The 121,896-nt window shown below is 41.0% G+C and overlaps 1 protein-coding gene across 6 annotated transcripts; it reads left to right on the forward strand.

Annotated features, from left to right (window-relative positions):
- Positions 1-4,419: 4,419 nt before the first annotated feature.
- Positions 4,420-111,205, forward strand: cnsta (consortin, connexin sorting protein a). 6 transcript variants are annotated; one of them, XM_073050460.1, is made up of 12 exons: positions 4,420-4,556; positions 6,841-6,887; positions 27,650-28,051; positions 28,575-28,759; positions 36,267-36,297; positions 39,188-39,274; positions 42,722-42,833; positions 48,938-48,959; positions 57,297-57,393; positions 76,641-77,548; positions 95,466-95,595; positions 107,747-111,205. In XM_073050460.1, the coding sequence occupies exons 3-12, from the start codon at positions 27,709-27,711 to the stop codon at positions 107,950-107,952; spliced, it is 2,121 nt and encodes a 706-aa protein (XP_072906561.1). In that variant the 5' UTR covers positions 4,420-4,556; positions 6,841-6,887; positions 27,650-27,708; the 3' UTR covers positions 107,953-111,205. The 6 variants fall into 6 exon arrangements, with proteins under 6 accessions (XP_072906561.1, XP_072906564.1, XP_072906563.1 ...); XM_073050463.1 differs by having other exon boundaries at positions 57,351-57,393; XM_073050462.1 differs by having other exon boundaries at positions 28,593-28,759.
- Positions 111,206-121,896: the final 10,691 nt, after the last annotated feature.

Genomic DNA, 121,896 nt, shown 5'->3' on the forward strand with positions numbered 1-121,896 from the left:
TCCCAGAGGTACATGGATGAGAAACCTTGGTGACAGTGACAGGAGAGGAATTAGCTGGAGCACTGCAGGGAGGATGTTCCGCTCAGGTGGCAGAATATGAGGCTTTAATAGAAGCACGGTAAGTTGTGAACCCAGGATTGGTGCCCTGCCACGTGCTAGTGAGGCCAGAAAAAGGAAAAATCATACTGTTTAACTCATGGCTAAGGAGTTGGTGCAGGAGGAAGGGCTTCAGATTTTTGGATCATTGGGCTCTCTTCCAGGGAAAGTGAGGCCTGCACAGAAGGGACGGTTTGCACCCGAACTGGAGGCAGACGAACATCCTAGTGGGAAGGTTTGCTGGTGCTGCACAAGAGGGAGGAGGGAGTTCAATCCAGAGTTGCAGGGGGATGGGAACCCAAGCGCCAGAACAAATAGTTGAGTGGTTTTGGGGAAAGATGTCGTTAAGCCTACAAACAAAGTCAGGAATAAAAAGGTTGAGTGCGGTGGAACCCATGTTCTGAGCTGTATATATTTCAATGCAAGGAGTATTATCGGAAAGGCAGACAAGCTCAGGGCATGGATCAGCATGTGGAGTTATGACATTGTTGCCATTAGTGAGACTTGGCTGCAGGAGGGGCAGGGCTGGCAGCTCAGTATTCTGGAGTCCTGTTGTTTTATGCGTGATAGAGCTAGAGGAATTAAAGAAGGAAGGGGTGGCGTTACTAGTCAGGGAAATTATCACTGCAGTGCTCAGACAGAACAGACTGGAGAACTCATCTCATGAGGCATTATGGGTAGAACTGAGGAAGGTAGGAAAGGTATGACCACGTTAATGAGATTATATTATAGACCACCCAACAGTCCACAGCATTTAGAGGAGCAAATTTGTAGAGTGATCGCAAAATGTTGCAAGAAACGTAAGGTTGTGATAGTAGGTGACTTTAACTTTTCACCCACATGACTCCCGCATGGTAAAAGGGCTGGATAGGCAAGAGTTTGGTGAGATGGACATGTATTCAGTAACGTTTCCTTAATTTAGTACATAGAACTCCCAAATAGACTGTGACACTAGATCTCCTATCAGACCATAAGACCATGAGACAAAGGAGGAGAATTAGGCCATTCAGCCCATCAAGTTTTCTCTGCCATTCCATCATGGCTGATTTATTATTCCTCTTAATCCCATTCTCCTGCCTTCTCTCCATGACCTTGGACACCCTATTGAATCAAGAACCTATAAATCTCTGCTTTAAATATAGCCAATGACATGGCCTGCACAGCTTTCAGTGCCAATGGCTTCCACCGATTCACCACCCTCTGGCTAAACAAAGTTTTCCTCATCTCCTTTCTATATAGATGTTCCTCTATTCTGAAGCTGTGCCCTCTGGCCCTAGTCTCCCCCACTATAGAAAGCATCCTACTCACATCTGCTCTATCAATATTCGATAGGTTTCAGTAAAATCGCCCCTCGTTCTTCTGGACTCCAGCGAGGACAAGCCCAGAGCATTCAAACGCTCCTCGTATGTTAACTCTTTTACTCCTGGGATTATTCTCATGAACTTCCTCTGCATCCTCTCCAATGCCAGCACATCTTTTCTCAGATAAGGGACTCAAGCTTATTCACAATACTCCAAGTGCAGTCTGACCAATGCCTTATAAAGCCTCAGCATTACATCCTTGCTTTTGTATTGTAGTCCTCCCAAAATGAATGCCAACATTACATTTGCATTCCTTACCACTGACTCAACATTTAGGGAATCCTGCATGAGAACTCCCAAGTCCCTTTGCGCCTCTGAATTTTGAAAATAGTCCGTGCCATGACCACACACTTCCCAACACTGTATTCCATCTGCCCATTTTCCCAATCTGTATAAGTCCTTCTGCAGACACCCTGCTTCAGCTAGACATATCATCTGTAAAACTGGCCATAAAACCATCAATTCCTTCATCCAAATCATTGACACATAACGTGAAAAGAAGCAGTCCCATCACCAACCTCTGCGGCACACCACTAGTCACTAGTGGCCAACCTACAATGGCCCCATTTACTCCCACTCTTTGCCTCCTGCTGGTCCGCCAATCTTCTATGCATGCTAGCATCTTTCCTGTCTTTCCATGGGTTCTTAGCTTGTTAAGCAGCCTCATGTGTGGCACCTTGTCAAAGGCCTTCTGAAAATCCAAGTAAGCGAGATCCACTTTGTCTATCCTGCCTGTTGTTCCCTCAAAGAATTCCAACAGGTTTGTCAGGCAAGATTTCCCTTTAAGGAATCCATGCCAACTTTGGCCTATTTTGTCAATTGTCCCCAAGAACCCCGAAACCTCATCCTTAATAACAGACTTCCAACAACCCACATTTTCCCAACAACCAAAGTCATGATTACTGGCCTATAATTTCCTTTTTTTCTGCTTCACTTCCTTCTGAAAGAGTGGAGTGACATTTGTAATTTTCCAGTCCTATGGAACCATTCCAGAATCTAGTGATTCTTGAAAGATCATTACTAATGCCTCCACAGCCACCTCTTTCAGAATCCTGGGATGCAGTCCATCTGGTCCAGGTGATTTGTCTACCTTCAGACCTTTCAGCTTCCAAAGAGCCTTTGGAAGCAACTACACTCACTTCAGCCACCTGTCACTCTCGAATTTCTAGCATACTGCGGCATTTTCCACAGTGAAGATTGGCGCAAAATACATATTAAGTTCCTCTGCCATTTCATTGTCCCCTATTACTACATGTCCAGTGTAATTTTACAGCATTCAAATATCCACTGCCATCTCTCTTTTACCCTTTATATATCTGAGAAAAAAACTTTTTGTATCCTTTTATATTATTGGCAAGCTCACCTTCCTTTTCTCCTTCAGGCTTTTCTTTTTACAGTAGTTGTCTATTTTGGTTTTTAAAAAACTTCCCAGCCTTTAATTTCCTTCTAATTTTCACTATATTTTATCGCCTCTTTTTTGCTTTTATGCTATCTTTGACTTTTCTTGTCAGGCATGTTTGCCTCTTTCTCCCTTTGGAGTACTTCAGCACCTTTAGGATGTATCTTTCCCGCACCTTTCGAATTGTTCCCAGAAACTCCAGCCACTGTCGTTCTGCCATCATCCCTGCTTGCATCCCCTTCCAGTCAACTTTGGCCAGCTCCTCTCTCATGTCTCTGTAATTCTCTTTACTCCTCTGTAATGCTGATACATCCAATTTTAGCTTCTCATTCTCAAACTGCAGGGTGAACTCAATCACATTATGAACACTGTCTCCTAAGGGTTCCTTTACCTTTCGCTCACTAATCAAATCTGCATCATTACATAATGCAGACTCAGCTCAGCATTGCTTTCCCAAGTGGGTTACAGTTCAAGTGGGAGATTGTTAAAATATCTGTGTCAACAGGAGTGTTGAAATATTCAGAGGTGCATCCTACCGCGGATATGTAATTTAAAAGAAGTAATATCAACCCAAAATATTGAAGTAAATTGTCATTTTAACTATTGAAACTGTATTGAATCATTTTTATACCTTTGATTTTAATGTGATGTACTTTTGGGTTTGTGAGCCTCTTACCAGGTATGTCTCCATGAGAAACAGGCACAAGAAGCTGGAGGAACTCAGCAGGCCAGGCTGTGGAAAAGAGTTGACATTCAATGTTTTGGGCCAAGACCTTCAGTGGAACCTGAAACATCGACTCTTTTCCATTGCATGCCTGGCCTGCTGAGTTCTTCCAGCACTGTGTGTGTGTTGCTCTTGGATTTCCAGCATCTGCATTATTGCAATGAACAAAGGCTTCTCTATCACCAGCTTCAGTGTTTCTTTGGTGACCTTGATTACAGTCACAACATGCTGCATAAAAGACTTATCCATAAGATAAGGATACATGGAGTTGGGGGTCTTATTCGTGTCGAGTGTGGGGGTCTTGTTGCGATACCGTGTTCCCACGTTGCTGTACTGGACCTGTATAATTGCATCTTTTGACTAATTGAGTCACCAATAAATACTCAGCTACAAGAAAAGATCAGAGGTCTGGTATCCTGTGGCAAGTTATAGAGTCAGAGGGCGACAAAGGACGGAACCAGGCCCTTCAACCCAACTTGTCCATGCTGACCAAGGTGCTAGTCCATTTATCCATGTTTGGCTCACATCCTTTTCCTTTCCTTTCCATTCCGCGTACCTGTCCAATTGTTTACATTTTATTACACCCGCCTCGACCACTTTCCCTGGCATTGAAATATAACTTTAATAACACAAAACGCCAAAATGCTCCCAGTGATGTTTTCAAAAACCTCCTACTGTCCTAAAAAAAATCTCTACGGCACAATTCGACTTTGAAATGAAAGAGGGATTTAAAGAAGAAGAGCCGCTGTTGCTGCACCACGGTTAGCGCACCGATAGCGGGGAGCAGCGCGGGAGACCGCGGGCGGAGGGACCGCGCGGCGCACCCGAGTACTCTTTGGTCGCCCGGCTCGGAGGATAGCGAGCGAGAGAGCGAGCCGCACGCGCACGGAGGTACGGGGGCATCGGAGGTGCCCGGATGTCGGAGGGACTCGGCGGCGCGAGCTGAGTGGAGCGCAGGTGCCCGGAGCGCGAGCAGGTGGGTGCGCGGGCTGGTGGCTGCCGTCGACCTGCCCCCCCCTCTCAATCTCTCTCTGTGGGGTGGGGGGGGGGGGAAATAAATACAAACGACAGATTCACCCTCTGAGATGGAGCAGTGATTGGAAGGGGAATGGCGACGGCTTTTGGTGGTGGGGGGGGGGGGGGGGAGATGGTGGGTTAGTGGTGTATGTAAAGGAGGTAGTGGCCTGGGGAAGGGGATGCTACCTCCGGCCCCTGTTAAATGCCTTCCCCACTGGCAGCTGCTCCCCGTCCGGCCGGATTCAGGACAACCTCCTCCGGCCTCAGCTGCTGCATGCCATTCGGTACTGCGGCCCTGCGCGACACTGACGGCCGATTCAGGCGAAACACCGCAGTTGCTGGGGAACCTGGGGTTGAAGTGTTGGAAACACTCGGCAGGCCGGGCAGCGACTGCGGAATGCCGGTGTGTGTGTGTGTGTGTCCTTTCGACAGATGCTGCCCGACCTGCTCTGTGCCCAGATGGACAGACCGCAAAGTACTAGAGGGACTCAAGTATTTTGTGTGTGTTGACGTTGGTTTCTAGCATCTGCAGAATCTTGTGTTTATGATCTGCCGTGTTTCCTACAGTTTCTGTTTTTAATTCTGTCTCCCCGCACGAGGATTTCCTCTGCCTACTTGCTGATACATGCAGTTCTCTGAGGCAGTTTCTGTTACCCTTCTACCTCTTCACAACACCGATAAGTAATCTGGACAAGCACTTGGATCGCTGAGACATAGAAGGATATGGATAAAGTTCTGGCAATTGAGATTAGTATAGATGGGTATTATCGAGTGCACACGGAACGGAGAGAGGTATTATCACTGTCCATGTGCACAAACGTCTTCCCCACCGTTCTGCCTACGTGTACACAGCCATTTCCACGGCCGCTACCTGACCTGCTGAGTTCCTCCAGCATTTTTTTTTGTGTGTTGCTTTGGATTTCCAGCATCTGCAGATTTTCTCTTCTTCACGAGCTCCCCCCCGCCCTCTTCATCTGCCCACACAAAGTGTTTGCTGTTCACACGTTCTGTATGTCAAAGCATTTCTGGCCGCCCCAGTGATTGACTTGAGGAGAGGAGTGTCTAACTCGTCTTCTACCCGCGTCTGATGTTTGTGTGCTGAATGCTTGACCTGCCCAGATGTCTCATTGAAACGCTTTAATTCTCTGTTAGCATTAACTATAGGTTAAAGTACTGGATCCCAAATATAAACTGGCTCCATTCTCTCTGTGTGGCTCATTTCCAGTGTCTGCTCAAACCATTTACAAAATACGTATGCCCTTATTCGTCCCCTGTTGTTAGACATCCTTATAGTATCATGTTTATGTAGGGAATTTTTATTTCTTTGCTATTGGTTGAGGTTTTCACACTCTGGTTTTTCATTATTGTAGCTGTGCATTGGTGTATTGCAGTTAGTGTTACAGTGTTATGAGTGATTAGACCTTTATAGGGTGCCAACCTGAGGTTACATTCTAACTTTTGTTGACAACGTGAGCACCTTGTGTTTGTGTTTTTTTTGGCACCTGTACAAATAGCTCATTCATTTTGCATTCCTGCCAACTAAGCCACAATTGAGAAGCCAACTTGCTAAGTTGGTTGGAGAGACGCTTTGTGGTGTGCGTGTATATGGGAAAAAAACTGTTGTTGAGAGAAATATCTGGGTTATGCATCTGCAGAAAGTGAGAGGGAAAAACAGCATTTCAGGCTCAAGTTCAAGATTATTGTCATTCAACCACATACATATATACCGCTCAACGGATTTCTACAGACCAAGGTTCAGGGCATAGTACATATAACTCACATATAACACATGAAGCATTATTACCACTAATAAATTAACAAATAAGGTGCATTTACGACTGAAATTAAAAAGTGAACAGTGTAACACTACTGGTGCTTCATACACGATGCTGATCTTTTATCCTCTGCTGCCTGATTTGTTGTGCATTTCCAGTGTTTTTAGCTTTTATGGTTCAATGCTGTGTTATACTGTTCAGAATTTTTTCTCTACTCTCTGTGAGCTATTTGTAATTTTTTAAGCAATCTGGTGCTCTGCTCAATCTCCAGTAGGCAGATAAAGTAATGGTGATATTGCCATTTATGCCCCCAAATATTATAACAGGGAATTACAGATAATCCTTCTGAGATTGCCATGTCATTTCTGATTTACTTTTGATGTGGATTAATATTTTTATGAAATTCTAAATGGATGATATCAGAGGAACGACTTAATCTAAATTGCTCTTGTTTTCCCCTTTTTTCAGGTCTGGTGTGGAGATGAGATTGGCATCCTTTTACCAATTAAATTTATGTAAGTAGTTATCCTCGTAGAATGTACTTTGTCCAATTAATTAGGAATACACTAATTTTAAACACGAGGACGTCCGCAGAAATCCAGAGCAGCACACAGCATGTTGGAGGAACTCAGCAGGTCAGGCAGATCTATAGAAATGAATAAACAGTCGACGTTTCTGGCCGAGACTCTTCTTAAGGACTCTTGAAGGGTCTCAGACCAAAATGTTGATTATTTATACATTTCCATAGATGCTTCCTAACCTGTTGAGTTCCTCCAGCATTTTGTGTGAGATACAGTAATTTAATTTTTTATTACTGTGTATAGTCTGAAAATATTCTGGTATTAAGAATGTAGTCTATCAGCAAGTGCATTCAGCTCTTTTCATTTAATCTTGTTATGCATTACAAGTAACATTGATGAAAGTGTTAAGTATTGTAGGCCTAAACAAATGAGTTCTTTCAAATATGCACTCATTTAATTGTTCTTGCATAATATTCTGTATTTAGTTCAATGGTCATTATGCTGGATTATATCATAATACATTCTTGCAACAACTGTAGTTTTGTGGTACAGAATGACAGTAATATGAATTCATAGCAAGGAAGGAGGTCTTTTAGCCCATCTAGTCTGTGCTGACCTGATTTCTGCCTAGTACCATCTACCTGCAACAGGCCATATCCCTCCAAATCCCTCCCATCAATGTACCTATCCAAACTTCTCTTGAATTTTACAATTAAATCTGCATTTACCACTTCTGCTGGCAGCTCATTCCATACCTGCAAGACGTTATTGCTCAGATTCCCCTTAAATATTTCACCTTTCACCATAAGCCTATGACCTCCACCTGTAGTTTCACCCAACATGAGGAGCTGAATGCACTCACTTTATCTATGCCCTCATAATTTTGCATGCTTCTATAAGATCTTCACTCATTCTCCTTCACTTCAAGGAATAAAGTCCTATACTAGCTAACCTTTCCGTATATCTCTGGTCCAAGCCTGGGCAAAATCCTTGTAAATTTTCTTCACCTTCTTCTGGGCTTATTGATATATTTTTTGGAGATAGGTGACCAGAACTGTGCACAATACTCCAAATTTGGCATCACCATGTCTTGTAAAATTTCAACGTAACATCCCAACTCAGTACCCTGATATATGAGAGTGCCAGAAGCTCTGTTTATGACCATAAATATCTGAGACGCTACTTTCAAGGAATTGTGGATCTGTATTTCCAGGTCCCTCTATTCTCCTGCACACCTCAGAGCCCTACCATTCACTGTGTAAGTCCTAGCCTGGTTTGGCCTCCCAATGTACAACACCACACACTCACCTGCATTAAATTCAACTTTTTTTTTTGCTCATTTTCCCAACTGGTCAAAATCATGCTGGAAGCTTTGATAGACTTCCTTGCTGCCCACTATCCCCCCAATCTTGGTGGCATGTTTATTAGAAAGCTGTGAAATGCTTTATGCAAACATGCTGGAGTATAGGTTTTCAAGAAATGATAATTCATTCAGTAGCACAGTCCTGCAGAGCATCCTGGCAATGTTCACTATACAGGAAAGATCTATGGAGAGAAAAACGAAGTTTACATTTACATTTCAGAAGTGAAGAATTACCTTACGCCATTTAAAAATTATGAAATCATGTGATAGATTCACTCATAATTTTGCATGCCTCTAAGATCTTCACTGCAAATTGTGCGGAATATACAGAGAGTCCGAGGAAAGGTATAGATAGGTTAAGTGAGTGGGTAAGGGTCTGGCAAATGGAGTACAATATTGGTAAATGCGAGGTCATCCACTTTGGAAGTAAAAATGAAAGAGCAGATTATTATTTAAATGATAAAAAATTGCAGCATGCTGCTGTGCAGAAGACTTGGGAATGCTTGTACATGAATCCCAAAAGGTTGGTTTGCAGGTGCAGTAGGCAATCAAGAAGGCAAATGGAATGTTGGCCTTCATTGCTAGAGGGATCGAATTTAAGAGCAGGGAGATCATGCTGCAATTGTCCAGGGTACTGGTGAAGCTGCACCTGGAGTACTGCATGCAGTTCTGGTCTCATTACTTGAGATAGGATATACTGACTTCGGAGGCGTGCTGAACTGTTTCACCAGGTTGATTCCAGAGATGAGAGGGTTAGACTATGAGGAGAGATTGAGTCTCCTGGGACTGTACTCGCTGGAATTCAGAAGAATGAGAGGAGGTGTTATGGAAACATATAAAATTATGAAAGGGATAGATAAGCTAGAGGCAGGAAAGTTGTTTCCTCTGATAGGGGAGACTAGAACTAGGGGACATAGCCTCAAGATTCAGGGGAGTAGATTCGATGTAGATGAGGAACTGCTTCTCCCAGGGAGTGGTGGATCTGTGGAACTCTCTGGCCAATGGAGCAGTGGAGGCTACCTCAATAAATATATTTAAAACAAGGTTGGATAGATTTTTGCATAGTAGGGGAATTAATGGTTATGGAGACAAAACAAATAGGTGGAGATGAGTCCATCAGCAGATCAGCCATGATCTTATTGAATGGTGGAGCAAGCTCAATGGGCCAGATGGCCGACTCCTGCTCCTTTTTCTTATGTTCTTGTGTTCTTATGGTAATGTGCTGTTTTGACTTATAGGTGAAATCACAAGGCTGTTAATATGAAGAACATCTGTTATAATACAATGAGCATGATTAGAAGAAATTTTCTTCATAGCAAGTCACATTTTATCAGAATAGCCTTTCCTGATCACGATCAGGCTATAACCAATGCAGTCTGTGTAATCAAGTATGTTCCTGAAACCATTAATTACATTAAGACAGATTTACATTATGGAAATATCTGTTACAGCTGTACTTCTATAGTAGAATGTGGCTCTGAACCACAAAATGTAATTGGGTCAGATAGCATTATATTAGTTAAATAATTATTAGAGGGAGAAATAGAAGGATATATTAGAAGGTTTGTGTGTTGAATGAATGGACTGTTCTTGTGTTGCAAATACTTTGTAATTTAAAAAATCTAAAGCTCTCACATTCTTGAGTAGGTGTTCCCACACTTCCATATGGGAGTTTCAGCAGGTTTGACTTGGTAGTAAAGGATTGCAGATGGCACGTTGCTGGTGTCAGGCAATTTTTGTGCACTGTCAAATGTTATTCCATTTAATGCAGCAGTATTATTTTAATTCACTTTTTTTTCTAAGTCAGAATCAGGTTTATTATCACTGACATACATGATGAAATTTGTTGTTTTGCAGCTGCTTTACAGTGCAAGACATAAACATTACTTTCCAAAAATAAAATTTATATTATTATTTATGGATTCATGGACCATTCTGAAATTTGATGGTGGAGAGGAAGAAGCTGTTCTTGAAATGTTGAGTGTGGTACTTTGGACTCTTGCACCTCCTTACCGATGGTAATAATGAGAAGAGAGCATATCCTGAATAGTGGATGTGCCTTCTTTGCAATTGTTGGACCCAAGATAGATCCTCTGAGATGTTGGCACCTAGGAACTGGAAAGCTGCTCTCCTTTTCCATCGCTGACCCCTCAAGGAAGACTGGTGCGTGTTCTCTCAATTTCTCCCGAAATTTCACAATCATTTCCTTGGTGCTGGTGACATTGCGTATAAGGTTGTTGCAATGCTACTCAACTAGCTGATCTATCTCACTCTGTATGCTTTCTTGCTGAGATTCTCCCAACAGTTGTGCTATCAACAAATTTATAGATGCTGTTTTGAGCTGTGCCCAACCACCACTGTAATGACTGCAAAGAGGGTATAGAAGTGAGTGAAGCACTCATCCTTGAGGTGCACCTGTATTAAGTGTCACACTTTAGACAATATAGTAATTCCAGCCAGTCTGGTGAGTTTAAACAGCAAGTGGGAATCAGTGCCAAATGAGCAAGATGCTGGCCAATTGGATAGCGGATTATGATATACTGTGTGAGCTGAGAGTAATCTTATAGGTGGTAGATTTTGTTTGTGATCAAAGATTCTGCAATTTTATAGGTCATTTGATATAGTGTTGCAAGTGGAGAAAGTGTATTTTTTTTTAATGAGCAAAATAGTGTTGGCAAAATCTCAGATGGTGATGAGGTGCGCAGGAGTGAGATAGATCAGTTGGTTGATTGGAATCTACAGAAACTCTTTTGTTTATTTATAGAAAGGGTTGTCGGTAAAGCAACACCCACAAAATGCTGAAGGAACTCAGCAGGCCAGGCAGCATCTATGGAAAAGAGTATAGTTGATGTTTTGGACTGAGTCCCTTCAGCAGGACTGGAGAAAAAAAGATAGAGCAGATTTAAAAGATGGAGGGAGTGAGGGAGAACCACAAGGTGATAGGTGAAACCAGGAGGGGCAGGGGTGAAGTAAAGAGCTGGGAAATTGATTGGTGAAAGAGATACAGGGCTGGAGACAGGGGAATTGAATAGGAGAGAAGGTCATGGAAGAAAGAAAAGGGGGGAGGAGCACCAGAGGGAAACAATGGGCAGGCAAGGAGATATTAAGAGATGGAAAAGTGGGTGGGGAATGATGAAGGGGTTGGGGCATTACCAGAAGTTTGAGAAATCGATGTTCATGCCATCGGGTTGGAGGCTACCCAGATGGAATATAAGGTGTTACTCCTCCAAGCTGAGTGTGGCCTCATCGCGACAATAGACATATCGGAATGGGAAGTGGAATTAAAATAGATGGCCATTGGGAGATCCCACTTCTTCTAGCGGACGGAACCTAGATGCTCAGTGAAGCGATCACACAGTCTACATCAGGTCTCACCAATACGCAGGAAGCCGCACCAGATATAGCATATGACCCCAAAAGAGTCACAGGTGAGGTGACTGTTTGGAGCCCTGAATGGTGAGGGAGGAGGTGTAGGGGCAGGTGTAACACTTGTTCCACTTGCAAAGATAAGTGCCAGGAAGGAGATCAGTTGGGAGGGATGAATGGACAAGGGAGTCGCAGAGGGAGCTAACCCTGCAGAAAGCAGAAAATGGGGTGAAGGGGAAGATGTGCTTGGTGATGGGATCCCATTGGAGATGGCAGAAGTACAGAGAATTATGTGCTGGACATGGAGGCTGGTGAGGTGGTAGGTGAGGACAAGAAGAATCCTATCCCTGGTAGGGTGGCGGGAGGGTAGCATGAGCATAGGCATATGTGAAATGGAAGCGATGTGGTTGAGGGCACTGTTGATGGTGGAGGAAGGGAAGCCCCTTTCATTGAAAAAGGAGGACATCTCCTTTGTTCTAGAATAAAAAGCTCCATTTTGAGAGCAGATGTTGCGGAGACAGAGGAATTGAGAGAAGGGGATGGCGTTTTTACAAGTAGCAGGGTGGGAAGAGGTATAGTCCAGGTAGTTGTGAGAGTCTGTGGGTTTATAATAGACATCAGTAGATAAACTGTCTCTAGAGACAGAGAGATTGAGAAAGGGGAAGGAGTTGTCGGAAATGGACCAGGTAAATTTGAGGACATGGTGGAAGTTAGAGGCAAAGTTGATGAAGTTAATGAGCTCCGCATGGTGCAGGAAGCAGCACCAATGTAACAGTTGATGTCGCATAGGAGAAGTGGGGAATGGACACCAGTGTAGGCTTGGAACGTAGACTGATCCATGTAGCCGACGAAAAGGCAGGCATAGCTGGGACCCATACGAGTGCCCATGGCTATACCTTTTGTTTGAATGAATTGGGAGGAGCCAAAGGAGAAATTATTAAGAGTGAGGATAAGTTCTGCTTGACAGAGGAGAGTGGTGGTAGAAGGGAACTGGTTGGGTCTGGTGTCCAGAAACACACAGGGAGCTTTTGAGGCCTTCCTGGTGGGGGATGGAGGCATATAGGGACTGCACATCCACGGTGAAAATAAGATGATGGGGGCCAGAGAACTTGAAATCATTGAAAAGATCCAGAGTGTGTGAAGTGTAAGTAGGAAGGGAATGAACTAGGTGAGGGGGGGGAATAAAACAGAGTTGGTATGCAGATATGAGTTCAGTGGGGCAGGAGCAAGTCAGTTAAGCAGGTTTCTTTGTCTTGGATAAATTGGGCTTCTTGTTTTGGAACTTAACTAACTTAACTGTGCAAGTGGGTGTCCCATTTACATACCTGGCTTGTGCTTTATACATGGAAGAATCAGAAATTGAGTCACTTCCTGTAGAATAGAAAGGCTTTGTACGTGTAGTGCTCTAGTTTTGGACAGTGGTTACCAACAGTCAGTTTGTAGCTCTGACTGGAGTGCAGGAGATGTAAGCTATGCTGCATGTACACAGATCTAGTTTTGGAGTACTGGACATCGCATTGTAGGAAAGACAAGCTAGTCCTTGGGGAATATATTGTAGATTTTCCAGAATGACTAGAAAATGAGTTGCTTTCACCAGAAGTTAAATGATTAAGGGATGTTTTGGATAAAATTCATTATGTCATAGAGAAGTATGTCACAAAAACAGGCCTTTTGGCCTTTCTAGTCTATGCCAAACTATTTAAACTGCCTACTCCCCTCAACCTGCACTGGGACCATAGCCCTCCATACCTCTACTATCCATGTATTGTCCAGCCTTCTCTTAAATGTTCAAATCAAGCTTGCATGCACCACTTGTGCTGGCAACTCATTCCATACTCTCATAACCCTCTGAGTGAAGAAGTTTCTCCCTGTGTTCCCCTTAAACTTTTCACCTTTCACCCATGACCTCTAGTTGTAGTCCCACAGAACCTCACCGGAACAAGCATTGCATTTACCCTATCCATATCTCTCATAATTTTGTATAGCTTTGTCAAATCTCCTCTCAACCTTCTAAGTTACAAGGAATAAAGTCGTAACCTATTCAGTCTTTCCTCGTAACTTTGGTCCTCCATACCCAGGCGAGATCCTTGTAATTTTTCTCTGTGTTCTTTCAACCTTGCTTACATCTTTCCTGTAAGTAGGTGACCAAAAATGCACACTGTACTCTAAATAAGGCCTATGTCTTATACACCCCATCTCCTGTATTCAGTACTTTCATTTATTAAAGCCACTGTGCCAAAAGCTTTCTTTATGGCCCTATCTACCCGTGACACCACTTGCAATTAATTATCGACCTGTATTGCTAGATGCCTACCACACTCTTCAGTGCCCTACTATTCACTCTGTAAGACCTGCATGGTTGGTCCTACCAAAGTACAACACCTCACACTTATCTGCATTAAATTCCACCTGCCATTTTTTAGCCAATTTTTTCAGCTGGTCCAGATCCCACTGCAAGCCATGATACACCCTTCCTCACTGTTCACTGCACCCCTAATCTTTCTGTCATTGGCAAATTTGTTGATTCAGTTAACCATATTATCATCCAGATCATTGATATAGATGACAAAGAACAAGGGACCCAGCACTGATTCCTGCAGCATTCTTCTAGTTACAGGCCTCCAGTCAGAGAGGCATTCATTATTACCACTCTCTGGCTTCTCCCACAAAGCTAATGTCTATCTAGTTTATTACCTATTCTTGAATGCCGAGTGATTGAACCTTCTTGACCAGTCTCCAATGCAGGACCTTGTCAAATGCCTTATTAAAGTCCATGTGGACAACATCCACTGCCTTGCCTTCATTACCTTTCCTGGTAAATGACTCGAAAAACTATACGATTGTTTGGACAAGACTGACCATGCATGAATCCATGCTGATAATTCTTAAATCAGTCCATGTCTATCCAAGTTTTTATATATCCAAACACGAGGAAATCTGCAGATGCTGGAAATTCAAGCAACACACACAAAATGCTGGTGGAATGCAGCAGGCCAGGCAGCATCTATAAGATGTTGCTTGGTCTGCTGCGTTCCACCAGCATTTTGTGTTTCTTATATATCCAATCTGTCAGAATACCTTCAAATAACTTTCCCCACTACTGATGCCAGGCTCACCAGCATATAATTTTCTGGTCTATTTTTAAAGCCATTCTTGAACAGCAGAACCAGAAGACCATAAGACATAGGAGCAGAAATAGGCCATTCAGCCCATTGAGTCTGCTCTATCATTCCATCAGGGCTGATTCTGGATCCCACTCAACCCCATATACCTGCCACCTTGCCATATCCTTTGATGTCCTGACCGATCAGAAAACAATCAACTTCCGCTTTAAGTATATTCACAGACTTGGCTTTCACCGCAGTCTTTGGCAGAGCATTCCACAGATTCATTACTCTCTAGCTAAAAAATATTCTCCTTGCCTTTGTTCTGAAAGGTTTCCCCTACATTTTGAGACTGTGCCCTCGAGTTGTGGATACCTCCACCATAGGAAGCATCCTCTCCTCCTCTCCTCATCTACCCTATCTAGTCCATAAGACATAGGAGCAGAATTAGGCCATCTGGCCCATCGAGTCTGCTCCTCCATTCAATCTTGGCTGTTCCTTTTCTCTATCTCCTCCTCAACCCCAATTCCGAGCCTTCTCCCCATAACCTTTGATGCCATGTCCAATCAAGAACCTATCAATCTCTGCCTTAATCAGACTTGTCCTCCACAACTGCATGTGGCAACAAATTCCACAACTTCGCCACCCTTTGGCTAAAGAAATTTCTCCGCATTTCTGTTTTGAAAGGGCACTTCTCTATCCCGAGGCTATGCCCTCTTTTCCTAGACTCTTCCATATCTACTCTGTCTAGGCCTTTCAACATTCAAAAGATTTCAGTGATATCCCCCTTCATCTTTTTGAATTCTGACGAGTACAGACCCAGAGCCATTATATGTTCCTCGTATGATAACCCTTTTAAAATCCAGTAGGTTTCAATTAGATCTCCCCTTCCCCCCCCCCCCGCAGTCTTCTAAATTCCAGTGAATACAGGCCCAAAGCTGCCAAACGCTCCTCATATGTTAACCCCTTCATTCCCTGAATCATCTTCGTGAACCTCCTCTAAACTGTCCAATGACAATACATCTTTTCTGAGATATGAGGCCCAAAACTGTTGACAATACTCCAATTGTGGCCGGACTACTGTCTTATAAAGCCTCAGCATTATCTCCTTGCACTTATATTCTATTCCCCTTGACATAAATGCCAGCATTGCATTTGTCTTATTTACCACAGACTCATTGCAATGGAACAACATTTTCAATCCTCCAATTCTCCAGTACCTCACCTGTCATGAAGGATAATTTAAATATCTCTGATAGGGCCCTTGCAATTTCTGCACTTGTCTCCCAGAGGGCCTGAGTGAACACATTGTCAGGCCCTGGGGATTTATCCACCCTAATTTGCCTCAAAACAGCAAACACCACCTCTTCTGTAATCTGTATTGGGTCCATAATATTGATGCTGCTTTGCCTCACTTCTATAGACTCTGTCCTTCTCCTGAGTAAACACAGAAGCAAAAAATTTGTCAGATCTTCCCCATCTCTTTTGGCTCCACACATGGATTATCATTCTGATCTTCCAGAGGACTAATTTTGTTCCTTGAAATCCTTTTGTTCTTAATATATCTGTAGAATTCCCTAGGATTCTCCTTCATCCTGTCTGCCAGGCAACCTCATGCCTTCTTTTAGCCCTCCTGATTTCTTTCTAAAGTGTTCTCTTGAAAACAAAAGTTCCCTACACCTGTTATCTTTACCTTTTATTCTGACAGGCACAGCCTCCTGGTTACCAAGTACACCTTTACCAGTAAGTAGCCTGTCCCAATCCACACTTACCAGATCCTTTATGGTGCCATCAAATTTGGCCTTTCTCCAGTTTAGAATCTCAACCCATGGACCAGACCTATCTTGCGTATTTATTTTGAAACAACTGGCATTGTGACCACTAGATGCAGAGTATTCAATTACACAAACTTTTGTCACCTACCCAGTTTCATTCCCTAATAGCAGATTAAGTATCATATGATCTTGTTGGGACTTCTATTTACTGATTAAGAATACTTTCCTGAACACATTTGACAAACTCTATCCCATCTATTCCTTTTGTAGAATGGGAGTCCCAGTCAATATGTGGAAAGTTTAAAATCACCTACTATAACAACCTTATGTTTCTTGCAACAGTCTGCGATCGCTCTGCAAATTTGTTCCTCTAAATCCCTCAGACTGTTGGGTGATCTGTAATATAGTCCCACTAACATGGTCATACCTTTCTTATTTCTCAGTTCTACCCAACACCTCACTAGACGAGTTCTCCACTCTGTCCTGACTGAGCACTGCTGTGATTTTTTTCCTCCGAGTACTTTAATCTCTTCTACTCTGTTGCATCTAAAACAGTGGAACCCCAGAATACTGCGCTGTCAGTCTTGCCTCTCCTGCATCTAAGTCTTACTAATGGCCAATAGGTGTTGATCCATGCACTGAGCTCATCTGTCTTTCCTATGATGCTTCTTGCATTGAAATATAAGCAGCTTGAGACGTTAGTCCTACCATGCTCAACCCTTTGTTTCCTGACTTTGGGGTCTTAACAACATCTGGCTCTACAACCTCTTCACTAACTGTTCTGGCACTCCTGTTGTAGAGCATACTACTCATGCTTGGAAAAACATTTACATATGGAGAGGGTGATAAAAATTTGGAATTCCCTCAAAAGCTGTAAATAGATCAAATAAAAATCAATCTGAGGGTTGATAGCTTTTAGATAAAACAATCAAGGAACAAGGAAAGATGGGTATGTGATTGCAAGACTAGTGAACAGCTGCTTCCATTTATGTGTTCCTCTCATCTATGGAATAATTGTGCTTGCATAATTTCTTTACAGTCAAATGCCATTTTGCTATTTAAACAGAGCCCGTATATTCCTGAGAAATAAAAAGATGAGAAAATCTGCAGATGCTGGAAATCCAAGCAACACACACAAAATACTGGAGGAACTCAGCAAGTCAGGCATCATACATGGAGGGGAATAAACAGTAGACATTTTGGGCTAAGACCCTGGTGAAGAGTTTTGTTTCAAATTATTAACTGTATACTCTCCTCTATAGATGCTGCCATGATTTGCTGAGTTCCCCCAGCAATTTTCTGTGTTGGTCATTTTTTGAAACCCTCAGCTTTTTTTAAATGTAAGTCCTTACTGCAGACAAATAAATGTCTCAATATTATCAAATGAGCACCTCTGTTCAATATAATGAAACAAAAAAAACGTCATGTGAAATGCCAGCATGTATTTTTGGATCAATTTTATTGATTGAAAATGTATTTTTCATATGCTGCCATACCTAATTTGTCTAAAAAAAAAAGTGCTCTTGTTCCTGTATTTTTTTGCAATTGTTCCTCTATTAAAATGTATATTATGAATTATTAGTCATTTCAGCCCTACAGCTTATCTGTGTATAATGTAAATCTCAGTCAAATGCCTTCTGCCTTCATCATCCCTTGGTTACTTAATACCAATTGAAAATAAAGTGGTGCTCTTTCCCTTGCACTTCAATTCATTTATTACCAATGTAAACTGTGAAGTTGTTTGATGTTAAGTAGGGTGAGCGAAATGGTTATTTTGTTGTGTACAAATTATTCTGAGATTTTGGAATGAGTTTGGTCTGGTCAGAGTCTGGAGCAACAAAATAACTTCCTGTTATTGCTTTCACTGTCTCAATCTGTTTTGGATTGTTAGAAAATCTGTGTTGGAAACTTGTATTGTTTTCTCTGGAGCTTTGGAGGCTGAGAAGTTTATAAAATTAGCAGAGGCATGGATAGTCATTGACTTTTTTTTCCAGGGTGTAAATGTCAATTACTAGAAGCATAGTTTTAAAATGAGAGGCAGGAATTTTTAGGGCAACACGCAGAGCTGGTGTTTTATTTTACAGATTGTAGTAAGTGCCTAGAACACACTGCCAAGGGTGGTGATGGAAGGAGACACCATATTGGTATTTAAAAACCATTTGATCAGGTGCATAAAAAGGCAAGAAATGGAGGGGCGGATTAATTTAATTTATTTTGGCATCCTTGTCAGCACAGAAGTTGTGGGCCAAGGAGTCTGTTCCCGTTCTGCGCTGTTTATATTTTATGTGTGTTGGTTGTGTTTACTCTATCATGAACTTCTCACTGTTACATTTGTTCTCTGGTTTAGCTGCTCAGTTATTGGTGTATCGGAGTCCAAGGGTGGCTGACAGAAGGGAGGGTCCCCTCAACTGGTGATAACTGAATTGTTTGCCTGCAAAAGCTTCTATAAATTGCATCATGTTGTCCACCCCACTGAATATTTTTGTAAAATACATAATTAATTTGGGAACTTTACTGACTGCATGATATAAGCACCACCAGAGACACAGCAAAAATCAGTTTTTCAAGAACCTGTCTCTCTTTCTGAACAATTTTTTAAAAACCTGATATTCGACCAGGTACAGGTATTATATTGCATGAAGAAAACTGATTAAAATTCCAGTAGATGACTTGCTTATTGAGGAGGTATAAAAGTTGTAATGATTTAATATACACAAAAAATGCTGGAGGAGCTCAGCAGGTCAGCCAGTGTCTATGGAGAGACCCTTCATCAGGGCTGTTAAGGAAGGGGGAAAGAAGCCAGAATAAGGTGGGGGTAGGGAAAGGAGTACAAACTGGGTGGGTGGGGGAGGGTGAGTGAAGTGAGAAGCTGGGAGGTGATAAGTAGAAAAAGTAAAAGGCTGAAGAAGAAGGAATCTGATAGGAGAGGAGAGTGGAACATCGGAGAAAGGGAAGGAGGAGAGACTCGAGGGAGGTGTTAGGCAGGTGAAGAGAAAACAAGGGTACAGCAGATGAACCCTTCTCCCTACCTGCCTATCATCTCCCTCTGGTGCCCCTCCTCCTTACTATTCTCTCATCGCCTACTCTTCTCCTGACAGGCTCCTTTTTCAATCCTTTACCTTTTCCATTTATCACCTTCCAGCTTCTCACTTTATTCTCCCCTTCCCCCACCTTTTGATTCTGCTTTCTTTCCCCTTCCTCTTCCTTTCCAGTTCTGATAAAGGCTCTCGGCCTGAAACGCTGACTGCTTATTCATCTACACAGATCAGAATCAGGTTTATTATCACTGATTATCACTGCTGAGTTCTGCCAGCACTTTTGTGTGTGCAACTCTGAAGTTCCAGTGCCTGCGGTATCTCGTGTTTATCAGAATCAGACTTTAATCGCCAAGTACCTATGCACATACAAGGAATTTACTTCCGGCAGATGTTGTCTCTCTGCTTATAACAATAATAATGATAAATATAAATGAAAATATAGATTATACATACAGGTAGTGCATTCCAAGTAATAGTTAGCCGACAGTTAACCGGCAGTTAACTGTTCAGCAAAGTGACCGCAGTAGGGAAAAAACTTCTCCAGTGCCTATTAGTCTTAGTCTGGAGGGATCTGAAGCGCCTACCAGACGGAAGCAGATCAAACAATCCGTGCGCAGGATGGGAGGAGTTCTTTATAATGTTCCCCGCCCTCTTCTTCAACCTGGAAGAGTGCAGGTCCACAATAGAGGGCAGGGAGGCTCCAATAATGCGCTCGGCAGTCCTCACTGTGCGCTGTAGTCTGGTTCTATCCTGCTTGGTGGCGGCTCCAAACCACAAAATGATGTATTTAATTTAATTTAATTTAATTTAATTTGTAATGTATTCTTAATGTGTTAGGTCTTACTGTTAAAATAAATCTTGCATATGATTAACTCCTGTGTAACTATCCATGAAATTGGTTGATTTTTCACAATCTTGATATTCTTTAAATTTTCATCAAAAACATAGTCATACAACATTACAGCACAGAAACAGGGGTCGACCCTACATCCACTATTTGCTTGTTCCACACTCTCATGACCCTCTGGGTGAAGAAGTTCCCTCTCATGTTCCTCTTAAACAATTCACGTTTCTCTCCTCTAGTTGTACTCTCACCCAAACGCAGTGGAAAAAGCCTGCTTGCATTTACCCAATCTATACCCCTCATAATTTTGTATACATGTATAAAATCTCCCCTCAGTCTTCAGCGTTCTTGGAAATAACGTCCTAACCTATTTAACCTTTCCCTATATCAACATTCTCTGCACTCTTTCAAAGCTTTCTTTATGAACCTATCTACCTGTGATGCAGTTTTCAAGGAATTATGAATCTGTCTTCCCAGATCCATCTGTTCTCCCACAATCCTCAGTGCCCTACTGCTCACCATGTAAGACCTCCCCAAGTTAGTCCTCCCAAGTGTGACACCTCACATTTGTCTACATTAAATTCCATCTGCCACTCTTCAGCCCATTTTTCCAGCTGGTTCAGTTCCTACTGCAAGCTTTGATAGTTTTCCCTGCCATCCATTGCACCCCCAATCTTGCTGTCATCCGCACATTTGCTGATCCAGTTTACTATATTATCATCCAGATTAGTGATGTAGATGACCAACAAAAATAGACCAGCACTGACCCAGGTGGCACATCATTACTCACAGGTCTCCAGTGAGAGAGGCAACCATCTACTGCCACTCTCTGGATTCTTTGGCGAAGCCAATGTCTGATCAATTTACTACTTCATCTTGAATGCTGACCGCCTGAATCTTCTTCACCAACCTCCCATGCATGACCTTGTCAATGGTCTTACTAAAGTCCATATAGACAACCTCCACTGCCTTGCCTTCAACATTCTTGGTAACTTCCTTGAAAAACTCTATACAACTGGTTAGACATGTACGACCATGCACTAAACCACGTTGACTATCCCTAGACCGTCCTTGTCTATACAAATGCTTCTGTATCCAATGCCATGAAATACATTCCGATAAGTTTCCCACTACCAATGACAGGCTCAACAGACTATAATTTCCTGGCTGATTCTTAGAGTCTTTCATAAACAACGGAACAACACTAATTCACCGCCAGTCCTCTGGCACCTCCAACCATGCCTAACGATGTTTTAAATATCTCTGCTAGGGCCCCTGCATGTTCTGCACTATCCTCCCATTGGGTCCAAGGAAACAGCTTGTCAGACCATGGGGATTTATCCACTCTAATTTAGATTATAAGATATAGAAACAGAATTAGGCCATTTGGCCCATTGAGTCTACTTCACTATTTCATCATGACGGATCCAATTTTCCTCTCAGCCCCAATTTCCTTCCTTCTCCCCGTATCCCTTCATGCACTGACCAATCAAAAATCTATCAACCCCTGCCTTAAATATACATAAAGGCTTGGCCTCTACAGCTGCCTGTGGCAAAGTATTCCACAGATTCTCCACTCTCTGGCTAACGAAATTCTTCCTCAGCTCCATTCTAAAAGGACACCCCTGTATTCTGACACTGTATCCTCTGGTCTTAGACTCTCTCGCCATAGGAAATATCCATTCCACATCCACTCTATCAAGGCCTTTCACCATTTGATAGGTTTCAATGAGGTCACCCCTCATTCTTCTGAATTCCAGTGAATACAGGCCCAGACCCATCAAACGCTCATTATATGACAAGTCATTCAATCCTAGAATCATTTTCATGAACCTTATTTGAAACCTCTCCAGTTTCAGCACATCCTTTCCAAGATAAGTGGCCCAAAACTGCTCTCAATACTCCAAGTGAGGCCTCCTCAGAGCTTTATAAAGTCTCAACAATACATCCTTGCTTTTATATTCAAGTCCTCTTGAAATGAATGCTAACATTGTATTTGACTTCTTCACCACAGACTCAACCTGCAAATTAACTTTTAAAGAATCCTGCACAGGGATTCCCAAGTCCCTTTGCGCCTCTGTTTTTTGTATTTTTCTCTCCATTTAGAAAACAGTCAACCCTTACATTTTTTCCACCAATGTGCATGACCATACACTTCCTGACAATGTATTCCATCTGCCATTTTTTTGCCCATTCTCCTAATCTATGTCCTCCTGTAGCCTTTCTACTTCCTCAGAACTACCTGCCCCTCTACCTATCTTCATATCGTCTGCAAATTTTGCAACAAAGCCATTGATTCAGTCATCCAAATTATTGACATATAATGTAAAAAGAATTGGTCCCAACACAGACCCCTTTGGAACACCATAAGTCACCAGCAACCACCAGAAAAGGCTCCCTTGAGGAAACCATGCTGATTATATCCTATTTTATCGTGTGCCTCCAGGTACCCTGATATCTCATCGTTGATGATCGACTCCAACATCTTCCCAACCACTGAGGTCAGGCTAACTGGCTTATAGTTTCCTTTCTTCTGCCTCTCTTCCTTTTTGAAGAGTGGAATGACATTTGCGATTTTCCAGTCTTCCAGAACCATTCCAGAATCTAGTGATTCTTGAGAGATCATTACTAATGCCTCCACAATCTCTTCAGTCACCTCTTTCAGAACCCTAATTTGCCACAAGACAGCACCTGCCTTCTCTGCACTCCGTATTGGGTCCATGGCTTTGCTGCTTCAATGCCTCATTTATAGATTCTACATCCATCCCATGGGTAAATACAGATGCACAAAATTCATTTAAGATCTCCCCCATCTCTTTCAGCTCCACGCATAGATTACCATTCTGATCTTTTAGAGCACCAGTTTTGTCCATTGCTATCTATTTGCTCTTAATATATCTGTAGAAAGTCTTAGGATTCTACTTCATCTTGTCTGATAGAGCAACTTTGTGTCTTTTAGCTCTCCTAATCTGCTTCTTAAGTGTTCTTTTTTACATTTCTTGTACTCAAGTACCTCATTTGATCCTCCCTGCCTATGCCTGCTATGCACCTACTTTTTTCTTAACCAGAGTCTCAATATCTTGAAAACCAAGGTCTCCTGAACCTGTTATCCTTGTCTTTCATTCTGAGAGAAACACCTAATCTCTGTACTTTTGAAGGCCTTCCACCTCCAAAGTACACCTTTGCTGGAAAACAACCTATCCCAATCCACTCTTGCCAAATCCTTTCTGATACCATCAAAATTGGCCTTTCCCCAATTTAGAATCTGTAAACCAGCATCAGACCTATCCTTTTCCATAATCACCTTGAATCTAATGGCATTATGATTACAAGTGTTCCCTTCCACAAAAATGTCTGCTACTTGCCCTATCTCATTGCCTAAGAGAAGATCAAGTATCGCACTCTCTCTAGTTGGGACTACTCTGTACTCATTAAGGAAAGTTTCCTGAACACATCTGACAAACTCTCCCATATGGCCCTTTTACAGTATGGGAATCCCATTCAATAAATGGAAAGTTAATATCACCTACTATCACAACATTATGTTGCATTATATTATATATATTATTATATCGCAGGACCCTGCAGCGGATAGTGAGGTCAGCTGAGAAGATCATTGGGGTCTCTCTCCCTGCCATCACAGACATTTACACTACACGCTGCATCTGCAGAGGAAACAGCATTATGAAGGACCCAATGCATCCCTCATACAATCTCTTCTCCCTCCTGCCGTCTGGGAAAAGGCTCCGAAGCATTTGGGCTGTCACGACCAGACTATGTAACAGTTTCTTCCACCAAGCTATCAGACTCCTCAATACCCGAAGCCTGGACTGACACCTTGCCCTACTGTCCTGTTTATTATTTATTGTAATGCCTGCACTGTTTTTGTGCACTTTATGCAGTCCAGTGTAGATCTGTAGTCTAGTATAGCTTTCTCTGTGTTGTGTTTTTTTATTACATAGTTCAGTCTAGTTTTTTGTACTGTGTCATGTAACACTATGGTCCTGAAAAACATTGTCTCATTTTTACTATGCACTGTACCAGCAGTTATGGTTGAAATGACAATAAAAGTTGACTTGACTTGACTTCTTGCAACTATCTGCGATCTCTCTACAAATTTGCTCCTCTAAATGCTGTGAACTGTTGCGGATCTGTAATTTAGCCACATTAACATGGTCATACCTTTTCTTATTCACCATTTCTACTCATAAAGCATTACTAGATGAGCTCTCCAGTCTGTCCTGACTGAGTACTACGTAACATTTTCCTGACTAGTAGTGCCACACCTCACCCTTTATTCCATTCTGCTCTATCACGTCTAAAACAATGGAACCCCAGATATTGACCTGCCAGTTCTGCACCTCTTGCAACCAAGTCTCACTAATAGCTACAATGTCATAATTCCACTTGCTGATCCACATCAAAGTCGATCCACCTTTCCTACAATAGTCCTTGCACTGAAACATAAGCAGCTCAGAATATTAGTCCCACTATGCTCAACCTTTTGATTCCTGACCTTGTATGTAGGCTTAACAAAATCTTTCTCTGCAACTACTCCACTATCTGTTCTGACACTGGTTCCCATTCCGATGCAAGTTTAGTTTAAATTCCCCTTGCTCCCCCACCCAACCCTCTGTAGCATTAGCAAACCTTCCTGCCAGGATATGTCCCCCTCCAGGTGCAAACAGTCCCTTCTGTATAGATCCCACCTTAGCTGGAAGAGAGCTCAATGATCCAAAAATCAAAAATCTGAAGCCCTCCCTTCTGTACCATCTCCTTAGGCACGTGTTGAACTGCATGATCTTCCTGCTTAGTGCCTCACTAGCATGTGGCACGGTTAGCAATCCTGAGATCATAACCCTGGAGGTTCTGGATTAATTTGACAGCAAACTCCCTGAACTCACATTGTAGGGGCTCATCACCCATACTACCCAAGTCATTGGTACTGACGTGGACCACGCTATTTGGCTCCTCACCCTCCCACTTATGAATGCTGTGAATTCAATCTAAGATGTCTGACCCTGGCATCCAAGAGACAACAAATTATTCAGGAATCTTGTTTTTGTCTACAGAACCTCTTTTCTGTTACCCTAACCAATGAATCCCCTATCTCTACAGCTCGCCTCTTCTGCACCCTTCCCTTCTGAGCCACAGAGCCAGACTCAGTCCAGAAACCTGCTCTGTCTGTGGCTTCTTCCTGGTAGGTCGTACCCCCCCACCCCACCAACAGCATCCAAAGCAATATACTTACTATTGAGGGGAACGGTCACAGGGGTACTCTGCATTGGCTCTGTATTCCCTTTCGCTCTCCTGACAGTCGTCCTGTTACTTGCCTTCTGCAACTTAGGGGTGACTACCTCCCTGCAGCTCCTATTTAACACCTCCTCATTCTCCTGTATGAGCCGTTGGTCATCAAACTACAGTTCCAGTTTCTTAATATGGTCTCTAACAAGCTGCAGCTCAGTGTATTTCATGCAAATGTAGTTATCAGGGAGACACAATTAACATACTTGTTCTGTTGTCAAAGCAGCTGACATGGACCACCAACATCTCGCTGCTTGTAAAAAAAGGCACAACAAAGACTCTTCTTCCTCAGAAAGCTGAAACAGGACAAACTCCCACAAAAGCTGTTGCTTAACTTCTACAGAAGCACAATTGAAACCATCCTGACCAACAGCGCCACAGTGTGGTAAGCTAGCTGCACAGCCGCTGAGCGACAAGACCTGCATCGTGTGGTGAAGGCAGCCCAGCGAATTGTCAGGATGGAGCTCCCAAGACTGGACATCATCTATTCCAGCAGACTTAGGAGGAAAGCAATCAGCATAACCAGAGACACCACACACCCCGGCCACTCCCTGTTTGACCCGCTTCTGTCCAGCAAAAGATTCAGGACACTAAAAACCAGAACAAATAGACTGAGGAACAGCCTCTACCCCAGAGCTGTGGCCTCCATCACACCACTCCCACAGAACAATGACTGAAACTGTGAGCGCACACACAAGGACTCAAATACTTGCACTAATGGCACTTTGTGCATTACTGTGATATTCTGGTGCTGCTGCAACTTATTTTCTGCTACTTATCTATTTAATACTGTTTTTCTATTACTGTCTTGTTTTATTTACCGCTTTGTTTGATTGCCTGAGAGGAAGCCAAACAGAGTTTCATTGTACCTATGTATAATGACAATAAAGATCGTTCAATTCAATTCCACTAACTCTGGACCTATCTCAGTGCACCAGCTATTTACTAACAGATAAAAAGATACAAAAAGCTCACTTAGAGCCTGCTTCTGTGCTTGCCCAAGTCTGTTGAGCCAAAGCTGGGCCTTTCTGACGCTGCCCTGCTCCCACAATGGCTGCTCTGCTTAAACCTTTTTATTGGCTCAGTGATTCACTCATACAAAATTTCATTCTCACCCTACAATATGTTGTTCTCTCACTCGCTATTTCAAACAGTGACTCGCTCCTGACCAGACTTGGGAGTTTTTAAATGGCTCCCGCCCTGCAAACTGTTGCTCTCTCACTACTTCAGTTTTTGTTATTTAAATAAATGAGCACCTTTGAGTATTAGTCCACTTGAGGGAGTTTATTTTCCCATCAATTATAAAGACATCGTTAGTGCAAACCATAAAAAAATCTTATTTGTTAATCCGTGCCAACTTCCTCAGCATTTTAACAAAACCATCCACATTCAAAGTTGCTCCAACAGACTTAGAAGGCAAGTCCCACCTGGCTTTACCTTAATCACCATACCTCATCTGTTCTTGCCTTCCTCTGTTTGATATCAAGTAGATCACAAAGATTCTCATTGTGTCTTGGCCAGCAGTACACAAACAGCTTTAAGCCACTACTTCCACAGTCAGTCACTATGCCATAGTTTAAGTAAAGATTCATTATCTAGATGGCCCCCATATCTATCTGGTTAAATATCTATCTCCTTTGTCCTGATAGGAACGTTCCCATTGATTCCTGTCAAAGACCAGCAAAATGTATAGAAGAGATATTAAAAGAGGGAGCAATGCAGCAGCTGTCAACTGGTGAAAAACATGCTGTATAATAACTGTTGACACTGCTACATGATGGATTCCAGTACTGCAGTTGTGAAAGTTTTGTGATATTTAAAAGTAGATCCTTGTAAGTTGCGCATCTGTTCACTGTCACCAATATGCTGTTCAGAGAAACAAAAATTGTGTGCTAAAACTATTATGGTTCTGATTTGAATTAATATTTACCTCAATAAGTTGATTTTTACTTTATTTAACAGATGTACATTAAAAGGAATTCTGAAAGAAATTGATGTTTCCAGGCTGATCTACAGTTCTCATGGATGGAGAAGAATTGCTTAAGGTTGAACTGCAAACAGCTGACACACTCTCCACCTCTCTAACTTCAGATGAAAATAAAAATCAGATTTGTGAAGCACAGCCAGTGTCATCATCCAGTGATGAAATTATAGGAGGCAATGAGCAGGATTTAATCAATAATAATGAAGAAGACAGTGATCGGACTGGCCCTGAGATTAAACAAAATGACTGCATTGGTGCAGATGATCATGTTAATATCGAGGTTTCAAACAGCATCACTATCCCAAATAGCAAACCATCAGTGGAGAAAAAGATGGTCTGCAATTCGAATGTACATAGCATATTGAAAGCTATCCCTTCAGGTAAATTTTCAGTTATAATCATTTGTTGCTCAAACAAATCAAAATTGAGAATCTTGAAGCCTGCATATATCCTCTTAACCAAATGCAAAGAAATAGATTGTTGCTCCTTCAAATAAATTTCCCTGCCAGTTTTCTTTCCTGTTTTTGTCCCAGGAAAGGTGGAAATGTTTCCTGAAACAAAGTTCCATGTGCAGATGGCATTTTATTTATCTGTTAATTCTCACTGTCCAACTTCACTGCACATGCTCAAATAATACTGAATCCTTTTAAATTTTGCCCAAGTTCCTGAATATCAAAATTATACTTCTGCACTTAAATACTCTGAAGAACTTAGCTGTGTTGTATTGTCAAATACTTAGTTGCAAAAATGTGAAGTAACTCTGATGAGCTTCAATTCTGCTTCATCACTGTTGCATTTGTGACTTATGACTTTTTTTCGCTGGTCTGGTTACTGGCAGGAATGTCATGTAATTGTGGCTGAAGTGCATTGTATCACTACTTATCAATCTTATCGTCATGTCAGATTTTATTCCTTTGTCAGATGGTTTAATCAAATCACAAAGCACTGATATCTGCAAGGGCAGTGATGAGTTGAGAGAAAGGTATCAGGAGGACGACAGACAGGGACGTCTCCAGACTCTACTCAACTGCATCCAGAAAGCTATAGAATCAAATGATTGCGGCACTCTGCCACACCTTCTTCATCAGGTACCGGATACCCAGATATCTCACAATGGGTTTTGATTGTGTGTATTTACTTTGATATATTCAGTAAATTTAAAATATTTTTTCTTAAAATGTAAAGTGAAAGGGATTATTTCTTATTCAGAGTACATTTTAAATAAGCACATGAATCTGAATACAAGATCCTTCTCCATGAAATTATTCTATACTCTAGTCGACTTATTTTTGCCTATTACTTTCAGGATTTCACATATATTTTTGGATATTATTTAGAATTCTTTTTATACTTGCATGGTATAATAGGGTCCAAGACAATGAAGGGGACAACAAAAAAGGGTGGGAAAATTATACTTAGAACAGGGGTTCTCAACCTTTTTTATGCCAAGTACCCTTATTATTAACCAAAGGGGTCCATAGAACCCAGGTTGGGAACCCCTGCGCTCTAGAAGCAGGGATAATTGTATCTGATAAGAGCATGCAAAATGGTTTTGGATCAAATAATCAAATTTTTCAGAAGCCCAGACTTTAACTTGCCAATTCTATGCTTCTTCTAGGTTAAGCATAGGTGGATAAAAGAGCCTGTGAGCTTGTTCACTGTAAGCAGGCTTGGAATTTAAAAGCTTTAAAGCAATGGGACTCTGATTTTTCAGTGTATCTGTATTTCCATAGCCTTGGAACCAAGACCATCATATCAGGAGGTTTATATTGTAGCAAGGGAAAATCTAAAGTAGAATTATTTAATTGGAAGACTGACATCAATATATTATCTGGCCAGAATAGAGTGAAATCAAAGACTGACAGGTAAAACTAAGGAAATAATTGGAGATATTTGAATGTGTGATAAAGGTTAAATATACGTCATCTGTGCTGATTACTGGGAACCTCTAGTCCATTTCCATTTAGTGGAGAAGCAGTATTATGGATGGTATTGAGAACCTAGAGGCCCTGCATATGTGTCAGCAGGAGTGTACCACCTCATTAATCTTCCATGCCAGCCATTTCAAACCTCCTCTGCTCCAAGGGAGAAAAAGCCTGGGCTACCTATTCTGTTCTTGCAACTTAAATGCTCCATTCAAGGCAACCTCTTGGTAAATATCTCCACACACACTACAATGCAATCACAACTTTCCTACAGTTTGATTACCAGAATAGCACATAGTATTTCATTGATGGCCTCAGCCAAGGGTTCCCAACCTGGGGTCCACAGACCCCTTGCTTAATGGTATTGGTCCACAGCATTAAAATAGGTTGGGAACCCCTGGCCTAAGCTAAAATCAAGTTGTACCATAGTTGTATAAATCTGTACCATAACCTCCTTGCTCAAGAGTGAGTGGGCCAGTGAAGGAGTGGAGATTTGAGGCTTTGACTCGAGAGATTCTGGCAGTTTTGGCAGTTGGACTGTGCAGTCAAGTCAATCAAGATTTGAATAGCTCAGCAGAAAGCTGTTGATTAGACAATCAAGATTTGAATAGCTCAGACTCAGCAGAAAGCAGCTGATTGGGTAATTGAGGTCAGGTGACCAAGCAGTTTGAAAAGAACAAATAAATAGAGGGTTACCTCAAGCGGAGCGCCCTGTGGAAAGCGACCAGTGAGTGAGTGGGCGGGCCAGTGAAGGAGTGGAGATTTGAGGCTTTGACTCGAGAGGCTTCGACGAGAAGAGGCTGAGGACAAGCTTCACTCCAAGTGAGGTAAGGCCAGGTAAGTTCCTTTCAAAGGAGAAAGTTTCAAAAGTTGAGGCAAGTATTGGGTAGGCCATGGCAGCTGAGATCGGCCCCATGGTTTGTTCATCCTGCAGCATGTGGGAAATCAGGGATACTTCCAGTGTCCCTGACGACTATGTGTGCAGGAAGTGTGTCCAACTGCAGCTTCTGGCAGACCGCATTGAGCGTCTGGAGCTGCGATTGGATTAATACTGGAGCATCCGTGATGCTGAGAAAGTCGTGAATAGCACGTTCAGTGAGTTGGCCACACTGCAGGTAAAGGCTACACAGGCAGTAAGGGAAGGGGTGGCCTCTAGACAGCGTAGCAGTAGGCAGGTAGTGCAGGAGTCCCCTGGGGTCATCTCCCTCCTAAACAGATATACTGTTTTGGATACTGTTGGGGGAGATGTCTCATCAGGGGAAGGCAGCAGCAGCCGAGTTCATTGCACCATGGGTGGCTCTGCGGCACAGGAGGGAAGGAAAAGGAGTGGGAGAGCTATAGTGATAAGGGATTCGATTGTAAGGGGAATAGATAGACGTTTCTGCGGCCGCAAACGAGACTCCAGGATGGTATGTTGCCTCCCTGGTGCAAGGGTCAAGGATGTCTCTGAGCGGCTGCAGGACATTCTGGAATGGGAGGGTCAAACAGCCAGTGGTCGTGGTGCACATAGGTACCAACGATATAGGTAAAAAACGGGATCAGGTCCTATAAGGTGAATTTAGGGAGTTAGGAGATAAACTAAAAAGTAGGACCACAAAGGTAATAATCTCTGGGATTACTACCAGTGCCACGTGCTAGTCAGAGTAGAAATAGGAGGATATTTCAGATGAATACATGGCTTGAAAAATGATGCAAGGGGGAGGGATTCAAATTTCTGGGGCATTGGAACCAGTTCTGGGGGAGGTGGGACCGGTATAAACAGGACGGTCTGCACCTGGGCTGGACTGGAACCAATGTCCTAGGGGAACATTTGCTACTGTTGTTCAGGAGGCTTTAAACTAATGTGGCAGGGGGATGGGAACAAGTGCAGAGAGACGGGTGTAAAATGAGGGTAGAAGCAAAAAGTAGTAAGGTGAAAAGTAAAAGTGGCAGGCAGGCAAATCCAGGGCAAAAAGCAAAAAGAGCCACTTTTCAACATAATTGTATAAGGGCTAAGAGTGTTGTAAAAACAAGCCTGAAGGCTTTGTGTGTCAATGCGAGGAGCATTCGTAACAAGGTGGATGAATTGAATGTGCAGATAGTAATTAATGAATATGATATAGTTGGGATCACAGAGACATGGCTCCAGGGTGACCAAGGATGGGAGCCCAACATCCAGGGATATTCAATATTCAGGAGGGATAAACAGGAAAGAAAAGGAGGTGGGGTAGCATTGCTGGTTAGAGAGGAGATTAACGCAATAGAAAGGAAGGACATTAGCCTGGAGGATGTGGAATCGATATGGGTAGAGCTGCATAACACTAAGGGGCAGAAAACGCTGGTGGGAGTTGTGTACAGGCCACCTAACAGTAGTAGTGAGGTTGGGGATGGCATTAAACAGGAAAATAGAAATGCATGCAATAAAGGAACAGTAGAAGGGTCTTGGCCCGAAACGTCGACAGCACTTCTCCCTATAGATGCTGCCTAGCCTGCTGTGTTCTACCAGCATTTTGTGTGTGTAGTAGTTATAATGGGTGACTTCAATCTACATATAGATTGGGTGAACCAAATTGGTAAGGGTGCTGAGGAAGAGGATTTCTTGGAATGTATGCAGGATGGTTTTCTGAACCAACATGTCGTGGAACCAACTAGAGAGCAGGCCATTCTAGATTGAGTATTGAGCAACGAGGAAGGGTTAGTTAGCAATCTTGTCGTGCGAGGCCCCTTGGGTAAGAGTGACCATAATATGGTGGAATTCTTCATTAAGATGGAGAGTGACATAGTTAATTCAGAAACAAAGGTTCTGAACTTAAAGAAGGGTAAGTTTGAAGGTATGAGACGTGAATTAGCTAAGATAGACTGGCAAATGATACTTAAAGGGTTGACGGTGGATATGCAATGGCAAGCATTTAAAGATAACATGGATGAACTACAACAATTGTTCATCCCAGTTTGACAAAAGAATAAACCAGGGAAGGTAGTGCACCTGTGGCTGACAAGGGAAATTAGGGATAGTATCAAGTCCAAAGAAGAAACATATAAATTAGCAAAAAAAAGGCGGCACACCTGAGGACTGGGAGAAATTCAGAGACCAGCAGAGGACAAAGGACTTAATTAGGAAAGGGAAAAAAGATTATGAGAGAAAGCTGGCAGGGAACATAAAAACTGACTGTAAAAGCTTTTATAGATATGTGAAAAGAAAAAGATTGGTCAAGACAAATGTAGGTCCTTTACAGTCAGAAACAGGTGAATTGATCATAGGGAACAAAGACATGGCAGACCAATTGAATAACTACTTTGGTTCTGTCTTCACTAAGGAGGACATAAATAATCTTCCGGAAATAGTAAGGGACCGAGGGTCTAGTGAGATGGAGGAACTGAGGGAAATACATGTTAGTAGGGAAGTGGTGTTAGGTAAATTGAAGGGATTAAAGGCAGATAAATCCCCAGGGCCAGATGGTCTGCATCCCAGAGTGCTTAAGGAAGTAGCCCAAGAAATAGTGGATGCATTAGTGATATTTTTTCAAAACTCCTTAGATTCTGGATTAGTTCCTGAGGATTGGACGGTGGCTAATGTAACCCCACTTTTTAAAAAAGGAGAGAGAGAAAAACCGGGGAATTATAGACCGGTTAGTCTGACATCGGTGGTGGGGGAAATGCTAGAGTCGGTTATCAAAGATATGATAACAGCACGTTTGGAAAGAGGTGAAATCGTCGGACAAAGTCAGCATGGATTTGTGAAAGGAAAATCATGTCTGACAAATCTTATAGAATTTTTTGAAGATGTAACTAGTAGAGTGGATAGGGGAGAGCCAGTGGATGTGGTATATTTAGATTTTCAAAAGGCTTTTGACAAGGTCCCACACAGGAGATTAGTGTGCAAACTTAAAGCACACGGTATTGGGGGTACGGTATTGATGTGGATAGAGAATTGGTTGGCAGACAGGAAGCAAAGAGTGGGAGTAAACGGGACCTTTTCAGAATGGCAGGCAGTGACTAGTGGGGTACCGCAAGGTTCGGTGCTGGGACCCCAGTTGTTTACAATATATATTAATGATTTAGACGAGGGAATTAAATGCAGCATCTCCAAGTTTGCGGATGACACGAAGCTGGGCGGCAGTGTTAGCTGTGAGGAGGATGCTAAGAGGATGCAGGGTGACTTGGATAGGTTAGGTGAGTGGGCAAATTCATGGCAGATGCAATTTAATGTGGATAAATGTGAGGTTATCCACTTTGGTTGCAAGAACAGGAAAACAGAATATTATCTGAACGGTGGCCGATTAGGAAAAGGGGAGATGCAACGAGACCTGGGTGTCATTGTACACCAGTCATTGAAGGTGGGCATGCAGGTACAGTAGGCGGTGAAAAAGGCAAATGGTATGTTGGCATTCATAGCAAAAGGATTTGAGTACAGGAGCAGGGAGGTTCTACTGCAGTTGTACAAGGCCTTGGTGAGACCGCACCTAGAATATTGTGTGCAGTTTTGGTCCCCTAATCTGAGGAAAGACATTCTTGCCATAGAGGGAGTACAGAGAAGGTTCACCAGATTGATTCCTGGGATGGCAGGACTTTCATATGAAGAAAGACTGGATCGACTAGGCTTATACTCACTGGAATTTAGAAGATTGAGGGGGGATCTTATTGAAACGTATAAAATTCTAAAGGGATTGGACAGGCTAGATGCAGGAAGATTGTTTCCGATGTTGGGGAAGTCCAGAACGAGGGGTCACAGTTTAAGGATAAAGGGGAAGCCTTTTAGGACCGAGATGAGGAAAAACTTCTTCACACAGAGTGTGGTGAATCTGTGGAATTCTCTGCCACAGGAAACAGTTGAGGCCAGTTCATTGGCTATATTTAAGAGGAAGTTAGATATGGCCCTTGTGGCTAAAGGGATCAGGGGGTCTGGAGAGAAAGCAGGTACAGGGTTCTGAGTTGGATGATCAGCCATGATCATACTGAATGGTGGTGCAGGCACGAAGGGCCAAATGGCCTACTCCTGCACCTATTTTCTATGTTTAAGTTTTATGCCTGTGATAATACTGGTAGATAAGGTGCTGCCTTCACTACCTCATCTACCTACGCTGCCAACTTCAAGGATCCTTTAACTTGCAACTCTCTTCAGAGCTTCCATTCATTATGTGTGTCTTACACATATTAGTGTTCCCAAAGTGCATCAACCTCACACCTTATTTAGAGATACAGTGAGGAATAGGCCTTTCTGGCCCAGCAACCCCAGATTTAACTTAGTCATAAGACAGTTTATAATGACCAATTAACCTACTAATCAGTACATTTTAGGACTGGGAGTAATCTGAAGCACCCAGAGTAAACCCACATATTCCACAGGGGGAGCGGGGAGCCATACAGACTGTTACAGAGGATGCTAGGACTGAACTCTGAACTCACGCGCCCCGAGCTGTATTAGTGCCGAGCTAACTACTATGCTACTGTGGCCCTTAATGCAAAACTTGTCAGGATTAAAATTCATTTGTCATTGCTTTGACTGCACATTTTTCCAGCAGACTAACATTTTCAAATAACCTAAGAATACCCTCTTCACTATTGATTTAAGTTTTCCGTCATTTGCAAATCACGCTTCCTATATTCATGTCCAAATAATTAATGCATATAACTAATAGTAATTTTCCCACACTGATCTTTGTGGTACACCACTGATCACGTGCTTCCAGTCACATGAAAACAACCTTTCAGCAGCTGTGGTTGTTTTCATTGGAGAATAGTTAATGGATGTGGTTTGATAATGATAAAATGGATTGCTGCTGGTTTATATAGTGTAAAGAGAGGATCATTTTCTATTTGTGATTGTTTAAGGACTGGGGGAACAATCAAAGTGGACAAAAGATGTGGGAAAACTTGCATTAAAATTCTTTGTAGTCTGGAACTTGTGTAAGACTGGAGAAAGCAAACTGTTGGTGCTTTAAAAAGGGAAGTAAACAAATGTTTGGAGAAAAATCACTAGTAGAGCTGCAGGGAAGGAATGAGTGAATGGGACAAAATTATCTGCTGTGCAGAAGCTGGCTTAAATGGCCACTTAATGGGGTGTAGTAATTTTATGATACTACATATATGTATTTACAAAGTTTATTGGGTATAGGTTAGGTATTAGGGGTACATCAAAATAAAGTTTTTTTAATTTCTGGGCATGAATGATGAATATACAATCACCAGTCTTTATATTTTGAGATGCTTCAAGATGCAAAATGTTAACAAAAAATTTATTTTTTTTTTATTTCAGTTACTACGGTAGATATATCTGAAATCTCCTTGGTAACTGTTTCGGTTAATAAAATTCTAATTATATAATTTGATAATAACTTGATAGTTGTATCCAGCTTATTAATCACTGAATCAGATAGTAAAACTCAATAAACATATCAATGCTCATCAATAACATTTTTTTTACTTGTGCACCTTATTTAAATATACATCTGTTAAAAATGCCTTTTTGCCTGTCTGGTTCATTTTTTAAATTCTCTGCATATTTAAAAAAGAAGCAGCATCAACATATCTACAGTGTAACTTTTTTTTGATTAAATTTAAGACCATATCTATAAAACCATGTATGAGCAGACTTGCCACTTCATCAGTTCTCTGTATAGTCTTAAAGTGCAATGCAGTAAACATGACAGCCTTGTTCTGGAATCACTGATTATTATTTTCTTAATTTCAGATTGCTGAAATTTATTTTGATGAAGAAGAATGTATCCTTTTAACTTTATAATTTTTCATATTCTGGCAAGTTAAGTCCTTCCGCTTATTCCCCTCTTCTGACTTAATTTTTGTCCTGTCAGTGGTTCAAGAGTTAAGTGATTTTATTGATTTAAATTTATCCTCGAACCTTGTTCAGATCGAGATTTCTTACTCCCATTGTTAAATATTTGAAACAATATTGGAGGTGAATTTATACTTAATGTCCTTATGCACACACTGCACAAAAAAGACACAATGTAAAAATTGAGTCAATACCTCTATTCCTGTTCTTACTCCTCAATCTGTAGATGGCGAAGTTTGCCTAAGACCTGAAGACCCATAGAGTGTATCTTGCAACCCAGATATGTTCCATTCCTCTGCCTTCATTGATGCCATTTGTGGAGTTTCACCATCAGGTTCCAGACATTACTGAAACTGACTTAGATCAGCTAGATCCTTTTCTCCTTTTTCACATCTTCACTCATTTTCTCCTTCAGCACTTACCCATATAGTACACCAGATTATATTAATCTCGGTAGCATGTTGTGGCAAACAATTTAATATTCTGACAAGGCCCACTGTCTGGAGCCTGGCTTGTGAATCTCTGCGAGTCCACTGGGGAAGAAGGGGCCCAATGATTGTAAATCATGAGTCTGCTGGAGGCCCAAGAAGACGGCTTAGCCTAAGGTTAAAGGATCCTGTGTGTGTGTGGATGGGTGGGAGGAAGGAAGGAATGGGGCTTGTTTCACTATTATTGCTTGGTATGTTCTGTTTTGTTATGCTCTGTGTTGTTCCGCCAAACATGGTGGACATGCTATGTTGAATGCCGGAATGTATGGCGACACTTACAGGCTTGCCTCAGCACATCTTTTGGGTGTGTTGGTTGCTAATACAAACAACACATTTCACTGAATGCTTCGATATACATGTGAAAATACAGTGGCATGCAAAAGTTTGGGCACCGTGGTCAAAATTTCTGTTACTGTGAATAGTTAAGTGTGTAGAAGATGAACTGATTTCCAAAAGGCATAAAGTTAAAGATGAAACATTCTTTTCAACATTTTAAGCAAGATTAGTGTATTATTTTTGTTTTATATAATTTTAGAGTGGGGGGGGGGGAAGGAAAGGAGCACCATGCAAAAGTTTGGGCACCTCAAGAGATTTGAGCTTTCAGATAACTTTTACCAAGGTCTCACACCTTAATCAGCTTGTTAGGGCTGTGTCTTGTTCACAGTCATCATTAGGAAAGGCCAGGTGATGCAAATTTCAAAGCTTTATAAATACCCTGACTCCTCAACCCTTGTCCCAATAATCAGCAGCCATGGGCTCCTCTAAGCAGCTGCCCAACACTCTGAAAATTAAAATAAGTGATGCCCACAAAGCAGGAGAAGGCTATAAGAAGATAGCAAAGCGTTTTCAGGTAGCCATTTCCTCAGTTCGTAATGTTAATTAAGAAATGGCAGTTAACAGGAACAGTGGAGGTCAAGTTGAAGTCTGGAAGACCAAGAAAACTTTCTGAGAGAACTGCTCGTAGGATTGCTAGAAAGGCAAATCAAAAGCCCCTTTTGACTGCAAAAGACCTTCAGGAAGATTTAGCAGACTTTGGAGTGGTGGTGCACTGTTCTACTGTGCAGCGACACCTGCACAAATATGACCTTAATGGAAGAGTCATCAGAAGAAAACCTTTCCTGCATCCTCACCACAAAATTTAGCGTCAGAAGTTTGCAAAGGAACATCTAAACAAGCTTGATGCATTTTGGAAACAAGTCCTGTGGACTGATGAAGTTAAAATAGAACTTTTTGGCCACAATGAGCAAAGGTATGTTTGAAGAAAAAAGGGTGCAGAATTTCATGAAAAGTACACCTCTCCAACTGTTAAGCACGGGGATGGATCGATCATGCTTTGTGCTTGTGTTGCAGCCAGTGGCACAGGGAACATTTCACTGGTAGAGGGAAGAATGAATTCAATTAAATACTAGCAAATTCTGGAAGAAAACATAACACCGTCTGTAAAAAAGCTGAAGATGAAAAGAAGATGGCTTCTACAGCAGGATAATGATCCTAAACACACCTCAAAATCCACAATGGACTACCTCAAGAGGCGCAAGCTGAAGGTTTTGCCATGGCCCTCACAGTCCCCCGACCTAAACATCATCAAAAATCTGTGATTAGACCTCAAAAGAGCAGTGCATGCACGATAGCCCAAGAATCTCACAGAACTAGAAGCCTTTTGCAAGGAAGAATGGGCGAAAATATCCCAAACAAGAATTGAAAGACTCTTAGCTGGCTACAAAAAACGTTTATAAGCTGTGGTACTTGCCGAAGGGGGTGTACTAATGCAGGGTGACCATGCAGGGTGCCAAAACCTTTGCTTCGGGCCCTTTTCCTTTTTTGTTGATTTGAAACTGTAAAACATGGAAATAAAAAAGTAATCTTGCTTAAAATATTAAAGAAATGTGTCATCTTTAACTTTATGCCTTTTGGAAATCAGGTCATCTTTTACTCGCTTAGCTATTCACAGAATGTAACAGAAATTTTGACCACGGGTGCCCAAACTTTTGCATGCCACTGTAAATATAAATCTGTATTCTAGCCTTCTTTGGGTCAGGTTTTTTCATAATGAGAACTGTGCTCTGCACATAGAACATGTTTTGATTGGTGTAATAAACAAAAAATTCTTCCTAGTAAGGTATGAAATTTATTTTATTTCTGTAACCTACTGTTAGAAATATTGTTGATGTAATCCTGCTTTTACATCTGAAGTTGGAGTTTAAATGTTGGAAGTTCTGGTCTTTTAAGTAGTGTATTTTTTATGTTATGCTAAATTCATGAGTTTGAATTTACAATTATGTAATCACTTGATGCATGAACAATGAGTGTTTTCCTTTAGCTTGCACTCAGATGAGAAAGCGATACAATTTATTCAGCTGGAAAAAGTGTATCATCAAAAGTTGCTAGCAAATCTTACTGCCATTCAGGAATGCTGGGGTATGGACAGAACATATCTGTAATGAAGACTATAACCTAACTATTTCTGAGTTTGATCAAGACACAGATATTTAATTACATTTTCAGTTTCTTTCATAGAACGTAGAATAGTACAGCACAGTACAGGCCCTTTGGCCCACAATGTTGTGCCAACCCTTAAACCCTGCCTCCCATATATCCCCCTATCTTAAATTCCTCCATATACTTGTCTAGTAGTCTCTTAAATTTCACTAGTGTATCTGCCTCCTCCACAGACTCGGGCAGTGCATTCCATGCACCAACTGCTCTCTGAGTAAAAAACCTTCCTCTGATATCCCCCTTGACCTTCCCATCTCTTACCTTAAAGCCATGTCCTCCTGTATTGAGCAGTGGTGCCCTGGGGAAGAGGCGCTGGCTGTCTACTCTATCTATTCCTCTTATTATCTTGTATGCCTCTATCATGTCTCCTCTCATCCTCCTCTCCAAAGAGTAAATCCCTAGCTCCCTTAATCTCTGTTCATAATGCATACTCTATAAACCAGGCAGCATCCTGGTAAATCTTCTCTGTACCCTTTCCAATGCTTCCACATCCTTCCTATAGTGAGGCGACCAGAACTGGACACGGTACTCCAAGTGTGGCCTAACCAGAGTTTTATAGAGCTGCATCATTACCTCGTGTCTGTTAAACTCTATCCCTTGACTTATTAAAGCTAACACTCCATAAGCTTTCTTAACTACCCTATCTACCTGTGAGGCAACTTTCAGGGATCTGTGGGCATGTACCCCCAGATCCCTCTGCTCCTCCACACTACCAAGTATCCTGCCATTTACTTTGTACTCTGCCTTGGAGTTTGTCCTTCCAGAGTGTACCACCTCACACTACTCCGGGTTGAACTCCATCTGCCACTTCTCAGCCCACTCCTGCATCCTATCAATGTCTCTGTGCAATCTTTGACAATCCTTAACACTATCCACAACACCAGCAACCTTTGTGTCGTCTGCAAACTTGCCAACCCACCCTTCTACCTCCACATCCAGGTCATTAATAAAAATCATGGAAAGTAGGGGTCCCAGAACTGATCCTTGTGGGACACCACTAGTCACAACCCTCCAATCCAAATGTACTTCCTCCACCAAGACCCTCTGCTTTCTGCAGGCAAGCCAATTCTGAATCTACCTGGCCAAACTTCCCTGGATCCCATGCCTTCTGACTTTCTGAATAAGCCTACCATGTGGAACCTTATCAAATGCCTTACTAAAATCCATGTAGATCACATCCACTGCACTACCCTCATCTATATGCCTGGTCAACTCCTCAAAGAACTCTTAACAGGCTTGTTAGACACAATCTGCCCTTTCATGAAGGCATTTTATGAAATTGGAGAAATTTCAGTAATCCTGCATAGTTTTAGTTGGTAAAAGTCTTCTGTTCATTTCCTTGCTGTAAAAGATGCAAGTAACATTGAAATACTCTTGCTTCTTATGAAACAAAAGAAAAAAACCACAAACACTCAGCAGGCCAGTCAGCATTTGTTGATCTAAGTATTTCAAGCAACGACCCTTGAACGGAACTGGAGAATTGAGAAAATATTAGTTTCATGTTACAGAAAGGTTTGGGGAGGGATGGATAGTACAACGAAATGTTTTTAATAACCTTGGTTGGCATGCAAGATTGACATCTTCCTGAATAACATTATACATGTAGCTTAAAATGGAAGTTTCAGGAAAGTTGTTATACCTGATCATAATGGATTCCCCTCTAGTTCCATTAGCATTGACATACTTGGCTATTTCTTTGATTGGTTTAAATGGCTAAGCACTCACAGGTATCCTATAAAAGAGCCAGTGCACAAAAAAATTGTTGGGCCCTAGGGAAGAGGGGGACAGTGGGATTAATGAGATAGCTTTATCAAAAGGTCAAATCAGGCATGATAAGTTGATTAGCCTTCTGTGTCATTTCATTGTAAATCAAAAAATTATGTTGAAATTTTAGGGAATGCCAGTTAAACTTCATATACAGTACTGTGAACAATTCTGGTAATCTTGTTAATTAAAAAAATACCAGAATTCATTAGGAAAGCTTATACCAGTTGGTCTCTATAGAAAATGGAAGACCAAGAGTGACTTGTTAAGGTCTTTAAGGTTATGCAGATATTTCCATTTGCGTACTGAGATCAAAATTAGAAGATATTAAGTAGTTACTGATAAATCCATTCAAAGTTCAAAGTAAATTTATTATCCAAGTACATTTATGTCACCATATACAACCATGAGATAAATTTTCTTGGGGGAATACTCAATAAATCCATAATAGAATAATAACCATAATAGAATCAATGAAAGACCACACCAACTTCAGTATTCAATCAGTGTGCAAAAGACAAAAAACTGTGCAAAAAAGAAAGAAATAATAATAAATAAATCAGCAATAAATATAGAGAGCATGAGAAGAGTCCTTGAAGGTTAATTGATAGGTTTTGGAATTAAAGAGCAATCTCTGTGCCTGGAGAATATTAAGAATTAATTTGACATAACAATGAGTAGCAGTCTGGGGAACAAAGTGGAAACATTCAGGAGAGTCTGCCTTAAGTAAGGAAAAGAATCAGAATCAGGTTTAATATCTCTGGCATATGTCATGAAATACCTGATAAACATGGAGAAAAAAAACAATTGCAGTAAATATCTATTAAATGGTTCAGTTAAAAGAAGTGCAAAAAAAAAGGGTTTAGATGAAGCTTGAGGGGGCTTGTGTACACATACTTGCAGAGGTAAACTTCTAATTGGCATGTTTCTGTGCTGCACTTTCTGCATGTTGCAAACGATTGAAATGACGTATTTAAAACTCAGTACCTTTATGGGTAATAGTTCACAAGGAATTGTGCAATAAATTATGTCAACTTCAATGGGATTATAACAAGGGTTCTGTTTGGAACTGCACTATCTTCAGGTGTTACCAGTCATGGTTTCCCAATTGCAATTATATTAGTTTTATCCTTGTATAGAGAAGGACAGTTGAAATCAGCACCAACAGTGCAGTTAATTTGTAGATTGTTTTGCTTGTTTCTTATAATCTGCTACGAGTGATATGCTCAACAGGCAATGGTGATCTCAATTAAATTTTTGCTAACCAGTGTTCTTTTGATTTGCAAATTGAATGGCAATGAATTGAAGTTGACAAGTATATGATTTTTGAAACTGAGAAAAATGGGAAACACATGATCACTATAGAACTTGAGTTAAAAATGTTTTCAATGTTTGTGTGTTCTGTCATATCATGCAATTAAAGCATTTGTTGCTCAATCACTTAGCATTCTATGTAATGTGATAATAAGGGACACATCAGAGCACAAAGCACTTGACTGGATGTGCTTTCTGGTGAATGCTTTATGGATGGTTTTGACAGCCAGGACTTTAAGTATTTATTTCATTGGGAAGAGTAAGTTCACTTGACTTTTTCTGATCTTGCAGAAGTAAAACAGAAGTCTGCAATGACCAGGGAGACTTCAGCAGGGAAGGCTATTAAATCATTAGACACTGATAGAATAACGAAACTTACAGAACTATGTTCATCACACTGTCGGTATGTTCACAATTTACAATTATGTACTTTTAGTTGATTCAAATGTTGATGAGTTTCATTGTGTTTTTGGACATTTGCCTGAATTTAATGGTTTACTTGGGATTATTCAATTATTTATCCTAAACTCAAGGATGACTTATCAAGTAACACTAAAACAGTAGTAGAGGTGGTCCATTCAATCCCTCCTGCTTGCACCACCATTCAGCAAAATCTTATTTTGTCATAATGGCAAGGTGGTGTACCAGTTGATGCTGCTGTCACACAGTATCATCTGAGTTCAACACTATCCCCAGGTGCTGTATTTGGAGAGTTTGTTCATTCTCCCCATGTCTTCTAAGTGCTTTAGTTTCCTACTGCATTTTCACAACATACTGGTACAAATACTTTATTGTCACCAAACAATTGATACTAGAGCGTACAATCATCAGTGATTTTTTTTTCTGTGCTTCACGCTCCCTGAAGTTAGGTCAATTGACCACTGTAAATATTCCTATTTAGTGTATGTAGTAACGGAAACGATCCAAAGCAAAAGTTGATCGGGATGTGCGCAAGGGAAGGAGTTGCATGGTCAGTAAGATGGGGCACTGGACTGATGGTTGCTGAGAACTAGTGTGGACTTGATGGGTGGAATGGCTGCCTCACACGCTGTAATAAGTATGTGTAAGCACTGCTATCCTGTACTAACCCCATAACCTTTGATTCCCTTGTTGTCAAAAACTCCATTGATTTGTCTTGATTGTACTTGGTGATTTTCCTGGTTAGAAACTTCCAAAGATTTTCTACAGTCAGATGATTCACAGTCCTGAATGGCTGACCCATACCTTGAGATACTGACCCCCTCCAGGTTCTGGATATCCCAGCCTGTGGCAATATTCCTTTGTCTACCCTGTACAGTCCTGTAAGAACTTAGTTTGTTTAGAAATTAGAGACTATCAGATTCTGATGCTTAAACTTGTTCAGTGTCACACATTGTTTTAATAAAGTCAGAATGTTCCAAATTGTGAATTCTTATTTTGTACGAGTTTGGTCAGAAGCATGCCAAGTTATGTCCTAAAAGGGCTTTTTGTGATCTTCTCACTTGTGCTTTTTTAGTAACATTATTACTTTAATATTGATAAAATAAAGTAAGCATTTGCATTATTTTAATGTAGAAATAAGAATATTGCTGGTAATCTGAAATAAATTCTTGAAATTAGAAGAGGTCCAACAGTCTTAACAGTAGCAAAATGCTTCTGTGTATTGCATTTAATACTGTAAGATTATTATCAAATTAAATTGAGAGGGAGTTATTCTAGAAGAAGTTCAAGCTGATCACAAAATCTTAGTCAACAAGCTGGCAAGTTAAAGAGGAATAAAGGATAAGAGAATCATTAAGTTTTAATTTGAAAATTCCCAAGGCAGAGGGATCAAAACTGGTCATATCTGAGATGAGAATTTGATGGAAATAGATAATTCAGAAGTTCATAGGTTTGAAGAAGGTAAAAGAGGTGGAAGAGAAGCAAAGCTCTGAAGGGATTTAAAAAAATAAAGATGAGAATTTTAAAATTGGTATTGTTTAATAGCCTCAGCGTAGGGCGGTGAGATCAGGACTCAAGGGTGACTGAGATGGTGCAAATAGGAACATGGCCTTAAATTTGAGACCATTTGAATAACCCTAAATCTTCAGAAGGCAAGATAGCAGTGTCCTTAAATGGTCATGGTCACAAGTAATACAGTCAGAGATAAGAGTTGTGGCAGCAAGCAAGTGGAAACAAAAGCAGAGTTGGTTGGAAATGTGTTTCATGAGGACATAGAAATACAATTTGCTTATGACAAGTACAGTTTGGTACGGTAGTGTAGTAGTTAGTGCAACTTTTTACGGTGCCAGTGACTGAGTTCAATTCCTGTCTCTGTCAAGAGTTTGCACATTCCCCCTGTGATCGCGTGGGTTTCCTCCGGGTGCTCTGGTTTCGTCCCATATTCCAAAGTCATATTGTAAGTAGGTTAATTGGTCTCATGGACATAATTGGACGGTGCAGACTTGTGGGCCAGAAGGGCCTGTTACTGTGCTGTATTTCAAAATAAAAATGATCTTATGACTAAATGTTGTGAACATTGTCAAATTTACCCTGGAGAGGTCTTGAGTTGGTGGTTGGGAAGTTTATGGTGGAAATGAAAGACAAGTATTTTGAGAATACTGGAAGAAATTTCAAATGTCATTAGAAGGAAAAGTCAGTAAGCACTGTAGAACACTTTCATCAAAGCTTATGCAAATTGTTTCACTTTGCAGATTCTTTTGCTTATTTTAACATATTTAGCAGATTTTAAAATTTGTTTTTATTTCATATGATTTTTTTTTCCATTAGTCTACAGTCAGAGACAAATGCTCAGCTGCTGTTTAGAATGTGTCTTATTTAAACATGCTTGGTACACTCTTCAGGAGTTTTCAGTAGTTTGCTTTTAGTTATGTATTCAAGCAGTATATAGAAAAAACAAAGACGTTCCAAAGTCAAGACCTAGGGTTGTGAAGAAAGTTTTTGGCACATTGGCCTTCATAAATCAAAGTATTGAGTACAGGAGATGGGATGTTATGTTGAAGTTGTATAAGACATTAGTGAGACCTAATTTGGAGTACTCTGTGCAGTTTTGGTCACTTATCTACAAGAAAAATTAAATAAAGTTGAAAGAATACATAGAAAATTTACAAGGAATTTGCTAGGTCTGGAGGACCTGAGTTATAAGGAAAGATTGAATAGGCTAGGACTTTATTCCTTGGAACACAGAAGATTGAGGGGAGATTTGATAGAGCAATACAAAATTATGAGGGGTGTAGATACGGTAAATGCAAGCAGGTTTTTACCACTTGGATCGGACTACAGAGGTCATGGGTTAAGGGTGAAAGATGAAAAGTTTTAAGACAAACATGAGGTGAAACATCACTCAGAAGGTTGTGAAATCGTGGAAAAAGCTACCAGCATATGTTGTATGCTCGATTTCAACATTTAAGAGAAGTTTGGATAGGTACATTGCTGGTAGTGGCATGGAGGGCTATGGTCCCAGTGGAGGTCAATGGGAGTGGGCAGTTTAAATGGCTCAGCATGGACTAAATAGGCTGAAGGGTCTGTTTCTATGCTGTACTTTTCTATGACTATGACTCTATTCCCTCTATAAAATGAGTTGTCACATTTATATTGAGTGTGGATCTCATAGCTTCAAGTTATTCTGCTTTTTGCTACGTGATAAATTTTAGTCTTTTTTAAATCTTGAAGGTGGATGGTTCTGAAATACATTTGGGCTAAATATTAAATAATGCCATCATTGTTTTATTATCTTGTGAAGCCCCCTCATCAGGCTTGTTTTGAAACTTGGCTCGTTAGCCAGCTCTGCTAATAGCCAATGGACTCATCGGTGAGATAGCTACCTTTCTTAAACAAAATACATCTAGAGTTGGTATGATATGTGTCCAACCAAACAGGAAAGCTGGGATATTTCAATTAACAAAACCCTGATTTGAGCAAATATTGTGTAAATACTACCCATATACAATTATCCATTGGCAAGAAATAACAGATCATACACTGCATACAATTATAAAGAAAGTGTATTTATTAATTTCAGTTTTATCATCCAGTTATTAAGAGGAAAATAAAAAATAAAAGGGCTCATTACAACTAAACCAGTCTAAATTTGCACAGTGTTGGAGCTCCTATCTTCCAAAAGCTTGATGTGACCATTACTCACAAATTCTCATACTAATCACTGGTAAAACTTCATCTTGGACTTCTTCAATGCGCGAAGGACCCCTTGCAATTGCGTCTTCCCATGGGATTGAATCCTATGGCCGTCTCTCCCAGTCTTCTCTCTACATCCCCTGCCAAAAGGACCACGAACGACATCAATGTTCGTCATAAATCTCTCTTCACTGAGCTTTCTCTAGAACCTTCTCCCAATTCCACCATCCTGATTGGCTGACACAACATTCCTAAATTGAACATCACAGCCCCTTTTCTTTAACCAAAACCCAAACACTATCAGCAGGCCACCCTACTTCGACAGAAAGCTACTAAATGAAATACCCTACAGTATGAGCAGTACAGATCTTAACCAGGGCATTACATTTGGCTTTAGAATAATGTTCTTGATAATTCCTTATAATTTCCAGCAAAATAAAACATAATTTCCAATCATTTCTTTCTTTATTATCTGAGAGATCTTGGGGTCCTGTGCAGGTTGACAGGTGTATGGTATGTTGGCATTCATCAACCATGGGATTGAGTTCAAGAGGTAATGTTACAGCTATACGAGACCTTGGTCAGACCCCACTTGGAATACTGTGTTCAGTTCTGGTCACCTCACTACAGGAAGGATGTGGATACTTTTGAGAGAGTGCAGAGGAGATTTACAAGGATGTTGTCTGGATTGGAGGGCATACCTTATGAGAATAGGTTGAGTGAACTTGGTCTTTTCTCCTTGGAGCAACGGAGGATGAGAGGTGACCTGATAGGTATGTTTAAGATGATGAGGGGCATCGATCATGTGGATAGCCAGAGGCTTTTTCCTAGGGCTGAAATGGCCAACACGAGGGACATAGTTTTATGATGCTTGGAAATAGGGACCAAGGTGATGTCAGGGGTAAGTTTTTCCACACAGAGAGTGGTGGTTGCGTGGAATGCACTGCTGACGGTACTGTTGGAAGCAGATACAAGAGGATCTTTTAAGAGCATCTTAGATAGGTACATGGTGCTTAGAAAAATAGAGGGCTATGCACTAGGGAAATTTGAGGCAGTTTCTAGAGTAGTTTACATGGTCGGCACAACATGGTGGGCTGAAGGTAATGTGCCGTAGATTTCTATGTTCTGTTATTGTTTTCATATTGGTATTGTATGTCTTCGATTAACCAAAGCAGCCTACCACGTGTAACCTTATTAAAAGCCTAAAATGAAATCCATATAAATTGTCTGCCACCCTCTGCTTGTCAACCTTCCTTGTCACTTTATCAAAAAAAACTTAATCAAATTCATAAGACAAGATCTCCCATGAGCAGAGCATGCTGGCTACCCCTAACCAAACCCTTTTTTTCAAATGTAAATATATCTTATTCCTCAGAAAGCTTTCCAGCATCTTAGCCACCACAGATGTTAGGCTAATAGGTCTGTGTTAACTGGTCTGTCTTTACCTGCCTTTCATAAATTAAGACACAACATTTGCTATTCTCCAGTCTTCTGGTACAATAGTGATGTTGCAAATATCTCAGCAAGGGTTCCCACAATTTCTTTTTGCAGGAATGATTGCATAAGCTTTGTCTTTTTTTCCTTGGAGCAAAGGAGTTTGAATGGTATCATGAGAAAGTGGTATAAAATTCTGAGATGGGGTGCTTAGCTACTGTCTATTTCTGATGGTAGAGGTGTCTAAAATGTGAGGTTATAGGTTTTAGCTGAGAGACAGACAATTGAAAGGGAATCTGAGGAATACATTTTTCACAGAGACTGGACCTGGGTGGTGGTAGAGGCAGATACATCAGGGATTTTTAAGATGCATTTAGAAAGGCACAATAATGTGAGGAAAATGGAAGTATATGGACATTGTGTGGCAGAAGGGATTAGTTTAGTTGGTCATTTGATTAATTTAATTGGTTCAGCCCAACATTGTGGGCCAAAGGGCCTATTCCTATGTTGTACTGTTCTAAGTTCTATGGTCGACATGAATGAGTTAGTTGGAAAGCCTGTTTCTGTGCTGTGTTATTTTATAATTGACTGTGATAAAATTTTCTACCTTGTAGGAAAATGTTTACTTCTTTCTCTCATCCTCTTCCATGCAACCTGACATCTTAAAATCTGTGCATTTCTGTTCCCAGTTCTGATGAAGGGTCATCAACCTGAAATATTGGTTATCTCCACTCATTATATGTTGATTAACAAAGCAGTTTTTATTTCAGATTTCCAGCATTAACCTTATTTCATTCATTGTATTGGTACAACAAATATTATACTTTGAAACTGATTATATTAAATGGTTTGAAAAGTGCTGACAAGAACACAATGATTACAGGCAAACATGTAGTTAAATGTTGCTTTTAAATTTTTCTCTTAATAGTCAATATTGAAAAATTGTTTTTGTTTCCTCAGGCCAAATATACCAGGCGGCAAAGTAAGTGTTTTTTTTTGATTTTATGAGAAAACTGTTCCAAATATGTGCATAATTGTATAAATTTTAGGAGTTAATTTTGGTAGGTAAGCTACTTGAATCACTCTGCTCATGTATTAACATAGTGGTTCAATGACATGTCAGTTGTAGCTTAGTTGGTAGCACTTTGACCTTTTAATTCTGAAGGTTACGGACTTGAAAGCATATTCCAGAGATATGCACAAGGTAACACCCTCATGTAGAACAAAATAAGTGCTGCACCAGCAGAAATGACATCCTTCAGATGAAAAGTTAACCAAAACTCTGCCTGAATATGGGTGAATGTAAAAGCACACATTTGAAGATGATCATATGAGGCCTTTCAGAAGTGTTGTGGGCAGTATTTATCCCTAATTGACATTTTTTAAAAAAGTTATATTTAGTCATTTTAACTTTGCATAGGTTGATTGGTTTCTATATTTCCTTCATTAACAATTATACTTCAGTCCTGCCGAATGGTCTTGGCCTGAAGCATCAACTGTACTGTTTTCCAAAGATGTTGCCTGCCCTGCTGAGTTCATCCAGCATTTTGTGTGTGTTACTTGGATTTCCAGCATCTACAGTTTTTCTTGTGTTTGTACTTCATGGATGTCTTGATCATGACTAGTTTTAGGATGTATTGAAAATGCCATGGAAATTGCTGTGCGAATGCAAATTGTCACTTTTTCTTTCCAAAATTTGGTGGATTTTGGACCCCCAGGGTTCATTGCTGAGCTGTATGAGTTTGGCTGACTCAATGTAAGATGTACGTTCTTCAACTAGGATGTTTTCATAAATTCTGTGTCAGGGAAAACTTGAAACAGAAATACTATAGGTCTAAACACATTCCTCTATGTGATTTATTAATATTAGGTAGTTAATACATCATGTATTAATTGCCTTAATTAATGAGCAGGCTGTAGCTTTTATGAATTTGTAGCTGGAAATTTCTGTATTTTGTCCTCTTAATAGAATTGATTACCTTCAACTATGCAACTCAGTGCAATTTCCAATTGCATAACTGAATCCCATTCCTTGTTCTTGCTACACCATTGGTGGCTCCTTTCCCCTTGTGCTTTTGCACTCAATGTCTTTCTTCTCAAAGATAGCTGCATTATTACCAACAAAGTCCATCCTCAAAACTCCTGAATTGTGCTTTTGCTGACTGAATCTGATACCTCTGCCAGTTTTCTGTTGTCTCCTGAGCTGCCTCTATTTAAATACAAGAAGTATTGTGGGAAAGACGGCCAATAGTACTGAAGATGAAGTAAGCAAGAGAAAACCTGCAGATGCTGGAAATCGGAGCAACACACAGAAAATGCTGGAGGAACTCAGCAGGCCAGGCAGCATCTATGGAAAATAGTACAGTCGACATTTTGGCCTGAAGCTTCAACTGTACTTTCTTCCATGGATGCTGCCTGGCCTGCTGAATTTGTGTGTGTGGCGGAAGATGAGTTAGCTGGTTCACAAACAGGCAAAGTGTAGTGAGGAAAGGCTGTTAATATGGCAAAATTGTAGTCAACAGGATGAGTTTCCACATAAAAGGAGGACAAAATTGAAAAGTATGAATTTGGGATTGAAGGTGGTGTATCTAAATGCGCACAGTATATGGAATAAGGTAGATAAACTCGCAGGGAAGTTACAGATTGGCAGGTATGATGTTGTGGGCATCACTGAATCATGGCTGAAAGGTTATACCTGGGAGCTTAATGTCCAAGGATACGTATTGTATCGAAAGGATAGGCAGGAAGGCAGAGGGGGCGGTGTTGCCCTGTTGGTAAAAAATGAAATAAAATCATCAGAAAAAGGTGACAGAGGGTTGGAAGGTGTTGAATTCATGTGGATGGATCTAAGGAACTGCAAGGGTAAAAAGACCCTGATGAGAGTTGTATGCAGAACCCAAAACAGTAGTAAGGATGTGGCGTACAAATTACGTTGGGTGATAGAAAATGCATGCCAAAAGGGCAATGTTACAATAGTCGGGGAGGCTTCAATATGCAGATTGTATGTAGATTGGGAAAATCAGGTTGGTGCTGGATTACAGGAGGGGAAATTCATGAGTGCTTGCGAGATGGCCTTTTAGAGATGAGCCCACTAGAAGATCAGCTATTCTGAATTGGGTGTTGTGTAACAAACCAGAATTGATTAAGGTAAAAGAACCCTTAGGGGCAAGTGATCATATTATGATCATATTCACCCTGAAATCTGACGAGAAGCTAAAGTCAGATTTATCAGTATTACAGTGGAGTAAAGGAAATTAGAGGCATGAGAGAGGAGTTGGTCAGAATTGATTGCAAAGGAACACTGGCAGGGATGATGGCAGAGCAGGAATGGCTGGAATTTCTGGAAGCAATTCGGAAGGCACAGGATATATACATCTCAAATAGGAAGAAGTATTCAGAAGGAAAGATGACACAACCTTGGCTAACGAGATGTCAAAGCCAACATAAAAGCAAAAGAGAGGACATAGAGCAAAAATTAGTGGAAAGTTAGAGGATTTTGAAGCTTTTAAAAACCCACAGAAGGCAATTAAAAAGTCATTAAGGAGGTAAAGATGAAATACAAAAATAAGTTAGCTAATAATATTAAAGAGGATACTGAAAGTTTCTTCAGAAACAAAGTGTACAAAAGAAGCGAGAGTGGATGTTGGACCACTAGAAAACAATGCTGGAGAGGTAATAATGGGGGACGACGATATAGTGTACAAACTGTTCAAGTATTTTGCATCAGTCTTCACTGTAGATGACACTTGCAGTATGGTGGAAATTCCAGGTGTAAGGGATCATCAAGTGTCTGAAGTTACCATAACTAGAGTTAAGGTATTTGGGAAACTGAAAAGTCTGAAAGTAGATAAGTTACCTGGACCAGATGGTGTACACACCAGAGTTCTGAAAGAGGTGGCTGAAGAGATTGTGGAAGCATTCGTAATTATCTTTCAAGAATCACTAGATTCAGGAATGGTTCCAGAAGTCTGGAAAACTGGAAATGTCACTCCACTCTTCAAGAAGGGAGAGAGGCAGAAGAATGGAAACTATAAACCAGTTAGTCTGACCTCAGTGGTTGGGAAGATGTTGGAGTCGATTGTTAAGGATGTGGTTTCGGGGTACTTGGAGGCACATGATAAAATGGGCTATAGTCAGCATGGCTTCATCAAGGGAAATCTTGACTGACAAATCTGTTGGAATTCTTAGAAGATGTAACAAGCAGGATAGACATGGAGAATTGTTTGATGTGTACTTGGATTTTCAGAAGGCCTTTGACAAGATGCCACACATGAGGCTGCTTAACAAGCCGATGGTATTATAGCAAAGATTCTGGCATGGATAAAGCTGTGGCTGATTGGCAGAAGGCAAAGAATGGGAATAAAGGGAGCCTTTTATGGTTGGCTGCCAATAACTAGTGGTGTTCCACAGGGATCAGTGTTGGGACCGATTCTTTTTATGTTATATGTCAACGATTTGGATGATGAAATTGATAGCAAAATTTGCAGAGGATATAAAGATTGGTGGAGGGACAGGTAGTTTTGAGGAAATAGAGAGGCCACAGAAGGACTTGGATAGATTAGGAGAATAAGCAAAGAAATGGCAGTTGAAATACAGTCAACACATGAAGTGCTGGAGGAACTCAGCAGGCCAGCCAGCATCTATGGAAAAAAATTACAGTCGACGTTTTGGGCCGAGACCCTTCGGCAGGACTGGAGATAAAAAGATGAGGAGATTTTAAAGGTGGGGGAGCAGAGAGAGGGAAACACAAGATGATAGGTGGAACCAGGAGGGGGAGAGATGAAGTAAAGAGCTGGGAAGTTGATAGTGAAAGAGATACAGGGCTGGAGAAGGGGGAGTCTGATAGGAGAGAACAAACGGCCATGAAAAAAACAAGAGGGAGGAACACCAAAGGGAGGTGATGACAGGCAAGGAGATAAGGTGAGAGAGGGAAAAGGGGATGGGGAATGGTGAAGGGGGGGGGGGGGTTGCTATTCCCAGCAGTTCCAAGAAATCGATGTTCGAGGTTGGAGACTACTCAGAGGGAATATAAGTTATTGATCCTCCAACCTGAGTGTTGCCTCATCGCAACAGTAGAGGAGGCCATGGATTGACATATCGGAGTGGGAATGGAAAGTGGAATTAAAATGGGTGGCCTCTGGGAGATCCCGCTTCTTCTGGCAGACAGAGTGTAGGTGCTCAGTGAGACACTCCCAGTCTACGTTGAGACTCATCGATATACAGGAGGCCACACTGGGAGCACTGGACACCATATATGACCCCAACAGACTCACAGGTAAAGTGTCACCTCACCTAGAAGGACTGTTTGGGGGCCTGAATGGTAGTGAGGTTGGAGGTGTAGGGGCAGGTGTTGTACTTGCTCCACTTGCAAGGGTAAGTGCCAGGAGGGAGATCAGTGGGGAGGGACAAATGGACAAGGGAGCCGCGTAGGAAGTAATCCCTGCAGGAAGTGGGGGTGAGGGAAAGATGTGCTTGGTGGTGGGATCCTGTTGGAGATGGCGTAAGTTCTGGAGAATTATATGCTGGATGGGGAGATTGGTAGGGTAGTAAGAGAGGATAAGCGGAACCTTATCCCTGGTTAAGTGGCAGGAAGACAGGGTAAGAGCAGACATGCATGAAATGGAAGAGATGCAGTTGATGGTGGAGAAAGGGAAATCCCTTTCTTTGATAAAGGAGGACTTCTTCAGTCTGAAATGAAAAGCCTCATCCTGAGAGCAGATGTGGCGGAGATAGAGCAATTGAGAGAAGAGGACAGCATTTTTACAAGTAACAGGGTGGGAAGAGGTATAGTCCAGGTAGCTGTCAGAATCTGTGCATTTATGACAACATCAGTAGATAAGCTGTCTCCAGAGAAAGAGATGTCGAGAAAGGGAAGTGAAGTATCAGAAATGGACCAGGTAAATTTGAGGGCAGAGTGAAAGTTGAAGACAAAGTTGATGAAGTTGACGAGCTCCGCATGGTACAGGAAACAGTATGAATGTAGTTGTTGATGTAGTGTCAGAAAAGTGGAGGATGGACACCAGTGTAAGCTTGGAACATAGACTGTTCTCTGTGTGATAACCCTTTCATTCCCGGAATCATCTTTGTGAGCCATCTCTGGACCCTCTCCAATGCCAGTGCATCTTTTCTCAGATGAGGAGCCCAAAACTGTTCACAATACTCAAGGTGTGGGCTCATCAGTACTTATAAAGCCTCAGCATCACATCCCTACTCTTGTATTCAAGATCTCTTGAAATGAATGCTAACATTGCATTTGTCTTCCTCGCCACTGACTCAACCTGCAAGTTAACCTTAAGGACTTTCAAATCCCTCTCAGATTTTTGGATTTTTTCCCTGTTTAGAAAATAGTCTGCACATTTATTTCAATTTCCAAAGTGCATGACAGTGCTTTCTCCAACATTGTATTTCATTTGCCATTTTCTTGCCTATTCTAATCTGTCTAAGTCCTTCTGCAGCCTCCCTTTTTCCTCAACACTATCTGCCCCTCCACCAATCTTTGTATCATCTGCAAATGTGGCAACAAAGCCATCTATTCCATCATCTAATTCATTGATATACAGCTTAAAAAGAAACAGTCCCAACACCGACCCCTGTGAACACCACTATTCACTACCAGTCAACCTGACAAGGATCCTTTTATTCCCACTTGCTGCCTCCTACGAATCAGCCAATGCTCTAACCATGTTAGTAACTTTCCTGTAATACTATGGACTCTTAACTTAGTCAGCAGCCTCAAAGGCCTTCTGAAAGTCCAAATATACAACATCCAGTTCATCTTTTATCTATCCAACAGGTTCGTCAGACAAAATTTTCCCTTCAGGAAACCATGCTGACTTTGTCCTATCTTGTCCTGTGTTACCAAATACTCCATAACCTCATCCTTAACAATTGACTCCAACATCTTCCCAGCCACTGAGGTCAAGCTAACTGGTCTTTAATTTCCTTTTTGCTGCCTTCCTCCTTTCTTAAAGCGTGGAGTGACATTTGCAATTTTCCAGTCCTCCAGAACCATACCAGAGTCCAATGACTCTTGAAAGATCATTACTACTGTGTCCGCAATCTCTACCGCTACCTGTTTCAGGACCCTAGGGTGCAGTTCATCTGGTCTGGGTGACTTATGCACCTTCAGGTCTTTCATTTTTTTGAGCACCTTCTCCCTTGTAATAGTAACTGTACACCTCTTCCCTCACATCATTCAACACCTAGCGCACTGCTAGTATCTTCCATAGTGAAGACATTCAAAATATTAATTTAGTTCATCTACCCTCTCCTTGTCCCCGTTATTATTTCTTCAACCTCATTTTCTAGCAGTCCTATGTTCACTCTCATCTTTTATTTTTTATATACTTGAAAAAGCTTTTTCTATGCACCTTGATATTGTTTGCTAACTTGCTTACATACTTCATCTTTTCCCTCCTAATGGTTCTTTTAGTTGTTCTCTGTAGGGTTTTCAAGGCTTCCCAATCATCTGTCTTCATGCTAATTTTTGCTTTGTTGTATGCCCTCTCTTTTGCTTTTACATTAACTTTGACTTCCCTTGTCAGCCATGGTTGTACTATTTTGCCATTTGAGTATTTCTTTGTTTTTAGAATACATCCATCCTGTACCTTCCTCATTTTTCCCAGAAATTCAAGCTATTCCTGTTCTGCTGTCATCCCTGCCAGCGTCTCTTCCAATTTACTTTGGCCAACTCCTCCCTCATACCACAGTAATTTCCTTAACTCCACTGAAATACTGCTATGTCAGACTTTACTTTCTCCCAAGGAAATTTCAAGTTGAACTCAATCATATTGTGATCACTGCCTCCTCAGGATTCCTTTACCTTAAAGCTCCCTAATCACCTCTGGCTCATTACATAACACCCAATCCAGTATCACTGATCCGCTAGTAGATTTAACAGCAAGCTGAACTAAAAAGTCATATCGTAGGCATTCAACAAATTCTCTCTTGAGATCCATTACCAACCTGATTTTCTAGTCTACCTGCATGTTAAGATCTCCTGTGACCATCATAACATTGCCCTATTGACATGCCTTTTCTATTTCCTGTTGTATTCCCTCATCCACATCCCAGCTAATGTTTGGATGTCTGTATATAACTGCCATCAGGGTCGTTTTACTCTTGTAGTTTAACTCAACACATGAGAATTCAACATCATCTGATCCTATGTCATATCTTTCTTGTGATTTGATCCTTTTTTTTATCAGCAGAGCCACACCACCCCCTCTGCCTACCTTCCTATCCCTCCAATACAATGTGCAAACTTAGACATAAACACTGGTGAGGCTTCATTTGGAGTATTGTGAGCAGGTTTGGGCCCCTTATCTTAGAAAGGATGTTATGAAACTGGAGAGTGTTCAAATGAGGTTCACGAAAATGATTCCAGGATTGAATGGCTTGTCATATGAAGAGTGTTTGATGTCTCTGGGCCTGTATTCACTAGAATTCAGAAGAATGATTGGTGACCTCATTGAAGCCTATCAAAAGGTGAAAGGCATTAATAGAGTGGATGTGGAGTGGATGCTTCCTACAGAGGGAGAGTCTAGGACCAGAGGATGCAGCCCCAAAATAGAGGGTGTCATATTAGAATGGAGATGATATGGAATTTCATTCACCAGAGAGTGGTGAATCTATGGAACTCTTTGCCACAGGCAGATGTGGAGGCCAAGTTTTTATGTATATTTAAGGCAACATTTGATTGATTCCTGATTGGTCAGGGCATGAAGGGATATGGGGAGAAGGCAGGAGATTAGGGCTGAGAGGAAAATGGGATCAGACATGATGAAACAGCAGAGCAAACTCGAGGGGCCAAATTCTGCTCCTGTATCTTTTGATCTTATATTGCAACAAAGCTGTAAGTGGAACATGTCCCTGAAAAAAGAATGCACACACATTTGGGCATTAGGTGATCTTCTAAATGCTGGTCTAATTTTCCTGGTTTGGATATTTTAATATGGTAATCCTTTTCCACATATGCCATCTCTCTGTAGAAAAATATAGATTTGAAGGATTTGTAATGCTGGATTGGCAGAGCAACTGCTGTCTTTGTAAATGTAATTCACAGCCTTGTGAAGTCTAAAATTAATTCTTCATTTCCAATTTATAATCAAACACACAGCACTGATTTTTTTGTTTTGCAAAATGAGTTTTTGCAATCAGAATTGAACTTTTAGACATCCTTTTCTTTGTGATCAAATATTTGTTTGTGACCACATAAATAAAAGTTGTTTGTTTGATGAAGCTGAGAAAACTGAGAATATGACAAGAAATTCAAGTGATGTATTCTCCTGTAAGCCTGATTATTCTTTTAATGCATCAGTTTTCAGTATCAGCAGAGTGCTTCTACAAAAATGAATGTCATTTCACTTCAAAGGAACAAGATGCCTGCAAGAAAATTACTGCAGAACACAACTCAAGTATGTATGGAATAAGTGAAACCTTTTATGTTTTAATACCCTTTGTTCAGTTTTTTTTTTAAAAACTGTAGGTTGTGATTAAAATGATAGAATAGCCCTTTGTTAGATTAAAATATCCATTGGCAGATTGCCCTGAATCACTTGGTATACTCTTTGAATTTATAGCAGGTATCTGTTAGGATCTGTTTTAATTTATGTGTTGCATCACACCCCAATAAATAGTTAATTGAATATGCAAACATTGCAGTACATGATAATTAAGGCTGAACAGTCTTGCTGACCAGAAATGTCTTCCATTTCTGCATCTGTTCCACTCACCTATATCTCAGTAATTTCTTACTGTCATATACCATAAGACAGGGGTTTCCAACCTTTTTTATGCCAGGGACACTTTCCATTAACTGAGGTGTTCATGGACCCCAGGGTGGGAACTCCTGCCATAAGACATAGGAGCAGAATTAGGCCATTTGGCCCATTGAGTTTACTGTGCTATTTCCACCATGCCTGATTTATTATCCCTCTCAACCCCATTCTCCTATCTTCTCCCCATAACCCTTGATGCCCTGAATAATCAGTAACCTACCAACCTCTGTTTTAAATATGCCCAATGACTTGGCTCTCAGCTGTCCGTGGCAATGAATTCCACAAATTCACCACCCTCTGGCTAAAGAAATTCCTCCTTATTCTGAGGAATATTCTCCCTATTCTGAGGCTGTGCACTCTGGTCCTAGACTCTCCCCCACTATAAGAAACATCCTCTCCATATCAACTCTATCTCGGCCTTTCAATATTCGATAGGTTTCAAAAGTCATTCTTCTAGACTCCAGTGAGTGCAGGCCTGGAGTCATCAAACACTCCTCATAGGTTAACCCTTTCATTCCTGGAATTGTTCTCATGAATGTACTCCGGACCCCCTCTGATGCCAGCAAATCTTTTTTCAGATAAGGGACCCAGAACTGCTCTCAATACTCCCAAGTGCAGCCTGACTATTTCCTTTAAAGTTTTAGCATTATATCCTTTCTTTTATATTCTAATCTTCTTGAAATGAATGTTAACTTTTGCCTTCCTTACTACCTGCTCAATCTGCAAGTTACAGAATCCTGCATGAGGGCTCCCAAATCCCTTTGTGCCTCTGAGTTTTGAAATTTCTCTGTGTTTTCAACAAGGGTTCCCAACCTTTTGTATGCCATGGGCCCTACTATTAACCTGGGGATCATTGGACCCCAGGTTAGGAACCACTGGTTTAGAAAACTGGTCAACGCCTCTATTCCTTCTACCAAAGTGCATGACCATGCACTTCCTTACATTGGAAGTTTGATTTATCGCTGAGCTTGGCAAAATGTTTGCAGACATTCTTCAAGACCTTTCAACAGAATGGATATCCAAGAAGCTCCATCCGAAGGTGCCTCAAGGTCAGAATCCTGAATAACTAAACTGCATGAACGTTAAATAAACGAATTGTATTGCCATACATAAAGAACATCTTGGAAATGACAGCAATACTTTTATGGCAACACATCACAGATGCTCACAAACCGACTGCATCTTTGAGGAAGAACCTATGAAAACTCAAAGTGCAACAAGATGTGACTGATAGAACAAATGTTATCTACAAAATCAAGTGTAGTGACTATGACAAATACTACGTTGATCAAACAGGAAGAAAATTATCAACCAGGCTACATGAGCATCAGCTAGCAAGCAGAAGGCACAACCCACTTTTGCTAGTATCGGCTCATGAAGATGAAGAACGACACCATTTCAACTGGAAGACAGCCAGAGTATTGACTGAAGCAAGAACATGAAAAGAACGCGAATTTCTTGAAGCATGGTTATCTACAGAAGGATTCATCAACAAACACATTTACATAGATCTGGTATATGAAAAGAGAAACAATGATGTCAACAATCAACAAATTGCCAGTAATCTTGGGATCTGGACAGTGAAGCAAATACTTCCAACAGACCACCCTGTAAGCTAGCCAATCAGAATCTTCTACTGCTAAACTGTTCAATGTTTTGAAACAGCCAGTCAGATCACAACATCTAATCAATATCCATTTGGACCCTGGAGGAGTATATAAGCCAGCATTCTGAGGAGACAACGCCCTTAACTGCATATTAACGATGGCTTCTCAATTGGTGCCAAAACATCTACAAAGTGTGCCATACTCAGCATTCAACCAAACTTCCAAGTAGTCAATCCGAGCTACCAACATTTCAATATTACTTACACTATATTCCATCTGCTGCTGCTTTGCCCATTCTTCCCATCTTTCTAAGTCCTCCTGCAGACATCCTGCTTCCACAAAGCTATCGTTGATATATAACATGAAAAGAAGCAGTCCCAACACTGACCCCTGACGAACAGCACTAGCTACTGACAGCCAACCAGGAAAGGCCCTCTTTATTGCCTCTCTTTGCCTCCTGCCAGTCAGCCAATCTTCTATCACCAGTATCTTCCCTGTAATACCATGGACTCTTGTTAAAGAAAGATAGACACTTTATTGGTCCCAAAGAAAATTACAGTGTAACAAACGAGAAAATCTGCAGATACTGGAAATCCAAGCAGCATACACAAAATGCTGGAGGAACTCAGCAGGCCTGACAGCATCTATGGAAAAAAAGTACAGTACTTTTTTCCATAAATGCTGCTTGACCTGCTGAGTTCCTCCAACATGATCCCACTAAGGAGCACCAGGCCATTGTCTCCAATACCATCACCAACCTTATTAGCTCTGGGGATCTCCCATCCACTGCCACAAACCTCATAGTTCCCACACCCCGCACTTCCCGTTTCTACCTCCTACCCAAGATCCACAAACCTGCCTGTCCAGGTAGACCCATTGTCTCAGCTTGCTCCTGCCCCACTGAACTCATTTCTGCATACCTTGACACTGTCTTATCCCCCCTTGTTCAATCTCTTCCCACCTATGTTTGTGACACTTCTCATGCTTTGAATTTTTTCAATGCTTTTAAGTTCCCTGGCCCCTTCCATCTTATTTTCACCATGGACGTCCAGTCCCTATATACCTCCATCCCCCACCGAGATGGTCTCGAAGCTCTTCGGTCTTTTTTGGATTCCAGACCTAACCAAATCCCCTCTACCTCCACTCTCCTCCGTCTAGTGGAATTAGTTCTTACTCTCAATAATTTCTCCTTTGGCTCCTCCCACTTCCTCCAAACCAAGGGTGTAGCCATGGGCACCCGTATGGGTCCCAGTTATGCCTGCCTTTTTGTTGGCTTTGTGGAACAGTCCATGTTCCAAGGCCCTCTTTTCCTTCGCTACATTGACGACTGCATTGGCACTGCCTCCTGCATGCATGCTGAGCTCGTCGACTTCATTAACTTTGCCTCCAACTTTCACCCTGCCCTCAAATTTACCTGGTCCATTTCTGACACCTCCTTCCCCTTTCTTGATCTTTCTGTCTCCATCTCTGGAGACGGCCTATCTACTGATATCTACTATATACCTACAGACTCTCACAGCTACCTGGACTTCCCACCCTGTCTCTTGCAAAAAGGCTATCCCCTTCTCACAATTTCTCCGTCTCCGCCGCATCTGCTCTCAGGATGAGGCTTTTCTTTCCAGGACGAAGGAGATGTCTTCCTTTTTTAAACAAAGGGGCTTCCCTTCGTCCACCATCAACTCTGCTCTCAAACGCATCTCTCCCATTTCCCGCACATCTGCCCTCACCCCATTCACCCGCCACCCCACTCGGGATAGGGTTCCCCTTGTCCTTACCTACCACCCCACCAGCCTCCAGGTCCAACATATAATTCTCCCTAACTTTCACCACCTCCAACGGGATCCCACTACCAAACACATTTTTCCCTCCCCCCCTTTCTGCTTTTTGCAGGGATCACTCCCTACGCGACTCCCTTGTCCACTCATCCCCCCCATCCCTTCCCACCGATCTCCCTCCTGGCACTTATCCTTGTAAACGGAACAAGTGCTACACCTGCCCTTACACTTCCTCCCTCACCACCATTCAGGGCCCCAGACAGTCCTTCCAGGTGAGGCGACACTTCACCTGTGAGTCGGCTGGTGTGGTATACTGTGTCCGGTGCTCCCGGTGTGGCCTTTTATATATTGGTGAGACCCGACGCAGACTGGGAGACCATTTCGTGGAACACCTACGCTTGGTCCGCCAGAAAAAGCAGGATCTCCCAGTGGCCACACATTTTAATTCCACGTCCCATTCCCATTCTGATATGTCTGTCCATGGCCTCCTCTATTGTCAAAATGAATCCAAACTCAGGTTGGAGGAACAACACCTTGTATACTGGCTGGGTAGCCTCCAACCTGATGGCATGAACATTGACTTCTCTAACTTCCGTTAATGCCCCTCCTCCCCTTCTTACCCCATCCCTGACATATTTAGTTGTTTGCCTGTTCTCCATCTCCCTCTGGTGCTTCCCCCCCACCCCCTTCTTTCTCCTGAGGCCTCCCGTCCCATGATCCTTTCCCTTCTCCAGCTCTGTATCACTTTCGCCAATCACCTTTCCAGCTCTTAGCTTCATCCCACCCCCTCCGGTCTACTCCTATCATTTCGCATTTCCCCCTCCCCCTACTACTTTCAAATCTCTTACTGTCTTTCCTTTTGGTTAGTCCTGACGAAGGGTCTTGGCCCGAAACGTCGACAGCACTTCTCCCTATAGATGCTGCCTAGCCTGCTGTGTTCTTCCAGCATTTTGTGTGTGTTGTTGTTTGAATTTCCAGCATCTGCAGATTTCCTCGTGTTTGCTCCTCCAACATTTTGTGTGTTTGTTGAAGTGTCACAGTAGCATTACAAGTGCACGGATACACAAATATTAGAAGAGAAGTAAGAAAGAATAAAAATAAGTTACCTTAATAAGATATACGAGATTTTCAAGTTCACACAAGATGGTATTGCTAGGATTACCATAATATTATACAGTAATGGGTACACATTCACACCATCCAGATAAGAAGTGATGGTAGTACTATACAGTATTGCACAGGCTGTTTGCAATGGCTGGGTGTGGTGAACAGAGGTTAATAACAGTCTAACAGGAGGGCATCATCCCCAGTTATAGATTGACTCATTATAGAGCCTAATGGACAAGGGTAAGAATGACCTTGTATAGTGCTCTTTGGAGTAGCACAGTTTACTTGCTGTGTTACTGAAAGTGCTCCTCTGTTCAGCCAAGGTGGCATGCAGAGGGTGAGAAACATTGTCCAGAATTGCCAGGATTTTCTGGAGTTTCTTTTGTTCTACCACAGCCTCCAGTATGTCTAGTTTGACTCCTATAACAGACCCAGCTTTTCTAATCAATTTATTGAGCCTGTTGGCATCCCTGGTGTTGATGCCATTGCCCCAGCACACCACCGCATAGTAGATTGTACTGGAGACAATAAACTAATAGAACATGTGAAGCAGCCTCAGATGCGGCACCTTGTCAAAGGCCTCCTGAAAGTCCAAGTAAACTACATCCACTGACATTCCTTTGTTCTACCTGTTATTTCTTCAGTGAATTCTAACAGATTTGTCAGGTAAGATTTTTCCTTGAGGAAACCATGCTGACTGTGACCTAATTATCATGTGACTCCAAGTACCCTGAAACCTCATCCTAAATAATGAACTCCAACATCTTCCCAGCCACTGAAGTCAGACTAACTGGTCTATAATTTCTTCTGCCTCCCTGCAAAAAAAATCACAATTTTTGGTGATATCCAAGCCACCAGACAAAAGTATAATGAAAACATTTTCTGAATTATATTCTATTCTGGTACATTAATATTTTAATTTGGAAAGTTAAAGAAAATCTTAATTTTTAAATAGTGTTTTTTCATTTGTTTCACATTGGTTTGTTAAACCTTGCCATACACAGCTCTTTCTAGCTGATAGACAAAATTTCTCTTTTTTGTGAGAACCTTCTTAGAAGCTAATAATGACAACTTGTATTCTTAAATGAAGAAATGTTTACACAGATTGTCCTTGATGCAGCCCACACCTCATATTTACCTCTTGTGTGATTGCCATTTTACCTGTTGTGGCTATGGTAATCCCAACTAGCCTTAGGAGTTTTCTTACTTTCCATTTAATGTTTCTGGTGTTCAGACAGCTTTTGAAACAGTGGAAATACTCTATAATTAAGATTGAAAAATATTGAAGACATTAAAAAATTAAAGCTAAAAACACAAAATGCTGGCAGAACTCAGCAGGCCAGACAGCATCTATGGGAGGAGGTAGTGACGACGTTTCGGGCCGAAACCCTTCATCAGGAGTGAAGTAACATGGGATGGTGGAGAGGGGATAAGAAGTTGGGGGAGGGATGAAGTAGAGAGCTGGGAAGTGATAGGCTGGAGGGAAATGGGCTGGGGGGAAGGTGGAGAATTATGGGAAATAAAAGAGAAGGAAAGGTAGGGCTGGGGGGAGATTATAGTGAGGGGGAAAAAAGAGAGAGAAAGAGAACCAGACTAAAATAATAGATAGGGATGGAGGTAAGGGGGGGGGGGGGCAGGGGTATCAATGGAGGTCTGTGAGTTGGATGTTCATGCCTGCAGGTAGGAGGCTACCTAGGCGGGAGATAAGGTATTGCTTCATCGACCTGTGTGTGGCCTCATCTTGACGGTAGAGGAGGCCATGGACAGACATGTCAGAGTGGGAGTGGTCTGTGGAATTGAAGTGTGTGGCCACAGGGAGATCCTGCCAGTGCTGGAGGACTGAGCACCGGTGTTCAGCGAAACGGTCTCCCAGTCTGCGGCGGGTCTCCCCTATGTATAAATGGCCACATCGGGAGTACAGGATACAGTATATCACCCCAGTTGACTCGCAGGTGAAGTGGTGCCTCACCTGAAAGGACTGTCTGGGGCCTGGGATGGTGGTGAGGGAAGAAGTGTGGGGGCAGGTGTAGCACTATTGCTTTCATTTACGGTGACCTCTGTGTTAAGGGGGAGGGGTGGATTGAATGCCTGGAAGACTGGCTGCATTGCAATTTTCCATAATGCAAAGCCACATCATCGGTCCATGTGTCAGGAAATGAGAGATGAAAAAGATTGAATTTCTCTTGGATGTATCTTCTTTGTTTACATAAATCTCCTGAAAGCTGATTTTATTCCATATCTCCAATTTTTGAGTATTTTTATACTGGTTTATACAATAACAATTTGTGAATTCTGTAAGGGCAAACATGGAAATGTCTGTAGTTTGAAAGGTTTTAGAAATAATTACTTGCCTTCATTCTAAAGTTAAGTTTTCTGACCCTATTTAAATGAATGGTTCCATAATAGGTACACCAGCTGTGCTGTAAAGTGTATCAGGGCCCACAGCTAAATTAGATTTGGAATGTTCCTTATCATGGAAGTATCACACAAAAGGAAGCTGCTTGATTCATTGTGTTTGCATTTGAAAGAGAGCTATCTAGTCTATGGCATTTTCTGGTGCAAGATCTGTGGTCCTGCAGATCACAGCTATTCAAGTACTAAACCAAGGATTTATGAAAAATGACAGTGTCCACTTGTACTACACTTTCAGGCATTGAATTCCATATCCTAGCCATCCTCTGAAAATGTTCTTCCTCATCTCTCCTCTAATCCTTCTACCAATTCCTCTATGTCCCCCTGGTATTTTACCACTCTGCTAAGGAAAATCAGTAATCCAATAATCCACTCTGGATGAAGGGTCTTCAATCCAAAATGTTGAGTGATCATTTCCCTCCTGACCTGGCGAGTTCCTCTAGCAGCTTACTTTTTTGCTCCAGGTTCCTGTATCTGCAGTTTCTGATATCTCAATATTTGTTCTTTACCTGGACTCCTCAATTTCGCAGCCACCTTTGTTCCACAGAAACAAACTGAGCTAATTCAATTTGTCCTTACAGCTGCAATTTTCTATCCCTGGCAATACGTTTGTAAATCTCTTCTGCAGCCTCAGGTGAAATTGTATCCTTTCTATAAATCACTGACCAAAACTGATATTAGCATTGAAGGTGTGATTAAACTAGTGTTATATAAAGTTTTAGCTCAGACCCCGGCTCTAATATTTTGAGTGGTGCCAATTAAGGAAAACATCCCATATGTTTTGTCACTATCTTGTTGCACTATGCACGTGCGTAACTTCAGTGGATTAAATTCCTTTTGCTCATTTTCTTTGCAACTAATTTGACCACATCTTGCAGTCCAAAGCTTTGTTTCTCACTATCAATATGTGGCTATTTCATATATCATTGATGCAGAGCTGCTCTTTAGTTGCCAACACATTCTGGCTCAGTCTTATTTTCACCCTAATAAACATCAATATTCTTTAGGAGGCATTTAGAAGTGCCTTCCACTTTGGTGGAAGAAATAAACGGACAGACCATTAATTAGATGGGGAGAGAATTCAAAATGCAGAGATACAAAGGGACTTGGGAGTCCTTGTGCAGCATACCCTAAAGGTTAACCTCCAGGTTGAGTTGGTGGTGAAGAAGGTGAATGCAATGTTGGCATTTGTTTCTAGAGTTATAGAATATAAGAGCAGGGATGTGATGTTGAGGCTCAATAAGGCACTTGTGAAACCACTCAGAGTATTGTGTGCAGTTTTGGAATCCTTATTTTAGAAAGGATATACTGAGATTGGAGAAAGTTCAGAGAATATGCACGAGAATAATTCCAGGAATAAAAGGGTTGCCATATGCAGAACATCTGGCAGCTCTTCAGCTGTATTCCCTGGAGTTCAGGAGAATGAGGGGGGATCTCATGGAAACATTCTGAATGTTAGAAGGCCTGAATAGATTAGATATGGCAAAGTTATTTCCCATGGTAGGGGAGTCTAGGACAAGAGGGAAGGACATCCATTTAGAACAGAGATGCGAAGAAATTACTTTAATCAGAGGGTGGTAAATCTGTGGAATTTGTTGCCATGAACAGCTGTGGAGGCCAAGTTATTGGGTGCATTAAAGGCAGAGATAGGTTATTATCCAGGTTATCCAGAGATAGGTTATTATTAGCCAGGGCATCAAAGGGTATGGGGAGAAGGCAGGGTATGACTGGAAGAATTGGATCAGCGCATGATCGAATGGCGGAGCAGACTCGAGGGGCCAAATGACCTAATTCTGCTCCTATATCTTATGGTCTTAAGGTCTTTTGGAAATGTTGAAGACATTTATGTGGCTAGAATAGGTGCAGCAAAAGAAAAGTGCATTAAAATATCTTTTACAATCTTTGAATAAGTTAATGAAGTGTTACATTTTATTACTTATGTTTGAGTAAGATTTTGTTATTTATAAACAGTATTAATATGAAGGGTTTAAATGTCAGTCGTATGCCTTGAAGGTAGGCATCTTTGCAAACTGGTTAACATATTTTCATTAACATATCAGTTAACATATTAACAAATTCCAGTCATTTCCACTATGGCTGAGAATAACCTAGTTACTTAATGCAGACGTTCTCTATTCTTGACAAGTTAATAGGAGGTTTAGATACGTTTGGAGATTTTTGCACAGCTCTGCTTGCTGGCCGAATTACAATAGTACAGTACAAGTGTATCTTTGTCTTTTTTCACACAATATAGGAAGAGAAAAACAAAGATTTATGCTTAATGTTATGTACTTACATGTGGTTGAGAATGGAAGAAAGAGCTTTAGCCCATTGAGTCTACTCCACCATTCCATCGTTGGTCATTTATTATCCATCTCAACCCTATTCTCCTGCCTTCTTCCCATAACCCTTGACACCCTTACTATTCAAGAACTTATCAACCTCTGCTGTAAATATACCGAATGACTTTGCCTCCACAGCTGTCTGTGGCAGTGAATTCCACAGATTAACCACCCTCTGGCTAAAGAGGCTATACCCTCTGGTCCTCGACTCGCCCACTTTAGTAAACTTCCTCTTCATTATTACTCTATCTCGGCTTTTCAATATTCGATATGTTTCAGTGAGATTCCCCACCCCACCCCCCATTCTTATAAACTCCTGCGAATTTAACACCTAAAAGTTGCTAAACTGCTCAAACCATTATCTGGACCACTCTAAGGTCAGAGACACACAAGTGACTTCTGTTGTCAGAATCAAGAGCAAAAAACAAAACTGAGAGCATGTGAAGTGTTGTGGGTGTAGGTGAAAAGGGACTAAACCAAGGAGAACAGAATGGAGTCAAGGTTTGCAAACATGAGGTCAGTGGGCTGAAGCAAGCAGATTTGTGGGTCTTGAGTAGAAAGTAGAAACAAGCAATGTGGGGTAAAGGAACTATGAGTTTGGTGGTAGTGGATGGGAGTTCTCCAGAGTTGATGAGGTTAGTGATGGTGTCAGAGACAATTTTTTGATAGTCTGAAGTGGAGTCCTTTTCAAGGGGTAAGTACTAGGAGGTGTCTGAGATTTGCCACCTGGCCTCAGCAACGTAGAGAACAGTCCAACACACTATAACAGCAACCCTTTTGCGGGTTTTATGGTAGGTTTGGGATTGGTGCTGAGAGATTAGAAGACAGTGCATTAAAGGGGGATAATGTTTGAGGAGGAGAGAGGAGTGCTGAAATCAAGCCAGTTGATGTCTCATCCACAAGTAGAGATGTAAGAGATCCAGAATAGAGAGAGAACCAAAGCAAGGTGTCTGAGAAGAGGGTGAGAGTTGGAGGTGGCAGAAGAGCTCATAGTGCAGGGTGGGGAATTCTTGCCGAAGACAGGCAGTGGAAGAAGAGCTCAGCATCATGGTGGGTTCAGAATTCCTGTGAATGCTATGCCTAATCTGATTTGGAGTATTGATTTCTTAATTAAAAATGCTGAAAGCAGGAAGACTTGATCTTGGAATGAATAGATGCTTTTTGTGTTCTTTTGACCTTTGCATTTTATTACAAACGAACAGAAGAACTGATTTCAATGGGGAAATACCAGTGATTCCATTTCCTTGTAAAATCTGGACCATGTTTCCTAATTCTTTCAGTGCATTACTTTTAATTTTTTTTGTATAAATGAACATCATTTTCAGTGCATGTTTTGAATATTATTGATGGATAAATCCATGAAAGTGAGATGTATGAGACTTAATTGTACTGTTCATGCTTGCTATTTTTATTTTGTGATATTATTTAATCAAATCTCTGTCCAGAATGACAATTGTAAAATATCATGTAAAATTGTATCTTATGTCCATGTATTGTTGTTATAACACTTTTTGAATGTTTTCTTGATTGTTTTTATGAGCATAGAGTATGTTGAGTATATCTTGTTTTCACTTAGTTATTGACTATTCAAGAGTGTTCTATTTGTAACTCATATTTCAAAGAAAAGGTAGTTAGTATCAAGATGCAATCTATATTTGACATCTGTTATTTTGTAATTGTATACCAGTCACATACGTTAAGGTTGTAATTTGATACTGGAGATGACCACATTTTCTAAAGTAAAATCAATGATGAGGTTGACGAGGACCTTAATTGTCTAAATATTGATTGGGATAATGTTAGAGTGTAAGAAAGGAAAGGGAGGAATTTCTGAAATCTCAGATAAGTATCATGAGTACCAGTATGTTGACAGCTAAACTGCAAAGGAGAGACGTTGTTGGATTTGCTGCTCGTGAATGAGGTGGATAACAGCAGCGAGGTAAGAGCTAGATTTTGATAAGCAATAGTGAAGAGCAATCAGCAATCTGAAATAAAGCTTCTACAGTAAGTTAAAACTTAGATATCAGATGGAATGTAGTAGGATGAAATTAAATCAGAGACTGGCAGAAAATCAGTTTTGGAACAATGGACGATTGTGACATTTCAAGTATGGGTTAGGTATATTCTCACAAGGGAAGGTAGGGTGACTGTAGATAAGAGTCTGAACGATGGGAGTGATTCAGAATATGTTTAATATATGATACATATCAGATTAATTAAAGTAAGAACTGTACAAAACAGTTCTTTTTATGAGAGGGGAAGTGAAGAAGAAAGTTGAATAAAGAGGATAATTTAGGGTAGCAATATAGGGTAATAAGCAGAAATAAAAAGCTGGAATCTATTTGAACAAAATTTGATAACTGCTTCAAGGCCATGGGCTAAGTCTATAATAGCTAGTCCAGCAGCCAGAAGTCGTGGTCCACGTTGGTACTGATGATGACGTGGGTAGGATGGGTGATGAGGCCCTACAAAGTATGGTCAGTGAGTTAACTTAGCATGTAAAGGACAGAATCTCCGGGGTTGAGATCTTGGGATTGCTACTCGTACCACATGGAAGTAAGGCCAGAAATAGGAAGATATTACAGTTTAACGCAGGAACCAGAATCAGGTTTAATATCATCAGCATATGTCATGAAATTTGTTAACTTAGTGGCAGCTGTACTATGAAATTCATGATAATATAGAAATAAATAAATTACATTAAGTATGTATATGTATATTAAATAGTTAAATTAAAAAATGCAAAAAAGAGAAATAATAAAAAAATAAGGTAGTGTTCATGGGTTCAATGTCCATTTAGAAATTGGATGGCAGAGGGGAAGAAACTGTTCTTGAATTGCTGAGTGTGGTTTTTGGATTTTTGGGCTGTCTTCCAGGAAAGGTGGGACCTGTACGGAAGGATCGGTTTGCACCTGAACTGGAGGCAGACTAATATCCCATCGGGAAGGTTTGTTGTTGCTGCATGAAGGTTTTAAACTAGAGTTGCAAGAGGATAGCAGCCAGAGTAGCAGAACAGAGAGCGGAGTGGCTGTGGAAAGATTTTGTTAAGGTCAGGAATCAAAAGATTAAACTTGGTGGGACTAATGTTCTGAGCTTCATGTATTTCAAATCTGGGTGTATTGTAGGAAAAGACAATGATCTTGGGTCATGGATCAGCGTGAGGAATTATGACATTGTAGCCATTAGTGAGACTTGGTTGCAGGAAGAACGGGACTAGCTGCTCAATATTCTGGTGTTCCGTTGTTTTAGACATGACGGAGTGGGAGAGATTAAAGGAGGAGGAGTGGCATTTCTAATCAGGAAAAATATGGCAATGCTCAGTCAGAATAGACTGGAGAGCTCATCTAGTGAGGCATTATGGGTAGAACTGAGGAATAACAAAGGTATTACCATAATAATTGGATTATAGACCACCCAGCAATCCACGGCATTTAGAAGAGCAAATTTGTAGGGAGATTGCAGACTGTTGCAAGAAACATAAGGTTGTGATAGTAGATGATTTTAACTTTCCACATATTGAATGGGAATCCAATACTGTAAAGGGGCTGGGTGGGAAAGAGTTTGTCAAATGTGTTCAGGAAAGTTTAACTAATCAGTACATAGAAGTCCCAACTAGTGTGATACTAGATCTCCTATTAGGGAATAAGACAGGACAGGTGACAGATGTTTATGTGTAGGGGAGCACTTTGCATCTTATGATCATAATGCTGTTAGTTTCAAGGTAATTATGGAAAAGGACATTTTTGGTTCTGGGGTTGAGATTCTAAATTGGGGAAAGGCCAATTTTGATGGGATCAGAAAGGATCTGGCATGTGTGGATGGGGCCCTTCAAAAGTAAAATTTTGAGAGTACAGAGATTTTATGTTCTTGTTAGAATGAAAGGCAAGAATAGGTTTATGGATCCCTGGTTTTCGAGAGACATTGAGACCCTGGGGTAAGAAAAGGAGGGGCATAGCAGGTGTACATAAGCACAAACAAATGAGGTACTTGAGAATAAGAAATACAAGAGAATACTGAAGAAAGAAATCAGGAAGGCTAAAAGAAGACATGAGATTGCTCTGGCAGACAGGATGAAGGAAAATCTGAAGGGCTTCTATAGACATATTAAGAGTAAAGTAATAGCAAGTGATGAAATTTGTCCTCTGCAAGATAGAGTGATAGTCTATACGTGGAGCTGGAAGAGATGGGGGGAGATCTTAAATGGAATTTTTGTATTTGTTTACTTGGGAGGTAGACACAGTCTATTGAAGTGAGGAATGCAGCAGCGAGGTTGTGAACCCTATACAGATTACAGAAGAGGCGTTTGCTGTCCTGAGGGACATTAGAGTGGGTAAATCCCTAAGGCCTGATAATATGTCCCCTCGAGCAGAAATTACAGGGCCCTTAGCAGAGATAGAGTTGAGTTTAGAGTTTTTCAAGCAAGTTACCAGGAACATTGATGAAGGCAAGGCAGTAGATGTTGTCTACATAGACTTTAGCAAGATTCTGTATGGGAGGTTGGTTAAGAAAATTCGGTCATGGCATTCAAGAAGAGTTAGTAAATTGAATTAGACATTGTCTTTGCTGAAGAAGCCAGAGAGTGGTTGTAAGTGGTTGGCTCTCTGACTGGAGGTCTGTGATTAGTGGCGTGCTGCAGGGATTGGTGTTGGGTCCGTTGTTGTTCATCATTTAAATTAACATTCTGGATGATAATGTGATAAACCGGATCAGCAAATTTGTGGATGACGTCAAGATTGGGGGTGTAGTGGACAGCGAGGAGGGCTATTAAAGCTTGCACCGCAATTTGGATAAGCTGGAAAAATGGCAGGTAGAGTTTAATGTAGATGAGTGTGCGGTGATGCACTTTGGGAGGAACAGCCGGAGTAGGTCTCGCATGGTGAGCATAGGTCACTGAGGAATATGGTAGAACAGAGGGCTCTGGGCATACAGATCTACAATTCCTTGAAGGAGGCATCACGGGTAGATAGGGTCGTGAAGAAAGCCTTTGGCACATTGACCTTCATAAGTTAATGTACTAAGTACAAGCAATGGGCTATTGTTTTGAAATTGTATAATGTGTTGGTGAGGCCTACTTTGGTGTACTGTGTACTTTTGGTCACCTACCTACAAGAAAGACGTAAATAAGATTGAAAGAGTGCAGAGAATATTTGCAAGGATATTTCTGGGACTTGAGGACCCGAGTTATATGGAAAGGCTAAAAAGGTTAGGAATTTATTCCCTGGAACAAAGAAGATTGAATGGAGATTTGATAGAGGAATACAAAATGGAGGGGTACAAGTATAGCATAGCTGCAACTAGGCTTCTTTCACTGAGTTTGGGTGAAACCACAACAAGAGGTCATGGAATAAGAGTGAAAGGTGAAATATTTAAGGAGAACATGAGAGGCAACTTCACTGAGAAGGTGGTGAGTATGGATTGAGCTGCTGGCACAAGTGATGGATGCAGGTTTGATTTCAACATTTAAGGTAAACCTGGATGAGAGAGGTATAGAGAGCTATGGTCTGGGTCCAGGTCAATGGGGCTAGCCAGGTTAATGGATCCACACAGATTAGAGGGGCCAAAGGGCCTGTTTTTGTGCTGTAGTACTCTGACTCAATGTGATGAGTATTTACTTGGAAAAAATAAGCATGGAAACAGAAATGGTAGAGGTAATGAATGAATTGAAGCTTGATAGTGTTGGCTATGCAGAGTAGCTAAGCTGTCTTGTACAAAAGGTTTGCCATTGTCTTGGATCAGAGTTAGGTCATTTGGCCCATCAAGTCTGCTCTGCCATTCCATCATAGTTGATTTATTATCCCTCTCAACCCCTTTCTCCCACCTTCTCCCTATAACCATTGATGACTTTACTAATCAAGAATCTATCAAACTCCACTGGCTATATATCCAATGGCTTGGCATGAACACCCATCTGTGGCAATGAATTCCACAGATTCACTACCCTCTGGCTAAAGAAATTCCTCTTCATCTCTGTTCTAAATGGACGTCTTGGTTTATGAGGATACCAGTGGATTAGAGTTGCAAATATGACACCCTTGATCAAGAATATTTTTAAAAACATAAGTGCAAGTCACTGACAAGCAAGGTTTTTGAAACCATCAACCAGAAAAAAATAACTGGCATTATGGAGAGGTTTAAGTTAATTATGGGTAGGGTGCTGGTTTGTAAAATCATGTTTGATTGTATCATGTTTTTACCAAAAGGAAAACAGTGATTGATGTGAATTTTTAAAATGCATTTGTAAAAGTCCTTCATAAGACTGGCTGATAAGGTTGAAGTTCATGGAAGAGGAGGTTCAGTGTCGGCTCGGATCAAAATAATATTAAAGGTAGAAAGCAGCACATCATGGGAATAGTTACTTTTCCAGACTGGAAGAGGGTAAATGGTGATGTCCACTGAGGTCTAGTTCTGGTATGGTGGGTAATTTTGATTTATATTGATGGATATTTTAATACACAGGAACATTTCAATGCTTAGAGATAAGGCAAACAAAAGACCAATCAATTACAAGAGAACATATTCCAGCAGAGTGGGAAGATGTGACTAAATTGTATACAGAGACACGTGAGGTGACACTTTCTGGCAGAAAAGAGGGAGTGAGTCAATGCAGATTTAATAGTTCATTTCAAAGAAACACAGAATGAGCAAGTCATGCATTTCCTGTTAATAAGTCTTTGAAGGTGGCAGGATGCCTTTTGAGTGCTAGTAGAATTTCTAGGATCTTGGACATCATAAATAGGGAAATATATTAAAAGTCAAGGAAGTTATCTGGAACCTTTTTACCCTCTGGATAGTCCACAGTATGTTCTCCACCACACTTCAAGTATGTAAATATCTTTAAGGAGTTGCAGAGGAGAATGGATCCAGGGTAATGAAAATTGGCTGAAATGGAAATGCTGGAAATGAGAAATAAAAAGACAAAACTATTTCCACAGTCAGTGATTTAACTGCACAGTTTCCGATCTCATCTAGATTCAGTGTTTACAGTCTGGTCTCTTCTATAAAGGCAGATTAGGAGATTTCTTTGTGGAGCACATACATTTAATTTGAGTTTTCTTTGCCTGTCACTAATTTTCCATCTCACTCCCACTCTGGCCAATCTATCTGTGGCTTCCTGCACTGTTTATAATAAGGCCTAATGTAAACTTGAAGAACAACTCCTTGTCTTCTATGTGAGCAAGTTGCAGCATTCTGGACAGAATTTTAATTTCTACACCTTCAGGTAACTCATTTCCTCAGTCTTCATCGGAACAGGTCAGTTCATCCATCTGTGACATTGACTGTGTTTCTCTCCCCATTAGCACAGTCTGATTTGCTGGGCATTTCCTGCAGACCTCTTTTACAATTCTGTTTTCACTATCTATGCCCTCATTTCCTAGATTTATGAATGGCTGTGTTCTCCCTCCCTGACAGCTCCCATTAAACCATAGATGAGATGACTCAATTTAGATTATGCCAACAACAATTCAGACTTTGCCTATCAGAAATTTTCACTTTGTCATAACCATCTCCCTCTGCACCCTCCCTGTGGCTTGCATTAACTTGATTCCTCCTTCTGACTTCTGACAAAATCTTTTTGACTTGCATTGTTAGCTATGTTTCTCTTTCCCTGATGCTGCTTGATCTGATGATTTACATCATTAAAAAAAAATTTTTCAACTGTAATCATTTTGAATGAGCAGGTCGTTGTCTTTTAATCTCATGTACTTTGATTTCACTAATTACTTTCAGCCTTCCACTAAATTCAGTTGTCTTTTTTATGGAAAAAACAACTGAAGGAAAGTGAAGTCAGTGTTTTATTTGTTTCTGAATAGAGTAGGTTCACTTTCACAATCCTCAGTCATATATGGAGCATTTATCGTTAATTAGATGTCATTTATTTTCCCTTTCAGCAATGTAGTTTTAAAGATATTGCAGATCTGTTACTAAAATGGTCAGGTTAAGAGGCTATTAACTAAAACTAATTAATTTGAAAGGGGAATATTTGATTTTACATTCTAGTTTGGCTGAAATAAATTCCTCAGAAATAAGCGATTGAAGAATGAGTCTTGTTTGATACAAATTATCTGGATTATTTTTCTCTTTGGTTAATATGGAAGAACTGAGCAATTCAAACAATATAAACTCAGTAGCCTCCGTATTAGGTAACTCTTATACCTAATAAAGTGACCACTGAGTGTATGAACTTGTTCTTGTGCTGCTGCAGCCCATCCACTTCAAGTTTTGATGTGTTGTGTATTTTGATGTGTTCTTCTGCACACTACTGTTGTAACCCATGGTCGTTTGAATTACTGTCACCTTCCTGTCAACTTGAACCGGTTTGGCCATTCTCTGATTTCTCTCATTAACAATGTATTTTTGCCTACAAAACAGGCACTCACTGGATGTTTTGCTTTGTTTTTCACGCCATTGCCTGTAAAATCTAGAGACTGTTGGCAATGAAAATCCCAGGAGATCAGCAGTTTCTGAGATACTCAAGCCACCCCATCAGACACCAACAATCATTCTACACTTAAAATCACTTAGATCACATTTCCTCTCCATTCTGATGTTTGCTTTGAGCAACAACTGAAACTTTTGAGCATGTCTGCATGCTTTTATGATTTGAGTTGCTGCAACATAATTGGCTGATTCGCTATTTGGGTTAAAGAGCAGGTCTACCTAATAAAGTGGCCACAGAGTGTATAAATCTAAATTGTTAGCATGGGAAACTGCAGTAACTACAAAGCTCTTTTTAAGTGGAAAATGCTATGAAAATATTACTAAATTAAATTTGACACTGATGCACATCCATATTACCCAGATGTCAAAAAAAACGGTGATGTGTTTTTTGCTATGTCTTTTTGGAAGAAGGATGCAGCAGAGAAGTTTGAGAGAATTCTAAATCGCATGTCCTCTGAAGTGACACTTAAAGCTCGATAAAGGATTACCTCAGTAATTCTTTTCCCATTCATGTTCTGAACTATTTTCCTGAGTTAAAATAATGTGCTGTTTCAGAAACCCACTCTTCCACATGCAGTTGCAAATTTTGTTGTTGGAAAAAGTTGAGAAATGAAAAGATGCAGTTGCTTTTCCTGGTCCTGACACACAGTTCCATAAAATTCCTTTCTTCACCCTAAACATAGGATTTGATTGTTTTTTATTATTGACACATTTTTTATTTTTAACAATGAGAGGGAAATAAAAGGTTACAATATTTATGCAGACCTACAGTATTTTAATATTTATACTTAGTAACAGGAAGTGCTAATCTTGCAGTTCTACCTAAACATAACTTTGGAATTCCATTGCTTCATTAATGATTGTTGAAGTTAGTGAAATTTCTCTTTACCTCTAATGAAATGTAGTTTCTTGCCAAATTGAGTTCACTGCAAATTGGTAATTGTTAGTATAAATGTACAAAGGTCTTAATCATGTGAATGCAATCAGCCTCAGGAAGGCTGAACAGATAATGTATAAAGAAATCATTAAAATTTAATGTCACTTGTGTCTGCTTACTGAATGGAACAGAGCCAGGATTGGCAGATGGGATTTCACTCAGAGATAACGATTCAGAGACCAACCGTATCAATTTTTAAAAGGCTCTGCAGCAAGTATTGTCAGCAAGCTCTAATGAAATGTGTGTTTCTATACTCTGTTTTTAGGTTTTACAGACCAACTTCTTGGTACAAAAGTACAAACTGCAAAATACGATTATGCATTATTGGAAATGATGGAAGACGGAAAAGAAGAATCCACTGTACCATTACAGGCTGCAGTGCTGGTTGGCAAATCCTGTTCAAGAGAGCCTGCAATGTATGCTGCTGAAACATTACCAGAGGAGCAACTAGAAGCTCGAAGAGCAAAATCCAGGATACACTCTGATGTTGAGACAGAACATTCGTATTCTGAAAACATCAAAACAGATGAAATCTGCCTTCAGCCACATGCCACAACACCTTGCAAGGATGTACCGACTGCTACAAAAGCAATTGAGACAGAGTGTGAGACGCAGATTGTTACAAATGCTGCTCTATTTCATCAAGAGGATATAGATAACCTACAAGACAATTTAACACTTGCTGGCAAAACTACTGAAGAAAGTGAGGATATTAATTTGAAGTGCAGCAAAACTGTACAGTTCATTACAAATGGTGAAACGATGCCAAAACATAGCAATCATGTATTGCAAAACCATGTTAGAAGTAATTCCAGTGATTGTGTGCATGGAGACTCATGGAATCTACAGAATATAAGTGATTCAGAAGGAACTATGGAGGCAGATGGGCGGACAGCAAAACAAAACCATACAAGTGTGTTGAGTGAAATTAATAAAAGTTATCAACGGATGGGTTCAGGAGTGGAGCAGGAAATTCAGAGCCATGTGGAATTTAGTGAGTGTCAGATATCACGTGAAGATGCAGAGAAACAAGGTGATGAAAACATGGAAGGACTTTCCAGCTTTGAACACAACATCTCATCCAGTCAGAGGAATGGCACTGAAGAGTTACTGCAATTCAATGACAATTCACTTTCCTTGGATGAACTTGCGAAAAGGATTCAAATACAAGAGGTATATACATATTTAACTTCAACTTTTGCTTTAATTTTTCGAATGATGATACAGTATATTTTTACAGAATTGTGGCAGCACAGGAGGTTATTTGGCACTTCAAGTTCCAGCTCTCAAAAGCAGTGCAGAGGGTCCCCATGCTTGTCATTTTTCTATTAATCGTGAGCGTTTTTCCTTTTCAAGCACTGATCTAATTTTGAAAGTCATAATCAAATCTGCCTTCATATCTCTGACAGCAAATTTATCAAAGATAGTATCCGATCCTGCCTTCAAAATATTTTTCTTCTTGTTGGTTTTGGTTATTTTCTTCTGTGTCCTTTAAGGGAGTGGACTTGACAGGCCGAATGGCATAATTTTTTTCCTATGTCTTATGGTTATATGGAGCTAAGTTTCCCTGTACATTTTTACCTAAATCCTGTATTAATTTTTGAGAAATTCACATTTTACTAAACTGTGGTGATCACAGATAGATGTAATACTGCAGTTGTAACTAAATTAGTGTTTTGTGACTTCCCTCCTATGGCTTTCATGGTAAAGGGATGGTAAAATAAGTTAATTGGTTTATTGTCACATGTATGGCTTGATAACACCATGATTAGTGTAATGTTATTACAGCATCAGCAACCTGGGTTCAATTCTTGATTTGGTTTCCTCCCACATTCCAAAGACATGCAGGTTTGTAGGTAAATTGGTCGCATAGGTTTAATTAGGTGATGCAGTCTCGTGGCCCTGTTACAGTTTTGTATCTTGAAATAATGTAAGCTGTACCAAGGTACAGTGAGAAACCTGTCTTGAATACTGTTCCTGCACATCAGTTCAGTACAACAGTGCATTGAGGTAGTACAAGTTAAAACAATAACCATGTACAGAATAAAGTGTTACAGTTACAGAGAAAGTACAGTGCTGGTAAAAAAAATAAAGTGCAAGGTCATAATGAGGTAGGTAGATTGTGAGGTCAAGAGTCCACCTTATTGTACTAGGGAACCATTCAATGGTCTTATAGCAGGGTAGAAGTTGTCTTGAGTCTGGTGGTATGTGCCTTCAGGCATTTATATCTTCTGCCTGATTGGGATGGGTGGGGTTGCTGATTATGCTGGCTACTTTACTCAGGCAACAAGTAGACGGAGTCAATAGAGGGGAGAGTGGTTTGTGAGATGTGCTGAGCTGCCCCACAACATATTAAGCCATGATGCATCTGGATAAGATGCTTCTTCAGCCTCCTGAAGATGTAAAGGTACTGATGAGCTTTCTTGGCTGTGCTGCCAATGTGGTTGGCCATTGGTGATGTTTACTCCTAGGAGTTTGAAGTTCTCAACCCCCTTGACCTCAGCACCATTGATGTAAACATGAGTATGTGCACCAACCCCCTCCCCCTGTGAATCATTGACCAGCTCTTTTGGAGACATGGAGAGAAAGGTGGTTGTTATGACTCTTGACTCATCATTATTTGAGGTATGGCTCACTACAATAATATTATCTGCAAACTTGTAGATGGAGTTAGAGCAGAATTTGACCATACAGTTGTGTGTGTGTAGGGAATCGAGTGAGGGACCTAGGACACAGTCCTGTGGGGCAGAAATGGTGAGGATAAACATAGTGAAGTGTTGTTGCCTATCCTTAATGACTGGAGTGTTAATAAGGAAGTCAAGGTTCCAATGCAAAGGAAGGTGTTGAGTCCCACGTCTAGGAGTTTGGATATGAACGTACTTGGAATGTTTGCATTGAAGGCCAAGTTGTGGTCATAAACATTATTCTAATGTGGGTATCTTTACTGTTCAGATTCTTCAGAGATGTAGGGCCAATGAGATGGCATCTGCTATATACCTCTTTTGGCAGTGGGCGAACTGCAGTGGGTCAAAGTTGTCTGGGAGGCTGGTATTAATGCATACCATGACCAGCCTCTTGAAACTCTTTATGATTGTTGATGTCAGAGACACTGAGTGGTAGTCATCACATTACCTTGATTTTCTTTGGGACTGGGATGATATTGGACTTGTTAAAGCAAATGGGAACCTGAGTATACAGCAGAGAGAGATTACAAACATATAAGTATCCCTGCTAGCCAATCTGTGCAGGATCTAAGGACACAGCCAGGGGCACCATCCAGTCCAGTTGCTTTCCACGGTTCACTCTCCAGAAGACAGATATTGCATTCAGAGTGGTTGACAGTGGGTTCAGGTGCATTGGAAGCTGTCGGGGTGGATGACAATCCAATCCCCTTTGTTCAAAATGTGTATAGAATGGTTAAGCTCATGGGGAAGGGATGTGCTGTTGATGACTTTGTCTTGTAGCCTTTTATAGCATGCAAGCCTTACACAACTGGTAGCTTGTCTAGGACTTGATTTTGGACTCGTATTGACTCTTGGTATCATTGATAGCTTAATGGAAGTTATATCTCAATTTCCTGTAAAGGTTAGGGTTACCTAATTTGAATGCTGCAGTCCTAGACTTCATTAGGAAATTGATTTCATGTTCATCTGTGGTTTCCAGTTTGGGAACATCAGGATGATCCTCTTTGGTACACAGCCCTCCACACACTTCTGATATATTCTGTGATAGGATGGCATGCTTGATAAATAAACTCATTACTGAAGTTCTACAGTAGATTGAGATCACACCTTTGTGTGAACTTTATACTTGTTTATTAAAGTGTGTACTTGCCTTGTGGTCATGCAGTAAAGGTTTTTCTGATTAATTTGTTTGAAGAGATGATGGTCATGTGGAAAGTTTGAGTATGTTCAGCTTTCAGGTTTTTCAAAGAAGAAAAGGTGACATTCAATCATTAGATTCTAAGGGGAAGATAAAGTACATATAGTAGGGATAAAGCAATAGAGAGGGCATACAAGGAAGCCAGAGCTAGTGGAAAGGGAGAGGATTGGGAAGCTTTTAAAAATTTGTAGAAGGACACTAAGAAGGTCATTAGGAGGGAAAAGATGAATTATGAAAGGAAGCTGGTGACTAATATCAAAGAGGATACTAAAAGCAGTTTTAAATATATAAAGGGTAAAAGAGAGTTGAGGGTAGATATAGGACCAATAGAAAATGATGCTGGAGATATTGTAATGAGAGACACAGAGATGGCAGAGGAACTGAATGCATATTTTGCATCATTCTTCACTGGAAGACATTGCAGTATACCAGACATTCAAGAGTGTCAGTGAAGTGAAGTATGTGCAGTGAAAATTATGACTGAGAAGGTGTTCAGGAGGCTTAATGGTCTGAGGGTGGATAAATCTCCTGGACCCGATGGATTACACCCTCGGGGTCTGAAGGAAATAGCTGGAGAGATTCAGGGGCATTAACAATTATCTTTCAAGAATTGACTGATTCTGGCATTGTACCAAATGACTGGAAAATTGCAAATTTTACTCTGCTATTTTAGAAGGCTGGGAGGCAGCAGAAAGGAAACTATAGACTTGTTAGCCTGATGTAAGTCATTGGGAAGTTGTTGGAATCGATCGTTAGGGATGAGATTATGGAATACCTGGAGGCACATGACAAGATAGACCAGAGCCAGCATGGTTTCCTGAAAGGAAAATCCTGCCTGACAAACCTACTGCAATTCTTTGAGGAATTACTAGCATGGGTGGAGCATTGGCTGATTGGCAGAAAACAGAGTGGAAATAAAGGAATTCTATTCTGGCTGGGTGCTGGTTACCAATGGAGTTCCACAAGGGTTGGTGTTAGGACCACTGCTTTTGTCAATGATTTAGACTATGGAATTAATGGATCTGTGGTTAAGTTTGCTGATGATACAAAGGTAGGTGGAGGAGCGGGTAGTGTTGAGGAAACAGAGAGCCTGCAGACAGACTTAGATAGTTTAGGGGGATAGGAAAGGAAGTGGCAAATGAAATACAATGTTGGAAAGTGTATGGTTATGCACTTTGGTGGAAGAAATAAATGGGCAGACTATTATTTAGATGGGGAGAGAATTCAAAATGCAGAGATGCAAAGGGACTTGAGAGTGCTTGTGCAGGATATCCTAAAGGTTAACCTCCAGGTTGAGTCGGTAGTGAAGAAGGTGTAGCACGTTGTAAGGTTTCACTGCTAATGTAATGGACAATGACTCCCATCCACTCCATAATGTACTGGTTAGGCACAGGAGTACATTCAGCCAGAGACTCATTCCACCGAGATGTGACACTGAGTGTCATAGGAAGTCATTCCTACCTGTGGCCATCAAACTTTACAACTCCTCCCTCGGAGTGTCAGACACCCTGAGCCAATAGGCTGGTCCTGGACTTATTTCCACTTGGCATAATTTATCTATCATTATTTAATTATTTATGGTTTTATATTGCTATATTTCTTCACTATTCTTGGTTGGTGCGGCTGTAACAAAACCCAATTTCCCTGGGGATCAATAAAGTATGTCTGTCTGTTTCTCTGTAGCAGCAATGTTTGGGTTATGACTAGAGATAACGAGGCTTTGGAATATGGGGGCTGTCTGTTGAGTGGGATGCTGTTCGTTCTTGTGTGTCTGGGAGCTGGGAATTCGCGGTCTTTTGCTGGGGAAGGATGAGAGAAGATGCAAATAGAGAGAGTTGGTAGACTGCCAGATGGTGTGGACTTGGAGAGAGGGTCTGAAGGTCATCGATGATCGGAGGTGGTTGATGGTGGATGAATGGCCTAATCAGTGAGCTCCTACCTTGTGCATTAGACTGTTTCATGAGAATGGGCCCTTTTTTCCTTTTGTTTTCTTTGCTAACCATATAGTTAAATAAAGAATTATAAGCTCAATCGTTTAATTTCATATTGTGTACTGTTTGTTATTTTGTTGTACTGATTTGTAACGGGACAGATCGCTCAGCATCCATCCAAACTAGATTTCTTAAATTTGGCCGGGCTGGGGGCTATCATCCTCTATATTAAGCCACTAGCCGAAGCGAGAGCTACAAAGGCAAATGCAATGTTGGCATTCATTTCCAGAGGTATAGAATATAAGAGCAGGGATGTGATGTTAAGGCACTACAAGGCACTCGTGAGACCACACTTGGAGTATTGTGTGCAGTTTTGGGCTTCTTATTTTAGAAAGGATATACTGACATTGGAGAGGGTTCATAGAAGATTCACAAGAATGATTACAGGAATGAAATAGTTACCGTATGAGGAACGTCTGGCAGCTCTTGGGCTGTATTCCCTGGAGATCAGCAGAATGGGGGGGGGAGGGATCTCATAGAAACATTCCGAATGTTAAAAGGCCTGAACAGATTAGATATGTCAAAGTTATTTCCCATGGATTCTAGGACAAGAGGACATGACTTCAGGGTTGAAGGACATCCATTTAGAACTGAGATGCAGAAAAATTACTTTCATCAGAGGGTGGTAAATCTATGGAATTGCCACGAGCAGCTGTGTAGGCCATGTCATTGGGTGCATTTAAGGCAAAGATAGATAGTTTCTTGATTAGCTAGGGCATCAGAGGGTATGGGGTGAAGGCAGGGGAGTGGGGATGACTGGAAGAATTGGATCAGCCCATGTTTGAATGGCAGAGCAGACTCGATGGGCCAAATGGCCTAATTCTGCTCCTATATCTTAGTCTTATGATATTTTCCCCATGAAAGGAATGTAGAAGCACAGAGCAGGGGTTAAAAAGTTGAACACTTTAAGTGAGAGGAGGGGTGGAGAGGGGGATGAGGGTTTGGGGGATGGTTGGGTTAAACAGTCAAAAAGTAATCGGCAACTGGTTGTATTGCATGTAATTTGTTGGTGTTGCAATAAAAATTTGTGATTTAAAAAAAAGTTGAACACTTAAGGACGGAAGTCAAGCTAAATTCTCTATGCCAGTTCTGAAATGAGCACGATTGTACTGAGGTAGCTATGTGGTTAAGTGTATTCAAGACTTGGGGATCTTTGAACTACAGGGGAATAGAGGTTTGTGGGTTGGGAGCAGGAAAATGGAGATGATGCTGACATTTTTGAGGCATTGTATTACATATTTATTCTGTACATTTATTTATAAAGATGAAAATTCCATTTGTTACCTTAACAGATTAATTTATCCCACTTGTTGCCCTGTTTCCTAACCTACTCTGACTGTTTTATAGTTTTATGGATATATAGAACACAGTCACTCTGTTCCTGGATTCTTATTGATGCTTAATACCCAGATTCAAAATTAAAATCCAAATGGAATCCACTTCTGTTGTCTGTCCTTGCACAATTTCTTATTGAATAGTAACTTAAAATGAAATGGTTCTGTTTATTTGTGATTTTTATATGATTATTTTGCTAACTTAGTTTTAGGTTTTGAGGATGTGGTTGAAGTAGTGGACAGGGGAGTATCTAATGTTATTTGTATGAATATCCAAAAGGTACTTGATCCAAATATTCATGAGGCAAACAACTGAAGTTGAAGCTCATGAGAGTGAAAGTAATTTATTGACCTGACCTGGTCGAGAAATTGGTTGAAGAGCAGGAGACATATCGTCGGGATCATGACTAATATTGGCAGGATGGGAGCAGTGGCATACTACAAGGGGGTCTTCTGGCAGCAACCCAGGACTGTATGAACTCTGAAACCTCAATGGGATAGATATACAAAAATTAGTATTTTAAACAGTGTAGATGGAAATATAAAATGACACACCACACCAGTTTTATTTATTTAATCTCTTAAAGGTCAGTGTACCAATTTGTTGTCATCCACTTCAGAATTAAACACCCTGTTTAATATTTTTAGCTGTTGAAAAGGTAGTTGAGGATTGACGATTATAAGGAGAATCATGTTCAAAGATCATTAAAATGTCATGGGCAATTATATAAAATAATGAAAAGCTTGTTATAATGCTTTGTATTTCCTTATAACATGGGAGCCCCTTTGGTCCATGGAATCCCTGTCAATTCTCAGAGCATAACTAGATTTATTATCATTGTCTTGTATGAAGTAGAATGTGTTGTTTTACAACAGCAGTACAGTGCAAAGGCATAAAATTATTATAAATTACCAAATAAATAAATAGTAACAAAGAAATAATGAGGTAGTGTTCATTAATCTGATGGTGGAGGGAAGAAGCTGTTTCTGAGTTGAGAGTGGGTCTTTAGCTTTCTGTACCCCTTCCCCAATGGTAATGGCAAAAAGACAGCAAGTCCTAGATGGTGAAAGTCTTCTGTGATGCATGCAACCTTCTTGAGATGGCACATCTTGAACATATCCTCGATGGTGGGGAGGGTTGTGCATGTGATGGAGTTAGCTCAGCCTACATTCCTCCGGAACCTTTTCTAATCCTGTGCATTGGAAGCTCCATACCTGGCTGTGGTGCAACCGGTCATAATGTTCTCAATGGTACATCTATAGAAATTTGCAAGAGTCCTTGATGACATACCTAATCTCCTTAAGTGCATTCTAATTTAAATTTCATTAGCTAAACCTTTCTAATTTGCATTAATTCTAAACATCAATCCACTCTTGCTTATATTGTTATAAAATTCCCTGATTTAAATTTGTATAAGCAGAATCAGAATCGGGTTTATTATAGAATATAGAACAGTACAGCACAGGACAGGCCTTTTGGCCCAAAATATTGTGCTGAGCCAATTAATTTAGTAATCAAATGACCAATTAATCTCTTCAGCTCTGCAATGTTTATATCCTTCCATTTTCCTCACATGCTTATCTAAACGTCCCTAATGTATCTTCCTCTATGACCACCCTAGGCCATGCGTTTGAGACATCCATCACTCTGAGGAGGAAAAAAAGTCCTTCACATCTCCTTTGAAATTCCACCCACTCCCCTTAAATACATACATGTCCTCTGGGATTAGACATTTCAACTCTGGGAAAAGGATACTTTCTGTCCACTGTTTTCATACCTCTCATAGAAACATAGAAGACCTACAACACAATACAGGCCCTTCGGCCCACAAGGTTGTACTGAACATGCCCCTACCCTAGAAATTACTAGGCTTGCCTATAGCCCTCTGTTTTTCTAAGCTCCATGTACCTATCCAAAAGTCTCTTAAAAGACCCTATTGTATCCACCACCACCACCTTTGCTGGCAGCCCATTCCATGCACTCACCACTCTCTGAGTAAAAAACTTACCCCTGACATCTCCTGTGTACCTACTCCCCAGCACCTTAAACCTGTGTCCTCTTGTGGCAACCATTTCAGCCCTGAGAAAAAGCTTCTGACTATTCACATGATCAACACCTCTCAACATCTTATACACCTCTATCAGGTCACCTCTCATCCTCCTTCGCTCCAAGGAGAAAGACCGAGTTCACTCAACCTATCCTCACAACACATGCTCCCCAGTCCAGACAACATCATTGTAAATCTCCTCTGCACCCTTTCTATGGCTTCCACATCCTTCCTGTTGTGAGGTGACCAAAACTGAGCACAGTACTCCAAGTGGGGTCTGACCAGGGTCCTATATAGCTGCAACATTACCTCTCGGCTCCTAAATTCAATTCCACGATTGATGGAGGCCAATTCATCGTACGCCTTCTTAACCACTGAGTCAACCTGCACAGCTGCTTTGAGCATCCTATGGACTCGGACCCCAAGATCCCTCTGATCCTCCACGCTGCCAAGAGTCTTACTATTAATACCATATTCTGCCATCATATTTGACCTACCAAAATGAACCACTTCACACTTATCTGGGTTGAACTCCATCTGTCACTTCTCAGCCCAGTTTTGCTTCCTATCGGTGTCCCGCTGTAACCTCTAACAGCCCTCCACACTGTTCACAACACCTCCAACCTTTGTGTCATCAGCAAACTTACTAACCCATCCCTCCACTTCCTCATCCAGGTCATTTATAAAAATCACGAAGAGTCCCAGAACAGATCCCTGAGGCACTCCACTGGTGACCAATCTCCATGCAGAATCTGACCCGTCTACAACCACTCTTTGCCTTCAGTGGGCAAGCCAGTTCTGGATCCACAAAGCAATGTCCCCTTGGATCCCATGCTCCTTACTTTCTCAATAAGCCTTGCATGGGGAACCTTATCAAATGCCTTGATGAATTCCATATACACGATATCTACTGCTCTTCCTTCTATCAATATGTTTAGTCACATCCTCAAAAAATTCAATCAGGCTTGTAAGACATGACCTGTCCTTGACAAAGCCATGCTGACTATTCCTAATCATATTATACCTCTCCAAATGTTCATAAATCCTGCCTCTCAGGATCTTCTCCATCAACTTACCAACCACTGAGGTAAGACTCACTGGTCTATAATTTCCTGGTCTATCTCTACTCCCTTTCTTGAATAAAGGAACAACATTCGCAATCCTCTGGAACCTCTCCCAGCCCCATTGATGATGCAAAGATCATCGCCAGAGGCTCAGCAATCTCCTCCCTCACCTCCCATAGTAGCCTGGGGTACATCTCATCCGGGCTTGGCGACTTATCCAACTTGATGCTTTTCAAACGCCCCAGCACATATCCTCTTTCTTAATATCTACATGCTCAAGCTTTTCAATCTGCTGCAAGTCGTCACTATTATCACCAAGAGCCTTTTACATAGTGAATACTGAAGTACAGTATTCATTAAGTACCTCTGCTATTTCCTCCGGTTCCATACACACTTTCCCGCTGTCACATTTGATAGGTTCTATTCTTTCATGTCTTATCCTCCTGCTCTTCACATACTTGTAGAATGCCTTGGGGTTTTCTTTAATCCTGCCCGCCAAGGCCTTCTCATAGCCCCTTCTGGCTCTCCTAATTTCCTTCTTAAGCTCCTTCCTGTTAGCCTTATAATCTTCTAGATCTATAATATTACCTAGCTCTCTGAACCTTTTGTAAGCTTTTTTTCTTGACTAGATTTATTACAGCCTTTGTACACCACGGTTCCTGCACCCTACCATAACTTCCCTCTCTCATTGGAATGTACCTGTGCAGAACTTCACTTAAATATTCCCTGAACTTTTGCCACATTTCTTCTGTACATTTCCTTGAGAACATCTGTTTCCAATTTAAGCTTCCAATTTCCTGCCTGATAGCCTCATGATTCCCCTTACTCCAATTAACGCTTTTCTAACTTGTCTGTTCCTATCTCTCTCCAATGCTATTGTAAAGGAGATAGAATTATGATCACTATCTCCAAAATGCTCTCCCACTGAGAGATCTGACTCCTGACCAGGTTCATTTCCCAATACCAAATCAAGTACAGCCTCTCCTCTTGTCGGCTTCTCTATATATTGTGTCAAGACACCTTACTGAACACACCTAACAAACTCCACCCCATCTAAACCCTTTGCTCTAGGGAGATGCCAGTTGATGTTTGGAAAATTTAAATCTCTCATCACAACAACTCTGTTATTATTACACCTTTCCAGGATCTGTTTCCCCATCTGCTCCTCAATAACCCTGTTACTATTGGGCGGCCTATAAAAAAAAAATCACCTAGTAAAGTTATTGACCCCTTCCTGTTCCTAATCTCCACCCACAGAGACTCCGTAGACAATCCCTCCATGGTGTCCACCTTTTCTGCAGCCGTGACACTATCTCTGATCAATGGTGCCACACCCCCACCTCTTTTGCCTCCCTCCCTGTCTTTTCTGAAACATCTAAAACTCAGCACTTGAAGTAACCATTCCTGTCCCTGAGTCATCCAAGTCTCTGTAATGGCCACCACATCGTATCTCCAAGTACTGATCCATGCTCTAAGCTCATCCACTTTGTTCACAACACTCCTTGCATTAAAATAGATACATCTCATACCTTCGGTCTGAGCACGTCCTTTCTCTGTCACCTGCCTATCCTCCCTCACACACTGCCTCCTATCTTTCTCTGTTTGAGAGCCAGACACTTCTTCCCCAGTCTCTTCAGTTTGGCACCTGAGAACATTTTTATCACATAAAAACTTTGATTTCTGTCCACACAGGCAGTCCTCACATGACCTTTATCCTCCTCAATCTCACCATCTGCTCTAACACTCTGGATCCCCTGCCCCTGCAAATCTAGTTTAAACCCCCCCCAGAGCAACACTAGCTAACCTACCTGCAAGGATGTTAGTCCCCTTCCAGTTCAGGTGTTAACCGTCCCATTGGAACAGGTCCCACCTTCGCTGGAACAAAGCCCAATTGTCCAGAAACATGAAGCCCTCTCTCCTGCACCATCATATTTAGCTGCATTATCTTCCTATTTCTAGCCTCACTAGCATGTGGCATGGGGAGCAATCCTGAGATTGCAACCCTGGAGGTCCTGTCCTTCAACTTTGCACCTAACTCCCTAACCTCTCTTTGCAGGACCTCCTCCACCTTCCTATCCACGTCATTGGTCCGTACGTGGACCACAACATCTGGCTGCTCACCCTCTGTCCTGAGAATACCAAGAAATCAATCCGAGATATCACAAACTCTGGCACCGGGGAGGCAGCAGACCATCCGAGATTCTCGATCTCTCCCACAGAACCTCTTGTCTGTCCCCCTAACTATCGAATCCCCTATCACTACTTCTCTTCTCTTTTCCCTCCTTCCTTTCTGAGCTGAGGGTCCAGTCTCGGTGCCAGAGATGTGACCACAACAGCTTGTGGGTTGTCTCCACCAACAGTACCCAAAACGGTATACAGTCGACCTTCCTTATCCGCGAGGGATTGGTTCCGGGACCCCTCGCGGATAACAAAATTCGCGGTAGATCTTAGGACCCAGCGGAACCCAAGACCTTATTTAACCTGTCTCAGTGTGGTGGACCCAGCGGCGGAGATCTGAATCCGCATTGTTTCCGTTCACAAAAATAATCACGATAACGATTGAAATTAAAGTGGAAATAATAAAGCAATCGGAAAGAGGTGAAACACCATCGGTCATTGTAAAAGTGTTAGGCTTCGTCAGTCAACGATCGGAACAATTTTAAAGGATAAAGTGAGAAAGGCTCTGCCCCGATGAAAGCTATTACTAAGCAACACAGTGGTTTATTTATTGGGTTTGGTGGGTTTGGGTTTTTGATCTTCCACATCAGAGAGAGACTGGGCTTGTACACGCTGGAATTAAGGAGATTGAGAGGGGATCTGATTGCAACATATAAGATTATTAAGGGATTGGACAAGATAGAGGCAGGAAATATGTTCCAGATGCTGGGAGAGTCCAGTACCAGAGGGCATGGTTTGAGAATAAGGGGTAGGTCATTTAGGACAGAGTTAAGGAAAAACTTCTTCTCCCAGAGAGTTGTGGGGGTCTGGAATGCACTGCCTCGGAAGGCAGTGGAGGCCAATTCTCTGGATGCTTTCAAGAAGGAGCTAGATAGATATCTTATGGATAGGGGAATCAAGGGATATGGAGACAAAGCAGGAACCGGGTATTGATAGTAGATGATCAGCCATGATCTCAAAATGACGGTGCAGGCTCGAAAGGCCGAATGGTCTACTTCTGCACCTATTGTCTATTGTCTATCAACCCGGCACGGTGGAGAGCGCACTCGATAGCGATCTGTCACTAGATTGAACTCGGGAACTTCCCGAGCCCAGCACTGAAACATGCATTCTTAAGTGTTTTATATGCATAGAAAGGTAAAATATATACTATATACGAATGCAAACGTTTGACTAACTGACGCTAAATAATACCGGATGTACCTGTTCCGACTTACTGAGTAAGAGAACTTCGGATTTTTTCGATCCTGATCCACGATAACCCACGCACATCCTCCCGTATACTTTAAATCATCTCTAGATTACTTATAATACCTAATACAATGTAAATGCTATGTAAAATAGTTGTTATACTGCATTGTTTAGGGAATAATGACAAGAAAAAATGTCTGTACATGCTCGAACAACAAGTGCTGGAAGAGCACTTCCGGGTTTTCACGATTTGCGGTTGGTTGAATTCGCAGATAAGGAGGGCCGGCTGTACTTATTGTTGATGGGAACAGCCACAGGAGTGCTCTGTCTTCCTGTCTACTCCCCTTCCCTCTCCTGACAGTCACCCAGCTACCTGCCTCCTGACTTTTAGGGGTGACTATCTTCCTGAAACTCCTATCTATTTCTGCCTCTGCCTCACGAATCATCTTTAGTTCATCCAGCTCCAGTTCCCTAACTTGGTTTGTCAGGAGCTGCAGCTGGATACACCTTTTAAAGGTGTAGTCATCAGGGACAATTGTGCTGTCCCTGACTTTCCACATCCTGCATTGGGAGCACTCGACTGCCCTAACTGCTGCCTCCATTACCTACTCCTAAGTTAATTAAAATAGTTAAAGGAACTTACCCGGCCTTACCTCACCGAAGCCTCTCAAGCCAAAGCCTCAAAGCTCCACTCCTACCCTGAGCCACTCACATCACTGGCCGCTCCTCTTCAGTTACCCCTCCTTTTATTTATCCCTGCCAATTATCTCACAAGCCCTTCATTCCTCCTGCTCCTCCTGCTGCAACGGTTTCTCAATCACACTGTCCCGAGTACCCGCTGTGCGCGCCTTTTTAAAGCACACTCATCTCAGCTGCTTCCCAGTATTCAGCGCTCTCACGAGCCCTTCGCTGCTCCTTTTCCTGCTGCAACGGTTTCTCGATCACACTATCATAATCTTATAATGCTCTATCAGTTCGCTCCTCAGCTTCCGCCTCTCTGGAGAATACAATTGGAGTTTGTCAAACCTCTTATGAAAGCTCGTGCACTAATCCAGGCAGCATCCTGGAATACCTCTTCTGCAGCCTCCACACCCTTTTTATAATGGGGCAACTGGAATTGTATGCAATACTTCAGATGTGGCCTAACGAGAGTTCTTTAAAGCTGCAACATTACTTCCTGACTTTTGAACTCTAACTAATAAAGGGAAACATGCCATATGCTGCCTTAACTACCCTATCAAACTGTGTAGCCACTTTCAGGGAGCTCTGACCTTGGACGCTAACATCCTTCTGCTCATCAACACTGTTAAGAGTCTTTGCAAAATGCTTCAGTGCCAAACTTTCTCCATGGTTATGGCCTAGAGCCATCAGACTCCTGGACCGGCTTCACTCACCTCAGTGCCGATCTGGCATCATGGCTGGAACTCACTTTTGGGAACTCTGTGGTTAACGTTCTATAGGGTTTTTAACCTTTTTTTATTGTTGGCACAGTTTGTTCTTCTTTTTCTGCCCATTGGGTGTTCGTTGGTCTTTATTGTCTGTTTTTTTAAAACTGGTTCTATTGTGTTTCCTTGATTTGTGGCAACCTGCAAGAAGATGAATCTCAAGGTTGTATACTATATAAATGCTCTGATAATAAATGTATTTTGAATATAGCTGCACAACTGATCGATGTCCTGCCATATTCTTTGCCAGTCTTCTACGCTATCCACAACACCAATCTTTGTATCATCTACAACTTACCAATTTACTACATTTTCAACCAGGTCATTTATATACATCACAAACAGCAGAGGTCTCAGTACAGATTCTTGTGGAATATCACTAATCACAGACCTCCAGCTAGAATAAGTTCCTTCAGCTACTACCCTCCATCTTCTATGGGCAAACCAGTTCTGATTCCAATCAACCAATTCACCATGGCTTCCATTCATCTTAATCTTCTGGATGAGCCTTCTTGATAATGACCATGTCAAATGCCTTACTAAAACCCACATAGGCAACGTGCACAGCTCTACTTTCATCAATCACCCTTGTAATCCCATCAAAAAAAAAACTCAAATCAATTTAGTTAGTCACAACTTGCCCTGCACAAAGCCATACTGACTCTCCCTAATTCGGCTATGATTTTTGAAATGCTCATAAGTCCTATCCCTAAGACTTCTCCAAGTAACTTCCCTAACACTGATGTGAGACTCAGTGGTCTATAGTTTCCAGGATTATTTCTCATTACCTTCTTGAATAATGAAATGTTAGCTACTTGCTAGTCTTCCAGGATCTCACCTGTGACTAGTGAGAACATAAAGGTGTTGGTCAAGGACCCACCAATCTCTTCTATTGCCTCTCTCAATAACCTGTGGTATATCCCATCAGGTCCTGGGGACTTGTCCACCTTAATGCTCTTTAAGATACCCAACAACATCTGCCCCTTAGCCTCTATGTCCAGGCATACCAATACACTTGGCACTGATCTCCGTATCCTCCATGTCCTTCTCCTTGGTAAATACTGGTGTAAAAGACTCATTTAAGGGCCTTGCCCACATCCTCTACATCCAAGCAAATTTTCCCCCTTTCAACCTACCCTCTCTTTCGTTATCCTCTTACTCTTGATGCATGTATAGAATGCCTTGAGATTCCCTTTAATTCAACTTGACAAGAACTTTCCACAGCCCCTCCTGGCTTTCCTAATTCCCTTCTTGTGTTCTAGCTTTTTCATCCTCACAGGCTTTGTTTGATTCTAGCTTCCTAAACTTTACATGGTTTTCCTTCTTCTACTTGACTAAATTTATCACCTGTGTTCACATCTAAGGTTTTCTCACATTGCCATCCTTGTCCTTCCTTATGTCTGGAACATGCCTATCCTGTACTCTGTGCAGTTGGTCTTTAAACACTCAAATGTGGACTTGCCCAAAAACAGTTGTTACCAATTAACTCTGGCTAGTTCCTCCCAAATGCTCTTGTAATTTGTCCTGCTCCAATTTAATACTCTTCTGAAAGGTCCATAATTATCTATGCTTTTCTTAAAACTTAAGGAGTTGTAGTCACTGTTCCCTAAATGCATACCTGCTAGATGGCCCATCACCTGTTTCTGTAAAAAAAATTCTAATAAGATTTCCATTTTATGATGTTCTTTATTTAACCTCAATAAATGAAAACAAATTTCAGATATCTAGCATCTGGAATTATTTTTGACTTTCCATTAAAAACTTACACTTGTTCTCATATTTTGAGTTAATTAAGATTGTATTGATGACAATATTTTTGAATTGCTTTGGACATTAAAATGAAACAAAAGATGAATCTAGAGTGCCTATAAAAAGTATTTCCCCCCTCCCACTTTTTTTACACTGAGCCAACAGGGGGAAAACTCTTTCATGTCAAGTGAAAACAGATACCTACAAAGTTATAAGACCATAAGACAAAGAAGCAGAAGTCGGCCATTTGGCCCATCGAGTCTGCTCTGCCATTTCATCATGAGCTGATCCAATCTCCCTTTTAATCCTATTCCCCCGCTTTCTCACCATAACCTTTGATGCCCTGACTACTCAGATACCTATCAATCTCTGCCTTAAATATACCCAATGACTTGGCCTCCACTGCCGCCCGTGGCAACAAATTCCATAGATTCACCACCCTCTGGCTAAAAATTTTTTTTCGCATCTCTGTTCTGAATGGGCGCCTTGCAATCCTCAAGTCATGTCCTCTCGTACTAGACTCCCCCACCATGGGAAACAACTTTGCCACATCCACTCTGTCCATGCCTTTCAACATTCGAAATGCTTCTGTGAGGTCCCCCCTCATTCTTCTAAACTCCAAGGAGTACAGTCCAAGAGCAGTCAAACAGTCCTCATATGTTAACCCTCTCATTCCCAGAATTATTCTAGTGAATCTTCTCTGAACCCTCTCCAATGTCAGCACATTCTTTCTTAAATAAGGAGCCCAAACCTGCACACAGTATTCCAAGTGAGGTCTTACCAGTGCCTTATAGAGCCTCAACATCACATCCCTGCTCCTATACTCTATTCCTCTAGAAATGAATGCCAACATTGCATTCGCCTTCTTCACCACCGACTCAACCTGGACAAGGACTCCAAGTCCCGTTGCATCTCAGAACTTTGAATTCTCTCCCCATTTAAATTATAGTCTGCCCGTTTATTTCTTCTACCAAAGTGCATGACCATACACTTTCTGACATTGTAATTCATTTGCCACTTCATTGCCCATTCCCCCAATCTATCCAAGTCTCTCTGCAGACTCTGTTTCCTCAGCACTACCGGCCCCTCCATCTATCTTTGTATCATCAGCAAACTTAGCCACAGAGCCACCTATTCCATAATCCAAATCGTTGATATGCAACGTAAAAAGAAGCGGCCCCAACATGGACACCTGTGGAACACCATTGGTAACCCTTTATTCCCACTCTCTGTTTCCTGCCAATCAACCAACGCTCTATCCACGTATGTAACTTTCCCGTAATTCCACGGGCTCTTATCTTGTTTAGCAGCCTCATGTGCGGCACCTTGTCAAAGGCCTTCTGAAAATCCAAATAGACAACATCCACTGCATCTCCCTTGTCTAGCCTACTTGTAATTTCCTCAAAAAATTGCACTAGGTTTGTCAGGCAGGATTTTCCTTTAAGGAAACCATGCTGAGTTCTGCCTATCTTGTCATATGCTTCCAGGTACTCTGTAACCTCATCCTTGACAATTGACTCCAACAACTTACCAACCACCGAAGTCAAGCTAACAGGTCTATAATTACTTTACAGAGAATTTCATTTGAAGTCCAAAATAAGCACAAAGCAACATGTATATCCTGCAGGAAAACTGCAATGGCAGAGAGTTGATTGTTAAAGCCCATGATGTGTCAGTTCTGTTCTTCATATAAAAGATAATTTTCCTGAAAATATTAACCCTGCCTCTCTCTCTCTATGGATGCTGCATGATCTGCTGAGTGTTTCTGACACTTCCTGCTCTCTCCCCCCACCCCCCAGTATTTCCAGCAATTGCAGTAAATTGCTTTGGTACAATTGAGTCAATTAATGCACCCCAGGTCTATAAACATCAATAAGATAGACTAATTATTTATATTTGAAAGATGGATGTGGGCCAGGAAAAGACCCCAACACCACATCACTCTTTCATATTCTCTTGAGCAGTTGAATGGAGTCTTGGTTTGGAATTTAATCTGCTTAACTACACTTCCAACCACACATCACTCCCTTAATTTAGCATTAATGTCATGGCAAATCAAAATGAAAGATTTATAGCTGGTGATGTGTTTGCCTGAAGGCTAAGCAGAAATGTAAATTTGGTGTGGAGTGCTCATCTTTTACTATGGATCAGAAGTGGTTCAGTGTTACTATATACAGACATTGATATATTCTGCTGTTTTGCTAACAGAGCATCCATCCAGAAGGCCTGGTGTCCATATTGAAAAAAGGAAGATCAGGCAAAGAAATCACACAGGCACAACAGAAACAGTCAAAGAGAAGAGTAAGATTTCAGGACCCTGAAGATGCACTTGATCAGGGTAAGATGACTTGCCAGTATAATTGGAGGTTTCATGAGCACATTTTAGATGTGAATATTAGTTCTTGATTTTGTAATACAAGTGATATAAAAGTAAATGCCAAATCACTGCTTGGTATGGAAACTGCACTGCAGCAGAAAGGAAGGCTCTGCAACAGGTCGTCAGACTGCCTAACTCATCACCTACGCCAGCCTAGCCGCCATCAAAGGCATATATAAAGAAAGGTGCTGGAAAAGGGCCAGTAATATCATGAATGATTCCACTCACCCTGCTCATAGATTGTTTGTCCCACTTCCATCATGGAGGAGGCTATGTAGCATCCACACACCAGAATCACCAGATCCTAAGTAGTAAGGCTGATCAATATCTCCACCCAATAACCACCACTACTTTTATTATTTCTTGTCAATCACCTATGTACAGCCTAGCATCGCTCAATGGACGTGCAATTAATATGTGTATATAAGCTATCTAATAACCATACAATACAACCATACAACAACTACAGCACGGAAACAGGCCATCTCAGCCCCTCCAGTCCATGCTGAATGCTTACTCTCACCTAGTCCCACTGACCCACACTCAGCCTATAATAACCCTCCATTCCTTTCCTGTCCATATACCTATCCAATTTTACTTTAAATGACAATACCGAACCTGCCTCTATCAGTTCTACTGGAAACTCGTTCCACACAGCTACCACTCTCTGAGTAAAGGAATTCCCCCTTGTGTTGCCCTTAAATTTTTGCCCCCTAACTCTCAACTCATGTCCTCTTGTTTGAATCTCCCCTACTCTCAGTGGAAAAAGCCTATCCATGTCAACTGTATCTATCCCCCTCATAATTTTAAATACCTCTATCAAGACCCCCCTCAACCTTAAACGCTCCAAAGAATAAAGACCTAACTTGTTCAACCTTTCTCTGTAACTTAGGTGCTGAAACCCAGGTAACATTCTAGTAAATCTCTGTACTCTCTCTATTTTGTTGACATCTTTCCTATAATTCAGTGACCAGAACTGTACACAATACTCCAAATTTGGCCTTACCAATGCCTTGTACAATTTTATCATTACATCCCAACTCCTATACTCAATGCTCTGATTCATAAAGGCCAACATACCAAAAGCTTTCTTCACCACCCTATCCACATGAGATTCCACCTTCAGGGAACTATGCATCATTATTCTGTTCTACTGCATTCTTCAGTGCCCTACCATTTTCCATGTAAATGGTAGGGCATTGTATTATGTATTTATATTTATGTAAATTTATATATTTATTTTTTTTATATTGTTATTGTGTTCTTTATCTTTTTCGGGTGTCTTTGTGCTACATCAGATTGGGAGTAAAAATTACAGACAGACATACTTTATTGATCCCGAGGGAAATTGGGTTTTGTTACAGTTGCACCAACCAATAATAGAGTAGAAATATAGCAAAATAAAACCAGAAATAATTAAATGATAATAGATAAATTATGCCAAGTGGAAATAAGTCCAGGTCCAGCCTATTGGCTCAGAGTGACAGACACTCCGAGGGAGGAGTTGTAAAGTTTGATGGCCACAGGCAGGAATGACTTCCTATGACGTGCAGTGTTGCATCTCGGTGGAATGAGTCTCTGCTGAATGTACTCCTGTGCCTAACCAGTACATTATGGAGTGGATGGGAGACATTGTCCAAGATGGCATGCAACTTGGACAGCATCCTCTTTTCAGACACCACCGTCAGAGAGTCCAGTTTCACCCCCACAACATCACTGGCCTTACGAATGAATTTGTTGATTCTGTTGATGTCTGCTACCCTCAGCCTGCTGCCCCAGCACACAACAGCAAACATGATAGCACTGGCCACCACAGACTCGTAGAACATCCTCAGCATCGTCCAACAGATGTTAAAGGACCTCAGACTTCTCAGGAAATAGAGACGACTCTGACCCTTCTTGTAGACAGCCTCAGTGTTCTTTGACCAGTCCAGTTTATTGTCAGTTCGTATCCCCAGGTACTTGTAATCCTCCACCATGTCCACACTGACCCTTTGAATGGAAACAGGGATCACTGGTGCCTTGGCCCTCCTCAGGTCCACCACCAGCTCCTTAGTCTTTTTCACATTAAGCTGCAGATGATTCTGCTCACACCATGTGACAAAGTTTCCCACCGTAGCCCTGTACTCAGCCTCATCTCCCTTGCTGATGCATCCAACTATGGCAGAGTCATCAGAAAACCTCTTAAGATGGCAAGACTCTGTGCAGTAGTTGAAGTCCGAGGTGTAGATGGTGAAGAGAAAGGGAGACAGGACAGAGCCCTGTGGAGCCCCAGTGCTGCTGACCACTCTGACTGACACACAGGTTAATCGCACATACTGTGGTCTGCCAGTCAGGTAATTAATAATCCATGACACCAGGGAAGCATCCTCCTGCATTATTGTCAGCTTCTCACCCAGCAGAGCAGGGCAGATGATGTTGAATGCACTGGAGAAGTCAAAAAACATGACCCACACAGTGCTCGCCGGCTTTTCCAGGTGGACGTAGACACGGTTCAGCAGGTAGATAGATAGATAGATACTTTATTCATCCCCATGGGGAAATTCAACTTTTTTCCAATGTCCCATACATTGTAGCAAAACTAATTACATACAATACTTAACTCAGTAAAAAATATGATATGCATCTAAATCACTATCTCAAAAAGCATTAATAATAGCTTTTAAAAAGTTCAAGTCCTGGGCGGTTGAATTGTAAAGCCTAATGGCATTGGGGAGTATTGACCTCTTCATCCTGTCTGAGGAGCATTGCATCGATAGCAACCTGTCACTGAAACTGCTTCTCTGTCTCTGGATGGTGCTATGTAGAGGATGTTCAGAGTTTTCCATAATTGACCATAGCCTACTCAGCGCCCTTCGCTCAGCTACCGATGTTAAACTCTCCAGTACTTTGCCCACGACAGAGCCCGCCTTCCTTACCAGCTTATTAAGACGTGAGGCGTCCCTCTTCTTAATGCTTCCTCCCCAACACGCCACTACAAAGAAGAGGGCGCTCTCCACAACTGACCTATAGAACATCTTCAGCATCTCACTACAGACATTGAATGACGCCAACCTTCTAAGGAAGTACAGTCGACTCTGTGCCTTCCTGCACAAGGCATCTGTGTTGGCAGTCCAGTCTAGCTTCTCGTCTAACTGTACTCCCAGATACTTGTAGGTCTTAACCTGCTCCACACATTCTCCATTAATGATCACTGGCTCCATATGGTATCCTCAACTCCTAGTCGGGGCTGATAGGTGAACTGGAGGGGGTCTAAGTGTGGCCTAACCATAGGCTGGAGCTGCTCCAGAACAAGTCTCTCCAGGGTCTTCATGATGTGGAAGGTCAATGCCACCGGTCTGTAGTCATTGGAGCCACTGGGGCGCGGCGTCTTTGGCACAGGGACAAGGCAGGATGTCTTTTACAGCACAGGAGCCCTCTGGAGACTCAGGCTCAGGTTGAAGACATGGTGAAGTACCCCACATAGCTGGGGGGGCACAGGCTTTGAGCACCCTGGGGCTAACACCATCCGGGCCTGCAGCCTTACTTGGGTGGAGTCGTTTCAGCTGTCTTCTCACCTGTTCAGCTGTGAAGCCCACCGTGGTGGTATCAGGTGGGGGAGGGGTGTACTCATGAGAGCAGGGTGGAGGACCGTGAGGAGGGGTAGGAGGGGAGAGTGGAGTATGTGTTGGTTGGGGGCTGTGGAGGATGGGCAGGGGCCACTGTGTCAAATCTGTTGAAGAACAGGTTAAGTTCGTTGGCCCTGTCCACACTGCCTTCAGCTCCTCTGTTGCTGGTTTGCTGGAACCCAGTGATGGTCCTCATCCCACTCCAGACCTCTCTCATGTTGTTATGTTGTTCTGCTGGAGGATCCACTCAGGCTTCCTCCTATACCTATCTTTAGCCTCCCTGATACTGGCTTTCAGGTCCCTCTGTATTGTCCTCAGCTCCTCCCTATTTCCATCTCAAAATAGCCCTCTTTTTAGTGTTCAGGATGGCCTTAATGTCCTTTGTTACCCATGGCTTGTTATTTGAATAACAAAGGACAGTTCTTGCCAGAACATTACAGTCCACACAGAAGTTGATGTAACCGGTAATGCTCTGTGAGCCCATCAATATCCTCTCCATGTGGGTCACAGAGTGCCTGCCAGTCTGTCACCTCAAAACAACCCTGGAGTGCCTCATAAGCCTCCCCCAACCATTTACTCACTATCCTTGAGGTTGCAGGTTTACTCTTCACCAGAGGCACATAGCAGGGTTTGAGATGCACCAGGTTGTGATCTAACCTTCCCAGTGGGGGGAGGGGAGAGGAGCTGTATGCACCCTTAACGTTAGCATACATCAAGTCCAGGGTCCTCTCCCCTCTGGTTGTATAGCTCACATACTGCGTGAAGTTGGGCAGTGTTCTAGCCATGGTAACATGGTTGAAGTCACCCGAGATGGTAATGATAGCACTCGGGTGCTGGGTTTGTAGTCTGGCTATGACGGTGTAAATGATGTTACACATCAATGTCAGGTTGGCGGAGGGAGGGGTGTACACAACAACCACAATTGCATGTGAGATTTCCCTTGGCAAATAATATGGCCGGAGTCCAACAGCAAAAAGTTCAATACAAACACGTTCCTTGATCGTAATATGACCAGAATTGCACCATCTGTTGTTAACCAGAACAGCAAGCCCCCCTCCTTTACGCTTACTGCTCTCAGTGCAATTCCCATTGGCCCGAACAGTCTGGAAGCCCTCTGTGGAAACGTTTATTTCATTCTCCTTTATACTTGTGACAAGAAAATGACATTAAACAATCTTGAATCTAATTATTAATTATCTAATTAATAGCCCAATTCAGGAAGTGAAATTTGATCTATATAACAGTAAAATCAGTAAACCGTATAAACAGTAATTCTGGTCCTGTGCATTGATACAGGTAAAATTAGCAATCTTGTAGTTGGAGATCCTCTTAGAAAGAGTGATCACAGTACAACTGAGTTTCTCATACAAATGGAGAGTGTAATAGTTCAATCGAAAACCAGTGTATTATGCCTAAACAACGGAGACTACAATGGAATGAGGAAGGATTTGGTTAGTGTAGATTGGTGAAACTTCTGAGGAACAGCGGACGACCTTCAAACAGATTTTTCACGGTGCTCAACAGTATTCCAGTTAAAAGCAAAGACAGTAAGGTGGGGAGAGCCAGCCTCAGATAACTGAGGAAATAAAAGAAGGCATCAAACTAAATACAAAGTTTGGGAAAACTTTAGAAAGCAACAAAACAACCACAAAGTGAGCAATAAAGAAAGGGAGGATAGATTATTAAAATAAACTAGCACAAAGTATAAAAAGGATAGTAAAAGTTTTTATAATTATACAAAGAAGAGGGTCGCTAAAGTGAACTTTGGTCCCTTGGAAGATGAGAAGGGGGAATTGATATTGGGAATGAGGAAATGGCAGAGGTTTTGAATGATTATTTGAGTCGGTCTTCACGGTTGAGGACACATCTAACATGCCAAAGAAAAATGTGATGGGAGTTGAGGACCTGTATACAATAGCTATCACTAAAGCGGTAGTGCTGAGCAAACTTGTGGGCCTGAAAATAGTTAAGACCCCTAGTCCCAATGGAATGTATCCCACGTTTCCAAAAGAAATGAGAGGTTATAGTTGAGGCTTTGGTCATAGTTTACCAAAATTCTCTGGACTCTGGGCAGGTCCTGGCAGATTGGAAGATGGAGAATGTCACACCACTGTTCAAAAAAGGATGTAGGCAAAAGGCAGGTAACTTCTGTAGTTGGAAAAATGTTTGAAGCTATCATTAAAGAAGAAATAACGAGGCATCTGGAAAGAAATGGATCCATCAGGCAGACGTAACATGGATTATCAAAGGCAGGTCCTGTTTGACAAACTTACTTTAGTTCTTTGAGGATATAATGAGCGTAGTGGTTAGGGGGGAACAGATGGACGTCATTTACTTGGATTTCCAGAAGGTGTTCAATAAGGTGCTGCATAAAAGACTTATCCATAAAATAAGGATGCATAGAATTGGAGGTGATTTATTAGCATAGATAGAGGATTGGTTAACCAAAAGAAAGCAGAGAGTTGGAATACATGGGTGTTACTCTGGTTGGCAATCAATGGTGAGTGGTGTGCCACAGGGGCTGGGGCTGGGCCCACGATGTTCACAATATACATTAACAATCTGGAAGAGGGGACTGAGTGTAGTCAATCTAAGTTTGCTGATAATACTAAATTGAGTGGAAAAGCAAATTGTGCAGAGGTCTGCAGAGAGATGTAGATAGGTTAGTTGAGTGGGCAAGAGTCTGGCAGATGGAATGCAATGTGTTGGTAAATGCGAGGGCATCCACTTTAGAAGGAAAAATGAAAGAGCAGATTATCTAAATGGTAAAAAAACTGTAGCATGTTGCTGTGCAGAGGGACTTAGGAGTGCTTTGCATAAATAATAAAAGGTTGGTTTGTAGGTGCAGCAGGCTGTCAAGAAGACAAATGGGATGTTGGCCTTCATTGCTAGAGGGATTGAATTTAAGAGTAGGGAGGTTATGCTGCAACTGTACAGGGTACTGGTGAGGCCGCACCTGGAGTACTGCGTGCAGTTCTGGTCTCCTTACTCGAGGAAGGATATATGTCTTTGGAGGTGGTGCAGAGGAGGTTCACCTGGTTGATCCTAGAGATGAGTGGGTTAGACTATGAAGAAAGATTGAGTCGCCTGGGACTGTACTCGCTGGAATTCAGAAGAATGAGAGCAGATCTTATAGAAACATATAAAATTATGAAAGGGATAGATAGAGACAGCGAAGTTGTTTCCACTGATAGGTGAGACTAGAACTAGGGGACATAGCCTTAAGATTCAGGGGAGTATCTGTGGAATCCTCTGCCCAATGAAGCAGGGGAGGCTACCTCAGTAAATGTACTTAAGACAAGGTTGGGCAGATTTTTGCATAGTATGGGAATTAAGGATTATGGGGAAAAGGCAGGGAGGTGGAGATGAGTCCATGGTCAGATCAGCCATGATCTTACTGAATAGCCGAGCAGGCTCGATGGGCCAGATGACCTACTCCTGCTCCTATTTCTTAAATTCTTATGTAAAATAAAATAATCATGGGTTGAAATCTAGCTACAAATGTATAGCGATTGTGTCCATCTTTTTTATTTGCTGTTGAGTTTTTGTAGAAACTGTAGTCATTGGTACAACATTAGGCTGGACATTGATCTAATATGTCTGTGTATATTAACACTTCTTTAAGGATGATGTGCTATTTTACATGTACTTGTATGTGCTGTAACAGACCTGGAAATATAATCAAAACTGAGAGCTCGATGTCACTTTGTGACTAGCACTTATTTTAAAAACAGAATCAAGTCTGTTTTGCCCAGTCTTTTTCATCTCATTATTTTCATGGGGCAGTTTATTTTTCTACCTGTCAAGTTTCTAGTCTCAAATTTAAATAAATATTTTTCTGTCACCCAGTAAACAATACCATACTTTCTTTGCATCTAGTTGGCAAGGTAACAACCTCTAGACACCTATAAATTAAAAGTATAAGTGAAGGGGAGAGGCTTTGATGAACTTAGGAATTCTTATTATAGTAGTTGGTAGACAAATGCATCATTTCACTCCTTTAGGGATATTTTAAAACACACACTTGTTCCTGGTAACAATGAGATTAAACCTTGATTGCAACTAATGTGTGTAATGAGAAGTGCTATTTAAAATGAACTGATGTTAAAGTAAAACTGTTCATAAACTTCTTGATTTTGATGCTCATGCAAATGTATAATTTCATTGGTTCATTGGAACAAGTGGTATTAATTTCATGAGAGAAGTTTGTTAATGGAAGCTAACTGCAACTAATATATTTTAAAAAGTAACATCTGGAGGAATCTTTAAATTCCTATTTGCTCTGCCTACTGATTGATCCAGGATGATGACCATTATGTCCTGCAGAGCTGCTCATAGTAAAATTAGTCATCTGTTGTCTGCTTTCAGATGTGAAAGATGAGTACAATGCCATCTAACACCACACAGAGCTGATGGACGTGTCCCACTTCTTTTAGCAGCCTTCTGTCCTCCTAGCAATTAGCACTTTTCTCAGGAGTGTATCTTGTTCTTTTTATATTCATCTAATATATTTTTAAACAATCCCTTGGTGACAATATGGATTAAAGTTCTTCGTTTTTTTTTAAGAACCGTGTTGGGAAGATACAGAGGAAGATAAATTATGTGCACCTAGTGTAAGATAAATATTTGTAATTATATATCAGCATAATTCATCCCACATTATAATCAAATTTTTTGTTCCTTTTACAAAACTAACGGAGATGGGAGTAGACTCTCACATGGTGGATTGGATAGTGGACTACTTGACAGATAGACCTCAGTATGTGCGGTTGGGAGACTGTAGGTCTGACACGGTGGTCAGCAGCACAGGGGCGCCGCAGGGAACCGTACTCTCTCCGGTCCTGTTCACCCTGTACACATCAGACTTCCAATATAACTCGGAGTCCTGCCACGTGCAGAAGTTCGCTGATGACACGGCTATAGTGGGGTGTGTCAGGAATGGACAGGAGGAGGAGTATAGGAAACTGATACAGGACTTTGTGATATGGTGCAACTCAAACTACCTGCGTCTCAATATCACCAAGACCAAGGAGATGGTGGTGGACTTTAGGAGATCTAGGCCTCATATGGAGCCAGTGATCATTAATGGAGAATGTGTGGAGCAGGTTAAGACCTACAAGTATCTGAGAGTACAGTTAGACGAGAAGCTAGACTGGACTGCCAACACAGATGCCTTGTGCAGGAAGGCACAGAGTCGACTGTACTTCCTAAGAAGGTTGGCGTCATTCAATGTCTGTAGTGAGATGCTGAAGATGTTCTATAGGTCAGTTGTGGAGAGCGCCCTCTTCTTTGTGGTGGCGTGTTGGGGAGGAAGCATTAAGAAGAGGGACGCCTCACGTCTTAATAAGCTGGTAAGGAAGGCGGGCTCTGTCGTGGGCAAAGTACTGGAGGGTTTAACATCGGTAGCTGAGCGAAGGGCGCTGAGTAGGCTACGGTCAATTATGGATAACTCTGAACATCCTCTACATAGCACCATCCAGAGACAGAGAAGCAGTTTCAGCGACAGGTTACTATCGATGCAATGCTCCTCAGACAGGATGAAGAGGTCAATACTCCCCAATGCCATTAGGCTTTACAATTCTACCGCCAGGACTTAAGAACTTTTTAAAAGCTATTATTAATGCTTTTTGAGATAGTGATTTAGATGCATATCATATTTTTTTACTGAGTTAAGTATTGTATGTAATTAGTTTTGCTACAACAAGTGTATGGGACATTGGAAAAATGTTGAATTTCCCCATGGGGATGAATAAAGTATCTATCTATCTATCTAAAGTATCTATCTATCTATCTTTATTTGCTACATTTTTTGCTGCAGATGTTTTTACTCTGGTCATAAAAGATCAGAAGTAGATTATTTAATATCAATTAATCCTCCCATGCTAGTTAGTACATGAAAACCTACTTTCTAAAATCCCTCAAATTCTAGATTTCTATTGAGTCCAAAAAAATGATTTGGTGTAAGTGTACTACAGTCACTAGTGTAGAGGATTCCAAAGGTCTATTATCCACTGAGTGAAATTTTTTCACACTTTGATTCTGAAACACTGATATAATCCTTGGATCAATGCACTGCATTGTTCGGCCCCCTTTGTTTCACCAATTTCATACCAGCCATCAAGTGTCCATTGATTTTAATTCCAACTTAATCCCATTTTATTCTTGCTCATCTTGAAATCATAGTGGGTATCGTGCAGAGCATTTAGTCAGGAATCGTTCTTGTTTGTGTTATGAATGATAGAGTTGTGTTGTTTTGTCAGTGTTTAATCTCATGTCATTGTGATCTTAGCTGATTATACAGTTGGTAGTCCAGTTTGCTCATCGGGACTTTCTGCCGGTTCTACAGAAAATTTCCACAGAATGCTTCATTTATGGGTCTAAACGTTACAGTGCTATAAAGCAATGATAGTCTGAAACAAGGGTGGTGGTTGAAGGTCAATTCTCTGACTGGAGGCCTGTGACTAGTGGGATGTCCATGGGTCAGTGTTGAGACCTCTGTTATTTGTTATTTATGAATAATACCCATGTATCCCAACTCCCTGGTTTCTATTAGTTAACCAATCCTCTATCTATGCTAATACGGCACCGCCAATTCTCTGCATCCTTGTCTTATGGATGTCTTTTATGCAGCACCTTATTGACCACCTTCTGGAAATCCAAGTAAATTAGGTCCATCTGTTCCCTTCTATCCACTGTGCTCATTGTTTCTTCAAAGAACTCTAACTCCAGTAAGTTTGTCAAACAAGATCTGCCTTTACTAAATCCATGCTGCGCCTGCCTAATGCCTATTTCTTCTTTAATGATTGCTTCAAGCATTTTCCCAACTACAGATGTTAAACTAACTGGCCTATGACCCCAAGCATAAAGCCAAAGCTACACATGAATGGCTTGAAAACAACAAAGTTAATGACCTGGGGTGGCCAAGTCAGAGTCCAGACCTCAATCCAATCAAGAATTTGTGGCTGGACTTAAAAAGGACTGTTCACACATGATCCCCATATAATCTTACAGAGCTTGAGCAGTTTTGTGAAGAAAAATGGGGAAAAATTGCAGTGTCCAGATGCGCAAAGCTGATAGACTTACCCACACAGATTCAAGGCTATATTTGCTGCCAAAGCTGCATCTACTAAATAATGACTTGAAGGGGTGAATAATTATGCAATAATTTATTTTGTGTTTTAAATTTGTAATTAATTTAGATCACTTTTTAGAGATCTGTTTTCACTTCTGACACGAAAGAGTCTGTCTGATCAGTGTCAAAAAACCCAAATTAAATCCACTGTGATTCAATGTTGTAAAACAATAAAACATGAAAACTTCCGGGGGGGGGGATACTTTTTATAGGTACTGTACATGGAAGAGAGGGGCTGGAGGGTTATGGGTTGAATGAGGGTAATTGGGACTAGCAAAAATGTTGCTGTGGTTTGCATGGACCAGTTGGGCTGAAGGGCCAGTTTCCATGCTGTATTACTCTAACTGTAAGTATCCATTTACTAGAACCAGATCAGAGCACAGTGGCTCTACTTGTCAATGAAATTCTGACTCTAAACATTTGACTCTTTCCATTTTTATTGGAATTTTGAGCTTATTATAGAAATTTTGTAAATATTTGCTCCATGTATTTTTCAGGATAGCTGACATTTTATGATAAATGTGTTCTGGAAAAGCTGTCTTTTTTATTCACTTTCAAGTCTGACAGATGCTCACTTGGCATTACTGTTGCTTTCATTGCTTCCATCCCACAAAACCTATCTTGTTTTCCTGAATACAATTAGACCATAAGATGTAGGAGCAGAACATCATTAGTAACCAACGATAAAAGGCCCCCTTCCCCCACAACACTTTGCCTTCTGCCAGAAGGCCAATTTTCTACCCATGCTAGTATCTTTCCTGTAATACAGTATGTGCTTATCTAGTTTAGCAGCCTCTTGTGGCACCTTCAAATTTCAAAATAAATATCAAAGTACATCTAGGTCACCATACATTACCCTAAGATTCATTTTCTTGCAGGCATTCACAGAATAAGGAAACAATAGAATCAAAGACTGACTGCAAAAGACAAACTAACAAATACAAAATAAAAAGTTGTAGAGTCCTTATAAGTGAATCCATTGGTTCTGGAAACAGTTCAGTATTGAATAGTTATCCACGTTGGTTTAGAAACCTGATGGTTGAAGGGTAATAGCTGTCTCTGAACCTCGTGGTGTAGAACCTAAGACTCCTGTACCACCACCTTGATGACAGCAATGAAAAATCAGCATGACCTGATGATGGGTGTCCTTGATAATATATACTGCTTTCTCACAGAAGCACTCCTTATAGATGTGCTCAATGGTGCCAAAGGTTTTTCCTGTGATGCACTGGGCTGTATTCACTACTTTTTTGTAAGCCTTGTCAAAATAATGTAATTAATAAATGTAAGAAGTATTTTGCAAATTCTTTTTTAATAAGTAGAATGCTTTCAAAAATATCAATGTGCTGATCTTTTTTTTATTTCTACTTAGATGAAGTAAATGGAGATTCCTGCCTTCTCTTAATCCTGCTGTGCATTTTCACAGTACTTCTGAGCGTCCTAGGAACTGCACTTTATTGCACATTTGGTGATCTGGAGTCTACTGTGTGCAGAGACTTTACGTCACAAATGGACTTCTACTTTACCCAGTTTCAACAAGGCTTTGCGAAGGTTAAGCACTGGTTGTTGTTTTCTTAAATGACAGTATATGCACGCACATTGAAATCATGGTGTAAATAGAAATTCAGATGGACCACAATGAGTAGATAATCATCTTGATGCTTGTGCTGCAGTGCACTAACTACTGTGGAATGTCAGAACACAGGAACTTAAATACTGAAGCTTCAGACCTCAACAAAACTATTTATAGCTTGAAATTATTACCATTAATAGCTTGAAACACAAAGACTGAATATTCAACTTGGTCAATAACGTTTGAAAACTCTGTGAATAGTAGACTTGTCAATCATTTTCGGAAGAAATTAGTTTTATATAATTTGCCTCTTTGGGTACTCTGCACTTAAGGATGTAATAATTTGGATTCATAATGGTTCTTGTGTCATGATTTGTGTGTGTATTTTTTAAACCGTTGATAATTTTGCATTTAATTTTACTTGTTGATTTATCTTGCTCTTTAAAAATCATATCTGTAGATTTTGATTTCAAAACTAATTTAGACCATAAGACACAGGAGCAGAATTAGGCCATTTGGCCCATTGAGTCTGCTCTGTCATTCAATCGTGGCTGATCCTTTTCTCCACCTCCTCAGCTCCTGAGATTTTTAGATTAAAATCTAAATTTTAATTTAGATTACTTTACATGTCTGCTTTTCTATTATAACTTTTTCTACAACCCTCAGATTATTATTGATTACTGTTGTCTGTTAATCTTGTCTCCATTTTATTTCCTATTGCATCTTTCAAACAAAATGCAGGCGCACAAATGAATTTTTGAGAAGATTGTTATTTAATGTTTAATGGACATATTGTTTATCAAATAATCTTGTCATGTATCACAGGAAGTATTCACTGAACATTGGTGAATCATTTTCTATTATTTGCTATTTTGATTTGCTGTTGTTACTCGGACAATAATTGTCAGTTTGAATGAGCAAGTTATAATTTGATTTAGCAGCCTGTGAACTCCATCGGTATGTTTGTTAAATTCACTTGCACTTTCTTTCATTTTAAACAATAGCAAAATAGTTTAAAATTTGTAGTGCTAATGTTCTGCTTTGTGATGCTTTCAGATTTGTTTTCTCTGTTACAGAAGGTACAGTAAAAGATTCAAGACATTGCTTTGTGACCTGCCACTGAAATGATACAGGTTTATGTTTCATTCTCAAAATGGTAAATTTCTTGGCTCAGCAATGCTGGGAGAAAAGGGATAAGCAAATAATGAAGAATCTCTAAAGGCTTATTTCGTCTGAAGTCAGAGACTTGGTCAAATTAATCCTGGATGTTTGCTTACATTCTTTAGAGCAGCATTGCTGATGTCTGTAATTAATGAGTAAATCTGTCAATGTACCAACTTCACTGAATCCTCATAGTTGTGCCTGTTGAACATCGGTTAGGTTCTCCAACATAAAACATCTGTTCTTCTTCTTAAGCCCATCACCCCTTACTGGGACAGCAGTTTGCTAGAGTCCCTCATCCTGGGCCAAAGGTTGATCAGCTTTGTGAGTTTTTCTTTCACCACATGACTTCATACATCTTCTAGGTGAAGATCCTTCCTCTCCCAGGGATGAGGTCTTCGGAGCTTCTGTTCATATTTCTGCAGCTCTGGGTTTTTTAACAGGACGGGTTTGCTGTCCTCTTTTCGCAGCTGGGCTTGGGACTGTCCATGCCAGAGTTAAAACTTTCTTCAGGTTAGTATATTTTGACTACTTTGGGTTGGTATGTTGAGGTTAACTTGATTTCTGTTTAATACAGGGATATTTTCCTTGCTGGTATCTAGTCACAGAAGTCTGCTTAGTTTCCACTTCTGCTGCCGATGTATGTCTGCAGAGTAAGCATTGAGACTAGCAACACACAAAATGCTGGTGGAAAGGAGCAGGCCAGGCAGCATCTTTAGGGAGAAGTACAGTCGACATTTCAGGCCAAGACCCTTCGTCAGGACTGTTTTGGACAGCATTGAGATTATGCTGCTTGGTCCTTAAGTTGGGTATCTTAGAATAATCTTGGTAGGAAAAGTTTTTAAAAGTTACTTAATTATTGCTGCAATATGAAGAGAAGACTATGTACTACCTACTCAGTAGAATTTGTTTTGCATCACAAAGCACAATATTATAATGCATGCACTATCATAAATTTTTATCATTACTGAATTTATGTGAAATGTTGATCTTGTATATGGAGAAATTATTATTCAAACCCATAGAATTAGTTTATAAATTTTTAAAAATGGGAAATACATCTTGGCAAAAAAAGTAAGAGCTGGTCTCTATCCAGAGGTATGCATGCACTGTTCACCAATGCTTGCAGCAAATAGTGTACAATTATTCACTGTATAGCACTTTAAGTCCTGCTTCCTTTGCATATTTCTATGTTCCATTTTGATAGCACCTGCAAATATTGTTTTGTTTATAACTATCAATTATACAGTGCTAGATATTCACAATAGGTTTGCCAGTACTGAACGAAGAATGGTAAAGATTTAATGTGTGGAAACTGGCTTTGTTGAGCTTTTAAGTTTGTTGTTTTTTTACCCCCTTTGTAAATGTATATTATTTTTGCATTTTCAAGTTGTTAGCTGGTAGCTAATAGTGAGCAATCATGTCTACCTTCCTATAACTATAATATTGTAAAATAGTGGCAGACTGAATGAGGAAATGTGTCAGTGGACTTACCCTTTAGCGTGAATATTTACTTTTAGGAGCTTCAGAAAGGGCCTTAAATTTTAACAAAGCAACTTTTAACTTGTATGTTTATAAAGTTGCTAACTGTAACATAGTGCATAATAGGAGGCATTATAAATAGCCATGAATTACTGGCTGGTTCAGTTCATGACTATAGGTTAAAGATAGATAACTTATTTATTGTAGATTGTGCTGTATGTAAAGCAAATCATTTAGTTTTATTTTCCTCCTGTTTTTGTAAATTTCAGAAATCTATGATCTGAGCTCTGTAATCTTAGGTTACTACACCTGCAGCTGTGTTCTTAATCTGTGAATTGTTAAACACTTGTTCATTTTGTATTATGTGCTAGACATTTGGGGATTGTTCACAAGAAATATAAATATGTCCACAACCACAGTATGAAGTGTAGTAATGTTATCACTGCATTGATTTAAAATGCAAAACTGCAGAGAATAGTAATTTGAAGGTGAGCTAATTGTTGTAAAGTGGTTTGCATGATTTCAGTCATTTATCAACTTGTGATTTTAATCTCTCACAAATAGAAAATAATGGGGAAAATACACTTGCTGATATTAAAATCAGTTTATCTAATACACAGCCTTTAAACTCTTTCAATGTACTATATTGAACAATGCTGCCTATTTGCTGTAAATTATTCTACAAGGAGGAAAGTGAAGATTTGAAGGAATGTTCCAGGGACTGGCAAATACTCATTGGGCCAGTGGCACCTTTCTAATGTATACTATACAAAAATCTGCTTTTAAATGTTAAAAAGACATTTTCTCAATTTTTCCTCCCATTGAATATACAATTAGGGACAGAAACAGGCCACGTGGCCCCTCAAACCTGTGCCATTTAATGAGATAATGATTGATCTGACTAATCTCAATTTCACATTGTTATATAGCTGCAGAAACATCTCGTTCCCCTCCTTGCATGACAAGTATTTAAAACTACTTCAAGTACCCATTGAGGAAGAAAGTGTACCTCATTTGTTTTGAATAGATGACCACATATTTTTTTAGAGCAACACCTAGTTTTAGATGTTTTCACAAAAGGAAATATCTTAACAGCTACCCCTCAGCATGTTTGGCAGCTTTGGGGCTGTACTCACTAATTTAGAAGAATGAGGGGGAGAGTGGATCTCATTGAAACCTGCTGAATATTAAAAGGACTATATAAGGTAGATGTGGAGAGGATGTTTCCTATGGTGGGATTATCCAGAACTAGAGGACACAGCCTCAAAATTGAGGGGTGACTTATTAGAACAGAGGTAAGGAGGACACGAGGAAATCTGCAGATGTTGGAAATTCAAACAACACGCACAAAATGCTGGTGGACCACAGCAGGCCAGGCAGCATCTATAGGGAGAAGCACAGTCGACGTTTCGGGCCAAGACAACTTGATGAAGGGTCTCGGCCCAAAATGTCGACTCTGCTTCTTCCTATAGATGCTGCCTGGCCTGCTGTGTTGCCAGAAGTAAGGAGGTATTTTTTTAAGCCAGGGAGTAGTTAATCTGTGGAATGCTCTGCCATTGGCTGTGGTGGAGGCCAAGTTTATACATATATTTTAGGCAGAAGTTGATAGTTTCCTGATTGACCGGGCATCAAGGGATATGGTGAGAAGCCAGTTATAAGGAGTTTAGTGGGATTCGGGATCAGTCGTGAGAGAATTGTGGAGCAGCCTTGATGTGCAATACTGTTCCTGTGTCTTATGATCTGATGTTCCTGACACTTGTTTGTCCATTCTTGGGTGTTTTCTCTCAAGTTACCTGCTAGCACTTGCAGGACAAGAACTTTAAATGAGAAACTGTTTAATTCCATAAATCCCACTACATTTAAATGAGCAAAGGCAGGCTCTATTTAGATCTAAGGATAAGATTAAGTAAACAGTAACATGTTCAGTTAAATAATGTGCAGAATAAAACACCACAACCATTCTCGTTTAACCAAAACAAACTTTCATCTTGTGTACAAACTAGAACTGTATGGATTGATGTTCATTATATTTTTAGTTTCCAAAATTTTTTTGCTAGACATCAGTTTATTACTCACCTCACCTCCATGCCTTACAGCTTATACCAATTTCCATGTTTATTTAAAAATTCAAACTGTATAAATAAATTTGCAAAGCTCTGGGAGAATATTTTTAGAAATGTCTTTCTGATGCCAAAAATAAATGCAAGATGAACAAATTTGGATAGGTTGTGCAGAGTTTGGTTGCATACAGTGATTAGTCAGTAGCTGCTGGATGAGATTTCCTTTTAACTAGATGTGGTTTCAAGTCTAGTGTTGACCTTTGGTCTGTATCACTCAACATCAAATAGGTGTATTTTAGGTGTACTAAATTGAAGTACATCCTTGTACATTCTGTAATCGCTATAAATGCTACAAACTTTACACTCACTTTTGTCAAATACTGAATTCTCCTCTATGGTTAATAGGGGAAATATGTTCACTTGATACTTATAGGAATGACGTAGGATTTCTCAAAGTTTTGTTTAATTTTATTTACAAAACTGGCTGAGAGAATTTAACCTCCCCACCCCCACTGCTCCAACTCAGCTGGCATTTATGTAATCTTGTATTTCATAGAATCATACATCCAATAGAAAGTGAATGGACAGCCGTTGAATCTGTGCCACTCTAATCCTACATCTTATTTTATTCTCCCCATGTTCCCATCAAATATCCTTAGACTCTACCACTCACCTACGCACCAGGGGTGATTTACAACAGCCAATTAACCTACCAACATATATCCTTGATGTAGGGGGAAACCCACATGACCACAGAGGAGGAGGTCAGGATGTCACTGCAAAAGTGAATAATATTTAAAGTAATCACACTTTTGGCACTGGGTTGAGGCCCTTAAGGTCACTGTTTATTTAAAAATACTGCACACTAACAGGCCCTTCCTGCCCTCCTAATCTGCACATTTTTGGAATGGCAGGAACCCACATGCAGAACACCTGAACAGACAGCAGCAGAATTGAGCCCAGATCTCTGGTACTGTAAGTGTTATGCCAACTACTGGCTACCATGCTTCTAGACCACATCCAAATACTTTAGTACTGAGGATTTCTGCCTCTGCCACCCTCAGCAGTGAATTCTGGACCCTTAGGAGATAATTTTTCAATTATTTTCATTTAATATGCCCAATACAACTCCTCTGCCAATAGAAGTAGGTTTATTTACTGGGTTTAAATTTAAGTTTCCCCTCAGCTTCCTCTTGCAAAGGAAGCAACTCTGGAAGTATAATCACATCTTTTCTGTAATATGGTGACCTGACGTGTTTGCGAGAGACCAGGTGAGCCTAATCAATGCGACATTCAGTTCTAGCACAACCTTATATTTTAAGATTTGGTTAATAGTTTAAAAACAGGTAGCACAGCAGGTCACTGAGACAGTTTAATGACATGTTGTGCTACCTCTGAAAATACTCTTGCATCCCTTTGTTGTTCTATGCCACTGAATCCTCCCATTTATTGTATATTAACCTTTGCTTGTTTCATCTCATTACATTACCCAACCTCTGAATTTAATGTTTTGCCACTTTTCTGCAAGATAATTTCCCACTTCCAGCAGTGTAAAGGATTCCTCAAGTCAAACAGAACTTAAACTTTATACACACCACAGATACATACATATATACATACCCCTCAAAGAACAGTCCTATGGCCCTGATTGGCAATACCTCTCTAATCATAAATGGCAGGCTGCCATTGTCCTTTCCCTCTTGCTGGCAAGCTAATAATCTAATTTCCCTGGACTTTATCATTTCGATCCACGTGTGCGGCATCATAAAACCTAAAATCCATGAAGACCACATCAAGTACACTGCCTTATCCCATGATAGGGTTAATATTAATTCCTATCATGATTCCGTTGTCATGCACCTAATGAAGAATTGGCTGGAAAATGCACATGGGATCTGAAAAGATTGATCTACTACAGAGAGCAATGCAGTAATAAATTGAGACATGTATGTGAGACTAAGCTAGATAAGTCACACACACACTGCTTAAAAGTGACTAATCCCTAAATGAAGCTCTAAGCCAATAAACCAGTGATACAAAAGAGGGAGTGCCAATATAAAGTATGAAGCAATGTGTACATTTTTTTAAAGTATTTTTTGTGCAAGACAGTGTAACCCCACTGTTTCGTGCTGAATAAAACCTTAAACATTTCTACTGTTGGACTCTGGTGGTCTAACAGCAGAACTAACACTCTCTTAAAAAAAAAACCAAGTGCTTCAGAGAGAAGCAACACACACAAAATGCTGGTGGAATGCAGCAGGCCAGGCAGCGTCTATAGGAAGTAGTACAGTTGATGTTTCAGGCTGTGACCCTTCGTCAGGACTTAGGAGAGAAGCTTTTAAATGGTTTAAAAACTTTAAAACAGGCTGAAAAAAAAGGTAGATGGAATTTAATACAGACAAGTGTGAGGTTTTACACTTCAGTATGACCAACCAGGGTAGGTCTTACACAGTGAACAGTGGGGCACTGAAGAGATCATGGGTGAAAGGTAAAAAGTTTAAGGGGAACCTGTGGGGAAATGTTTTTTTTAACCTACAGGGCTGAGAGTGTAGAATGAGCTGCCAACACAAGTAGTGCATGTGAGCTTGATTTCAATGTTTAGGTGAAGTTTGGATAGGTACATGGAAAGTCAGGGAACAGGGTGATTGTCCCAGTGCAGGTCAATGGGAGTAGACAGTTTAAATGTTTTGGCATGGACTGGATGGATCGAAGGGCCTGTATTTCTATGACTAAATAAGCCCTTGCTGTTAGCCTGATATCTCTGCCTCTCAGAAATTTGCTGGATGTAAACTAATTAGCCCATAATTTCTTGACGTTTTCCATGCCCAATGTAATCTATTGGTGTCACACTTACATTTACATCCAAATCATTAATATAACAGCAAGAAATCCAATCACAAATACAGTCTGAATTACAATCACAAAAAGTGCAACTTCCTCTCATTTTCAAGCCAGTTTTAGACAGACTATCATTAATCTTTGAAAGATTGGAATTAATCTTATTGATTTCTCTTACTCCACAACCCAAATAACTTATCTACCAACAATACTAGAGCCAGGCCTACATTAACTGGCATATCTCTGATATTCTTGAATATAGGAACTATATTGCAGTCCTCTAGTCAACTCACACTTCATTTGTGATCAGAATTATTTTTTTTAAACTTATTGCCTATCTCCTCCCTTACCTCGCATACATTAACACCAGGGACTTTCCCACCTTTAAACCCAAGACATCTATGCCTTTTTATTAAAAGCGCAACTGCTTCCAAAATGTCACTGACACCTTCTCTAAATTCTCCAAGTTAATGTAAATAAGTTTTCATTTTATACCGCCCACATCCTCCAGCTCACAGATCATCACTTTGGTCTCCAGTAGATTCTCTTTAGTCATCATCTTTTCCTTAATAAAATGTTGTGGGATTTTCCTCAAATGTTGCCCATATCTGATATTTCATTCAATCTTTTTGTTCTTCTACAATTTCTTTACTCCTATCAGGCTTACATTTAATTTCTATCTGCTAGACAGATTTGCTTCTTTATCCAACCTATTATAATCTCTCAACGCTTGAGATTTCCTTGGAATGGCTTTTATTCTTAGCCTTTACAGTATTTGTTTGATTGATTTACTTATTTACAACATCCACATCTTACCCCTTCAGTTTGTTAGGAAACTTGCACATCTCTACCTTCAAAAATGGGTTCTCAGTACCTCTGTTCAATATACTTAAACATGGATTTGGATCTTTTTTTAAGGTAAGTAAAACAGAAAATACTGGAAAAACTCAGCTCAGTGAGCATCTCTGGAAAGGAAAAAAGTTAATGTTTCAGGAATTTACATCAATCTAAAACATTTCCACAGGTGCTGCCCAGCCTGCTGGTTCCCCCACCCCCTCCATTTAAAGTTTTATCATGTTGGGTCATGCTTTATTCCTACTCATGCGAGTCTGACCAGACAGGCAGGTCCTACAACCTTACCAGTAAAACATTATGCAAAGCAGCTTCATTTGTTGGTAATTGTTGCTATTAATAATGAACATTAGATTAAGACTGAAGGGCCTTTGAGTACAAGTACATGATTTTCTGAAAGTAGAATTACAATGAGATTTACAAGAAGGTGTATCCTGCTTGGCATTGCTGCCTGCCACATCTCCAACAGTGCCTTTGGGTTAGCTGCAGTGGCATGAGCCAGGGACCACCATTTATTGATGTTTCACTCCCTTAGCACTGGTACACCTCCTGGTGGCAGAGCACTTGGCCTCCCTACCACCTGTCCTTCTTCCTCAGCCACAGCCAAAACCTGCCCTTTTCAACCTCTTCAGTCAACACTGATGGCTCTCCTGAACCTCACTCCAGTCACTGCCATGTTCCAGAGTAACCTTGTTATCGATGCACCATCAAAGTCCAGCATCCTACCTCCACAGGGTAGATGATGGTCCTCCAGCTAGCTGCCACATCCGAGTACTTCAGCCTCTTCCGCTTGTGGGCAGCCTCCATTCCTTCCTCCCATGGGATAATTAACTCAACGAGGAGGGGCTTCACAGCCATGGACCATAGTGCTACATCTGGGTGGAGAGATGTGTTGGTGATTTCTGTGGGGAACTGTAGTTGTTGGCCAAGATCTGCCCTCATGTTCAACTCCTTGCCTGTGGAGAGGAATCCTGAAGAAGCTCTTGGTATAGACAGGGTGAAGGTTTTGGGTATAATGGCCTTCATAAGGCAGGGCATATTTGTGTGGTAATAGTGCAGTCAGATAGGTGGGTGGTGAAGCCACACTTGAAGTACGTATTCAGTTTTGATCACTCTGCTGTAGGAAGGATATTAAACTGAAAGTGCAGGAAAAAAGATTTATAAGAATATTGCCAGTGCTTTGGAGCATATAAGACGGGGCAATCATAGAAGTATATGAAATCATGAGGTACGTAGGTTAAATGCAGATTCTCACCCCTCTCCCACACAGTGCTGGGAATCAAGGACTAGAAGGCATAGGTTTAAGGTGTGGGTGGAAACATTTAATAGGAGCTTCAGCTTTTTTGTTGTTAACAAACACATTGAATGAGCATCCATAAGCAGTGTTTGAAGCAAGTAGAAGAACAACTAAAGAGTTGGACAGGACAGGTACATGGATTTGAAAGGTTTAAAAGGCTATGGGCCAAATGCTGGCAAATGGGATGTAGCAGCTCGGGTGGCATGGCCCAGTTGGGGCAAAGGAAGCCACTTGAAGTAGCTTCACAATATTTGGAATATCAACTATGAGCAGCATAATTTCCCCCAAAAAATAAGGAAATTTAAAATAGATGCAAACCATCTCAGACTATAGAACAACACTGTACAGGCCCTTCAGTCCATGATGTGGTGACCTTTAAAGGTACTCTAAGATCAATCTAACCCTTCCCTCCCACTGAGTCTGATGTGGCTCAGAAGAGTGGTGAAGAGGACTGCAGTGTTTTTTTTTTTTTTAAACTTTTTTTTATTGTTTTCAAATAGTTACAAAATAAAAGTGTATGAGAAAAAAAAATGTTACCCAGCCCCCCTCCCCTTAACCCCTCCCCCCTAACATCCCTAAAAAAAAAAGAAAGAGAAAAAAAAAAGGAATGCCTGGATATTGGAAGATCCCCACACGCTCCACGGAGTTCGTAATAACTTTGGTGTATGCATTTATTTCTTTCCCCAAGTAACCAATTATTTCATCTTCGGAGCACCTATATATTTAATCCTGTCTTTTGTAAATAAGGGCGCCAAATTTTCAAAAATGTTTCATATTTATCTCTTAAATTGTAAGTGATTTTTTCAAGTGGAATACAGCCATAAATTTCGTTCTTCCAACGATCTATACTTAGATATGTATCCGATTTCCAAGTCACTGCAATAGCTTTTTTGGCTACTGCCAATGCAATTTTTATAAATTCTTTCTGATATTTATTCAATCTGGCTATCGGTTTTATCCCTTCAATATTACCTAGTAAAAGTAATGTTGGGTTGTGTGGAAGTTGTATTCCAATGATTTGTTCCAGTAAAACTCTTAAATTTGTCCAAAAAGGTTGAATTTTGGAGCAGGACCAAGTAGAATGTAAAAAAGTACCAATTTCTTGGTTACATCGAAAACACTGATCAGATAGATTTGGGTTTAATTTGTTTATTTTTTGTGGTGTAATATATAGTTGATGTAAAAAATTGTATTGCACTAATCTTAATCGAACGTTTATTGTATTTGTCATACTCTCAAGACATAGTCTTGACCAGTTTTTTTCTTCAATTTTGATATTCAAATCACTTTCCCATTTTTGTCTTGACTTATGGACTCCTTGTTTAATTGCCTGTTTTTGAATCAAATTATACATACAAGAGATAAAGGACTGCAGTGTTGATAGGAGAAATAGAGACAAGATTCTGTGGCCGTGACAGAGACACCCGAACAATATGTTGCCTCCCAGGTTCCAGGGTCAGGGATGTCTAAGATTGGGTTCGTGGCATTCTAAAGAGGGAGGGTGAGCAACCAGAAGTCTTACTACATATGGGCACCAATGATACAGGTAGGAAAGGTAAGGAGGCTTGAAAAGAGATTTTAGGGAGCAAGGCAGAAAGTTGAAAAGCAGGACCTCCAGGGGAGTAATCTCTGGATTGCTGCCTGTGCCACACCAGTGAGGGTAAGAATAGGATGAATTGGCAGATGAATGTGTAGCTGAGGAACTGGTGCAAGGAGTAGGGGTTCAGATTTATGGAGCATTGGAATCTTGTCTGGGGAAGGTGTGACCTGTACAAAAGGGACACGTTATACCCGAATCCAGGGGGACCCATTATCTTTGTGGGTAGGTTTACTAGAGCTGTTCGGGAGGGTTTAAACAAATTTGGCAGGGGTTGGGAATCGGAGTGATAGTGCTGACGGCAAGGTAATGATTTTACAGAGGCAATGTATAGTGAGACTGCTAGCAAGGGGAGGCTGATAAGGAAAAATTGCAGTTAACAAGATGAGTTCCAACAAAAGGCAGAAAAAACTGAAAAGGGTGAATACAGGAATGAAGGTGTTATATTTGAATGCTTGCAGTATACAGAATAAGGTAGATGAGCATAGCACAATTCAAATCAGCATTATGACGTAGGCATCACTGAATTGTGGCTGAAAGAATTTAGCTGGGAGCTTAACATAAAATGATGCATTTTGTATCGAAAGGACAGGCAGGTAGGCAGGACTAGGGTGATTCTGCCGGTAAAAAATGAAATCAAATCATTAGAAAGAGGTAACATAGGATCAGAAGATGTTGAATCATCATGGGTAGAGCCAAGGAACTGCAAGGGTAAAAAGATGCTGATGGGAGTTATATGCAGTCACCCAAACAGTAGGAAAGATGTGGTCTACAAATTAAATCTGGAGATAGAAAATGCATGTCAAAAGGGCAATGTTCCAATAGTCATGGGGGAGTTTCAATATACAGGTAATTTGGAAAATGGTGCTGGATCCAGGGGTGGGGGGGGGGGGGGGAACTTCTAAAATGCTTATGAGATGGATTTTTAGAACAGCTCAAGGTTGACCTGACTAGGGGATCAGATATTCTGGAAAGACATTGTGCAATGAACTGGAATTGGTTAGAAAGCTTAAGGTAAAGGAACCCCTAGGGAAATCAATCCTGGACTAATTTTTGTGAACTTCCTTTGAACCCTCTCTGGTCAGCACATCTTTGCTTAAATAAGGGGCCCAAAACTCCTCACAATACTGCAAGTGAGTCCTCACCAGTACTTTGCAAAGCCTTAACATTACATCCTTACTTGTATATTCGAGTCCTCTTGAAATAAATGCTATATTTGCCTTCCTTAGCACCAACATGACCTGCAAATTAACTTCTAGGGAACCCTGCACAAGTCCCTTTGCGCCTCAGATTTTTGAATTTTCTCTCCATTTCGAAGTTACACTTATTTTTTCTACCAAAGCGCATGACCATACACTTTGACACTATTCCATCTGCCACTTCTTTGCCCATTCTCCTAATCCAAGCCCTTCTGTAGCCTCTTTGTTTCTTCAAAACTACCTGCTCCTACTCATATCTTCATATCATCTGCAAACTTAGCCATAAAGACATCAATTCCATCATCCAAATCATTGAAATATAAACATGAAAAGAAACTGTCTCAACACTGACCCCAATGGGACACTACTAGTCACCAGCAACCAACCAGAAAAGGCTCCCTTTAATCCCACTCTTTCCTTCCTGCCAATCAACTAATGCTCAATCCATGCTAGTATCTTTCTTGTATTACCATGGGCTCTTAATTTATCAAGCAGTCTCATGTGCAGCACCTTTTCAAAGGCATTCGGAAAATCTAGCTAAAGCTATATTTTCAGCCTTTGGCAATGTTCATCCTGGCTGGAGATTTTAACATCCCTTTTCTGATTGTCAAAAATCACCTCTATTGGCAATGTAAAACATTACCAATACCAGGTTCAGCAGGTTGGAGTTGTGTCCAACTGGCCAAGGATTGGGGCCAATAGTGTGAGGACCCTACATTTAGTCATTTGGAGTACAATCAGTGGAGAAATGGGACCATTGGTTCTATACTTTCAATTTTTGGGGCCCCAAATCCAGCACTGTGGCATTAGAAGCATTAGCTCAGTAGGCCCTTTAGCTCTATTGTCTAAAATAAGTGAATGATGGCCTGTTGTGCAAGTTGCATTTAGGTGGAGAGGTGAATTACTCCAGGGAATGGCTATTGAATTACAGAGCAATTATCAACATGTTTTAATCCAAAACATTTTAGGCTAATCATAAACACAAATTCTGCAGACGCTGGACATCCAAAAAAGCAACACACAGAATGCCAGAGAAACTCAGCAGGTCAGGCAGCATCTATGGAAATGAACAGTCGACGTTTTGGACCAAGAACCTTCAGCACTATGGCTATTGTTATAGTTTCTGAATGATTAAAAAATTAATCTCACTCAAAAGATGGTCAATTGAAGCTCTGTGGAGTTCAGAGCCAAGGATCTAAAGCTTCTTTGATGACCTCATTTCCATCACAATGACACATTACCCTCTGGCATTCAGGGCAGCAATGAAGGTTCCTCTAGCTGTCTGTCCTTTGCCACCCAAGTGGAAAAGGATTCTTCTCTGCTGTTTCCGTAACTATTTTCTTTTACCAATCAGGGTTGTTAGCCCTGATCTGGACTCCAGACCTGGAGGACTGTTGGACTGGTCTTAGTCTGGCCTCTATCCTTTGACCTTTTTGGCATGGGTGACCCTACTAAGAGCCAAA

This window comes from Hemitrygon akajei, chromosome 7 (assembly GCF_048418815.1).
Source record: "Hemitrygon akajei chromosome 7, sHemAka1.3, whole genome shotgun sequence".
Lineage (NCBI taxonomy): Eukaryota > Metazoa > Chordata > Chondrichthyes > Myliobatiformes > Dasyatidae > Hemitrygon > Hemitrygon akajei.

Bases quoted from the DNA above. Each gene is read 5' to 3' on its own strand.
- cnsta (XM_073050460.1), top strand. From the start codon at position 27,709: ATGGATGGAGAAGAATTGCTTAAGGTTGAACTGCAAACAGCTGACACA. The intron at 39,275-42,721 runs GTATGGACAGAA...CTGATCTTGCAG, and splicing joins TGCCATTCAGGAATGCTGGG to AAGTAAAACAGAAGTCTGCA. The intron at 48,960-57,296 runs GTAAGTGTTTTT...TTAATGCATCAG, and splicing joins CAAATATACCAGGCGGCAAA to TTTTCAGTATCAGCAGAGTG.